We start from the raw sequence: 144179 nt of genomic DNA, 5'->3' as shown, positions 1-144179 counted from the left end.
ACCCGTTGTTTTGTTATAGAAGTAACAGTATTCCACATGCTACTTTCTTCATTCTGTTCTTCTGTTGAGCAATTATTCGAAGCTGCATGGTTTTCACACGTAGCTTTTCTTAACAATTTCTTCATTCCTCCCCCAAATATAGTGGACCATGTATCTGCAGAGAAATTATGAGCCACAAGGCGGTATAAGATGCGACTATCACATGTAACTAAAGCATACGTAGCTAGCGACACATATGTTGCAATAAAACTTTCCAGCAGAAGAACATTTAATTTTGGTATATCTTCATCTTTTTCGCTAGCTAGAAGTGCTCTTAAATTTGCAACACCAGGCCATTTTGAAGGTGTAGTACATACTACAGTTGGTTCATCCGTTGAATACATCCTTTTCCTATTGTATATATTTGTGTTGCCTATTAAATGTGAACATTCAAATGAAGAATTGAGTTTAGCGATATTTTCTATGCCTGGACTCTGAAATCCATTTTGGGTGGAATTGTTAACAACAAAGCTTTCAGAATCACACAGAGACTGATATATGCAAGAAGATAGTGCAACCGCAAGATCTCGGATTATAAATATTTCACAAAATGCATTTATATCAGAATTAGCAAATGGTGAAAATTTGATGACACTATGTAGCATATCGATAGTTTGAGACTAAAAATATTCAAAATATAATAGTTTATTAAAATCAAATATACATACCTATACATATAATATTTATTAGTCTTTTATAAATCTATTATAAATTATATTCTAACTTAACTTAAAGAGGACAAAATTCCTATTCGTAGCGAAATTGAAAATAAGCAGAATCTATGGTAAACCGAACACCCCCTTGTATGAATAAACAAATATTAGTTCTTCTGCATGTAGGAAAGTTGTTCTTTAGGTTGTAAAAATAAATTATCATACGCACTAGACTTTTCAACCAAAATTCGTGTGTTTTCTTTTGAATTTAACCAAAAACGTTACTTTAGTGCATTTTTTTATGTTTTACGCTCTAGTTTTTCATATTTGTGTATTTAAGAAAACAAATGTTTTTTTTAAAATTTAATCTTATTTTTTAATATTTTAGTTTTATGTCTTTAACATTTTTCATTTTCGTTTGTAAAACATGGACAGCAAAAAATACAGTAGTTTCATAAAACTGATTACTTTGGATTTCATATGACCAATCATTTAAATAAACTATTAATGTGAAAATATTATGACAACATAGATTAACAGCTTTGGATATAAATGAAAGAAATATGTCAAACTTTGTCGTTTGAAATTTGTTTTTTTGGGGACGTAAAACGGAATTCTATTAAAGTAGTTCTTTAAACTATGCAATGAATCAATTATCAAAATCTTGTAGCATGAAATATGAAATTAAATATTAAATAATTGATAATTAAATTAAAACTCTGTTTTAGAGTATATTTTCGGTTTCCTTGTTATTAACTTTGGTAAGAATGAAATGTCAAATAATAATGTTTGTGGATATTTAATTTTTAAATATCTTTTATGCTACTATTCTGGCTGGGACCATAGTGATATCCTACACCACTATACTGAGAAGGGTATTATGCGTTTGAGGTTATGTTTGTAACACCCAAAAATATTGGACCCACCTTAAAGTATACAAATCGGCTCAGAATCACTTTCGGAGTCGATTTAGCTATGTCCGTCTGTCCGTCCGACTGTCTCTGTGTCCTTGTTCGCACGCTACAGGTCGCAATTTTCAAGATAATTTGATGTGATTTGGTACATACTCTTTGTATGGTTCAAGGACGAACGCTATTGAAAATGGTTGAAATCAGTCCATTATTTCTCCTAGCCCCCATACAACCATAAACCCCCGAATCGGTCCTTTAGGCTCATAATTACGTTAAATATTTATAATGTCAACAAAAATCAGCAAAAATTAGTTTTATAAAACAATAAATGACAATACAAAACAAACGTAAATTCATCTACCAAAAATTTATAAGTATAGGCTTATATTTACCCCTCATGGGGGAGAACCCTCTGTCCACAATTTTAACGCAATGACCGGTGTAGGGTATCAAATGGTTGGTAATGTCCGGCTATATATTCATACTATAAATTGATACTTGTTATTAAAACTCTGTAATATTTACTATTATTAATAATTTGTTTTTATTTATATTAATATTATTAGCCAAATGTGGCTTTAAAATAAATGAAATAATTCTTGGTCGGAATTATATACACAAGACTTCCAGTCTATAAAATGCAAAATTGTAAAACTCTGGGTCTTCATTTATAAACGTACAACATATGTTACTAAAGTAATCGGTTTTGGAAGTTTACAAAATTTAACAAGTAAGAGTATTATGCCGAATCTTCTATACCCACCGTCAAATTTTATGCCGTAAAATTAAAGTAAATTTTGGAAGGTGTTCTCATTTACTTAATATATCGAGGGACTATATTCAATAGTCTCTATCTAAAATAACACAAGTTTTTAGGAGAGCAAAAAACTGTTTAATTCGCTAGTTCGTGAAGATTTTTGAGTTTTTTCTTCTACAATATACTATATTCGAAATAGTTATACAAAAATTCGATATACTGAATTTCAGATAGAATCAATAATCCGATTTTCAAAACATTTTGTAGAAAGATTTTGGTTTGTTATAAGTTATGTCGAATATCTTCGCTGTACTCCTTATGCAATTAGAGTTTAAGTAATGGAGGGTAAGCTCAATTATGGACCAATCCTCATAAAATTTATAGCTGTACTTGTATTTTAATACAATCATGAGCGTTAAAGTCTTTTTTAGAGGACCTTATATGAGGTGTAGGGTAAACAATGGACCGACCCTCGTAGAATTTGGCAGAGAGATTTTGTCTTGTAAGAAACTTATTTATGTCGAATTTCATTGCTATACTCCTATTTTTATGGAAGTGCTGAGTGTTAAAAGAAATTTTCTGAAGGGGACCTTATCTATCCCCCATGATAGAGTCAATTATAAACCGATTATTATAAAATTTGTTAAAAAGAATTAAGTTCCTAAAACAAATGTTCATGTAGAATCTTAAAGTTATTTTCTAAAGGGAACCATATGTACACTCCCCCTCACTTAAATATGTTTACTGTTTTGTTTACATTAAAATACATTTTTGTTTTAAATAATGGACTATTTGGTTAAATGTAAATTTTAATTAATAGTTTGATATCTTATGTATCACTAGATATAAACACACTTAATAACTGATTATTAATATTTTTTTACTAAAACAATACGTTTGTTAAATTTTTTTTGATCATTTGAGTAGGTTCATCATCTTTAATTTATACAACCAGAATACGCATTTTTCCATAGTTCCTTCAATTTAGTCTTTTTTATGTCATACTGACTGCCCTACATACACACTTTACGAAAAAGAATATCCGAAACATTTTCAATAATAATTAGGTGAGAAGATTATGAGGGCCACATTATATTTTTGAATTACTAACTGCAAGGGTTCAAAGATATCGGAAAATGTGAAAAAGCTATTTCTAGTATGGCATTACAATTCTAGATGAAAGGAATTGAAGCTTACTTGGAGTGGCATTAATTAATTTTTTAATATTTTAAAAGCCTTGGCCCTTTTTACAATACGTTTTACTGCGGCTAGACTTGCTGTAACACCCATTTTTAATTTAATTATTGCTGAAGAATCACTTGATTTGGAGGCAGATTTTATAAAATCTCTTCTATCTGCTTTTGTTATGACTTCATATGTTTTCTTAATATTCAGACTGTTTTCTTAAATATTTGCGAATAACATTCTGAATTTGGCCAATTTTTCCCCAAAAGGCCCAAATTTTGCCTTTCTATTCTTTAGTCAATAGTAAACTGATTTTATTCTGAATGCACCTTATCAAGTGAGGCAAAAAATATAGATAAAAAACGTAATATGTTGGAAAAAATTATTAAAAATCAGGTATTGCTCCAAATTTTGTCTATGATATTATTATAAACAAGTAAGAGTTCTATATTCGGCTGTGCCGAATCTAATATACCCTTTACCATGATGTGTTAAAAAACAGTCATTACGAATTTTATTACAAAAAATAAAAAAATACCAATTGTAGCCCATTTTATACGATCTAAATTAATCCGGGCTCTACATGCTTAACTTCATATTTCTAGGTTCAATATTATAGAAAATTCAAAAAGTACCTTTTGTAGAACGAAAAAGTACTAAAAAGTCCCTTTTTTTAGGTTCCTACCTAGTCAAGGTCCTACATTCTAAATTTCATGTTTCTAGGTTCAATATTATAGAAAATTAAAAAAAGTACCTTATGTAGAACGATAAAGTACCAAAAAGTCCCCTATAATTTTTTCTCTAATCTGGGCTCTACATACTTATTTTTAATTTTTCTAGCCAATAACAACGTAACGTAACATCATGTTCATTCTTTGATTTGTGTTTATAAACAAGAAACCACAATAACAAAAAAATTTACGGTTTGATACTGTGTTTTGTTTTTGTTTGTTTTGTATGCACGAAAAATTTAAATTTTTCATGAAATTTTCAGAGGTGGTCTCGGATTTTAACTCATATCTTCGTTATTTATGGACCGATTGGACTGATTTTAAATAGCGTTCTATTCGATCGTATTTCCAATAGAATTATTAAAAATTCGGATCTCGCAGATATCTGGGGTCTTCTGAAAACTGATTTCAACATACACACAGACAGACAGAGGGACATGGCTAAATCGACTTCGCTATCTATAAGGATCCAGAATATTATATTATATAAATTACAAACGGAATGACAAAGTTATATATACCCTTCTCACGAAGGTGAAGGGTATAAAAACTGTAATATTACTAATTAGTCCATTACTTTTTGCAAATAATTAACTAGAATGAAAACAAAAGAGTAAACCTAAATATTTAAGTGAGTCAATATGGCCAGAAGGGTCAATTATGGGCCAATCCTTATGAAATTCTACAAAAGGTACCTGTTTGTAGAATTGTTTCCGTTTGGACTCTATCATGTTTTAAACAGACGAACGGACATGACTAGATCGTCTTAGAATCTTATAATATAATTTCAAACTTACATTATTCGCATAAAAATTATTGTACAATAACTCACAATCTACTCTCATATAAATGAAAACGTTTTAAATACTTTTTTCTATTCATTAAAATATATATTTGCAAATCAAAAGGGAAAATTATTTTATTTTAACAAAAAATGCAAATCATATTTTTTTTTCTGTGTATTTTTTTTATATGATTGGATTCCAAACATACAAAAAAATACACAGCTGAATAAAACCAAATACCAAACCAAAATCAGAGAACTGAGACGATGATGATAATGATGAAGTTGTTATCGAAACAGCTGTTCAAGTTAAAGTGCCACCAATAATTATATTGAAGTGCAAAATAGAACAAATAAAAGAAATGTGTCGATTACTCAACATAAAGGATTACTAGATTCGTAAAATATCAATTGGTATCAAATTTTTTTGTGCCAATTTTGAAGATTTTAATGTAGTTCGAAAGACTCTCACAAATTAATTTCAATTCGAGTGGTTTACATATGCTGCTAAAAATGAAAAACCTTACAATGCTATATTACTTGGCTTAGAAAAAACAGACCCAGCTGTTATTAAAAATCGGCTCATTGAAATGGGGCTTAAATGCATTGATGTCAAAATCGTTATAAAACCTAGAGACAACAGTGAGCAAATAATATTTATTGTTTATTCTGAAAGAAAATCCATAACGCTAAAAGAATTAAGGCAATAATATTATTCAATTGATTATATTAGGGTGAAATGGGAATACCAAAAACCTAACAAATCGAAACTGACACTGTCTTCTGATTGTCCAAGTAGGCAAACATACAATCAATTAAGACAAAGAAATAAACCAAAAAATGTCAGACTAACAACAACAATAATGTAAATTTCCCAAATATACTGAACCAAAATTGTTTGCCTAATGGCAGTTCTAATATAAGTTACAATCAAATTGTTAACCAGAATAACAATAATCCATCTAATAATGATTTATTTTCTTTGAAGAAATAAAAAATATGACCTTTGAGCTAATTACAAATTTAAGAAAATGCAAAACTCAGGAAGACCTATTTGAGGTTGTCATTAATCTTGCTTACAAATTCTTATACCCATGAATACTAACTTAAAGATAGTACAATGAAATGCTCGTAGCATCCGTAATAATTGAATTTTTTCATTTTTTGATAAATGGCAATGTTTACATCTGCTTAATTTGTGAAACTTGGTTACAGGCTATAAATAATAAAACACCAAAATTACTTTTGCTACAAAAAGGATCGTCAACATGGTGGCTATTTTTATAATAAAGAACATTCGTCACAAATTACTACATCCGAAAAATACTTCTGTAATTGAAAATATAGATATACAAATTTTCACTGGTAATCACACAGTTGACATTTACTCATGCTATTTTACTGGAGGTTCTGCGGGAAGAAATAGTAACAGAAATCAGATGTTCAAATCTGATATGCGAAATCTTACTAACCTCAATAATAAGTATATCTTACACCCCATTTACACATGACCGAAATTTACTAGATTTCATTTCAAATCTCTTTATAAATCTATACCGTTTATACTTACTATTTTTGACATTTAGGAAGATTTCATTTTTGCGTATGTGTAAATGGGGTATTAGGTGGAAATTTTAATTGCCGACACAACTCTCTTTAAAACATTCTTCAAATGGGCCAATTTAAAATAGGTTTTCCCCATGATTACACATATATTCCATCGGATCCTAATAAACAGCCATCTACTTTAGACTTTTTTCTTACAAACATTTCGGAAAACATGAATGCAGTAAAAGTTATCAATGATCTAAGCTCTGATCATCTACCATTTGTTAGTCATATACATTTATGTTATGAGACATTTAACAATATGACATACGATTTTAATAAGGCAAATTGGTCCCGCTTTAAAACTTCTATTAATAGAAATATTCTTACAGTAAATATCAATACAAACGAACTCACAAAAAACCATATCGATGAGATGATCGAAATATTTACAAACACAATCATAACTGCAATGAATGATAGTATTCCAAAGCGTAGAATAACACCCGAAAACATACCCATTCCTTATCATATAATGTTTATGATTCAATTTAGGAATATCCACAGAAGAAACTGGAAACGTTACAGAGATAGGAATGACCATAGGCAAATATCAAGGCTTAACAAGATGATTAAAATTGAGATGAATAAATTGCGAAACGGATCATGGAAACATATGTTAACCACTTTTCAAAAGAAAAAACATAATATTATTTCATCAATTAAAAATAATATAATTTGCTACACACAACAAGAAAAATAATATTCTGGCGCTCAATTTCTGCAAGAATCACAACATTTCCTAAGTGATATTTCTACTGTTTCGGAAATTAATAATACTGCAAATGTTCTACTAAACTAATTATTTTATTAATATGAAAAAAATTGCTCTTTCAATTAAAGAATTAAAAAAAAGAATAAATAACAAATGCCTGAAGAATTTACCACGTAAAGGCTTAATATTCTTAACAACAGTCATAAATAGTTGTTTACAATTATGTTATTTTCCCCACGCATGAAAAATATCTAAAGAAATGCCAATTCCCAAACCTGGTAAAACTCATGATTCTCCGGCTTCGTATAGACCAATAAGTTTGCTGTCTTCTGTTGGAAAGATTTTTGAAAAAAATCATTAAAGAAAAACTCACCATCTATATTGACGAGCATGATGTACTTCCGAAACAACAATTTGGCTTCAGAAAGGAACACAATACCTTTCAACCACTCGTAAAAATAAGAAAAATGGTTAAAAATAATTTCCAAAACAATAAATCAACCGGCATGATATTGCTTGACATAAAAGCTGCGTTTAACTCTGTCTGGCACAACGGTTTAGTCTTTAAGTTAAATAGACTTAGTTTTCCTAAGGAACTCATTAAATTAGTCCAAAGTTTTCTTAGTGAAAGAAAACTTTGGACAGGAAAAACTAAATCACAAGTAATAAATATAACAGCTGGTTGTCAACAAGGATCTTGCCTATCGCCAATATTATACAACGTTTTTACAGCTGATATTCCAATCTTTTCGACTGTACAACATCAATATTTGACTATGATACGTCCATTCTCAGTTCTGATTAACATTGACATGCATGTCAAATCTTCAAAATGCTGAAAAAACAAAACGAAAATCTTGTTTTGTATTACAAAATTCTCTACATTTTGTGAACCACGATATTACCTGGGACGACAAAGTTAAATACTAAGGTGTTATGCTTGGTACTAAATTGAACTTTAATCACCATATACCATTCCTCGTGGATATAATAATTAAAATGACCAGAATTATGTATCCCTTCATAAACAGAAATTCAGAGCTCAATGTAGGCAACAAAAAACTTATATTTAAATCTATTTTTCTTCCGTTATTTTACTATTGTGCTCCAGTATGTTCAACCTCCGCTAATGCCACCTTAAAAAGCTCAGATATTACAAAACAAATTGCTTAAAATGATATTTAACCTACCGTGGCACTATTCCACTCGACGCCTGTATTCTATTTCGGGATTCTATCTCATACAAGACAAACTGGCAAAGTTGAGGCTAAGCTACAATAACAGATGTCAATACTCTCAACATAGTCATATTAATGAATTGATCTCATAATACTTTCATTAATTTACTATTGTAAACTTTATTTTTATCTTATACCCCGCTTCATTAGGTTTTTGTAAATTTTTTCCTATTCTATATAAAATACGCTTAAAAGTTATGTTCCATTGTTTATTATATTCTAATACACACTACTAAGGATATTAGTTCCTAAACTCTTTACTCTATAAAAACATTAGTAAATGTATAAATACTATAAATAAATAATTAAATAAATAAAAAAAACATTTGTATAAATTATAGGGACTTTACAATATATTTTTTGTTAAAAATAAAATAAATGTTCATAATTTTCATATCACATTTACAATTGTCTCCTTCTTTTTTATAAAACATGCATAGTTTTGATAACTGCAGGTCCACACTAGGAAATTTTTTTGGGAAACTTTTGATTTTGCGTGAGAGAGAAAGAGAAAGAATATCATTAATCTCTCTCGCGGTACGGTACAACAACAAATCAATGCAATTTACAGGTAGTTTCTGAAACAAAAGTTTCTAAGGAAACTTCAAAAGAGGATTAAGAAAATGTTTCTCAATAAAATTTTCCTAGTGTGGACCAGGTCTAACAAACATTGACATTTTTTGTTGTTTTGTATGGTAACACAGCGAATTTTAATCTTGTACTCAAAAACATCAAAGGGGATTAACATCAGAATCAACTTATTTTTAGATTAACTAATCAATGCTATAAACGTGCGTTATTAACTTTTTTACCATTTTTTTATTGTTTTGTCCATAACTTAAAACTCATAGATACTATTCGATATACTTTAGAGATAAACCCCATATCATAAATGCTTAATAAAGTTGTTGACGGTTTATTGTAGGAATTATGAATTGTTTTTACAGTTTTTTTAATGATCGCCGTCATCGTCTATATAAATACAGAAATTAAAACAAAGTGGTTAACTTATAAAATTATGCACAGAGTTTTCTATTTTTGTTGTTTTATATACAGTAATTGTCAAAACATTCGAAACTGAATAAACATTTCACATTTTTATCAGTTAATATTTAAAAATTAAAATTAGTATAAATGTGAAGATGGACTTTAATTTAATAAATAAATATTATCTGTTTAAAAATAAATTAATAAAAATGTGAAATTTTGTTTTAGTTCCGAATGTTTTGACAACCACTATATGTATGTATGAAACACATACAAACATTTAATGCATAGACATGGAGATGATGATAAATACAATGGATTGGGATCATTAATGTATTTAAAGTTAACTTGTAAGATAAAGAAGACGTCTCTCTTAGTCCAGAATAATAAGGGGTTTGCTGCGGAATTTTAGATAGCTAAATGAAAATTGGGACATACATAGCTTCTAATTAGCATAATTAGTAAGGGATTTCAAGTCACCGAGATATTGGAGGCTAAAGGTTACAAAACAATGTTTAACATATATTGTCGTGTCGAAGTTTAAAAATATAATATATAACAACCTAGACCCTTATACTATAAACAGAAACAGTTTAAGTAGATTTTAAAAAGAGATCTTAGAAAATATTGTATTATTTGCTTTAAAAAATTGGTCTAGCAGACACCACGTCAGTAAAATAGTTATAATAAATCCACTTCGGTCCGAGAGCGTTAAGGAATATTTTCGCATAACATTAGATGGTTTCGAGATATAATGCATTAATGCAATGTCCACAATTATGAATATAATTTAAAAAAAAGTCTACATAATTTCCACTAAATTTTATTAAAATCACACAAAGAATTCATCTGGCTTTAATTTCTTTACAATATTAATGTATAACATACTTCTTTTATTAGGGTTTGCATTACTATTGTTTGCTTTCTAATTTTTGCTCAACAAAAACTATGAGAAAATAAACAAGCTTTGTCAAGCAGCAAATCCAAAAATGGGAATAAACTCATTAGCTGTAGTGCAGCGAAATAGTTTGTGTTTTCACAGTCAATCACTACTTCTTGCATTTATGCTTTTTCTAATTTATTACTGCTGAAAGTCTTTATTATAAACCGTAAATAATACTCTATTATAACAAATCCAAAACACAATACAACATTACAAAAAAAAACATACACACGTTTATATTCTGTTTTCTTAACAAAGAAAAAAAGTACAGCGCAGCAGAAAGATTAACAGTAATGATGTAAGCAGTTGTGATTGTTTTAAATTATTTGCTATGGCTGTGCATCACTACAGCTAATGAGTTTATTCCCGACTTTTGGTTTTGCATTTTGCTTCTACTTTGAGTACAATTGTTAAAAAACTTTAAGCAAAGCTGTTATTTTAGTGCTTTTGCTAATATGAAGCAAGCAATACTATTGTTGCTACTCTTTTGAAAACTCTAAAAATTCTTGCAAAATAATTAAAAAGTTTAATTTTAATAAAATTTAGTAGGATTCTGACCATATGTGTATTGTTTTTTTTTCATTCTGGTCATAAATATGACCTGCTATACAGTCCGAAATTACGGATAGACAAACAATACACTATGGGTTATAGAGCGAGTTTGAGATAAAATGTATAACAGTGTATAATCATATATCATCTGCTTATAAATAACGTAAAAATTATGATAAATTTGTTATTTTTCTTAATATTTATTAATTTGCAATTTTTCAAAAACTATAAGTTTCAAAAACAGGGACGCGAGAATGCCCCTTTCCATCATAATTTTATCCAAATTTATACTCTTCACGAAATCACTGTTTTAAAATTTTGAGAACGTGTCTCCTGATATTCTCTTGTACTATGCTCCAATCGTTTTTTTTTTCGTCTCAAATACAAACATGTCAAAAAAGCCAAAATTTTATAATAATATAAACCTAATGTTAATAGAAGAGCATTCCATTTACCTCATATGGTTTGGTCGTGGGTATATAAGATACGGCGTAGTCGAATATAACAATCTTACTTGATTAATAATAAAATATTACATGAAGTTTTTTAAAAATGTCTTCTTAAAAGAACGATTACTTAATTTGTCGTTAAATTTAGAATCAAATATACCCTATAAAAGGAAATTATCATCCACCCTAATTAAAACTTACCTGTAAATATTTAATGGGATCTGCGATAACTGTTTTATTTCCTGCTACACATGCGCTGAGTAAAGGAAGCGTAGTTGGGAATGGTAAAGGGCTTAAAAGCTGTTGTTGAGTTTTTTCTTGTTGAAGCTCTTGAAGAAGAAGTACTAGTTCCATTCGAACTGAAGCTAATCCTCCACCACTTGCACCATGTAATGAACAATAACTTAACAATGTTCGTAGAAGTGTTTCATTAGCTAAAAATAAAATATTAACAAGAATAATTTAATGAAATCAATAAATCAATCATTTATATTAAAGCAATATTTAAAACAGCGATATCAGTAATTTCCACTGTAAAACAATTTTGAACAATAATAATAACCAAATCAAACTCAAAGAACTCGCATGTTATTTGGAAACAACTAAATGTTATTAAATTATTCAGAGCTTTGTTCAAATAATTTACCGATGGTCTTCAGATTTCTTTATTTTTTTTTTTGTTAAAATTCTTAAAAAATTCCAAAAAAAAAACGAGATTTTTATAGCTATTTTAATTAGTTCGAAAGCTACAAAATATCAAAAAGGTATAAAACTTTCAAAGTTTATATATTTGAGAGTTTATATTGGATATTTTTGATTTAAAATCCAATCTATTACTATGGATGAGCTCTCTCTGAGATTTCAAAAATGTAAAAACATGATTTTTACATATCTTGAGATATGAAGCCAGTCGATTAAGCCATGTCAATTAAGCGTTTGTTTGTCCGTTGAAATCAATTTTTTTAGATACCTTCAGGATTCAAATCTTCAATAATTCATTCAGACATGATGTCGACAAAAATATTCTGGGTCCTTATTAAATTCTATGACAATCTAACCATGTCTAACCATCCGTTTTCTGATTTAAAAAAATTAACTCTTGTTTATTTTGATTGGATTTGTGGAATACTTTAATTTGCTTATGGATGAAACATACATATGATGATGAAACATATGAAACTCATTTTTGAGACGCCCTTATAATGAAATACAATTTTAAACTTATATTTTTATTGTATTATTAATTTTAAGTATTTAAAAATATATTACATTTAATATCTCACCTTTTAACCAACGTTTCCTTTTAGCAGCTCTCATAACTTTAATTTCAAAGTCATGTTTTTCATGCATTAAAATTTCATGAAGAGTTGGTTTTTCTGATAAAATATATGATGTAGGCATGTCTTTTTCCTAAAATATAACAGATGTACAAACATATATAAATTATTGATGCTATTTAAATTATTTTTAATATGGAATTCAAAATCGATCGCAACCTCAATAGATTTTTTTAATTGATTAATAATTTTGTTCGCTTCCGAATGAAAATATTGTTACCATCAGGATGCACTAAGTAAGGTGAAACTGTCAAGGCAGCTGATTTTTATTTGTTTATTGTAAAAGTGCTTGGGTTTTACAAAAATTATTTATTATTATTCTAACCAAAGTATAACAACCCAGCGGTAAACGGAACAAAGTACTTAGATAATATGCGATGACGTGAGTATGATACTCTAAGCGAGCAATCTAAGTACTTAGAGTGCAATCTATGCGTAATCCAACATATCATCAACTTAAATTATAACTTAAGTTACGATTTAAGCAGGGAGTCAGCTGATTTTTTAATGTCGTTTTTATTAAAATAACAATAATAAAGAACTGTTTCTTTTTTTGTTGTATTCATAAAAGAAATGAAAAAAAAAGAAATGGAAAACAAAATAAATGTTTATGTTCAAAAAAGTTTTGTATTAGAAGTGACGTGTTTTTAAAAAGGTAAAAATATTTAATAAAAAATGGAAGGTTTTTCGTCCAGAAATTTAAGGCGTTTGGTAAATAAAAAAGGGACAATAGAAGAAAAAGGGAATGAAAATAATACAAGTGTTAATAATAAATATTAATTTCTTTGAAACTCAATCGATTAACTCCTCGTCCATAACGGAAAAATTAAGTGCCTGGTACAACAAATATAATCCAGGAAGAAAGTGTTGTGACGAATTATTAAAAATACTAAAATCCTAAAATAGATATATTATTGAATAAAGATGTATATCTGTCATTAAATTATGATGGATTGAATGGCAAGAGGGGGTTAAAGAGTTCCAGTCGCTGCACGATGTAATGTACGGTAAGTTTATTTTACACTTCCTCATTTAAATATATTCTTATAATTTCCTATTTTCCTTTACAGAAGCTCTAAAGGAAGATGGCTATACCATTCAATTATCTAAAAAGGAAATGCAACACTGTTTCAAAATTTATAAGAATAGATTTTTTGAAAAAAATTCAGAGAAAAAAAAAGCAAAATTAATATTAAAAACACATAAAAATGTCCGTATCTATTTTTCTTCTTTCTTATCAATTGGATTTTGGATTACATGCAATTTGGATTGGATTACATACTTTTCCATTGAATTTTATTTGAATTGAATTTATAAACATTTTCATTTTTTTATTTATTTTTAAATTTTTAAATTAATAAAAAATATATAACAAACAAGTATGAATTTATGGTCGGACATTGCCGACCATATGATACCCTACACCAGTCAGTATGTTAAAATTTTTAATTTTTTTTAAATAAAGCATTTAATTTGTTTTATTGTGAAATATTTTTACTTATTGTTGACAAAAAAGAGAGATTTTCTACAAGAGGGCTCATAGGGGAGAAGAGGTAAATATGGGCCTATCCTTATAAATTTTGGTAGATGAATTTACGTCTACTACAAAGTAATTATTATACTACAAGTAATTATTATTATTATTTGCAAGCGTTTATAGGTGTCTCATTAACTTCGCTTAGAACTCCACACATTATGTAAGTGAAATTTTAATTTGTCTTAATAATATTGTGGCTTACATTCTAAGCGAGAGCACATCGATGAGACAGCCTAGGACACTTTTATGTTAAATCTAAGTGGAAGAATAAGTGAAAGCATCACCACTGACTGCCACGAAATCCTGCTTAGATAAGCGAGTACATAATGTGTATTTTTAACGCTGGGAAGTAGTCCGACTCTCATATTCAGGAAATTACTCTCTCTCTTGTGAGAAATTTAAACTTGTCAAAACACTCAAATGTTTAACTTACTTTTTTAGCCACTTTCAAGGATTGTACGCGAAATTACGGTTGTACACAAAAAATCTGTAATTTTTTAAAATAACTTTATCTCACTTTTTACACAAAATTTTGTTTAATTTTCCTAAACTAGAAAAAAATATTTTTTCTAATTATTGACATTTCATTTTTGTTGCTGTTGAATTTTAATTTACAAGCAGAGTTTCAATTTTTGTATTGAAAATTCGAACAAATTTAAAATTTTAACTTTTTTATAAAACTCTGTGTGTTTAGAATGCACCAATACATATACATTTTTGTTACTAACACATATTTAGAGTTAGGTACTTTTTCACTAACACATGCTTAGAGTTCGGTACGGCTGCCAAAGAGTCGTACTACTTGTTATACTATGATTCTAACATAAAAATTAAATTTGTGTTTTCAAACGAAAAAATTTCAAATTAAAAATTATGAATGAAAATGCTGATAAAGGTGTTCCAAATGAAGAAATTCAAATGAAGCACCAATAAGACGTTGTCCTGATGCGAATACAATTTATATACAACGAAAGTTTTATATGTAATATTGTAAAATACACAATCAATTTTCTTTCCAATATTTATTATTTTTCAATTTTAGAAATTTCATTTTGAAAAAAATCCATACTCTAAACAAAGAAAAAATATTGTGTTTGTTGCGGTTGTTGCCCAAACGCTCTCACCTTACTTATTACATCATGGTTATCATGTCAATTTGTAAACTTTGTTTAATTCAATTACATTATAAACTTTGTTATTATAATAATCTAGTGTTCATTAATTTTGTATATCAAATTTATTAAAAGATAAATTCATTACTTAAACAAAATTTTGTTAAAGACAAAAGTCTTAAACTTTTATTATTTTTAAGATTGAATATGATAAATTTTAAGAAACCACAATCAATATCGAAAAGTAATTTTCTCGTTGCTATATTTAGCAGAAAATACTAAACCGGATTTCGATTAGGCTCATATTTGTGGTGAATATAGTGTTGTTAGTTTCCTTACAACAATATTCACCACCTCTTTAACTTCGAATTGTTTTTATTCGCAAATTTATTTTCAGTATATGCAACAAATTCTTGAAATAGCATTTTTCTTGTATTTTTAGAACAACAGCGATTTGTTAACAGAATTTTTTTTTACTTTCTTGATTAATTTCTCTTTTACGTTATTCAATGTGAGATCTGTTTCTGGACGTACTTCAAGTGCAGATACATTACTATTGTAATATTTAGGCAGGCTTCCTAATAAGAATGCAACTATAATATGTTCCGGAAATTCTTCACCCATATCCTGCAAACGATTAGCAATAACCAAGAATTCGGCGATATGGTCTTTCATTGACTCTCCATCTTGAAGTTTCTTCGATTTTAATTTTCGCAATAGATTAACTCTGTTAGTTTAGCCTTTTCATTATTATTATTTTTTTTTTTTGCACTTTTCAGTAGTCTTTAGCAAATTTCAATTTCTTTACTCGTATCTTTTGGTTTTCTTCCAGACAATTCCATAACAGCTCCAGTTTTTCCATCTCTTACCAGCCATTTATTATCCGGCTGCTCCGGAATATCAGACGTTATAACATATAACATTAAATTTCCATGTGTGATAATTATTGTTATTAAGTTTTGGAAACATTGCCTTGATATCAATTTTTATTAAGATATAACTCGTTCAATTTCACGTTTAAAAATGAAATAATGGAGGCCGACAACCTCTTGAACGATAAAAGTTGAAGACTTCTGTCTTTAACAAAATTCTATTTTTGTATATCAAATTTATCAAGAGAAAATTTTTATTACTTAAATAAAATTTTGTTAAAGGCAAAGGTCTTACCTCCATATTCATAAATAATTTTTTATTTTATAAACAATTAAAAAATCAAATTTCGTATGGATCCTAAGATCGCAGATTCTCATTTTCACAATTTGAAAGTTATTTAAGAATCTACTGTCGATTATAGATCTATATTTGTAGAACAATAGCATTTCTATCGTAGTAAGATATGTCATATGTATATGTAAAAATAGTAAAGTATTTACCTTTATAATTTCCGAACTGTTTAAATCAACTGAGTCGGAATTACAGTAATTGCACAAGTATTGTAAAGCTTCAACTTCCTTCTCTAACCATACATAGAGTTGGTACCGTAATTGACCGCCATCAACTTCGAAACCAGTAGCTAATGTTGACAACTCCTCCATTAGAATTTTTAAACAAGCTACAAATTTTAGTTGCTGAGCCATTATATCTATTTTAGATCCATTATCGTCCTTTTCATTATTTGGATGTGGGTTAGACAAATAGTCATCTGTTGTTTTTAATTCTTCTTTGTTTATTTCAAAATTTTCATGTTCATCATCCTCGTCCTCTATCTCATCATTATCATCCCATTGAATTTTAAAACCGTCATCTTCTTTTTTACCTAATGTTACTGGTGTTGACCAGTCAAAGTCTAATGAAGAACCTTGATCAGCTTTATTTGTTGATTGATTTCCCCATTCTATAATGCCAGTGTTAATAAGATCATTATTGACGCTGCATGTGGATTGAATATCTTCCAATTCATTTGAATCTAAGATTTTAGTCGGTAATTTGTTTAATACTTCTAATGCTAACGCTGGACAACCTGCTTTAAAATGAGCATGCGCTGTTGTAAAATACAACTGTCTTTCAATGGAACTTATTGAATCTTCTATTTGAAGTTGTTTATCATTTGAATTTGATGCTGTGGCATCAACTGAGTAACTAAATCCAGATAAAACAACATGAGATATTTTTTTTTCTTGTGCCGATAGAGCTAGATTTTGACGAACAAGTAACGGATGAGTTCTTAAATAGATATAAAAATTAAATACATTAGGATTTGTGGAATGGTTTTCGGATTTGAAAATGTCTTCTTCTTTAAACGCAACGTGACACTGACCAACGCCATTGATCAGCAGTGTATTTAAACTTTCTTGATACTTCTTTAAAATCCAGTAGGTCATTGAACGTAAAAATGGATCTGGGTGTGCTTTATCTAAATTAAATGTAATAGTTTCGTCCTCACTGCCTAAAACATGCTCACATAAAAGTTTTTTATATGTCGAGTTTTGGTTAATTTCTAAATCTCCTTCGTAAAGACGAGCAATTATAAGTGCTAATTGAAAATCGTCTAATTTATTTATGCACACTTCAATAGCGTCATTAAGAGAATTAGCTAGCAAAAAAAATGCAACGGCATGTTCAAATCGTTGCTTGCCAAGCAACACAAATGCATTTTTAAGGGCCGCTTTACGCCATCTGTCCTCTGAGAAATTGTTGGCAAAAAATTGTGTCATTTTTTCATCCCTCTTAGATCTAAAGAGGCCCCATACTATCGATTTCTTCTTCATTGCCAAATAGTATATAGCTGCGTCAAGAGGATCCTGTTTAAGTTGATAAGCACATTTAGCCAGTTTTTCTACGCATTGGCGCAAAATGTTTATGTTACGTAACCAATAGCCCACACCCAAGTCCTTTAATGTGGACCATTTGAGGTCGCCTTTTTTATACGAAGGTATTAAATTTAGGAGTTCGTCTTCACTTTCCGAATGGAAAGCCCATACTATGTTTGAAGTTCCAATTCCATGCTTCTGAAATTGTGTTCTTTGATTCAATGGCAAACAACGTAGAAGATAAGTATAGTGTTTCATAGCCATAAGAAATCTAAGGCCACAATCATCTAATGAATCTGTTAGCGAATTTCCTGATGTGTCTTTTGTAGTTGACAATTTTCCAGTGTCGGATATAAATTTTTCCGAAAAATCTGTATTGCATGTTGATACAGTATCAGCCAAAGCTAAAAGATGCATTTGATCAAGAGACGAAAGACCGGGTAAATGTGTATGTGTTAAAAGTCTTGATAGTATTTGTCCCTGGCGCGGGCCAAAGTGTGAAATATTTTGTTTTTCTGGAAGAGATAATCGTCTATCAGTTCGCTTGTAATCGTTTTCGTTATCTAATAAATCATCCAAGTTATCCTCGGTAGTGTCCATTTCAAACAACTGATCGTAATCTTTAGCATCATCCGGTAAAACGTTTCCTTGGCCAGCAGATTCCTTATCTGCATTTAATAATACCCATAGCGGTAGTGGTGGAATTGAAGTTATTTCCGCGTAATCTAACATTAGCTCTTCGGGAATCTAAAATGAAAAATATAAAATTACAATCATTATAATACAATTTTTAATATTAATAAATTAATGTTTAGTGATTAAAAATAGCGTAAAAAATTTAGATAAATTTTGTTATGATTAGGTCGAGCTATTTTCAGTAAAATTAATAAATTAATGTTCAGCTATTAAAAATAGCATAAGCATTTTAGATATACATATTTTAATATGATTAGGTTGAGTTATTTTCAGTAACCAGTATAAAATTTTTGGTCTCTATCTACAAGTAACTTTTGGGATTAACTAGCAACAAAAATATATTGGTCAAAATATATATGGAAATATGCCTGAATAATTTTTTATTTAAAATATAATTAAAGATGGTATTGACGGTGATTTTAATGTTATTTTAGAAAAAATATTTTTAATCATATTCCCAACATATTTATTAATATTTATCGTATACAAATTGTTTTATTAACTTTAAATCTTACCTGAGTAGTTGAACCTCTATGGTCAGCCTGTAGATTGGTGTCAGCTGCATAACTAATTGAAAGTGTTCTTGATCTTGACCAGGATCTCTGAAAATAAAATAAATACAATGTTTTTAACTAAATTAACAAACATGTGTCCTAGTAATAATTTAATCGCAATTCATTCTTATCGCGTTTTATCCAATTTAATTTAATAAATAATAACCTTCGTATTCATTACGATATGAGTAGTTTCAGGTTTCTTACACACTTTCCATACAACCAGGAAAAACACTTTTCCACTTTAAAAGTACAGCTTTAAATTAAGGTATATTATTTGTGCCGAAATTTTTTGAATTAAACCTATTTTATTTTGGAGTTAATTGATAAATGCGTGTAATTTATTTATTTATGTTAATATTATTCAAATTAGTTGTATGTATTCTATAATACTACAATTTCGTATCCTATAAATAACTTCGAAAAATTATAAACATTACTTTAACATATTTCAGTTTTGGCTTTTTGTGTAAAATATTGACGTCCTTTTAAAGTAAGTAAGTAAATAAGTAAGTAAGTTTATTTGACGTCCATTTTAAAATAATAAAAACAAGTAGAGAAATTATAGTCGGGCATGGCCGACCATATGATACCCTACACCATGAGTATATTTTTACAATTTTTACTTTTATAAAATTTTTATTTTTTGTAAAGAAACTTTTATGTTGAATATTACCATAATTCCAAAATATTTAAGCCATTTATTGATAAAAAACTAAAATTTCTAAATGAGGCTTTATATAGGTCAAATATGGGCCGATCCTCGGTAAATTTGGGAAAAGGATATATTTCTAAATAACAGTTAGTTTTGTTGAGTTTCATTGCGATACAAATGGTTACAAGTCAATTTTAGACGTTTAAGTCATTTTTTGAAGGGGGGTTTGTATGGGGGCTGGGGTCAAATATAGGCCGATCCTTACGAAAATCTGCAGTATCATTTACACTTATATAAAACTTATTTGTGCCAATTTTTAGAGAGATAGCAGAATATTTGACGTAATTATAGCATAAAAAGTTCAAATCGGGAGGTACGGTTGTATGGGGGCTAGGTGAAATAATGGACCGATTTCAACCATTTTCAATAGGCTTCGTCCTTGTGCCAAAAAACATGCTTGGTCCAAATTTCATCAAATTATCTTGAAAATTGCGGCCTGTACCTTGCGCACAAGGTTTACATGGACAGCCAGCCAGCCGGACAGACGGACGGACGGACGGACATGTCTTAATCGACTCAAAAAATGATTCTGAATCGATCGGTATACTTTAAGGTGGGTATTGGACCAATATTTTTGTATGTTACAAACATCAGCACAAACGTATAATACCCTCCCCACTATAGTGGTGTAGGGTATAATAAATTGTTTAAGCAAATACCTTCAGAAATGTTGTTGGAATGAAGCAATGATTGACAAACTAAAACATTGCCTGTTAGTTGGTAATGTAAATATTTCAATACTACATATTATTGTTTTTTACCTGACTTGTAATACATATTATTGTTTTTACCTGTCTTATAGAGGCATCGTCACTCTCATTATTGACTCCTCTAATACTGGGAACACTCAAACAGCGAACTAAATGTGCTAAAATAGCTTTAACCCATCGGATTTTACCACAGTTCAATAATTCCATTAATTGTTTAGGATGATATTGAGGTAATACTGGACATGCTATGCGAGATGCTTGAAATAGACCAAAATCTGTCATATAATCTTCATTTATAGTTGGGTCAGATGTACTTTGTATATTTGCAGAACTAGTACCACCAACTTTCTTTTTGTCTTTTGATAGTAGTTGCAGATTTGCGGTGCTTACTTTACTCATTAAAGGCATAGAAGCGGCACTTTTCAGCCTAAGTTTAGATGACTCATTCGCAATCGATCTTAAATCTTCGTCTCTTAAGTTTCTGGTATCAGAAATGTCTTCGACACTGTGTTGTTGAGTGTATCGTGGTTTCCATTGTGAATAAACATGCATTTCTGAATCCATTGCAACCACCAATATACCATCTCGCACCCAAGAAATTTGCATAGGCAAAGGAGGTAATCCATCGGCTGTTTGCAGATCAATTTGACGCAACTTCATCCAACGTATTTCATCATTAAAATGAGGCTGTGCCAGTGAGCTGGCTTTACGTAGAATAGGACGATTAGCTGATCTAGATTCCTTCATAGCTTTTATGTTTGCTTGAGCAATGTCAGATGAAACTGGAGTGTATAACAGAATTTTACTACCAACTGCTACTGTAAGGATATGTGATCCATCCTCTTTAGAAACCCAATCAAGTTGTACCAAATGTTTTTGCGTTAAAGGACATGTATTACCATTTTCAGCAATGCTTTTTCTCAATGATTGTAAAGTACTAAAACTAGGAACTGCTAAAAGACCAGTATGAGATTTAGTATTTATCTCTGGGGTTGAATCTCCACTACGAGGAGACCTCATTTCGTCGTGAACAGTAAAATTATGTAGAACTTGGTTAAGTCTTTGCTTTTTTTGAAGAATTCGATTATCGTGCAAATAACTCAGATCAATGCCATGATCAATATTTATTCTAGGTAAGTGTATATTTTTTAAGTGTATAGTATCTTCAAGAACCCATTCGCTTCCACCCGAGCTTTCGCACTCAAAAATGCCAACGCAAAGGTTTATGTATCTAGAATCTGGATCTCCGCATTTATTAGGACGCGTAAAACTCTTGCCATATTTATAAGCACAGGCAACGCGACCTGAATATGCAGCGCTTATGTTTAATGGCTGTCCAGGAATTTCTATAGCAGAATCCTGCTTTTTACTGAACATTTTCCATTCCGACCATACATATTGATTTTGATCGCTCGGGAATTTAACATTGCGATCGGTGCCAGTAGATTCACATTTCCAAAATCTAGAAATAGAATCGGAGCATGCTGTGACTATAATATAAGGAGCATAACATGCTGGGTATATTGAGGACGAGCTAAGATGTCCAGCTGCTGGTGATGCATGTATTACATCAACACCATCAGGTAAAGGCAATTCTTGCGTACAAACTTTTTCAGTTGTTATAACAATGTGAGGAGGCTCAACATTGTCCCCTTTATCTGTAGGTTCCGTTGCGTCTATATTAACTTCGGAATATTTGCGATGTGCATCAATATCTTCAACATCTTGTGTAAGATTGCTGTCTGGGACATACATTGCTGTTTCTGAAAGGAACGACTTCTGTTGCTTTGATGATATTACAATACGCCACATGTGAATTGTACTTCCTTTAACTGTTTTCTCTATTATAACAATGTAAAATGGTTCTTCGAATTCAGCATTCTGTTGTAGATCTACCATGGCGTCCATATCATTTTGATTACTTCGTTTAGAAGAAGTATTATTTGTTTTTGAAAGTTCTCCTCCAGTTATTAATTGAGCTTGGAATACATGCAAAAATTGAGTGTTTTGCCAATCATGCTTTGCATCAGATATGGGATCCAGCTGAATAATACAACCTGGGCGAGCTGTGGACTGCTGTGATACTACCTTAAGTTTGTCGTGAATTGCTGATTTCAAACCCTTAATTGTTGATGATGCATTCGAATACAGAGATGAAACCGATTCAGACTTTTGTAGCTTAGTTACACATTCAGATGCTGAAATTTCAGCTAATAAGGTTCTGGCATCTATAACTGCCTGATACACACGTAAATTTTCTCCATCACTTGCTACAAAACAAGCTGAGGGAGAGTTGCTATAACTTCCAAGAGTCGTGCTAGGCAATAATGTGGGAATCCAGGCAACATTGCTGAAGGCCGATATTTCGGGAGAGTTAATACGAGCAAGTTCGCTGACTCCTCCTGTATGGCAAAGCGGTCCTACAGAGTCTACCCTCCATAAAATTAATTCGGAACAGAATCCTGATGTAGTAAATACGTGATCCGCTTCGTTTAGGCCATTTGCATCGAAATTTGATCCACCACTTGTTGTAGATTTATTTTCACATTCTGGCAAATTATGATGAGACGTTGATACCAGTAAAGGTAAGACTGGATGACAATTAATATCATTTACACGGAATCTGTGACCAGATACGCGACTGACGTGCCCAATACTCAGAACTTGTGTGAATTTTGTTTTATATGCAAATGAAAGTTGCCATAAATTTAGAGTGCCATTCGAGTGTTTAGTAACCATAGACACAGATGGCGAAATGTCCGTAGATATACTTCCTGTTTGTGATTCTTTTGTTTTGTCATCGGATCCATCATTCTTTTCACTGCCTTTGGAATCTTGAACAGAAACATCATCGTTTTCATCTTCATGTTCATCTGATTCGTCTTTCATTAACATTTCCTCTTCTTCTGATACATCATTATCCTTACTTTTAACATTATTTGCAATTTCTCGAAAAACTAAAGGATGTGTACCCGTATTATACAAGCTAACCATTGTTGACATAGACATAGAATCTCCAAGTGGGAATGCATTCGGAATTCTGGTGGAGAATGAAACCTGCGCTTGCCGAAACGAACCTGGATAATAATCATCCAACCATTCAACAACCCAGATTAAGTAACTTCCGTCCACTGGATGAACAGCAAATAATAAATCCGGACTCTGATGCCAGTCTCTTAATAAACAGTCAATTTTTATATCTAAAGAATCCGTTAATTGGTTCACAATTGAATTGTTGTCATTATTTAATGAATTCATAGAAGTAGTATTTGACATAGAATTGATATTTTGTAAATTTGAAGCTTTACTCTCGTCGCCAGTCGCACTATTATCGTCCACAGACACCGATTTTGATCCATTACGTACATATTTCTTTTTTGTGGCTCCACCATTTGAGCAGTTATCTATTACATCAGAATTGCCTGTTGCTGTGTTATTTTCCTCATCAATCACTTTTTTTGTTAATTCTTGAAGTATAGCTTCAGCTTGAAGTGTAAAATTCATTTCTTTGTTATTTAGCCAATGAAGAATAAAGTTGTTTTGTGTTGAAGGATCGGTACTATTGGAATGCATTGATGGAACCAACGGTATGTCCGTTTCAGCATTTATAGATGCAGCCAAATGAAAATGGACGCCTTGTGATATTCCTGTGCCATGGAAACCATAAGAGTGGAAATCGTGTACACTACATGATGACGGAAGCGATGGTATAGGTCCGGGGTAACTATTAGCCACCATATTTAAGGTGGATGCTCCAACATTTGCACCATTTTTAGCGTGACGACGAATGTGGAAGCAAGTTTTCATGTGTTTGAGCCTCTGCATAAATCTATGTTTGTGTCTATGAGTTCTAAACTTTGGATTTTGTGAAGCTAAGGGATCAAATTGTGTCATATTTATTAGTCCATCATCCGGCAAAACCGTTTCAATCCAAATACGGCAAATATTGTCAAGACAGGAAGTAACGATCATATTAGAAACAGATCCTTTTGGCATATATTTGCTAGTTTTACGCCATATAATATTTGTAACTGCTCGTGGATGTGCAATATAAACATAAGTAAAATTAAGCTCTTTTCCTTCGTCTTTAGTTTTAGATGTATTTTTTGATGGAAACAAAACTAAAAGAAAAAAAATAAATATGATATTTAGATATATTTTTAATTTAAAGCCCAAGCATGATGTAAAAAGTAAGGTGGGAGCGTTTCGGCAACAAACACAATAATTTTTTGTTGTCTAGAGTTGGGTTTTGTCAAAATGAAATTTCTAAAATTGAATCATTTGAATTTTCTTATTTGAAAACTTTTTATGAACATTTTAATTCATAATTTTAAATTTAATTTTTTTTTTTTTTGCTTTGAAAACACAAATATAATTTTTTTGGATTAAAAATAAATTAATTTATTTTGATACAACCCAAGCACTTTTTAAATAAACAAATAAAAATCAGCTGCCTTAACGATTTCTCCTTACTTAGTGCATCCTGAGCCCAAGGTTATCGCATTTAAGGAATTTAATTAGAATTAAAATATTTTGACAGTCATCATAAAATTAAAATTACTAGTGCTCAAAGATTGCTAAACTTAAAACATGTTACAGCAATGGTAGAAGTTAACACACAATTATCCATAAATGCTATAAAATCAAATCCAAAATCAAATGATGATTTTAAAGGTAAGGCGAAGCCAAAAACCCCCTGTTGGAACTGTGGTGCCATGCACTATTCAAAATATTACACCTATTTAAAACATGTATGTACACAATGTAAAAACATGGGACATAAAGAAGGTTACTGCAAGAATCATCAGTCAGAAAACAAGTTCAGTCATGAAAAGAAAAATAAATATAACAAGAATCACAAATATTCAAAACCGAAGTCCAATGTTGTTCAAATCAACCGGATTTCGTATGAGTCAAGAAGGAAATTTGTCACAGTCAATATAATACCTTCATCATCAACAACATCTACAAATATAGATGTAAAAATGCAAATCGATACCGCATCAGATGTTTCGATTATTGGTAAAACGTTATGGCGAAAAATGGGTAATCCAGGCAAAAAACTGTCAAATCGTTATGTCACAAGCGCTTCAAAGGATCAGATCAAACTCATAGCCGAGTTTCCATGTCAAGTTCGGCTTCAAGGTGATGTAAAACATTGTAATTTATTAGTTGTAGACATTGATACTCTCTCAATTTTTGGGTCAGATTGGCTTGAGATTTTTGGACTATGGGACAAACCATTAAGCAGTGTATGTTCTCAAATAAAGGATCAAGAAATTGACATTAATGTCCTACATAACATCAAATCTGAATATGCAGATATTTTTCAAAATTCTCCTTCAAAATGTACTAAAGCCCAAGTACATTTACAACTTAAACCAAACGTCAAACCAATTTTCCGTGTGAAGAGACCAGTTGCTTATGCTATGCTAACTTTAATTGAAGATGACTTGCAGCGATTGGAAACATTAGGCATAATCACTCCAGTTGATAACGCAGAGTGGGCAGCACCCATTGTTGCAGTGAAGAAGCCTAACGGAAAAGTTAGAATATGTGGAGACTATTCATCTGGTCTTAATGACAGCCTAGAACCACATATGTATCCCTTACATCGTCCTGAGGACTTATATGCAAAAGTAGGGAACAGTTGTTTATTTACGCATATTGATTTGTCAGACGCGTATTTACAAACAGAAGTTTCTCCAGACTCAGCTAAACTTCTGACAATCAATACTCATAAAGGGTTATATACATTCAATCGTCTAGCTCCCGGTGTAAAAAGTGCTCCAGGTGCTTTTCAACAGTTAATGGACACCATGTTAATGGGTATAGATGATACAGCAGCCTACATTGATGACATAATCGTTGGTGGTAAAACGGTGGAAAAACACATCGAAAACGTAAAGAGAGTTCTTCAAAGACTTCGTGAGTATAGTTTTCATATCAAATTTGAGAAGTGCACATTCTTTGCAAAAGAGGTGAAATACCTTGGCAATATCATGTCTTCATCGGGTTTACGTCCTGATAAAGAAAAGATCAAAGCAATTTTAGATCTACCACCACCATCAAATATATCTGAGTTAAGATCATTCCTCGGATCCATAAACTATTATGGAAAATATGTTAAAAATATGACCAAATTAAGAACTTCTCTTGATCATCTACTTCAAGATAACACCAAATTTAAATGGTCAAACGAATGTCAACAATCCTTTGAAAAATTTAAGGAAATTTTATATTCAGATCTCCTTTTAACCCACTACAACCCGGATCTGCCAATCAAAGTTGCAGCCGACGCTTCAGGAAAAGGAGTTGGAGCTTACATTTGTCACATTTTTCCAGACAATTCGGAGAAAGTAATAGAACATGCTTCCCGTACTCTGACTCCAGCGGAAAAAAAACTATTCGCAAATAGAAAAAGAAGCACTTGGTCTGGTACATGCTGTAAAAAAATTCCATAAGTACATTTATGGAAGGGAATTTATCCTCTGTACAGACCATAAACCGCTTTTAGCTATTTTTGGAAGTAAAAAAGGTATTCCAGTTTATTCAGCAAATAGACTACAGAGGTGGGCACTTACTCTAATGATGTACACTTTCAAGATCCAGTACATAAACCCAAAAGAATTTGGTTGTGTAGATATGCTTTTAAAACTAATCGATACCGAGTTAAAACCAGATGAGGAAATCGTCATTGCTTGTACCACACTTGAGGAAGATTGCACAGCCATACTCATGGATCATTTTGATCAGTTACCTGTAACATTCAACATGGTTAAACAAGCAACTCAAAAATGTCAAACAATTCAGTCAGTAATTCATGCACTACAAAACGGATGGACTTCAAATAAAAATCCAGAACTGAATCAATTTTACTCTAGAAGAGAAAGTCTAAGCGTAGTTCAAGACTGTTTAATGTACAACGACAGAATCTTTATTCCCAAATGTCTAAGAAATAAGATCATGAGACAATTGCACCGTGGACATCCTGGAAAAGAGCGAATGAAAGCATTGGCAAGGAGTCATGTTTATTGGCCAGGAATAGATGAAGATGTCGCAATTTTTGTAAGAAACTGTCATAATTGTGCAGTTGCAGCTACAGCACCAGTGAAACACACATTACAGTCGTGGCCATTAGCAACAAAACCAATGGAACGTCTACATATAGACATAGCAGGATCTTGCAATGGTCAATATTATTTCGTAATAATAGACGCATTCTCAAAGTGGCCGGAAATATATCAAGTCTCAAACATCACATCTTCAACAATCATAGCCAAACTAACAGAAATGTTTGCCAGGTATGGAGATTGTGAAACAATTGTGTCAGACAATGGTACACAATTTGTAAGCGCACAATTTAATCAGTTTATCAAATCTCGTGGTATCACACATATAAAAACTGCCCCATATCATCCTCAATCGAATGGACAGGCAGAGAGATTTGTAAGAACACAAAAACAAGCTCTTCAAAAACTTAAGGATGAGGGAAATAGCCATGAGATACTTGAAATATTCCTACAGACTTACCGATCAACTCCAAGGGATAACTCAAAATCTCCAGCTGAATTATTTCTCCAACGAAAAATAAAAACATCGTTAGATTTGTTAAAACCTCAACTTTCAATTTCCTCACCTAAACTAAATATTAAAATGGAACAACAATTTAATTTAAAATATGGTGCCAAAGAGAGAAATTTTAAAGCAAAAGACCTTGTTTATGCACAGGTGTTTAAAAACAACAAAATGGTGTGGATTGCAGGTACAATCGTAGAAAAAGTTGGAAATGTTAATTATAATGTTTACATATACGACAATAAGACAAAATTAATAAGATCACATATCAACCAACTAAAAAGAAGATATGAAAATAACAATTTTAGTCAGCCAGATTCAATCCAACTCATGTTAGAACTATTTGGAATCAAAACGAATTTTATAAATCAATCTCATATACGACCACCAGTAGAAAATTCAACTCCATCAACCCCTCTAAGGCTAGTTGAAGCAAATGTAATAGCAAGTACTCCAGAACAAAGACAAGTTGAAGCAAATTCAACTCCAAGCTCTCCTGAAACTCAATTACATTCACCACTAACATTTAGCACTCCAATAGCTGAACCTCCAGCAAGTATTTCAAGACCAAAGCGAAATGTGAAACCTCCAGAAAGATTTGGTTTTACCAACTAACTTCAAAAAGGGGAGATGTTGGAGATACTTGTAATAATAACAACTTGTTTTATAATTTTAATTTATATGAAGAGTACATTGAAATATTTTATACATGTTTCAAAAAAAAAATAATAATAATAATAATTTTTCATTTATTTATTCTTACTTTGACTTTTCAAATAAATAGAACTTTTTGTTATTTAATATTTTATAAAAATATAATTTGTTTTAATATAAACCCCAACAATAAATAACAATTTTTAGTGCAAAAATTTAGCATTTTGTATTTTCTCTTTGGTCAACGATAGTTTCAAAGGCTTAATCTCGATCAATTTGCACACTCTTCTTGTGTTTTGAAGGTCCATATTTCATGCCAGCTTTCTCAGAGTTCAGTTGTAAGTGTAAATCCGATTTCACCATAAATTCTTAATCGGGCTTAACTCTGGCGACAGTAGGGACTAATGTAGTAATAAAATTTGAACAGTTTTTGGAAGAAATCCAGTGCTTTTACCTTATATTTGGGGTCATTATCCAGTTTGTTCAACGTATTTTAAACGTTTCGATCCTAAATCTTTACAAATATCAAAGTTAAATATTAATAGATATTTCGATATTCATGATTCCATAAATTTAAGGCCATCCGTCAATTCTATCCATGATAGAGAAGATGTTAGGGTTAGGCAGCCACTCAACCAAGCATGAGTGGCTCACATGGTCCACCTAGTTGCGGACCCATTGTGTTACCCTAGTGGTCGTAGGAGTCCATTTAATTATTACTCTCTACCTCCAGATTAAAACCATCCGGTTTGATTGACAAAATTTAGGATATTCTTTAGGCATATCCTAAAGTTATTACTGATACCAGCATTCTTTTCCTTCTATTTCCTTCGAAAACTTAATAGTAAGCTTGACCTGGGAGCATCGTATAGAGGCCAAATTGACCTCGAATTGAGGCCGATGGTTTCACTGAACCATCTGATTTGAGCCATATTATATAGTATGACCCAGTAGCCCACAGTTAGTAAGAGAAATACCAGTAAATGAGTCGATTTCACCATTCCTGGCAAGTTCGGCAGCTAAACAGTTTCCCTGACAGTTGCTATGTCCAGGGACCCACATTTCATATCACCCGATGTTTGATATGAGGATTTGATTCCAAATCTTTTAATATAGAAGCCACAGCCCACTCTCCCTCTCCTTTTGAAGCCGTCAGTGAAAACATTTGTTACACCATCAGTTGAGTGTGACACATGTACTGAATCCCTATTGGGAACTCGGATATGAAAGCGTCTATCGAAGTGAGGTTTCGCACGCAGTAGGCTACATTAAGATGAAAGGATTCGAAGTGTTAAATTATTCGTGAGTGCCCCGTACCTCTACTGCCGGAAAATGAACCGCACGCGTTTAGTCTGATTGCAGAATTAGGGGCTATTTGAATCGCCATCAGGTCAGTTGGTAACCAATTCATTATGATTAGTAGGGTCCTCTTTGGCGTCGTCCTTATTGCTCCCGTGATTTGGATTGCAATATTTCGCAAGGTACGTTCGATGGCTGCACAATGAGAAGCGATTTCTAATGCCTGCCACCATACAATAACACCATGAAATAGTATGGGCTTTGAAGATCCACTTGTTACCTTTAAGGTTGACTCCTCAGTTCGAACCAACTGCCCTCTTACAGGTATAAATAGCTATATAGCCTTATTAATCCTGTTTTGAATATTCAAATTCCAGGATATTTTACTGTCAAGGATTACTCCAAGGTATTTCGCATGATCACTGAGATTGAGCCTTACTCCATTTAACTTTGGAGGCATGAAATTTTCTTCCATGTGAAAAGAACAAGTTCAGTTTTCAGTGGGTTTACACTGAGGTTTCCAGACACCACAACCGCGATATCATCAGCATAAGCGACAGTCTTAATTCTCCTTTAGTAAGGAGTTCATAGTAGGGAGATGAGACATTGACTACACCCATCGTTGCACTAATGACCCTATTACTCAATAGTTTTTTGATAAGATGCTGAGTTTGCTTATTAACCCCTAGACCATCAATAATGGCATAGCTTTCGACATTGTTAAAGGCACCTTCAATGTATAGGAAGGCATGCGATAGTAAACATTCTACATGTCCGACTAGCGAGTGTAGAGCAATTTTCACAGACTTGCCTTTGGTATAGGCATGTTGTGATTTTGAGATCAATTCCGTGGGGGTGGTTAATCTCAGGTGTGCATCAATGAGTCTTTCAAGAGTTTTGAGAGGAAAAGACGCAAGATTGATTGGTCTGTAGTCTTTTGGTTTGGTATGTATGTCACATTATATCTCATCCACATATGAGAGATGTATAACATCCTAAGGCATGTTTTGTAGATCGATAGCAGCCATGAAAGTCCGCAGGTATGATATCATCTGGACCAGGAGATTTGTATGGGTCGAAACTGTTGAGCGCCCATTGGATTCTGTGTCTATTAATGACTAAAGAGCTTGTATCAAACGCTAGATGAACCTGGGTTGCCGTCTCCTCATTAAGAGGTTGACATCCCGGAAAATGAGTGTCCATTGGATTCTCTGTCTATTAATGAGCTTTTATTAAACGCTAGATGAACCGGGGTTGACGTCGCCTCATTAAGAGGTTAACATCCCGGAAAATGAGAACAGCTATTTCAGTGTTCTACCATGCGGGAACTTCCCAGATCGTCTTATTTCTATTAAGAATACTATTCATATTCCCTTTTATATTACCAATCATAAAATCTATACATCGATGTTCTGACAAAGAACAGTGATTAGATATGGTCTAATGCGTAATACTTTCGCGGTGCTTAGCACTCACGAACGTAATATCTAGTACCTCTCTTCTGAATTCCCTAAAAGGGTTCAGGAGCTGGTCGTTTAACGATTTGATAAATGTTATATAGATATGAGCGAACCTGATTGAACAAACATGTATATAGAAAACCAAATGCACCATTAAAAAAATGCGACTTAATTTGGAGATGGAAATATTTTATTTTAGGGATATTTCTTATCAAAAGCCTACGGAAAATGTATAAAATTTAATAGTTACAGACCTCTGAGAGAGCTGCCATGCAGTATGGATGTTTATTACGCATGAAGCGTGTTACAAACTGTTTAAGACTATGCATTTTTTAGTTGAAACTATCTTTGACCCAAAGAGAAGATACAAAATACTAAAATGTTTGCATTAGAATATATTAATTTAAAATAAAATGTTACTTTAGCACCTCGCGCCAAAAATGTATAAATGAGTTTTCTTTTAATTTTCTTAAGTGTTTTTTTCAACTATTTCGGAAGCTTTCATTTACGTTTTTTTAATCACGTTTTTGTTTTCTTGAAATTTTATGTTTTACTAATTTTGAGAGTAATTTCGTACATTTTGATTTTACTCTCTCTTTGCAAATACTTACTGGAAAAGTAAATAAACATAAAGTTATTTTATCTCCGTGAGCATAACTGATAAAATTTCTCATTGATTAAATGGTCAGCTCAAAGTGTTGGCCTTAATCCAGTTGATATTTTGCGATATTTTATTTTTTCCCCAAAAAAAGTTTACAAATTACAAACATGAACATAAATTTGCTCGCCAAGTGTATACTCCTAGGTAAATAGACAAAATAAACAGACCTCGAGCTTGAAAATTGATTTAACATCCAAAAACTTACTCCAAGTGATATACATTTTTTTCCTTAGTTCCCACAATTTTATTTTTAACATTTTTCACAACTGACAAAGATTGTTAATCTACAAGAAGGTTGTGACAATAAAATTGCTTGTTCACTTTTAACTACATACTTTAATGTAATATTTATTTAGTAGTAATCTTGTAATATTCCATTGCTCCAAATTTGGCTCACAAAAGATAGGCTTTTATTTCTTCACCCACTACAACAATCTAATGAATCAACATATAAATGTCGAATCGACTTTTTGCAAAACCTTTTATATATTTTTAGAAATTCTTAATTAGTGTAAAGCAAAAACTACACACAAAAATTGCTCAATTTTAAAATTCAAATACTTAAAAAATTATTATCCTTTTCAATTTAAGAAGTTTTAGTGGCAATTAATAATTTGAAAAAGCAATAAAAGCATAAATGTAAAGGATCAACTTACTTTGTTTGTTTTCGTACCAAATTTTAACAAGTCTATCATTACGACCGCATGTTGCAAATAAAGTGCCATCAGGACTAAACGCCATATGGTATATAGGAATTGCCGTTTGACATGACCAAATATTTTCCCATACTGTAGAATTTTCTATGGATTCGTTTGTAGGAGTTTTATTATCTCTGTCGCCTCCAATGACAAATTTAACACCTAAAAATTAAAAATTAATTATTATGTATTATTGCATTTTTACAAAATATTAAAAAATATTATATTAGGTAGATAAATAATTGTTTAAACAAATAAATTACAACAGAATAAAATCATGACTTAATGATGCAAAATATCAATTAAATTAAAAAAGTCCTTTCGAGAATAATTCTTTGAATTTTTAATGACATTTTCCTATTTTTAAAATTACTTTTAAAAAAATCCAGAGAATTGAAAAATAAAACCAGATTCAAATAGTAGAGGTTAATATGTTTCTTAAGTAAAGTGAAATTTAGTTCTTATTTATCTATCTATATATGATATTCCATCCACTTTTTGTCTTAAATAATCATATTGACACAAGACCATTAATAAAGTTCAAACAAACATTCATACATACATACATACATACATACATACATACATACATACATACATACATACATACATACATACATACATACATACATACATACATACATACATACATACATACATACACACTTTCATTTTTATGTATAAAGATATATCTTTATACATAAAAATGAAAGTGTGTATGTATGTATGTATGTATGTATGTATGTATGTATGTATGTATGTATGTATGTATGAATGTTTGTTTGAACTTTATTAATGGTCTTGTGTCAATATGATTATTTAAGACAAAAAGTGGATGGAATATCATATATACAAAAATTCGCTAATTTTTTAAACTATTACAGTTAGAATCTTAAAAATTTGCACGAATAACTGTAACATCCATTTAAATATTTTGGGAAATAAATTGGCGGACTACACATGAGGGGAGACTACCTATTAAATACAAAAATTTCTTTATCTGGGAAACGAATAGAAGTAACTTCTTCAAATTTTGCACCAGGAACTTTAATATTCATCTGAACATTGGAGCAAAAAGAGCGGACTTTCATTTTGGAAACCCCATATGAATTAATTAGAAAAAAGTATTAATGTATAGTCGGGCATATGATACCCTACACCAGTCTGTATGTTAAAAATGGGGATTATTTAAAAAATAAAACATTTGATTTGTTTTTAACTTTATTCCGGAATATTTTTACTTATTTTTGGCAAAAAAAAAAGTGATTTTTACAAGAGGGCTATTAATGTAGAATTTAAAATTGTTATTAGTGTTTATAGGTGAGTTTTGGCCTTCAAGTCATTTTCTGAAGGGAGTTTGAATGGAGGTTAGGGTCAAATGAGGCCCGATCATTAAACAAATCGGTAATGTCATTAAAAGTTCTATAAAACTTGCCGAGTTTTGTTGACATAATAGAACATTTAACTTAATTCTGAGCCCAAATGCCTTATTAGCGGGGTACGGTTGTATGAGGACTAGGTGAAATAATAGACCGATTTTATCCATTATCGATAGGCTACGTCCTTGAGCTAAATTTCATCCAATTATCTTAAAAATTGCGACCTGTACCTTGCGCAAAACTTTTACATGGACAGCCAGCCAGACGGTCGGGCGGACAATGAGGTTTTGGTACCTCCTATATTAATTAAATACAAAATTTCGTATATCTGGGAAACTATTGCTTATTTAAATATTTTTCATCGATTACGTTGAACTCTTAGTTAACGTACGGGTATAGCTAGTGTATAGCTAGTATGTATATAAAAATGAATGAGTGTTTGCATGGTTGTTTCTTTGGACTTTATAGACAACTAAACGACCGGAACGATTTTTCTAGAATTTTCACAGTGTGTTCCTGTATGTCTGAAAACAAAAATCTCAGAAACTGCAAGAGTTAGAGTGCTCAAATTTTGTATAGACAACATTGACATCCATAAGAATATTTTGAGGCTATAGACGGCCTGGTACATTCCATATGAAGTAAATATTAAATCAGTATATCTGAAAAAATATATCAGATAGAGTCTTTAAATTTTGAATTGAACACAAAAATTCGCTTATCTGGGAAACTATTTTAGTTAGAATTTTCAAATTTTGCACCAAGAACTTTAACATCCATGTTAATATTTTCTGTGATAAATTGGTGTACTACCAATGGGGTTCGTTGCACCGCCCATATTAATAAAATATACCAAATTCATTTGTCCTGAAAACTAATAGAGCTAGCTTCTGGACATTTTGAGGAACAAGGGCGGACATTAAAATCTTAATTAAGGTTTGGAAAAGTAAAGATATGTAAAAAATTTAGAAAATATATATCTGGAAAACTATTATAGTTAGAATATTCGAAATAATATAGTATATTTTATTTACATTATTTTTAGGGTAGCAAAACACACTGGATATAGCAAGTAATTTTATAAAACTTACCACTTGAATCATCCTCCGTATATTCACTAGACTTTTCTTTCCATAACTGAATTGTAGATCCACCAGTTAAAAGGCGTGTACCTTCTAAATTCCATGACAAAGTTATAACATGAGAATGACTGACAAATGTTCCAGTTTGAACCCATCTGCAAAATAACAATAATAAAGTTATTTTAAGTAAATTCAATTACAATTACATATAATGTGTGATTGAGGAATAACCAATTGCAAATGTATCAAACATATATTATTGTTGGCAAAAACAAATTCTTTCCAACACAAATACTTATTTTATCTCTTCTGATTTTGATAATTAAATTTAACTTGTATTAAATTGATCACAGTATAGTCAAGATAATTAATATTAATAATTAATATTTATTTTGTTGACCAGTTTATAACTTAATTGTAATATATGTCTGTCATCATTCATACCGCATAGAATAAGCATTTCAGAAAGATATAAAGCACAAAAATTGCTTGAAAACTTTCAAATTCCCCAGACCATTAACGACCATTAAACAAAGTATTTTTAGGGTATTTAAGACCAGTTTTATTTATTTTAGAATACATCTCTAAAATAAATAGACTTTTTGTCACATTTCGGATTTATGTGCTGTGAGACACGTTAATGGCCTGGGGAGTTTGCAATAACTTTTAAAGCTTTCAATCAATTTTTGTGTTTTATATCTTTCTAAAATGCTTATTCTGTGCACATTGACATTCCATTACAATAAAGTTCAAAATTTATTACAAAATTCCCAAATTTGAACAAAAACTTAAAAAATCTATATTTTCCCTTTGTAAATGCACTTGAAAACTTCAGAGCCGTTGCGACATCTGTTAACGTTATTCTATCAGCCTAATTTTTTTCATGACATAGTTTTACAAGCCATAGAACAATTCCAGAGGGGGACGGCCTTTCGAATAATTTTTTTTCCTTCATACAAGCTTTGAGCACTCTATACATTAAAGTGGATATAACAAATGTTTATTTAGTTCAGATACAGTAATATTACATATAATTTTAAATTATTATTTAAACTATCCGAATAACGAATATTTTTTTTTTTATTTTTATTTATTGAAACAGTAATATAAAAAGCCTCATTAAGGCCAATAAAACTTATATTACAAAGGTATTTTTCCTGAATATTATTTAAATACAATCCACTGAGCAATAAGTTTACATAACATACGAGTTTATTAATTGATTCCCCTGGTTTAAAAGCAAATTGTTTTATGTAAAAGTCTTAGCATATCGATCCCAAAGCAACATATATGTACCTTTATATAATCATTAAGTTTTAATTAAAAAAAAATAGTTATAGAACTAAAATCATATGTTAGAAAAAGTCGATAACAATTTTAGGCGAAATGCATTATTGGAGTGGGAAAACACACGAAGTTCTAAGGGCAAAACGTTCCATATACGAGCCACTCTGACAACAAAAGATTTTTCAAATAATGAGTTATTAATCCTAGGTATACAAATTTGTGGATTTCTAGACGTATGTAAAAAATTAAACCGAGAACAGAGTTGAATAGGTACTCCCCACTTGACAGCTTTATAAAAAAGGAATAAATTCCGGAGGTGAATGAAATTATTAAAATCACAGCCAAGAAAGCGTCTAACATATTCCGATACATGATCATATCTACGAACACTATACACATAGCGTATAATCGTATTAACAATTCGATTTAATACAGAAGTAGTAGTGGCCAAAGCACCCGAAAAAATCTCAAGGCCATATAAAATCTGGGGCATTAATACAGTACGTGCCAAAAGAAGCCTCACACGGTAAGGCAAATATACACTTGTTGAATAGAACCTTCGCAAAATATTAGTGACTCTAAAACCAACGTGGTCAACATGGTTGGAGAAACGTAAATGCCTGTCAATATATACACCTAAACATCTCACACAATCATCCAATTCAATGGAATAACCACCAATGGAAATATCAAATCCGTGCAGAAACCGCTCAGAATCTCCAAACAACAATGCCTTGGTTTTTGAATTATTCACTGAAAAATAATTTTGTGAGGACCACAATAAAAATCTCAAAAGAGAATTATTAATCTCCGATCTAAAATAATCATCCTCACTACGTACACCAGTACACAGTAACATTACATCATCTGCGAATATGTAGGGTTTACAAAAATTGTTTTCCACAAAACTTGAAGGTCATTAACATAGAGAATGAACAGAAGGGGACCCAAAACAGAGCCCTGTGGGACACCAGAGGAAAGGCGAAGTAGGTTGGAATAGTTACCATTCATCTCAACAAATTGAAATCTATCAAACTAATAAGAATATATTAGCTTACATGCTGTTTTAGAAAAATTAAAAAATGTTCTTAGCTTTCTTACCATTACACAATAATTAACTGAGTTAAATGCCTTAGCTAAATCAAGGGAAACAAGAGCCACTACATCATCATTGTTCAGGCTTAATCTCACATCATCACTCAGGTTAAGAAGTAGTGATGTCGTATTATGGCCACGACGAAAAGCATATTGACATGAAACAATTTGATCATTAGTAAAGGAAAGAATCTGATCTTTCAAAATATTCTCTACAGCCTTAGATAGTGAAGGAAGAATTGAAATTGGCCTACACATCTAAAAGAGAAAGAATCCAACTCATCCTCAAAAGAGTCAAAATTAATAAGATCATTATCAGCAGAGGTTCTAACATTAACAAAGTAGCTGTTAATATCATCTACATTTAAATTACATGACCGTTTGTCATTCTCCATAACACCAGACTGTTTTAATACTTTCCATAAATTATTTGAATCAAGTCCAGAAAATAATCGCGTATAAAATTTTCTCTTTTCCCTACGAACAACGTTCTTAGCCTTGTTCCTATATCTGCAATACACCCCCCAATTTAAAGTAGATTTATCAGCTAGATAAGCAGAGTAAGCTAAATCTCTTAATGAATAGGCGAGCAAAATTTTTCTGGACTTCATCCAATTATTATCGTGCTGAAGAAATCTTTTTTTGACTAAGGGAACGAAACTAAAAAGAGAGGTAATCAAGTTATTAAGAATATAGTTTTGAGATTCTACATCATTTGAAGACATATAAGAATTTATATTAAATTCCGATAATTTCAACAAGAGTCCGTCCCAATCAATTCTAGTAAAATCACGATATTCTACAAATTCACAGTGGCACAAAATATTACAAGCAAAAATTAGAGAGTGATGTGAAATTGATAGACATTGTGCTTGGTCAGAGAATTGAATTGTGGACTGATCACTTACTAACCAATAATCCAGTAACGACATAGTAGAATGAGCTATATCAAAATAACTTGGTCTAGAATTATGAAAGATAGAAATACCAAGACGTGTACACAAAGATCTCATTTGGACCGCTCTAGAAACATTAAACATATTGCAATTAAAATCTCCCACAACCACTATATTAGAAAATCTAGATAATAATTCAAAATAAGAGTTTTCAAAAGCCACTAAATCTCCATGCGGTAAGTATACCACACCAAAAAGTATTCGAACATCACCAAAATTTATCAGAATAAAAATAGATTCACAACCCTCAACAGAAACTTTTAATAAAACCCTAAAAGTAAGACCACGTGCAATATAAATACAAACGCCTCCACCTCTACCAGTCAACCGATCATTTCGAATTAATCTGTAGTTATCAATACGCACTGCTAAGTCATTGACTGACGGTTTAAGCCAAGACTCAGACACAGCAATAATGTCGAAATTACCGGTTACTATATTTTTAAATTCATCAAATTTAACTGTATTACAAAAGGGTCTTATACTTTGGCAGTTCAAGTGCCCTATCTTAAGTCGATCCGGAAATGAAATTAATTTATTTTTTATAAAAGATCCATTACTTATAATGGGATCAAAATTGCTTGAATTATTAATTGACATCAAAAATCAGAATAATTAAAACGAAGGGGAACCAATTGTAATCAAATGAATGTAATAGTTGCATTAAAAATATAGTAATAAAATAATATCAAAATTAAATTATCAAAGAAAAACAAAATATAAAATAAATTCATTAATAACTTAGCTATCATAGGTAATGAAATATGAGATCATAATACAAATTAATATAAAAAAATTAAAAGTATATATATTCTGGGTCCTTATCAAATTCTGAGTCAATTTAGCTATGTCTGTCTGTGTAAATCACGCTCACGATAAAACGAAGCAATAGAATTTAACCAAATTCTCCCAAAATGTTCTTCGTTTTCCTAAGTTGTTTGGTATTGAAAATGGGCAAAATCGGTTCACATCGGGAAAAGTTATGAATCAAAAATCGAAGAAAATAAACATTTTTTACACATTCTGATGTAATTTTCTCGAAAACTATGCAAGATAATTCCACAAAAATCGGCATACATTCGTTTCTGCACAAGAACTTAATTTCATATACCTCCCATACAAAAGTACATATTCCCGGAAATTTGATTTTTTGTTAATAACTTCCATCGTAATGTCGATATCTTCACAAAATTTTAGAAGTTAAAATCTTATGTTAATATAATTTATTCAGAGGAAATTTTTTTGGATGGGTCCATAATTGGTCATAGCTCCCATACAAGGTCCCCTCCCGAAAATCACTTAAACGCACATATATATCGATATAAAATTTGGAACAGGTATTGTTCTTATGCACAGAAATATTAAAATGACAGCTTTTTTGGGTAAATTATATATGTATTTCTATTTTGAAAATCTCTAAATCTTTCACACATGCATATATGCAAATTACTAAATTTATAATGTTCAATAAATCTTCGAATTGTAATAGACTTAACTTTTGAGATTTTTTCTATTAAAGACACGAGAAAACTTATTTCTACAAATATTTGATCAATTAGAAAAGTTATAACATAGAAGTAGCTGGTGGAAGGTATTTAAGATTCGGCACAGCCGAATATAGCACTCTGACTTGTTAAAAAATCAAAAAAGTACATTTACTTAAATTAATTATGCTTTTTTAAAGGAAGTCCATAAAATTACCTCACAAAAGTATTCGAATTTTTCCTGTATTTCACGTTTCATCATATTATACGAAATATAAAATTAGAATCAAATGTTTTTATACCCTACACCACTATAGTGGGAAGGGTATTATACGTTTGAGCTGATGTTTGTAACATACAAAAATATTGGTCCAATACCCACATAAAAGTATACCGATCGATTCAGAATTTTTTGAGTCGATTAAGACATGTCCGTCCGTCTGTCCGGCTGGCTGTCCATGTAAACCTTGTGCGCAAGGTATAGGCCGCAATTTTCAAGATAATTTGATGAAATTTGGAAAAAGCATGTTTTTGGCACAGGGACGAAGTCTATTGAAAATGGTTGAAATCGGTCCTTTATTTCACCTAAACCCATACAACCGTACCTCCCGATTTAAACTTTTTATGCCATAATTACGTCAAATATTCTATTATTTCTCTAAATGACACTGCAGATTTTCGTAAGGATCGGCCTTTATTTGACCCTAGCTCCCATACAAACCCCCTTCAAAAAATGTCTTAAACGTATAAAATTTACTTGTAACCATTTGTATCGCAATGAAACTCAACAAAACTAACTGTTATTTAAAAATATCTCCTTTTCCCAAATTTACCGAGGATCGGCCCATATTTGACCTATATAAAGCCTCATTTAGAAATTTTAGTTTTTTTTATCAATAAATTGCTCAAATATTTTGGAATTATGGTAATATTCAACATGAAAGTTTCTTTATAAAAAGTAAAAATTTTAAAAATATACTCATGGTGTAGGGTATTATATTGTTGGCCATGGCCGACTACACTTTCCTACTTGTTTTTTGCTTAAAATTGTTTAAGGGGTTACTATCAACCGAAGGGATATATTTTTGGCCCATTTGGACCACAATTTTGGGGAATAGTACCATCTTTTTATGTAATATCATTAAAATGTTGATCTAACTCTAAAATATTGATATCTGGTTAAATATTATTCACGATGATAACAATAAACCCAAAATCTTTGACTTACAGTGTTATTTTAATGTACAACATAGGCGTGAAAGTTATAAGTAGTAAAAACCTAAATCTACAGTAGAGGATGACGTTTTGTTAGGTATGTTTTGGAGTTGTATTCCGCTACAATGTCGGGGAAATTAAAAATATATATGTGCTAATATATACATGAATATATACTAGCCAACTTTGCCGGAAAATATCGATCTTAGTGGAACGAAAAGGATACATCATGGAACATTTAAGTACAGATCCTTACAACAAAATATATTATTTTTAGATACCTCAAGGAGTTTAATAAATCCCAACAATAAATTTTGGATTCATCTCTGGAAAAAGGAAAAATAAATTAAAATGTGGTCAAAAACCGACATTTTAATGATATTACTTATAAAAATGGTACAATCGCCCTAAAATATATCCCTTCGGTTGATAGTAACCCCTTAAACAATTTTAAGCAAAAAAACATTTGATTCTAATTTTATGTTTGGTATAATATGATGAAATGTGAAATACAGGAAAAATTCGAATACTTTTGTGAGGTAATTTTATGGACTTCCTTTAAAAAAGCTTAATTAATTTAAGTAAATGTAAATTTTTCAAGTTATAAAAATTGTGATATGAAACCTAAGGACTGTCTAGATAATATAACAAATGTATTTATTTATTTATTTTGCAGACAAAAATATTATTAAATTTGGTTTCTTTCCATAGAATACCTAAAGTCGAATACTTATAAGAGACACTGTATTTTGCATTGGTGTAACACTAATTAATATAATTTACACAATTAATTACTTTACATTATATTTAACAAACTATTGATTCACTGGAGCACCGTAGCAACGTGGGGTGTATTTCACTGTTCTATCGATGCTACAATGGAATGTGTTCCCTTGAAATTAGGAAACTTGTTCCCGAGAAAATTGATTATTCAGCCGCACTGTTCGCACTGATAAAGGCAAATCAAATGATTTTGGCCATCATTTGGTTGACAGACGGGCATTTCCAAATTGTCTAAAAATGTAGCTGACCAAATGGTATATTGTCAAATAATCTTATATTAATCCAACAATGCCTAAATTTAAGTATTTTCGAAAAATGTAATTGGTTAAAATTTTTCTGATATTTAATTTATAAATTTGTAAACGTTAAAATTATTCTTTCTACATTTTATTTTTAAAGACAACGAAAAATTGTTATCATTAATAACCTAAAAAAACAAAATACTTTATCTGAAAAAATGTCTTAAAAATCAACTTATTGTTGGCTTATTGTCTGCTACAAAAAGCCCAAATGGCTAGTACATTTGCCGGGCCTAATAGTCGGTCAGATACTAATATTAATTCCGACACTAGACTTCTGAAAATATCACCTTCAAAATTCTCAGGATAATATGTATTCCATTTCAGGATATACATTGATTCCTAGTTCATCATAACGATTGTCTGAATAAAGTTTAGAAATTTTATTATTTAAAAGGCACGCTTTCAGGAGAAGCCGAAAATTGAATTAAATGTATTTGTGCCACAGAGCAAATTCTAGAATCTAGGTATCACAATAAGCGAACCTGCATTTTCTTATTGTGATACACTGAAACTTTTCGACATACCAAAATCTGATGGTGGATTTTAATCAATCAAAACTTTACTTGACTCAACCCAATAATGTTTATCCTCACTTAGGAATCTGAATAAAAACACCCAAAGCTGGGATCCGATTCTTATACATTTACTTGTGCAAAAGTTAGAAAAGATTGGAAGCAAACTTTAAGATCTACCACAGAACTGCCGGTTTTATCAAAAATATTTGTCCAAACTGTTTTGTAGTCGGACACGATCACAATAATTGTGGTTCTCCATTTAGTTGCATTATTTGTTAAGAACTTCATCATACGGTTCATCACTTAGAGGACAACCAAAACTCATCCCTTTCTCCTTCTCCATTCAAAGCTAATGTTAGCAAAACACCTAAAGTCTCAATCCATAATGCATTCGGAAAACAATAATGTTATTCAGGCTAATAAAGTTCACATAAATAATGCTAATCATATTAAAATCTTTCTGGGAATTAATTACGAAGAAGGAATTTTATGCAAGAGTACAAGTCATTGGGACATATGATGAAAATTGGAAAATATCCTAAAGACATTCGCCAGAATTCTTATTTTTTACCTCATCATGATGTCTTTAAAGAGAACAGCACAACACAACGACCAAATTGGGATGTTTTTTACGGAAGTTGTCATTTAGACAATTGTCTCTTAATGAGGAACTCTCACCTTGTCCAGCACAATATTGATGACATATCCATTTATAAATTTAATACTGTGGCATATGGCACCACATCAGCGCCTTATTTGTTTATTCGTATTACAAAAACTTGCACATGATTTTGAGCACGAATTTCCTTAAGCTTCTAACATTATACATAATATCTGACTCTTACATCAATGATATTATTTCAGGATCAGATAATATCGTAAATGCCATTAGTTTGCAAAGAGAACTCTGTATTACTCTTATCTCTCTGGGACTGACGAGGTAGTCTAACAGACTCCAAAAAATCAGAAAAATTAGATTTTTCGATTACTTTGTACTTTGTCAATAAACACTGTTTAAGATGCATTTTCGTGTCGAAGTTAAAAAAACAAACAAAGTTAAAATGACAAATAGCAGCCTAGGCCCTATAAACATAAATAGTTAACAGAAAATAAATATAACCTTTCAAAAAATGGTGTCTAGCAGTTACCACGTCAGTAAAATAATTATAAAAAATCCACGCCGTTCCCAGAGGGTTAAAAAAGGTGGTTGTAATCTTGGCAATTATTAATAATTCGAATGAGCTTTTAAAAAATTTTCTGAAGAATGCAGGGAACCATCTTAATTTTTAAGCAATTGTAGAAACATGGGTTAGAATGGGATGAGCAAATACTATGGGAAATTGAAAAACATTGGCTTAAATATAAATCATCATTGCCACAACTTGCCAAATTGAAAATTCCTCGATAGATTCGTTGGTAGAGATAATCTAAAATAGAATTGCATATGCGCCTGTTATTTATTCAAAATTTGTCAATTCTAATAGTAATTTGCAAACATTTAACAGGGAAAATTAAAAGTATCGCCAATCAAAAATATTTCTATACTGAGATTGGATCTATGCGTTGCGAATCTTTTTGCCAAATTGGCTCAATCTGTGAAAGAGGCGTTGGCAGATATGAACATTGATAACATTTATTATCGTAGTAATAGTTTAACGGTTTTAAGTCGGTTTCAAAGACCTTCTTCTTCTTCTTGAACTGTATACGTCGCAAATAGAATTGCGAATATACAAAGATTAATCAATAATGATCAGTGAAGATATGTCCCATCAGCTATTAATCCGGCAGATTGTGCTTCTAAGGGAGTTTTCCAGAGGATTTAGTTTATGATCCAACATGGTGGTTTGGTCCATAATTTCTTATAAACCTCTATTAAATTGGCCAAAGGCCTTTCAAATTAACATACATCTGAAAAGCAAATTTTTTCTACCAATACGTGAAAGCAAAAGGGAATACCCTGAAATACTTTTTAGATTTTCTACATTTTAACTCTACTTTGAACTATGTGTGTTTTCGTTTTATTTCCAATTACATTATATTACAATGTAAAAATTAAAAAAAACTGACACAATTAGTTGATTTTCCAAATGAAATAATGCTAATCTCTACAAATCGTGATATAAAACAAAGTTTTTTACTTAAGCTTATGCCATCGATGAAAATGATATAATTAGAGTTGGGCCGCTTACAGGACTCTACTTTGAGTAAAGCATCCAATAGTATTAGGAAATTACTCTCTCATATGCACGAGTGTGAGAAATCGATTCTCCTGTGAGAATTTTAACTTGCCAAAACACTCAAAAGTTTACCTTTCTTTTTGGACCACTACAACAAATCTGTACTTTTTTTAATAGTTTTGTCGCATTTTTCAAATAAAATATTGTTTAAATTTCTTAAACTGAAAAAAATATTTATTTAAATTATTAACAATTCATTTTTGTTGTTGAATTTTAATTTACAAACAGATTTTTAATTTTTGGTATTGGAAATTCAAACTAATTTGAAATCTTATTTTTTTATAAAACATGTTTGTTACTGTCACATGTATAGAGTTACATACTTTTTTACTAAAACAAGCTAAGAGTTAGGTATGCATGGTGGTATTGCACTTATTATGTCTGGTGTGATGAGCATAAAATGTTTTAGATATTCAGCTAAAACTATACATCATGGGTAATGGGTTAATGGTTTAATATATGTTCGTCAAAGTATTACAAGACACTTTAGGCATAGTGTTGTTGTCTATAGGTCCAATAACACTTAAGAACTTAACATTATGATTCGCTGTGGTTTCCAAAGGTTACATATGTTTATTTGTGTGCATGGTTACCTAGAAGCTGTTTCAATCTTTCTACAAGTGTTTTTCTGGCTGCTTTTAAAGGTTTTGAATCCCGACGAGGATCGTGCTCCGATACCTATTCATATGGACAAATTTGTATGAGCTTCAAAGAAACTTCAAATTCTGTATAATAGAAATATTAAATGCTTGCCAAATGATTTGTGTCAGGCATTAAGTTTATTCTGTACTAAATGGCACTTCATTTCATCAGCCTCACTAAATTTTGGTGGTTTATGGTATCACAAATAATAGACTTTTAAGCTTTGAGGAAATGGCAACTCTGCTTTGCCAAATTGAAAGTTGTTTAAACTCTCGGCCTTTATGTCCTCTTTCCTTCAGATTTTTCCGATTTTGATGCGCTTACTCCTTCGAACTTTCTTGTAGGAGAACCATTACAATGTGTCCAAGAGGAGACATTGCTTGATCAAAACATCAATCATGGAAATCCGTAGAATTATTAAAACAACATTTCTGGAAAAGATGGTATAGAGAATATTTAACCCGTCTTGCCTAATATGATTAAATGAGGAGGGAGTCTACTGTAATACGCGGTTAGTCGGAGCATATTTCTTTATTAAAGTACTTTTTGTTTATAGTCATATAAGTTATAGTCACATACTGATATATTCATGTTCTATGTATTTATAGGCATTAGTGCCTATAAACACATAGACCGTGTTACTTTATTTGGAAAGGGATAGAGTAGAGAATGGTGGTAAAAGTGAAGAATATAAGAAAGCTTTGTTTATTTATAACTCTGTAATCGCACGTTATGTTTAATTTTAGAACAGTGTTGCAGAGCATCTGGTGTTGAGTAGTCGCATTAATTTAAGCTTTTTATAGTAAATTTATATTTATTTTACTTCGGCGACGATTTAATGCTATAGAGTACACCGCCGAAGGAGGGAGCTGTGATACGGACAGACATGGCTTGATCGTCTTAGAATTTAATAAGGAACCAGAATATACATACATATATACTTTTGTGGGTCTATGATCAATATTTCAATGTTACACTGAAAAAATCCATATATACGAAAAATGTCGTACATTGTACGAATCGTTCGTTGTTTCGCACCACGAAATTCTTTCGTAATATATACGAAATTGTACGAATTATTTTAGTATAATGCAAAATATTCTTAAAAAAATTAATTTACATAAATTGGAAAAAGGGAATTTTGAATAAATATGGTAAAAATTACGAGATATTAATTTATTCAAACATTTTTTTTCATAAAATAAATTTTCTAATTTAAGTTCAAATTTTTCTCCACACGAATTTTCAATTTTTTTATGAAAATAATTCGAGAATAATATTATACATTTTCTTAAATTTTATAAAAATGTGTAGTTTTATTTAATCATAATATAATTAATATCATTATGTTTAATTTCGCTAAAATTTAAGAAAAAAATATAAAGGTTTTCGTACTGTCGTAAAAATAGAAAAGGGTTTATTAAATAATATTTCGTATAATACAAGAAATTTTTGTAAATATTATGAAAATTGAAGTTACGAATTTTTTTTTTCGTAAAGTTGTAAGTAAGCATGGATTATTTTCAGTGTACAAACGGAATGACAAAATCATAAAAAATTAAAAAAATAATTAGTCACCAGTGAAGAACTAATAAATTGTGATGATTTTCAAGATGATAGTGAGAATATTTCGGAAGACTGGAGTGATGAAATTATATTAAAATATAAAAATTACGAAAAGCCATTTGAGGAAGTTGATCTAAGCAAGCCAAGCACTTCTCAAGACAGTCAGTATGCCGTAAGCGAATCCCAACCTAGTCACCAGGAAGATAATTCAGATACTGAAGAAAACGAATTTTATGAAGAGTGTATAGAAGATGGTTATTCAGACTCAGATGTAAGTGATTTCCAAGGTTTCGATGTAAATAAGCGTAAGAGATCATTTACTAATGACGATGAGGAACCGATGAGCAAACGACTTAGAGATCGCACCTTTTTACATAATTCAAGATTTGATGATTACGTTATGGCGTCCCAAGATTTCGTAAGTCAAATTGAAACTCCGGTTACATTTGGCGATGCAATTTATAGCGCAGAAAAGAAAGAATGGATGAAAGCCATGAATTCCGAAATGAATTCGTTAAAGGAAAACCAAACGTGGGAAATGGCTGATCTCCCAAAAGATTCCAAAGCTCTGCCATCAATGTGGGTATTTAAAGTGAAAACTAATCCTGATGGAATTATAAACAAATATAAAGCAAGATTGGTAATAAAAGGCTTTAAACAGCGTAAAGGTGTAGATTACAATGAAACATTTAGCGCTGTAGCCAAATTGGGAACACTTAGAGCTATTCTAAGTGTAGCTGCTAGTCAAAACATGCATATATCTCAATTTGATGTTTCAACAGCGTTTCTTTATGGTCATCTTGAGGAAATTATTTATATGAAGCAGCCCGAAGGTTTTGATGATGGTACTAAGAAGGTATGCAAACTTAAAATAAGTTTATATGGATTGAAGCAAGCCCCACGATGCTGGAACCGAAGATTTGGGAAGTATTTATTAGAGCTTGGTTTTAAGGCTAGTGAAGCGGATCCATGTTTATATATGAGAGATAAAAATGGTAAGAAGTTAATACTTGCCCTATATGTAGATGATGGCCTAGTAGCTGCTACAGATCCCAAAGAGTTGGAAGTATTTTTAACAGAATTAAGAAGAGAATTCAAAATAACTACCAAAGATGCAAGCTATTTTCTAGGATTGGAAATAAAAAGAAATGATAATTGCATTTTTATTAACCAAGAGGCGTACGCAAAGAAGGTCTTAGAAAGATTCAGATTTTCAGAAAGCAGATCGGTTTCCTCGCCAATGTTAAAAGGTGAAAGTTTCGAACCAGGGAAAGAAAACATGAAGGGTTCTCAATTTCCATATAGACAAGCCGTAGGAGCCATCATGTATTTAATGTTGGGAACAATACCTGATTTAGCCTATAGTGTTGGGTTCCTGTCTAGAACGTTAGAAAATCCTTCCAATGATGATGTTATCCGTGTCAAAAGAGTTCTTCGCTACATATCTGGAACAGTAAAGTACGGAAAGGTTCACAACAGGTGTTATTGTGAAATTTGCGGAGGAGTTATTTCATGGTTAAGCCAAATGCAAACTATGGTTGCTACATCCACAACGGAAGCCGAAATAGTAGCAGCCTCAGAAGCAACAAAAGAAGTTATTTGGATAAGGCGCTTACATGCAGATTTAATTGGTTTGAATGACATTCCTTTACTTTACGTTGATAATTCTGCTGCTGTACGATTGGCCCAAAATCCACAATATCATAGACGAACAAAACATATTAGTTTGAAGCACTTCTTTGTTCGTGAAAAAGTCAGTGAAAGAGAACTTGAAATTCAACAAATTTCTCAATTAGCGGATTTGATGACAAAACCCTTACAACCTACAAGATTGAAGATGCTTTGTAATCAAATCGGTTTAGAAATCTCCAACATCACAAAACAAGGGAAAGTGTTGAATTAAATTGTTATGTTATGTATAATACTTTGTATATTGATTGTATTTTTTATATTAGTAATATTTGTATTTGTTGATTTTTCAATTCTCATAATATTATTATTAGAAATAATACATCTACTACAAAAAAATTATGTCGTCAAAGATACATTATATTTCTGCAAATAACAATATCTCCTCCCTGTTTAGAATATAAGTTCTATGTGGATTTTAACAAAGTTTTCAGAATAACAAAAAAAACACTTTAATTTAGCTGTTATTTATATATTTGGAGATACTTTAGAAAAATATGGCTCTTCGCAGATACGTTAACTACTATATTAAATACGTATTTTGAAAAATTACCGAATTTTTAAAGCGCTTTAGCGCAATTCAAAAAAAAATCCACATAGGACTTTTTGATAAACAGTTCATATGTTGAAAAGCTTTTCTCATTTTATACATAGATTTGAAGATTTCTTTCGAAATATGAGTTAAGAGACTTTATGGGGTATTTTTGACAAATTAAAACCATGTGGCGAATGTTAGCATTGCATCCATAACTTTAGGGCGGCTTACCTTATGTAAAGGCAATGATCCACATTCGCAGAAGAACTGGCTAAAATTAAGAATTTAAGAAGATAAAATAAAAAATAGTTTTCAGCTTTATCTAGAAAATCTAATTACGACGTACGACTATAGATATTACTAGAACTTTTGTTTAGAACTAGAACTTTTGCATAAATTAGCAGATAATTCTTATTTAGTTCGTATTTAATCATTCATCTCAGAATTCCGACTTGTTAGCACAGCATCTTTTTACTCAAAATTGGTCTAGAAGTTACAATTGCACTTTTAATTTGAAATTTTATTTTGTGGACTTAATGTACCCCCACCAAATCAAATCAATATAATTTGAAACATATAGGACTTATTGATGTAAAAAAATCTATTATTTTGTTATCGATTTTAAACTACCAATTTTATACTGAAATCTATTAATCGAAAAATTTGCTCCTCAAAATAAAATTTGTTTAAAATTTTTAGTTATCAAAATTTACACAAATTATTTTTCTACAACTCTCTTAATAAAATCGGTCCACATTTGTCGGCAGTTTCTATAAAAAAGCCCAACAAACTATAGGTATAGCGAAACAATTCTACACAAACAAGTTTTATGTGAACCTTGGCATAGCTCTGCCATAATGTGAACCTACACACGCCTTCAGAGTGGTATAGATTTTGTAAAATTATGAGTACTTAGAAAACAATTTTGTCATTCTGTTCCATTTTAAGAATACTATTTTTGCAAAAATCAATTTTTTGAGTTGGTTCATAAATAACGGCATTCTTATAATTGTCATATTCCAAACAAAATTGATTTTTATAAAAATAAAAAAATTCACAACATTATCAAGTTTTGTACACTGCACTATGGTTCAGACGACCATTTTCTTTGGCCAAAACTATTTTTTTATGTCGCATTTAAAAAAAAAAAATTCAAAGCAGAAATGTAGGCAATACTTCAAAGCTATAGAAAATGTATTTTTCCATCAACTTTAATTTACTATTTAATAACAAGCCACACCACTTTAGTGATTAGGGTATAAAATATGTTTGTGCTAATGTTGTGACTATATGCGAAAAATACTGTAAACCCTTCACCTACGTGAAAACCCATAAAAGAGAACTTTTTGGTACTTTTTCGTTTTTCAAAAGGTTCTTTTTAAATTTTGATGAGTATAACTTTTCAACTATAAAGGAAATTGTATTGACTTTCTTGTGAGAAAAAAAAATAAAAAAAGATTTTGGAAAGCAATAAAGAAGTAGTTATTCGAACTCCGTTGTAATTTTTGCTAGCACCAATAGATGAAAAGTTACACCCGTTTGAAAAAACTCCTATATGACTGAAAATTAATAACCTTCATCCAAATCAGAAGACATTATTTTTTGACACGAAATTGCCCTTGTACTTAATACACAATAATTAAAAAACATACCTGTAATCCAAGAAGTGTGTATAGTGTTTATCTGTTTGTAATACTGGAGTAGGTTCAAATATATAAACCTTGTTTTCGTAAGCAGCTGCAATTTTTCCAGTGTCAGTGCTACAATCTAGTGCTGAAATTTTCACATATCCATGACGAGCACCAGGTATTATCTGTACACGTTCAAAAGTGCTTGCTAATATTACAATGTTGCAACCAGCTGCATATGCCTAAAATTAAGTAAATATTCATTTAGAAAATTTAATCTTCAGAATACAACATACAGGTTATCACAAAAATAAGTATACAGAAATACTGACAATTGGTTTTATTTAAAATTCTTATTAGTTTTTCAAAAAAAAGTAATACATTTATTTGTTAAAATCAATTATAATAAGTCTTATTCACAACTTTTTTTTGGATAAATCAGTTCTCATTTAAGCTGAAGTTAAATAAGTGCAAAATTTACGTCACATAAGCAAGTATACAAATCATTTTAATATATGTATATGTATTTGTTTTCATGATATTAACAAAATTTAGGAAAATTTGATCTGTTTGATTATAATTACTGTATAAAAAATATTTTACACAATAACTTCCAATTACTTAAGGTAATTTTGCTACTTAAACCCCCGGAGTTTTGGTTAGGTATTCAATAATATCCATTGTTTGTTCATTATGATGCATCAGAAGACGATATTTCAATTTCTATAATATTTATTTCTTTACTATAATTGCAATCCATTGTCACTTTTAAAAAATTATAGCGTTCAATGCAAAATTAATAATGTTTAGTACTAGTGTCGATTAATTAAAACAAGTTTTATGATTCTAATCTTCCCTTACACTCGGCCCAAATTTCAAGATTTAGGATCTAAAAGTGGATTTTTTTCAAGTTATTGTGTAAAAAATATTTTATTATAAAGTAATTTTATTCAAACATAAAATTTTCATAAATTTTGTTAATATCATTAACGAAATAATATGGAAATGTTCTGCATACTTACTTTTATGACGTAATTTTTGCACCTATTTAAGTACACCTTAAATGAGAACTCAAATAACAAAAATATCCAGAAAAAAAGTAATGAAAAATGATTATCATAATTGTTTTTAATAAATGTGTTACTTGTTTTTTTAAAATAATCCAATAAAATTTTCCTACACAAAATATAAAAATTTTCCCATCATATAAAAATTACAATTCAACATAGATATTTGCTATAATTTGGCACACACTCTCAATACCAAAATTTATAAAAAAAAATTATTTCAACATACAAAAATTAATTGCCAAAAAAAAAATTAAAAAATAACAATATTTCGGGTTGTTAAATGCAATAAAGTTATGTGAAAGAAATTACAAACAGTTTTGTGTTACAAGAGTTACAAGTCCTATAATCTGTTCTTGTTATTCTTTGTAATATATGAGAAATTTTAATTATCTATTAGCGACCCAAATATACGAATTTTTGTATTTAATCCATATGAGAGGTGCCAGGCCAAATTTAGATTCTAGATCTAACACATAGTTACCTATTAATACGAATTTTTGTATTTAATTCATAAATCATGCCTACCAATTCCCGACTCAAGTGTTCATATGGATGTCAATGTTCTACGTGTAAAATTTGAGGATTCTAACTCGAATAGTGTTGTGGTAGTGTTTTGGAATCTCTGTTTTCTGAATCTCAACTTTATTAAAGGGAATTACAATGGACCTTATGGTCTCTGACGCTCGTGAGTGCTAAGCACCGCGAATGTATCACGCATTGGACCGTATCTAACGACTGTTCTTTGTCAGACCATCGATATATAGACTTTATGATTGGCAATATAAAAGGGAATATGAATAGTATTCTTAATAGAAGGAAGACGAATTGGGAAGTTCAACATAACCTGCTTTCCTCGTCTCTTATTTCTCTCCCTACTCTAGAAAGTACTGAGGATATTAACGCAGCAGTTCACACCCTAACGGATGCTTTCCGTATGGCGACAACAACTGCCTGTAAACCCTCCATCAAGAGAGGAAAATCCAAACCCTCATGGTGTACATAGTAATTGTCAGGGAAACTGTATAGCTGACGAACTTGCCAGGAATGGTGCGATGAGAGGGGAGGATGAAATCGACGCATTTACTGGTATCTCTCTTACTAACTGTAAGCTACTGGTTCAGACTGAACTATATGAGATGGCTCAAATCAGATGGTTCAGTAAAACCACCTGTCTCAATTCGAGGTCAATTTGGCCTCTATACGATGCTCCCAGGTCAAGCTTATTAAGCTTTCGCACGGAACAGATAAGAGTGCTGGTATCAGTCATAACGGGACACTGTACTATTGGCAATCACGCCAGAAGAATGGGTGTCGAATATAACGACTACTGTAGAAGTTGTAACAATGAGGAGGAAGAGGAAACAATACCTCACCTCCTCTGTAACTGCCCATCATTCAATGGAAGCAGAGAACAATGTTTCGGCCTTTCTGCTTTATCTTGTCTGGATGAGCTATCTGGGATATGTCTAAAGAATATCCTAAACTTTGTAAATCAAACTGGTTGGTTTAAAACTGGAAGTAGAGAGTGAAAATTAATTGAACTCCTACGACCACTAGGGTAACACAACGGGACCGCAACTAGGTGGACCCAAGTGAGCCACTCATGTTTATTGAGTGGCTGCCCTTCTTACCTTACCTTACCTTACCTTATGGTCTCTGAGTGGACATACATCGTTTTCTACGGTGTATAATCCTTAATAACCTAACCTTACTCTAGCAAATTTTTGTATGTAATTCATAGCCACTTTTTGCTAGTCCGCCAATTTAGCACCCAAATGTTATCATGTGGTTTTTAATATGTATATATTTTGTTTCAATTCGCTTTTCACTTTTTTTGAACGTTAATTAAGTTGAATAGTTATTCCCTAGAAAGTTTTCATTTTCCATAGTTTTGATATCTCGAAATTTTTTCCTGGAATTTTTTCGTTTTTCACTTTTAATTTTTCACTTTATTTTCGACAGGGAAAAGACCAAACGAACTCATTCGTTTCTCTCATTAAATATAAATTTAATGAAATGTGTTTTAGGACAAGAACAGTGAACAAATCACAAAGTGGTGTCATAATTGACAGATTGCAAAATAATAGATGCAGTAAAATGGTGCAATTTTGGGATTCGCTAACAATTGATTTAAATACAGTGGGAAAATTTAAAAATTTTTCCGAATGAAAAAGATATGGACAAATCAAAAAAAGTATGTGCGCTCAAAAGCTGCCTCTAATTTAAAATGCCAACGAGAAACGGGAGGTGGTCCAGAAGTCATTAATGAAGATCCGACATGGACTTGGAAGAAAAGCTTTCAACTGCCGCAATACAAACATACAAAGGTGAAATTTATGCTGTAGTTTCCTTTGTGATTATAATATAAATGCTTATTTTCGTTTGGTGCCACAATATTGACGTGGGTTCCATCAATGCATCCCACGAGACCAATTATTTTAAATTTAATGTAAAAATCCTAGCAATGGATAAGTAATCAACTGGTCGTAATTATATTGCTCTAAAATGGTCAAAACTTCTGATAAAATCTCGCTGAAATTTGTCTGTGCTATTCCAATTTCATGATTTCTTCCAACTCCTTTTTGACATCCTCCTTCTGCGAAATACATTAAACAAGTACTAAGTTTTACGATTGTTGGAACAGCATTTTTTTACTGACGACAATGATTCGTTTAGGACATTCAGTATATAAGAAAAAGCTGTCTTATTTATTCTGTAATGTTGAATAAATCTTTTAGATAAAACTTACAATGTATCGGGTAACTCCAATTCGAAGGGAACATACTTTGCAATTCACGATAGCAATTTATACGAAATTTTATTGTAATCTATGAAAATTTCAAAGAAATTATTACTGTCGGTTTCTCTAAATACGAAAGGAAATTTTAATTCTTACAAATATGTATATTGAAAACAACTAATCATCCATTACATTAAAATCTTTATTAACGTTCGGAAAAATTTGCGGATTATAACAAATTGTATACCTGGAAAGCTATTACAGTTAGAAACTTTAACATTATTAAGTAGATTTTTTATTTATATTGCTTTTAGAGTAGCAACGCGCACTGGATATACATTGCTACAGTATATACAGTGGTCGACAAAACTATTGAAACTTTTTCAAATATTTCAGAAATGGTTGAAATTCTTAAATTATTATTGATATATTATTAATAATAATTATTAATTTTTATTTACCAAAATTAACAAAAAACCAAAAACATAATTAATTACATTCAGATAATGACAAAACATTGGAAACTTTTAAACTTTTTCTGAAAAGAAGATTTTTACTAAAACAATGCAAAATAACTGTGTAAAAAGCATTGTGGTTTACTGTTATTTCAAGGTATTCTTCATTTTTATATATTTTTTTTAATTTTTTACCAAATATTTTTTTGTGTCATTAATTAAAATGGCTAGATTTCAGATTGTAAAAGTAGCATAAAAACTATTGAACGAAATTATAAAAAATTGACTTTAACAGTCTGTAAGGAGGATACACTCTGCACGTTTATGATGATGAAACTCATAAATATGATGAAAAGTCATTTTAATTCATGTCTAGATTTTAAAGAATAAATATACATAAGTAGAGAAACAAGGAATTAATTGATTTTTGATATGAAAATGTCATTTTATTCACAGCGTACAGTTATTGCGTAATAAACAAACTTGTATTTAGTTCAGTATTTTATAGTTCAGAAAAAGGTTTAACAGTTTTAATGATTTCCAGCAGTATAAATTGAGTTTATATGGCCTTCACCAGAGAAAAATTGTCGAAAAATCTATTGTATTAATCAGGACGAATACGAGGAATTTTAATATTTCTTGTTAATTTTTAATGCGTATAATTTAAAATGTTGTTAAAAGTTGAAAGACTAGGTATTTTATTTTTTCTTTCGTTTCGAGAAAAATAAAGAATTGAAGCACTGAATTTTGTATAATCTTCACCAATTACACACATAACCTCACACTGACGAATAACTTAGGAACAGTTATGCGATGTAATCCGAGTGAGACGAAATTAAACGTGAACGTATGGTTGTCAAAAAAATTTTTAAATGGAGTTTGACAAACTTGTAGTTTAAGCCTATATACAAACCATTGTAAACCATGATCATCTGGGCTAATGATGTCACCTCACTGTCCTTATGAGTGGTGATTCAGAACCTGAATCATTTGTGCATTTATGCATTATTTTACAAAAATAATATTTGCAAAAAAGCTATTAATTGTTTATGAATCTGATAGAGAAATTGGCAAGACTAGCAAAGTAAATTGCTTTTATGGAAATCTGTAACTGTAACTGTAATAAAAAACGATGTTGCAAAATATCTCAAAAATAAGTAATTTATTTGTCACATTTCGAATTTATGTGCTGTGAAACACGTTAATGGCCTGAAGAATTTGCAATAACTTTAAAAGTTTTCAAGGAATTTTAGTGTTTTATATCATTCTGAAATGCCTATTTTGTGCATCTTTGCGCATCTTTTACAATAAAGCTCAAAATTTATTACTAAATGGCCAAATTTTAGAAAAAGTAAAAAAAATCGATTTTCCCCTTGTAAGTGCACTTGGAAATTTCAGAGCCGTTGCGGCACCTGTTAACATTATTCTATCAGCCTAATTTTTTAGCATGACATAGTTTTACAAACCATATAACAATTCCAGAGGGGTGGAGAGCATGTGGGATACATTTTTTGTTCATATAAACTTGGTGCACTCTAACATTCATATAGAATAGATTGGAAAATCGATAAAATGTAAATTTATAGAATGTCTCGGATAAAACAAGATTATTTTAAGTGGTGTAAAATACAAAAAATTAAATATGTTAAAATGTCAATTTATCTATTTTGGTTTGTTTGAAACGTTTGTTTTTCTTCCTCTGTTGATAAGGTCATGATAGAATTAAATAAATTAAAATAAAAATGATTTGTTTATTACTAAAGTAAAGTTTTATTACAAACATGACATTTTTAAAATGTACATAAAAAATATTATTTAATTTCTTCTCTTGTGTGCAGAAAAAATTAAATACATTGTACATATATATAGGTATGTATCCCCATATGTACATTCTGATGTATTAAGATAATCAATACAAAAACCAGAAAAGAAATATAATTTCATAATAATCTATTAAGCGACAAATTTTCAATTAATTTATTATATACATATGACTTTGTTGTTTTATATACATATGTATGTACGTTGTCAATAGCATTACTTTTTTATGATTTTCGACTGTAAAGATACATTTTTACAGGTGAGTATTTAAACAAAAACACTTGGAATGAGCAAAAAATATTGCACAAATAATTTCATATATAGTACACATGTACGTATTTTTATGTATTATTTTTACGCCTCAAAATATATTTACGAGTAATTGAAAAACAATTAAATATAATAATACATATTAATTTATCTAATTTACATATTGCATAAAACGTTAAACAAATAACTTTCATATTCTTACAGTGAATGGAATTCCTTCAACTGAACCAATTGCAAAACATCGATCCCCTGCATTGCAGGCCCCACTTAATATTTGATGGCAGTTCATTACTGTCTCATATTTTAACCAATAATCACTTTGTAAATATTTATTTTATATATTCTTTTTTTACTAAATGATTTTTCACATTCAATAAGTTTTCACAATAATAGTAATCTTTTCAGTACTGAGTACTTAGAATAGAGCTGTGTCGACTAAAATTAATGACGGCTGTAGCGATGACTGACACTGAAAATTTGAGCGGCGGTATAAATCAGCTGAATGCCGGCCTAGCTTTTAAGTGCCGGTCCACATAGGAAACTTCTTTTGGAACTATTGATTTTGAAGAAGAATTCTGGTGAATTTTTGACTGTTTAAATATTTTAAATAGTAAATAATGTTTTTTTAATTAAAAATTTCAGGGACTGAAAATAATAATTAATTTAAAATAAAAAATTTGCAGAAGATGAATTTCTCGAATTTTATTATTATTTATTAATTTTTATTTAATAAACTTAATTTTAATCATTATTTTCTATTTTTATTTATATTTCTCACAAAATATTAATTATATTTTAAGTTTTATTTCTTGTTAATATAATAATGATTATTTTTCGAATTTAAGTTTTTCAATGTTCAATGAAAATTATTATTCAATTTTATTTTTAATATTAAAAATATTAAATAAAAATCAAAAATAATAATAAATACAAACTTATTAAAAATGATTTCGTTAAAAATAAAACTTAAGAAATAATTAGAGTCCGACCGAAATCAAAATTTCGTTCGGTACCGAACCCGAACTTCGGTAAATTTGAAAGTTCGGTCGAACCCGAACTTTGGTCGGTTTTCAAAGTTCGGTGAACACGAACTTTTTTCTTAAATAAAAAACGCATTTATGATTAAAATGTAATAAATTTATATTTAAAACCAAAATATGAACATCCGGAAGATGTTTTAAAAAGGGTCTTTAATTAGCAAATGGGTCAATTATCAACTAATTCCGAATTCCAGAGAGTGATAAATTTCTAATAACAGACAATTTTTCTGAAATGTATATATCTTAATATTTTTATTTTTGGTTTTTAAGGTCTACTACGGCTTCGAGTCGATCTTCCTTCGTGGACTAGGCATGAAAAGCTTTAAGCTATTGTACGCAAAAGGATCTGGTAAGATTCGATCCTGTATAGTGGCCAAAAGCAGTCTCAACATCTTCATTCTTTCTGATTTCAGTGATGAAGACACCGTAGCAGCCATATGGGAGACCAGTGTAGGTGCTATATTGGTTATCTCGGCGTACATGGCTCACGACCACAGCGACCAGCCACCGAACAACCTGGTCTGCAGATCCATAGAGATGGCAAACTCAAAAAGCATGCCGATCATCATGGGGGCTGATGCCAATGCCCATCACACTGTCTGGGGAAGCTCGGACATAAACGCTAGAGGTGAGTCAATCTTTAACTTCATTCTAAGCAATAATCCTGATATCTTAAATTCAGGATCCGAACCGACCTTTATTGTTTCAAACAGAAGGGAAGTTCTTGACATTACGCTGGTTAGTTCTATGCATCATGATAGGATAAGGGGATGGAGAGTCTCAAGTGACTGCTCTTTCTCTGACCATCAGTACATCGATTTTGAAATCGTAGTTGACAAAGTGGCCCCAAAGCCCTTTATAAACAGGAGACGAACAGATTGGGAAATGCAAATGAGGCTAATCTCGCGTTCACTCCAGGATGTACCGATCATCGAAAACCTATCGAACATAGAAAACGCGGTTGAAACCATAAATCAAGCTTTCAAACACGCGACTTCACTGTCGTGCAAACAGAATATGCACAAAGGCAGATGCAGACCCCCATGGTGGTCTGCGGACATTGCGAAATCACGAAAATAGACGCGCGGACTGTTTAACGAGGCAAAGAAAACAGGAAACTGGATTTCTTACAAGACCTCGGTTAATCGCTTCAAAAACCTGGTAAGAAATGCAAAGCGCAAATCTTGGAAAACCTTCTGTAGCGGCGTGGATGGTTCTTCTGAGACCAGTCATCTGCGCAAAATCTTATCATCTACTCCTCCTGTCCCAAGTTTCATTCAGAAACCCTGTGGCAGTTGGACGACTAGCAGCCAAGAAACCTTAGAAGTTTTAATGGCCACTCACTTTCCAGGCTGTCAATCTCCGGAAAACGGTACTGACATGCAGTTTACAAATCTCCCAGCTGATACAGGAATATCCATAAATGAAGATAAGATCAACGGGGCGATAAACAGCTTCGACCCCTACAAATCACCGGGTCCTGACGGTATAATACCTGCGGATTTGCAATACAATGCTGTCCATCTTATGCCTTGGCTAACGCGGATATATGATGCCTGTTTAAAATGGTCTTATATACCCGAACCCTGGACCAAGTGCACAGTGGTCTTCATACCGAAAGGAGGAAAGACCACTCACACGAAGCCAAAGGATTTTAGACCAATTAGTCTATCCTCCTTTCTTCTCAAAACTTTGGAAAGGATAATTGATCTGCATCTCAGAATGCATATCAAACCTGACCACCTATCAGCATCTCAACATGCCTACATGAAGGGAAAATCTGTTGAGACTGCACTACACTCGCTAGTTTGGCACATTGAAAAGACAATAGCGCAAGGGGAATATACACTTGTTGCCTTCTTGGACATTGAGGGGGCTTTTAACAATGTTCACCCTGGGTCGATAACAACGGCCCTGACTGGCCTGGGTATAAACCAACCAATAACAGCTTTCATCAAGAGATTACTGACTCAACGAATCATTATCTCTGAAATGGGAGCAGCAAATGTCACAAAAGTGGCAAATCGCGGTACCCCACAAGGTGGAGTTCTATCTCCACTTCTATGGAACCTAGCGTTGAACCCACTTCTTATGGATCTCAGATCTATGGGATTTAAGGTAATAGCATATGCAGACGATGTGTCTGTAGTAGTATCTGGCAAATAGCTGGATACTTTATCGCAAAGGATGGAGATTGCACTCAAGACACTCAGTACGTGGAGCAACGTCAGTGGCCTTGGTGTAAATCCATCGAAAACGGAACTTGTCCTCTTCACTTAGAAGTACAAGATACCCACCTTCACTCTCCCACAACTGAATGGGATAGAATTGAAGTTATCGGATAGTGCTAAATATCTGGGAGTAATCCTAGATTCAAAACTATCATGGATTTTGAACACTCAATCTAGAGTATCAAAAGCGGCTGCGGCCTTATACTCGTGTAAGAGAGCAATTGGCAAATCATGGGGCATAAACCCCAAGAACACCAAATGGCTCTTTGACATGGTAGTCAAGCCCATACTATTGTACGGTGCACTTGTATGGTGGAAGTCTGTACAAAAGGACTCACACCGCAAACGTTTTGAGGGAATCCTTCGTACATCAGCTCTATTGATAACGGGGGCCCTCCGCACCACCCCATCAAAGGCTCTCTTTGTCATGATGGGAAGGTTACCTATTGATCTAATGGCCCAAGAGGTTGCCCTCAACGCGGCTATTAGACTCAATACAATTGGTATGTGGCATATGATTCAGTCAGGTCACTCCACCATTCTCGATTGTCTAGGAGAGATTCCTGACAATATCGACTATTGCATCGCCAAACCGTCTTTTGATAGAAGCTTTTCGGTGAATATCCGACACGATCCAAATGTGATGGAAACAATCCTCCATGACGGATCGTATAAGGTTTTCACTGATGGCTCAAAATCAAACCATGGTATAGGCGGTGGCTTTTACATAGCACATTCGGGAACGGAAGTATCATTCAAGCTTCCTGACCAATGTAGCGTCCTTCAGGCTGAACTATCAGCCATTAAACGGGCTGCAAACTGGCTCAGGTTTTATCGAATATACGGTGCAAATATTCGAATTTATACCGACAGCCAGGCAGCCCTTAAGGTTCTAAGTGGTGTCTACACGACGTCAAACTTAGTCCTAAAATGCCGGGCATCCCTTAACGAGATGGCGAAACATTCCACTATAGGACTGTATTGGATTCCAGGACATCAGCAAATTCCTGGTAATACCATCGCGGACTCTCTTGCCAAGCTAGGCTCCTCGCTTGCAAAAGAGCATACCGACCCTTTTGTCGGTATACCGCTTTCAACCTGCAAACGCTCGATACGTGAAAAACTATATGAGCTTGCGCAATGCAGATGGTCGACTGAAGCCACCTGCAGACAGGCAAGGATTATGTGGCCATCTTACGACCCACAAAGATCCCAAGCCCTTTTCTACATTCCGAGAGTTAATCTACGGAACTTAACGGCAGTGGTAACTGGCCACTGGCCTTTCGGACTCCATGCAAGAAGACTGAACCTACCCAGTAACGACTTCTGCAGGAGCTGCCAGGATGAAGAGGAAGAAGAGAGTATAACTCACTTCCTCTGTCATTGTCCTGCCCTAGCTGATCACAGAATGGGTCTGCTAGGCAGCTACTTTCTGCATGACTTAGCGGATCTATCGGAGGTTAATATCCGGAAGATAGATTCCTATATTCGTGCGACAAACTGGTTCGGTGGAAACCAGAGTGATTAGGTTGAAGTGTACTAATACGCCGACCGTTTTCTCTAGTTTCAGGTATCACAAAGGGATCAAAATACTGGACCCAAGTGTGTCCCCAGTGATGACATCGCGAGGACGACCTGCCTACCTAACCTAAACGATTTATAGACAATGATATAATTCTCTATAAGAGCAAAAAACATGGTTGTGGTTAAAGTTAGTAGTCTAAACATATTATCTTAATTATCTTATATTAATGATTAAATACCGTCAAAATATTTCATCATGATATTTTGTATTTATCATAAACATGATTATAATGTATTCCAAAGTAATTAAAATTTCGTTTTAAATAAGTATCGAAATATAAATAAATTTTATCGAATCAATAAAACTACAGTTTTTTAAAAAAATAAAAAATATATATAATATAAAGATAATATACTTACAAATCTTAACACGATTCGCAAATTTCAAATTTGCCGATTTATAAGATCATAAAAAAATAGTATAAGTATATTTCACTAAAATACTAGTATTTTTAAGCCTGTTATGAACGTTAGTCATTTTCTAAGGCGAACCTTATATGGAGTCCATGACCAAATGTAAACCGATTTTGTCCATTTTGAATACCAATCAAACTGCAACAATAATTTAGGTCCTATCGTTCTTTCAAGAGACCGACAGACTGACTAACTGACTGACTGAATGACAGCCATGTCCAGATCGCTTGAGAAAAGGATGCAGAAAATTTCGATGATACAAATGATTGAGATTTATAATCGAAACTAGACAATTAAATTAAATGTTTCGCTTTTCTTAGCTTTTTAATCACTTGCTGGTTAACAGTTTTTCAAATCAACCGAAAAAACGAACAGTTAAAACGCGTTTTGTAACTACGTATATCGGAAATTTTTTTGTACAGCCAGGATGTATGATAATTTCTGTAAACAAATTTTCAGAATTTTTAAAATTTTTTTTATGATGTAAAAATATGATAAATAAACATTTTATAAAAAGTTCGGCGTTCGGTCAAAATTTCGCCGAACACCGAACATTGACCGAACCCGTACCCAAACGTTCGGTCGGGCACAAGAATGAAGTTAAAAAAATAAACTCAATATTAATTTTCATTTATATATGTGGAAAATAGTTTAGATTGAAAAATTATTGATAAAGTTGATGTTTTATAATAGAAAATGAAAATTTTACATATGTATTAGCAGCTAAATTTTGCATCGAAATTCTAATTTTAATTATTAACCTTTTCCATGTGCAAACGCTCATCACTGTCAATGAAACAGTGCCGACATTACTTTACGGAATGTAATTATCTGTAACAGGGGCAATATGCCAATGTTTAGGAATAAAGATAGGGATGCAGTTATTACTAACCAAAATGACGATCTTATTAGGGATTGGAAAGTGAATACCGACTATTCGTTCTCTAACCATGAATTTTAATAAATCTAAGCAGGAACCCTTTATTGATCGTAGAAAAACCGTTTAAAATTCTTTAAGATGGAATTCCGGTAGGCATATGTAACTTAAGTGGTGGAACACTTACTAGAGGATAGCGAATTTAACAAACACCCAAGAAAGATCCACAATGTTCCAAATACTAAATTATTTCAAAGAAAAACTTATAAATATATTAAGCGACTTACCGCAGTCTTTATCCCCAACAAACTAAACTTTTAATATTAATGTCAGTTAATACTGAGCCTACAAATTTCTTTATGTTTATGTACTTTTACAACAGTTCATTTCCAAAAATATAAATAAACTAAACGAAAATACTCCAGTAAAATATAAGTACAAAGAATGCGTTTAGTTCGTAAACAAATATGAACAAAAAATTATGATCAAAACAAACTATATAAACATAAACAGTATTAAGAAGTGTTAACTATAATATAACAAATAATTATTATCAACCCTTTCCCTTGTTTTTTAGACTTGACACTTTCCAAACCTAGTAATGAACAAAGAAGTTTTAAACGTATTGGCTGAGAAGTTTGGTCATGATGTCAGCTAGTTGATTTGAAGTTAAAATTTGTTGGACGTCTAGTTTACGTTCAGCTACCTTTTCTCGTACAAAGAAGTGCTTAATTGAAATATGTTTTGTTTTGCAGTGGAATTCTGGGTTTTGAGATAAACGAACTGCAGCGTTTATCTCACTGGAGATTGCTCCTTCAGCATATTTAATAACTACTCCTGATGTAGATCTTCCAGTTTTTGAACATACACCAAAATCTGGATCACTGTAGCATTCTAGTTTATATTTCTCATTTTTCTTGTATACTATAGCAAAATCAATAGTTCCTGCAATAAATCTGATTGGAAAAACAAATGTTGGATTTTCCAATGTTCTTGAAAAACATCCAACAGAGTATGCCAAATCTGGCCGTGTACCAAGCATAAGATACATTTACGCGCCAACAGCTTGTCGATAAGGAAATTAAATTTCTTTACTTCTTGTGTAATGATGTATCATCTTTTCTACGCTTTTCCTTTTGTACAGTTTCCACTTCTGTTGTACAATCTTCAGATATTTTGAAATATTCTTCATCATTTGCAGCTTCTTCTAGAATATCTTCAGAATGTTAAATATCTTCTTCATAATCAGCATCTTCAGAGCTATAATCTTCTGGATCCTCTTCATATATTTCAAATGGATTTTTTTCTTTATAATCTTTATATCGCTCGTTTTAAAATTCAAAATCGCGAGTTTTATTTTTGAACACGCGAGCACAATTTTAATTAGAGTTTTATGTGTTTGTATTCGCTTCGTAAACGATATTTACATGTTTTTGTTTTTTCAACTCGCTCCCTACAAACATTTTCTATTGCGGAAGTTACCCGTGTGAAACTTCCAAACGTGCTAAAAGCTCGCCAGCGATGTTGCGGAAGTAAAAGAATTCTTGTCATCAGTCGGGAAGAACTGATGCCGAGCTGGGGAACGTCTAAGAGTAACGTGGAAGATACTTCTGGAAGACCCGTAGAAGAAACTTCTAGATGACTCTTGGAAGTAAGGTATTGCCAAAGACTCTTCTAGATGTGACTAGGAAGTCACTTCTTGAAGTGACTACATAGTATCCTCTAGAAGTGTTCCTATCTAATCTTCTAGAAGATGTTTTTTCTCTTCTTCTAGAAGAAGAGTATTCTCTTCTTCTTGAAGATGAGTATTCTCGTCTTCTAGAAGATGAGTTTTCTCTTTTCTATTTGTATACTCACTAAAATAAAATCTATAAAAATAAATCTAAAAAAAATGAAATTTTATAGTTTTTATTGAATTAATTGAAATTAAAATAGTAGAAAATATAATTGATTTAACAACTAATCTAAAAAAGTAATATATGTACATTAGACCGACTCACAAAAAATGGTGCTTGAGTTACCCCCCTCATAATATTCGCTGTTATGTAATATGATGTTACCCAAAATATTTTCGGTTAAGTGTTGTCCATTCGTGAGCTGGACAGTTTTAAAGAAAATATCGTATGGGAACACGATTCTTCATGTTTAATTCAATATTTTATCCAGCTTAAAAAAATCTTTGTTATGTTTTATAATGGTTCCCAAAATATTTCTAGTCTATCGATGACCGTTCGTGAGCTGAACCGGTTACAAAAAAGTCCCTTTTTAGTTATTTTGTTTTAAATTATACAGCATTTCTTAAACAATATATACAGTATGTGGTATCATTTGAAAGGTTTTTTGAAGCCAAGTCTAGTGGTGCGCAAAATTTGCAAATTTTACTAAGAAATTTTTAATTTTTCTTAGTAGAAACCTAACAATTTTAAATATTTTGGAATATGACAATTATAAGCAAACGGTATTTATGATTAATACATCATTGGACGCGACTTTAAAATACCTTTTAAACGATACCCCGTATTGGATATTTTGTTTCAAAACAAGCAACAATTTAAAAAAAAAATAATTCCAAAATACCTTTTTTAATTTGGTCCAGCGGTCCAAATAAAATATTTTGGGAATCATCATAAAACAAAGCAAGGTAAATTTTGGGAGGGGTAACAAAAACACGTTTTTGCTTTCCATACAGAGTGAGTCGGTCTAATGTACATATGTATCAAAAATTTAGAATTATTACCATATAATAAGATAATTTTCAGGTAATCTGTATTAATATTCCAACTGCTGACTGGTATACTTCCAAAAATTGTAAAACGTTGGACTCTAAAATATTTTTGTAGTTCTTCGTCAATTTTATGATTAATCCATCAAATTGTAAGAGTTATATTATGGAACACATTAATCCTTCAACGAAATAACCCAAAATAATCTTATAATTAATATTGAATATACATACTTTTGTATTTATTGAAATTACCAGTTATACTTTAGGAAGCAATAAAAATAGGATTCTCTCATGTCCAATACATTTACCACCAAAGTTTAAACGGTCAGATCCATTTTTTACATTTTCTGCAAATAATATACATTTTTAATGGAACCACGTGATGAAATAAGACATATATAACTTACCAGATCCCTTTTTTATATTTTAATTCGGTTAGAAGTATTTAAATAGGGGGTACAATATTAGCTACTGCTTTCTAAAAAATAAAGTAATTAAAAATTAATAAATTTATTTATTTATTGTTTTAAATCAATAAAAACATTACCTTTCATGAACATTTTTCATTAACTTGGAATTAAACCGTCTATAAAGATCTGAAATTACTAAGTCATGGATTATTTTTTAAATTATTTACAGTCACTAACGATAGAAACACCTAACGACCCTAAACGGGATATTGCTTTTGACACTAATATTGCAATACTATTTTTTGTTTGCTCTCTTCTAATACTTAGGTTCAATATCATGGGAACGGCATGCTAAATATTAAGAATATTTGTATCATATGATAGGTCATAGAAAGACCTGGTGTTAATAACTAAAAAAGTACCTAAAATTAGAATAATTAAATCCAAAGCTATATGAAAATTAATAAAATTGTATTTATTTAAAAAAGGTGGGTTTAAAACTATCTGATTTCAATATTAAATATCTTATATGGGCAATTTCGTGTCGAGTGACCCAAGTCAAAAAATATTTTATGTATAAAACAGTAGTATTAATTTCAATGATTCCAGACCTAAACGCGCAAATAGTTTTAAAAATATTGAAAGTTAAGATTTAACTCAAATAAATCTAAATATGTTAAAAAAGCAATGTTCATCAAATGAAAGTCGAAATGTACAACTTGAAAAAGTCTTTAAATGCTTATACCTCCTAAACGAATTAAGAGAGAGTCGAAATTTAATATAAAAACATTTTTAATTAAACATATTAGACTTTTTTAAAAATAATGGAAATGGAAGCCGTTAAGAGTTGTTAACATATTCCTAAAATAGTATTTTAATATGACAACTTACTTTTTAATTTTATTTATATAATCCTTCCTTATACTTTTTGGTATATATTTAATACACTTCGATTAAAACTGAAAATGACTGAGCAAAACACAAAACATCACTGAACTTAGCAAAATTTCTGCATTATTTATTTTTATTTTTTTCACTCTAAAAAATTAAGTATTTATATTTTTTTGTTTTTGTACTCTTCTTACTATCATCCGGAAGTAACCTAAAAGCATACTTCCAGGCGGCGAAAACTAGAAATCAATGTATTTTGTTTGTGTAAAATGTATGCTCTCGTCTGACAATTGTACAGAAGTGACTACAATCCACACTTCCAGATGAATAAAATACAACATTAATGTAAACACTCTTCAAACTGTTTCCAGAAGTGACATAAACATACAAATCAAGAAGATACAAATTAAGAAACAATGTATTTTGTTATTGTAAAATGTGTGTTCTCACCCAACTTTCATACAGAAGTCACTAAAACGTATACTTTCAGATGAAAAAAATTCAACTGTCATGGTTTTTTGTTTAAGCAAAATGGACGCCCTCTTCTAACTATCATCCGGAAGTAACTTAAAAGTATTTTTCTAGAAGACGAAAATTCGAAATCAATGTATTTTGTTTTTGTAAAATATGAGTTCTCGTCTGACAATCGTCCAGAAGTGTTTCTGACGTGGCGTCTGGGGTGATGCGCAATAGTTTTCTCTTTTAAATGTTTGAAGCGATTAATGTGAACACTCTTCAAACTGTCTTCCAGAAGTGACATAAACATACAAATCAGAAGATACAAATTAGGAAACAATGCATTTTGTTATTGTAAAATGTGTGTTCTCACCCAACTTTCATACAGAAGTCACTAAAACGTATACTTCCAGATGAAAAAAATTCAACAGACATGGTTTTTTATTTAAGCAAAATGGATGCACTCTTCTAACTATCATCCGGAAGTAACTTAAAAGTGTATTTCTAGAAGACGAAAATTCGAAATCAATGTATTTTGTGTTTGTAAAATGTGCGTTCTTGTCTGACAATCGTCCAGAAGTGTTTCTGACGTGGCGTCTGGGGTGATGCGCAATAGTTTTCTCTTTTAAATGTTTGAAGGGATTGAATTCGAGCCGAAAATCAGCAAAATGTGTGTGCAAGAAACAGGTTCTGTTGTGGTAGTAAAAAAGAACCAATAATATGGGAAATAATTATGTACGTGTAATTGTGTAGCCGTAGGTTTTATGACGGTCTGACAAAGCAAAAGGGGGAAAGTATAAGAAATATATTGTCTACCTTTTTATTTAAATGTGTATGTTTTTTATCTGTAGTTATGTATGTACATACATATGTATATTGATGGACATGCAAGTGATCTTTAAACATTTTTTATTTATTATTTATTCTCTAAATGCGAAAGAACATTTTCTTTCTTACAAATATATTGAAAACAACAAATAAATTTAAAATTTTGTTTTTGTTTTCAATATATTTATAAGAAAGAAAATGTTGTTTCGGTATTGTGAAATAGGCGGTTAGATTATTGATTGTGAATCAAATGGTTTGGAAAATTTTATTATGAAGATAATAAAGCACGTGTTGAATGATGTATGTATGTATGTATGTATGTATGTATGTATGTATGTATGTATGTATGTATGTTTGTATGTATGTATATATGTACGAAGTGTCTACTACTTTGCAGCAAATAATGTACGTACATATGTGTATTTGGTTATGTCATACATACATATTTATATATAAATTGATTATGCCTTAAAAATTTTAATTTATTCCATTTACAAAATTATAAAACTCGCTATTAACTCGTTTTGACTCGAATCGCGAGCGAGTTCTATTTTACGCTCTTTAAAATTTTCAACTCTTATCGCGAGTTTAAAAATTAAACTCGCGAGTCGAATAGATTTATTCGCCGAAAAATGCATTATTTAAATCTCTCGAATTAAACTCGCTCGCGAAATTGAATTCGATCGCTATCTGTAAGCTGGTGGATACCAAGCATCTGGTAAACATCATCAGATACAGCTCTTGTGATCATTGATTTGGAGTAACTATTTGCCTTTCTAAAACGGTCACATAAACTTTATAAACTTTAATCTGAGTTTCTGTTGCAGTTGCTGGCAACACCAAAGGTTTGGTAAATTTTCTATCGATGAAGTGGTAGTCTAATAAATATCTGATTTTTCTCTTCCAAAAACTTTTCTTTTTTTATTAAAATTTTCTTGATTAAAAAAAAACAAAAATATTACATTTTATTATATCCTACACCACTTTAGTGGGGAGGGTATATTATTCGTCCACCTTAAAGTATACCAATCGGCTTAGAATCATTTTCTGAGTCGATTAAGCTATGTCCGTCCGTCTGGCTATCTGTAAACCTTGTGTGTGGATGAAATTTGAAAATGGTTAAAATCGGTCCATTATTTCGACTAGCCCCCATAAAACCGTACTCTCCAAAGAGGGCATTTGGGCTTATAATTAATTTAAATGGTCTATTATGTTAACAAAAGTCGACAAAACTTAGTTTTATAGAACTTTAAATGACACTACCGATTTTTGTAATGATCGGGATTCATTTGTCCCTAGCTCCCATACAAACTCCCCTTCAGAAAATAACTTAAAGGTCAAAATTCACTTACAAACACTAATAACACTTTTAAATTCTACATAAATAATATTGAAGTAGACTTAACTCCCCCTACCAACATTTTTAAGGATAGGGCCATATTTTTGTAAAAATCTCTTTTTTGCCAAAAAAGAAGTAAAAATATTCCGAAATAAAGTTAAAAAAACTTACTACTAAGGGCGGGTTTCTTAGTCCTCAGTTAAACTAGGCTTACCTTGCTGTTAGTTAAATCTCGGAACAAATATAGGCGGACTTTAACCGATGATTGTGTTTTTCAGTTTTAGATTTAAGCTCAGTTAACTTTGTTAGTATTGCCAACTTTTCACTCAAAAACATAAACAATGAACAGCTGTTTTTTGCAACAAAATACATTTGTAAAATTTAAAATTTTAGAAAAATGTTAAATAAACATTTAAAACAATAATTAATGAAACAAAACAAATCAGAAAATTACAATTTACTTAAAATATTAAGTTTTTCTGCTTCCGAAATCATTGCTTTAGTGTTTTTGTTAATTGTTTTTTCTCACTTATAACTTGAGTTTAATTGGCCAATTACACTCAGTTAAACTAAGATAATAAGTTACTTTACTGATAACTGAAAAACACGAAACATATATTAAACCAGGTTTAACCAAAGAATGAAGATTATCTTTATCAGTAAAACCCGCCCTAAGTTAAACTAGTCTTAACTAGCTGTTAGATTAAACTCGGAACAAATTTAGGCGGACTCAGAAAATTGCAATTTACTTAAAAAGTTTTTGTTCTTCCGAAATCATTGTTTTATTGTTTTTGTTAATTGTGTTTTCTCACTTATAACTTATGTTTAGTAATGTTTTTGTTTACTGAAAAACACAAAACATATATTAAACTAGGTTTTAACAAAGAATGTAGATAATCTTTATCTGAAAAACCCGCCCTAAGGAGTGTTAACTATAATATAACAAATAACAACAGATTAAACTTGGTCAAGAAATGCAATGCCAAAAAATAATAAAATTTTTATTAAAATAAACATTAAAATGTTTGATTTATCGATTAGTATAAAAAATTAAGGGGACTGTTTAATTGTTTTGTATGCGTATACATAAAAATCCCTTTATTCCTAATCTAATGCGACTTGCTTATATCTTGATTCTTTTCAAAAAATAAAGAGAGCCATGCGACTGTAAAATTTTCCATCCGTTTTTGTTCCAATGTGTGATGGTTTCATTACAGGGATGGCAAAATTGGTACTATGGTACTTTTTTGATACTATTTGATATGCAAAAGTACCGTGATACTCCCGAGTCTTATTTGATACGATGTCCGATTATCGTTTAACCGATAGTAAATCTGTCTGTTAAAATAATTTTTATATCCTACACCTCTTTAGTGGGGAGGTTTGTGCTGATGTTTGTAACATACAAAAATATATGTATATACCCACCTTAAAGTTTACCAATCGGCTTAGAATCGTTTTCTGCTATGACCATCCGTCCATCTGGCCGGCTGGCTGTCCATGTAAACCTTGTGCGCAAGGTACAGATCGCAATTTTCAAGGTAATTGGTTGAAATTTGGCACACACGCTTTTTTGACACAAGGAGGAAGCCTATTGAAAATTAATAAAATCAGTCCATTATTTCACCTAGCCACCATACAACAGAACCCCCCGAAAAGCGTATCGGAGCTCATAATTATATTAAATATAACTGTATATCGAAAAAAAGCGGCACAACTAAGTATTGTACAAGCCTTGATGACCTTGCCATGTCTGTTTCTTTAAAATACTTTTTAAAATATTTTTTGAAACTTTTTCTCGAAAATGAATGAAAAAAGTATAAATATATTTCAGAAATTACAAACTTTTAGCAAAACAAGTAAGAGTGCTATATTCGGCTGTGCCGAATCTTATATACCCTTCACCATAGTGTATTTTAAACATATTAGTTTTATAAATTTTTTCCCGACTACATTATTATTACACCAAAAACAAAATGAACAACAACAACGCTAAACGAAATAAAAAACAAAATACGCAAGGCATCAAAACCAACAGACATCTAACTAAACATACATAACTAAAAACACAGAAAAACAAAATAAACAACGCAATAAAACCAACCTCATATCTCCGTTATTTACCGATCGATTTTGCTGATTTTAAATAGCAATCTTTTCGAAAGCATGTCTAACAGAATTATTGAAGATTCGGATCTCGCCGATATCTGGAGTCCTCTTAAAACTGATTTCAACAGACAGACGGACATGGCTTAATCGACTCCGCTATCTATAAGGATCCAAAATATATATTCTTTATAGGATCGGAAAATTATATTATAGAAATTACAAACGAATGACAAACTTATATATACCCTTCTCACGAAAGTGAAGGTTATAAAAAAAGTACCTTGGATTGTGAGAAAGCTTTAACTGGGAGTAACAGTAAGAGCGAATGTAATAGCATTAAAGGGAAGGGAGCTCAAGGCAGTTAAACTGACAAACGCAAAACCATTCGACGCAACAAAAGCTGAACTAAAAATATGGGTGAGAGAAACCCATAAGACCTCTTGGAATAATGAAACAGTGGGTAGAACCACGAAAATCCTATGGAGTGTCCCTGATGAGAGCAAGAAAAAAATCTCTTCAAAATGAGCAAGTCTGAAGTTAGTATAATATTACGTGTTCTGTGTCCACACAGGATTACGAGCACATTTATACAAAATTGGACGTGCGGATTCAGACGTATGTAGAGCATGTGGAAAGGACAGTGAAACTCTGGAGCACTTTCATTACTACTGCCAGCCATTCGTCGAAGATAGATCCAAGTATCTTGGAAGTGATGTTATTCCTGAAATAACATTCCTGACTAACACTGATTGGAATAATTCATTCAGTTCCTTTTTTTCACGATAAAGAGCGAACAACAGGCCCGATTGTGGCCTAGGAGGATGTGTACTACACATCAACCTAACCTATGTACTTTGATATCCAAAAAGGTACTCTCTGAAATATTTTTTGATACTGAAACAAAATCTCTTTTTCTTTTTCCATCCCCGTTTCATTACATATTGTCTTTAGACCAGCGAAAGGCAGAGAGTAAAAAAATAGTTCTCTGACTGGTTTTGTTTGTTTCTATACATGTGTGAGCATACGTACGAGTGATAGAAAGAGCACATTTGAAAAATCATTTGAAAAATCATTGCGTTTCACTGCTTTAGACTATCCCATTCGTAATCTTAACAGGAACCGCTTATGGTTATTGAATATTGTTAAATAAATACAAATAAATATAAATTGAAGGAGGTACGCAGGGTATTTTCAATTTGTATCTTGTCAATAAACACTGCATTGTCGTGTCGAAATTAAAAAATATGTAATAAGGTTGCTAAACCCTTTAACCAAAGAATAAATAAGAAATGAAACTGTTGTCAAAAGTACCTAAGGTTAAGGAATTATAATGAACCCTTGGGTCTCCGAGTGGATGTTTATCTTTGGTATACAACTCATTTAAACTAAACTTACCTATTTACTGGTGTTAGGTTTCTTACTTGTTTAAAATAAATTGAATTCAAATAAAATTTTCAAATGCCTTTAATGAATTGTGTTTTAGTTTAAAACATAATCTTTATTGACTTTGGAACACTTTTGCTAAGCCTTGGGTAAAAAAAGACAGAAATGTTTAAATATTTATATACATATTGTAACATAAATAAAATAAAATTAGACTTTAATTATAGTGTTTAAATTTAATAATATGATTTAATTTTCATCATATAGCGGAGTCGAATCACCTAAATTCATAGAATGTGGGGAAGTATTTGTGCGTGGAGTGCTACGTATTGATCTAGGACTTTTTTGATATTCGACAACTCTAGGTCGATGGTCATCCACATACTGGTGAGAAGTTTGATGAGAATAATCATTGCCTGTTTGGGGCATACAATAATTTGAAGATCTTGTGGAATCGTTTGTAAAAGTACGCGTAGGTGGCATAACGGGACGTTTTCTTCTTGCCCATGAATCAGAAGCTATTTTCCATTCGAGACTTTCGTTGTTGTTGCGATGAGAACGATTATTTTTACTATGGGAGTTCATGTCTATACTTCTTGGAGATGCTCCATGGTAAGATGTGCCTTTTACATTTTTCATATTATGAGACTGATGTCCGTAATTAATGTGAGAAGTTGCGGAACTTGGACTTGGGGTAGTGTTGCCATATCGAGGAGTTTGTGAAGTGTGTGGAGTTGCGTATGGTGTCATAAATGGTGTCTGGCCACTAGGAGTATATGGAGTATTAACATAACCTCCGTGATACCCTGGTGTACTTGAAAAATGCGGAGTGTGAGCTGCTATACTTTGTGACATGTGTTGAGATGAAGACTTTGAATCGTTGTTTCTTGGTGTATCGTATCCCGCACTTATCCGCACACTCGAGTTAGTATGGGGTGTAGACATTGGCGTATTCGATACAATAGGATCGGAATAATGATCTTTAAACCATTTTAAAAAGCCGTTTAGCGAGTCAAATACTTGCCCTCTAAATCGATAACCTTCTGGTACAACTGTTACATACTCATGACGGCATTTTGTTTTTGGTAAATATGATAGTAAAAATTTTCCTGGGTAATTTTTTGATGCAGATATAAAGTAATGAATCTTTCTTGGGTCTTTTAATTTTTCTTCTTTTAGCAGCTCTTCCATTTTATCTTTTAAGCCGCCACCTGTATCACGATAATATTTGTATGTCAATAATTCACGAGCACAAGCAGCCATTGGGTTTACATGTCTCGCGATAATTTCATCCAAGTCTTCGAATTCGTCATTTCCAATAAGTAAACTCTGTCCTAAACTAAATGCATTTTCTTTACCCTCTTCTCTCACATCTATGTGCTGATAAATATCGTTGGTAACCTTCCAAGTAACAGTTAAATGATCTGAACCTTTACTTGATGGACGTACAACAACTTCACCTTGATCCATTGATTCCATTATTTTTAAAACTTCAGCATAAGATTTATTGTGAAATGATGGATGTATAATAACTCTTTTAACGTATTGTTGTTTGGATCGGACCTGTTTCTGATCAGTTTCCTTTGCATTGTCTTTTTCCTCTTGTTCATAATCGTAAAATGCGTCTCTTCTGGGGCGCCATTCGTGATTTTTGTCCATTAAATCTGAACTCTTAGACGAACAGTCAACTGAAAAACGGTCAACGTCAATTTTAATAATTCTGACATGAATTGCTTGACCAGATTGAACACGATCTTCTGGATTTTTTACATGTTTATCTGATAAGTTCTTTATATGAATGAAACCAGATATTCCATTGTCAAGGCGTAATTTAACTCCTGTCGCTTGACCTGGACATGCTCCTGCATCAAAATGATTCCAAACTTCAGACAGCTCAGGAAAATCATCTTTGAGACAGAATGGACATTGCCAATTTCCGGTTTCATCATTTCTAACCGGATTTGCTTGATCGAGTTGTTCGCCTTGAGGCTTACGATGTGAAATGCCTGCAACTGTTGCCAACACCATTTTACCAACATAAAATGACTCTGGAGTTTCTTTAGTTAACATGTCAAATAATTCTTCAGAGTTCGGTGAACGGTATGGAGCTCGAAAATCTTTATATAATGAATTCAATTCCGACCTTATATCGTATAATGTTATACTTTTGTTTCCAAATCCCTGACGCTCTAATTCTACTGCAAACGCGTCAAGATCGAGATCTTTCAATCTCTCTGGACTTTCAAGAATTTCTTCAAGAGCTCCGGCAGGATTAGTTTCTTCGTCATCATATTCCATTGCATCTATTGCCATTTTTCTAGCCCATTCATATGTTTCCGGATGTACTCTGGAGCCGTCAAGTACTTCAACGTAGGCTTCCGTACTGTCGCCTAGGGAACTGGTATCAATTTTAATAAAACCAGAACAATTTATAAAAACTTTTGGTCCTAAATGACACAACGTTACAAGTTGTGTTCTATTCTCCAGTCTCTGGTTAGACTGTTTCAGTATTTTTATTAATGCAGCTCCTTTTCTGGGACCTAACCCACATATAAATTGAACTAAATTTAATGTGTAGGAGTTTTGTACGGCCATATTTATGTCCACACCAACTTCATTCGTTTGATTTATAAATTGAATGTAAAGATGTTCTAATAGTTCTTCTTTACTCAGCTGGTCTTGCAATGAGTGATAACGCAAACATAAGATTTCTTCATCAGCTCCACAAAGTTGGGAGTATTCTAAAAGTGGATCTTGTATTTTTCGAGATAAAGAAACTGCTTGCTTTAAAAGTGTTGGATATTCTTTAAAGTCAGATGCACCCTTCTGAGAATTTGCATAAATCTTTGCAAGTTCGTTATCTACAATTTCGACTGCAATTTCTGGGAATTGTTCTTCATCGACGAGTTCCTTAATAATTTCCCGTATATCACTTTGAATCATTTGAGCCTCCCTGGATTCGCCACCAATAACTACAACATGTGGTTTCTTATTACGAATAAATTCTTTAAGATTTCTAATATCTGACATTTTCAATGATTTCTCCTCACTTCGGTATGAATTTTTTCGTTTGAGTATGTGTGGTAAACGTAGATAATCGCTTACATCACCTTCCGGATTTGTTATTGCACAAAAAGCAGCCTGAGAATAATCGGGGACATATGCAAGACCCAACGCACGTATTCCTTTTACTGAACCCCAATCATCAAAGGTATAGTCATCAGAAATTTCAGGTTTGTATGGAGCAACTCTCAGCCAGTTCGCTAATTTAGTACAACAAGACTTTAAAACATATTCCTTTGCTTCAGCCAAAATAATAACTTTTAATTCTTTCTTTAAGTCTGGTATAATCATTTTTTTAAGTGCTAATTCAACACATTCAGCTCGAAGGGAATTCCAATCTTGTACGACCTTAGAAAATTCATCACGTTGATAAAGTTGTTTTGCCTCATCAATATAAGAATTTGAAGTGTTTCCTTCAATTTCGTCGGCTATGTTGATGGTAATAAGATTATCTTCTTCTGCCATAGTTAGTCTGAGGAACTGGTCTCCAATTAAGTCTCTGATAGGTTTATTTGACAAATATTTCATTGGGTAACAGGCATGATTTTCATCTATTTCTTTCATACCTTTTTTGGTGGGACGAACGTTAAGTTTTGCTCTTTCAAAATACACTTCTCGAACTGTTTTCCTTAAAAGAGGCTCCCTGGAAAGCTGACGAGCCACAACAAACTTTGCAGCATGTATAATTTCATCAATTGTCATAAATTTTGGACATAAATATTGTTTTGCTAAATCTGTCGGAGATATTTGTTGTTGATCGACTTCATGTCTCTGGTATCCGTCTCGTACATTTTCTGCAAACTGCTCCGGAAACAATCCAAAATGTTTTGCGAAACCGCAAATACCAGCCTTACGACACATTGCATAGGGTCCAGAATCTTTAGCTTGTTTTAAATGTTCTTCAAGAACTTCAGGCTCATCTTCGCTATCATTGTCCGAATTAATTTCTTCAGATGGCTGCTCGCTATTTTCCATTTCTTGACGTCTTTGTTCTCGTCTTTGTTGTTTTCTCATTTCTTTTTCTTTTTTCCTCTCTTCCTCTTGCATTTTTGGTATTTCATGAGAATAATATAAAAGAAATTGCATATGAACGTCCTTTAATTCTTCCATACTTTGAACATCACGCAAACGTTCCAAATCATCATCTTTTATTAAGCGAATATCTTCAGGTAGGTCACTATCAGTTTTTTTCATAATTTCGCCGATTTGGTAGTTACGCATTTTCTCAAAAAGTATTAATAGTTTATTTTTTCTATTAAGAAGTTGGCACCAGCGTTCATCATAGTAATAAATCTTCCATAAATCATCGGTTGTTAATTCTGGCTTAACGTATTCCTTCCGATAAAATGATATAAATGGGACTTCTAATTGCTGGTTTCTAATGAATTCTAAAGCTTGTTTAATCTTCCCTATCGTACTAGGTGGTTTCTTATTTTTTTCGCGATTTGATTCACCTTTATCGTTTTGCGATACTGGTGGTTTACAGAATGCATGCTTGTATATCCATTCCGCTTCATTGTCTAGCTCGGACGATCCTTCAGGAACTGAAGTTACAGGTATTTGTCTTAATTGCATACGTTCAGGAATATCAGTTTTTCTTATCTCATTATCAAGATCTGTAAAATGACCCCTTTTAAGTTCACTCGGTTCATATAAGTCGAAAATTGTTTTCTTCGGAAGTTTTTTTGTTAATTTTTTCTTAACTCTTCCTCGATCATCTTCTCCTGCTTCCTCGTCATATTCTTCAGCATCAGAATCATCCTCATATTCATCTTCCTCATATTTAGAAAAGTCGTCATAATCAAAGTCTACCCCAAAAATATCCTGTCCTTCTTGAAGAGACCTAAAAATATATGAGTACAAATATAAGTTAATTTTTTCTTTTTGGCAATTTAGTTTGATAATAACAAATGACGGAGATAGGAAGGTAGTATTGCGAACATGCAAAACACCCTTTTCTTAAAAAGGTTTGAAAGTTGCAATATATTTAAATTTTGCTTTATTAAAATTTCCTTTAAACTATATCTCATTTACTCTGCCTCTGTCCGATATTCAATGGGAACAGGAAATTCTATTTTGGATCTGCTATTCTCTCTTGCATGGAGGATATGTCGGAATAAATTTAAAGAATATCCTAAATTTCGTGAGTCGAACCGCTTAGTTTAACGCTGGAAGTTTTATAGGAAAAGACACCAATAACCAATAGGTCATCACAACGGAACCAAAATAAAAGGGACCCACGTGAGCCACTTCAACTTGTTTGAGTGGCTACCCTTCCTACCTAACCTAACTTTTATTTAAAATGCATCTTATTTCCTTCTAAAAGGATTTTAAAGTTTAAAGTACTAACAAATTCAATCGAGTATTTTAAATATTGGTATAATCAGACATGGCAGATCATTTGGAACACTTTACCAGTGAGATTGTAAAAATTTTGATTTTCTAAAAGAGAGGTTTTAAGGGACAAGAGCAAATATGAGACTATTCTTATAAGTTTTGGTAGAGGAATTTTCGTCTATATTACATCGATATATGCGGAATTTTTTTGTGATATTAGTGTTCATATGTATACTTTGACCTTCAGGATAATATCTGTAGTGGACTTTATATGGGGCAGAAGTCAAATTACGCAAATTGACAGTTTGATTTAGAATTATATAAAACTAAGCTTTTACGATTATTTAAAAGCTCTATTCGGCGGTACGGTTGTATGAAATAATTGATCAATTTTAACCATTTTGGCACATACACTCCTTTTGCCTTTTGTCAAAAGATGGAATATATGCCAAAATGGTTAAAATTGATCAGTTATTTCCCCTAGTCTTCATACAACCATACCACCGAAAATTTCTTCATATTATATTGAAAAATGCGACTCAGAAAATAATTCTGAGCCGATATACATCAGCAAAAATAATGCAATCGATTTTGAATTTTTCGTTAGTTGGGGCCGTTTGCGTTTCAGGTGAAAGATTATAACTTTATTACTTTCCATTAGAGCCTCCGGTAGGTTAGTGGCAAGTGTTCTAGTCTGGTAGACCGGAGGTGATGGGTTCGATTCCCACCCGTGGCCCTGGCACACAAGGCCCGATAGAAGCCGGGGTGTATTTCTTCGGATTTGATGTGTATACATCCTCCTTTCAAACTAACTAACTAACTAGTTAATTTCAGTTATTCATAATTTTTATAAATTTGTTATTCAAATAAAAATAAAGTAAATTCAAAAATACTTACGCATCCGTAAAAATTGGTTTCCGCTTCTTTTTTTTCTCAGCAATTGGACGGCCTTCATCATCAACAATGAAATCATCCGCATCCGAATCTGAATCTTCTTCTTCCTCTTCAAAATTTTCAGGTTCTCTATGACTATGCTCTGAACGCCTTTCAACATTCTGTTTGAAAAGGTTTAAAAATTGTATTTGGTATTTTTTTTAATTTGAATGTATTATAAAAATATTACCTCATCGTCGTCAAACAATTGCTCTGCAATAGCTTCTCTAGCTAGACCCTCATCCACATTATCGTCCTCTCCATCACTTTCTTCATCTTGTATACGTCTCAAACGTTTAAAACGTTTCTACAATAATTAGTTCTCAGTTAGTAAATAAAAATAGTTTTATATTTGGTTAATATTTCTACACTGGAAAAAATCCATGCCTAATATATACCAAACGTGTCGTATATTGCACAAATCTTTTGTTGTTTCACACCACGAAATACTTTCGTAATATATACGAAATTGAACTAAATATTCTAGTATAATGCAAAATAATCTTTGAAAAATCATAACATATATAGTATGTATATCAAAAGAATCCTTGTTTTTTTCTGAAAAGAAAACGTGTAACAAAACTTACCCTTCTTTCAACTTTTACACCTAAATTTTCTTCAATTAAATCATAATCATCATCTTCTAACCGATCATCCAAATCATCATCGTCTTCATGTTTTTTTCTCTTTTTAGAAGAGTTTGATACATCGGAATCCTCCCCATCACTTCCTTCTTCTATGGGATTGTCATCAATTAGGTCCTTAAGTTCTTCGCGTAATCGTTCATCATCGTCTAAAAATATAATTAAATTTGAACTTTTATAATAAAATAAGCCTGTACCAATGACACTACATTCATAAACTATAATTTTTTATCTTTTTATGCATTATTTATCTTCTCCTACCATGAAACCTTGAACGTACAAAGTTTTTTACCTTTCGATTAATAGGATTGTCAATTATCGTGTTAAATATTCGAATAAAAACTTGCAATATTCGTTTTATTCGAGTAGTCGAATAAATTTTAAAAGTTATCTGATTCTTCGAACGAATAAAACTTTTTATTCGAATAATTTAATAAAATATATATAAACCTTGCCAAACACCTCCAAAATGTAGGTTGATGTTGCTATCGACCCATCACTCTTTTGAGTGTTAGTCGAATTGATTGCAGCATCCACCTGTTGTCTCCAGGGAGTGGATTTAAGGTTTTTTTATTTATAACATTCATACATTTACATATGTTTTTTTTATAGAGTAAAGAGTTTATGAATTAATATCCTTTTCTGCTTAGTAATGTGTATTAGAATATAATATACAATGGAACATAACTTTTATGCATATTTTATAGAGAATAGGAAAAAAATTTACAAAAACCTAATGAAGCGGGGTATAAGATAAAAATAAAGTTTACAATAGTAAATTAATAAAAGTATTATGAGATCAATTCATTAATATGACTATGTTGAGAGTGTTGACATCTGTTACTGTAGCTTAGCGTCAACTTTGCCAGTTTGTCTTGTATGAGATCGAATCCCGAAATAGAATGCAGGCGTCGAGTGGAATAGTGCCACGGGAGGTTAAATATCATTTTAAGCAGTTTGTTTCTGCTGTTTGATATCTGGAGCTTTTTAAGGTGACATTTAGCGGAGGTTGACCATACTGGAGCACAATAGTAAAATAACGGAAGAAAAATAAATTTTAATATAAGTTTTTTGTTGTCTACATTAAGCTCTGAATTTCTGTTTATAAAGGGATACATAATTCTGGTCATTTTATTAATTTTATCCACGAGGAATGGTATATGGTGATTAAAGTTCAATTTAGTATCTAGCATAACACCTAAGTATTTAACTTTGTCGTCCCAGGTAATATCGTGGTTCATAAAATGTAGAGAATTTTGTGGTACAAAACAAGATTTTCAGGATTTCAGGATTGACCATAATATTCCACTTATTAAAGTACGCATTGAGACCAATTAAGGCATTTTGAAGATTTGACATTATATTAGTTGCATGTTCATCAGAACTGAGAATAGACGTATCATCAGCAAATATTGATGTTATACAGTTCGAATAGATTGGAATATCAGCTGTAAAAACGTTGTATAATATTGGCGATAGGCAAGATCCTTGTGGACAACCAGCTGTTATATTTATTACTTGTGATTTAGTTTTTCCTATATAGACATAGAACGTTCTTTCACTGAGAAAACTTTGGACTAATTTAATGAGTTCCTTAGGAAAACTAAGTCTATTAACTTAAAGACTAAACCGTTGTGCCAGACAGAGTCAAACGCAGCTTTTATGTCAAGCAATATCATGCCGGTTGATTTATTGTTTTGGAAATTATTTTTAACCATTTTTTCTTATTTTAACGAGTGGTTGAGAGGTATTGTGTTCTTTTTTGAAGCCAAATTGTTGTTCCGGAAGTACATCATGCTCGTCAATGTAGATGGTGAGTTTTTCTTTAATGATTTTTTCAAAAATTATTGGCCTATACGAAGCCGGAGAATCGGGAGGTTTACCTGGTTTGAGAATTGGTTTTGTTTTAGATATTTTCCATGCGTGGGGAAAATAACACAGTTGTAAACAACTATTTATGATTGTTGTTAAATTTACGTGGTAAATTCTTTAGACATTTGTTATTTATTCCGTCAATACCGGGGGATTTTTTATTTTTAAGTCTTTTATTAAAAGAGCAACTTTTTTCTTATTAATAAAATAATTAGTTTGTGGTATTGCATTAGTCGAACGTAGAATGTTTGCAGTATTATTAATTTCCGAAACAGTGGAAACATCACTTAGATCGGACGAAATCTTGTGATTCTTGCAGAAATTGGCAGCCAAAATATCAGATTTTTATTGTTGTGTGTAGCAAATTATATTATTATCTTTTAGTGTTGGAATAATATTATGTTTTTTCTTAATTACTTTACACATTTTCCAAAATGGTGTAGCAGCTTTTTCCAAAGTGGTTAACATATGTTTCCATGAATCGTTTCGCAATTTATTCATCTCAAATTTAATCATCTTGTTAAGCCTTGACATTAGCCTATGGTCATTCATGTCTCTGTAACGTTTCCAGTTTCTTCTGTGAATATTCCTAAATTGAATCATAAACTTTATATGATCAGGAATGGGTTTGTTTTCGGGAGTTATTTTACGCTTTGGAATACTATCATTCATTGCAGTTATGATTGTGTTTGTAAATACTTCAATCATGTCATCGATATGGTTATTTGTGAGTTCGCTTGTATTGATATTTACTGTAGGAATAAATCTATTAATAGAAGTTTTAAAGCGGGACCAATTTGCCTTATTAAAATCGTATGTCATATTGTTAAATGTCTCGTAACATAAATTTATATGACTAACAATTGGTAGATGATCAGAGCTGAGATCATTGATAACTTTTACTGCATTCATGTTTTCCGAAAAGTTTGTAAGAAAAAAGTCTAAAGTAGATGGCTGTTTGTTAGGATCCGATGGAATATATGTGTAATCATGGGGAAAAACTATTTGAAATTGGCCCATTTGAAGCATGTTATAAAGAGTATTGCCCCCAACAATTGTTACGTTGGCAACCCCAGTAATGTGTCGGCAATTAAAATGTCCACCTAAGATAAACTTATTATTGGAGTAAGTAAGTTTTCGCATATCAGATTTGAACATCTGATTTCTGTTACTATTTCTTCCCGCAGAACCTCCAGTAAAATAGCATGAGTAAATGTCAATTGTGTGATTACCAGTGAAAATTTGTACACCAATATTTTCAATTACAGAAGTATTTTTCGGTTTTAGTAATTTGTGACGAATGTTCTTTTTTAGGATTTAAGGTTTAGTTCAGAAAATACATTCCATAATATATGTATGTTCTAGCATTCACAAAATTTTAAATTGTCATGAAATGAAGATTTATTTTTATGAGATGTAGGATTTTGCAAAAAAAAAAGTACATTCCTTTTGCTTTCCATAAACTATTTTATTGTAAAAAGTTTTTGAATTTTTGTGTTCGAAAATGAAAACAAAACACTAAGAAATTGTGATATCGATCGTTTTCACATTTGGTTTTGCCAATTCGGAAGCCATCCGCACTTATAAAAGCGCGGATGGTATTGAAATTCAAAATGTACAATTTTTTGTTGTTTTCATAAAACGAAATATGACTTTAACACACATATGTGTATGACTCGCTTAAAAATACCAGTATAGTTACTAAATTCTACACAAACAGGTTTTTTAAAAACTATCTGTTTAACTTATTTCAAACATTTAAAAAAGCATAGAATCACTTTAGAAATTATTTATTCGATAAAAAAACATTTTTATAAATTTTTATAAATTGCAATAAGTAATAATTTTTTTTCAATTATAACGGATCTTTTGATTTACTATTTGTTTTACAAATATTAATGTAATTCTTTGTTCAATATTATAATAAAATAAGGGTAAAAGTAGAGTATTCAATTATTCGGGGTTTTGTCTTATTCGGCTTATTCGACAAATAATTATTTGGGGTTTTAAGTTATCCGGATAATTCAAAATTATTCGGTTAATCGAATAAAAGGCAAGTGTATGTTGTTTTAATAATTATTTCTTTTCTACAATATTTTTCTTCAAACAACAAACAAAATTATAATTTTCCACTACTTTAAATTTATTTCTATTAATTTTTTTTATTAAATACTAGAAATTATTAATTTTCATGTGAAATCTTCTTCTATATAATGAAATTAAATTTATTAAATTTATGTTTTTGAGATTTATCAACGACATCCAGAAATCATACATTCCAATAAACTAGCATATAACTATGTTTTGCTGAAGAATTTATTAGAATACTCAACACTGTTCCTCAAAATTGGGATGTAGATGTAAAGGCGATATAATTATTTGAATTTTGTATAATATATACAGTAATTTTATTGTTTTATTATAAGTTTTTCTTAATCGGTTTGAAACTTGGCAATTTTAAACTTAAAAACGGAAAAGTACCCAAAGGTTTCCTTTTATGAGTTCTCAACTAATTCAGACTCTACATACCCAATTTCATATTTCTAGATTCAATATTTTAGAAAATTCAAAAAGGAACTTTTCAAAAACAAAAAAGTAGCAAAAAGTTCACTTTTTCGGTTCTCACTAAATTCCGTCTCTACATACTTAATTTTATGTTTCTACGTTCAATATTATAGAAGATTCAAAAAGTACCTTTTGCAAAACGAAAAAGTACCAAACAATCCCCATTAAATTGTTCTCGTTTAATTTGGGTTCAAAAAGTACTCTTTGAAAAACGAAAAAGTACCAAAAAGTTTCCTTTTATGGGTTCTAACCTAATTCATTTATGGACGATCTTCTCGAAAACATGTCTAACAGAACTGTTGAATTCGGATCTCGTCGATATCCGGGGTCCTCTAAAAACTGATTTTAACAAACACACAGACGGACATAGCTTAATCAACTCCGCTGCCTAAAGGGACCAGAATATATATACTTTATGGGATGGGAAAATAATATTATAGAAATTACAAATGGAATGACAAACTTATATATACCCTTCTCACTAAGGTGAAGATTCATTTTTACAATCGAGCCTATTGGTTTGGCCATATATGATTGCTTAGACCAAATTTTAGAAAATACTAAAAACACTTCAAAAAAATATTTCCAGATTACGCTTGTTATGATCAAATTTTAAGAAGAAGTAAAGTGGTAAATTTTACACGTAAAACGTATTCAAAGAAAAATGTTTATTTCTTCACAAAGATTAAATTTTTAATATAAAAAGTTTAAAAAAGTATTAAAAATATTGTTTTTATGTATTTTTATTGTCATGCATTCCTGAAACGTTTTTGGAGTGTACGAGTTTTTTGCAAGTTATTCTCTTGTTTGCAAATGATGTTTTTACAAATTTTGTTTGTAATTTCTAAAACCTGTCATGCAACTAAAGATAATTTGTAATTGTAATTTTTACGCTCTTGCTATGAGTTTTATTTAAGATCGGATTGTGTACGTGTGAATTGCCGAAAATCTTCGTAATTAGAACAATATGAACACGCAACGCTGGTATAAAGTGTCATAGTTATGAAATTTAATTTGGCAGTATTCGACAATAATTGACCAACCGCAATAAAAAGACCCTTTCGGAAAATTACACTAACGATCATAATTGACTTAAAAGTAGCAGTTAAGTAACGAAATTCGACATAAGTTGTATAAGAACCAAATTACAATTTCAAATTTGATTTTAACACTCATAAATGGCTTAATTATAGCAGTATTATAACGAAATTCAATACAAACGGGAACAAAAATCGCTTTACCAAATTTAGCGACGATCGGCTCATATTTGATCCTACCCCTCATATTAGGATGTTATGTCACTTAATAATATGTTACACAATAATAGATCGGAACATAATGTCCAGTCTCCTTACATAAGGTCTACTTCAAAAAATGACTCTAATAATATCATTGTTGACCATACCCCCACAGAAATACGTCTTATGGAAATGACTTTAAAGCTCAAAACAGCTAATTTTTTAAAATAGAATTTAATCGTGTTATTTGTGCTTATAATAAAAGTATTATTTGTGCTTATATAAAAAATTTGCTGAAGGGGCTGGGATCAAATGTGGCCGGATCATTAAAAAACCTAACCTAAGTTAAGTTAGGTTAGGCTAAGTTTAGCCGATTTTTGTTGATATACTAGAACATTTAATTATTAGCCCAGTTGATAACACAATATAAATTATCCTAGAATTTGTGCCAAATCGAGTTTTTAAAGTTGGGTCACTTAACACGAAATTGCTCATACATATTTTTGATATAATTTAACTATTAAATATGAACATTTGTAAAGTCGCATCCAATGGTAAAAAATCATATTTTAAAAAAATATATCATTAGCTTAGTACGCAAACGTAACAAGTCCCCTTTTGTAAATTTTACAGAAAAAGCAAAGACCCTTATAACTTTTTTGTGTATTTCATATTTTTAAAATCTATATGATTTTTGTTAAAATAAAAAAATATGCACAATATTATCAAGTTGTGTATGCTGACAAATGCGGATTTTAAACACATTTTATATGATATATTTAAAATGTATTTAATGATCACAAAATTTTACATTTCATTTTCGTTTAGTGTCATTTTCAAAACTAATAATTAACTGCCCAAGGCATTTTTTTTATAAGTAAACATAAAAAATTAAAAGAAGTGTAAACATACCTTCTTCTTCCTCTTCACTGCTATCTGCCATTGCTTTTAATTTTTTTAGCTTCTTTTTTTCGTGTACTTCGAGCTCTTCCTCCTCCTGCAAAGATATTTGTTAAATTGGTAAAATTTATATTAGCTTTCGTTTCTAGTCATGTAAACATAAATTATAAAAATAATATTTAAAAATAAGTATGAAAATATAATAATATCAGACGACGTAGTGGTAAGGGTCTGAAAATAGTGCTTTCATTCTTCTAATAAAGTATTTAAATTTTATATGTATATAGGTGTAAATTTATTAAAGTTTTTAGCATAACTTTATAGTAATACTACTATTTACAAGTGAATTTTGGCCTTCAATTCAAAAGGCAAAAAATAATGCAAGTCATACAAGCAATATCCTTGAAATCATAGCTGTAAAATTTCGATTACGATTAATAATCAATTAAATTATTTTTCAAAAATAATCGTAATGATTATTTAATTTTCTGGTATAAAATTTCTGATTATTAATTGATTACGATTAAAATTAATTTAAAAATAATCAGGATTAATTAAATTTAATGAAAATAATCAGAATTTATCAAATAATTAATTTGATTATTTTCAAGGATTAATTTTGATTTTTTTAATTAATTTCAATATATTTGGTACAATTCTCTATTTTTTTACATTACATTGTAATGGAAAACTTCAAGTTTCAAGTTACTCAATATTCGATTATATGACTCTTTTATTGAAAATAATATATTTATCAAGTTTATTTGGATTGAAAATTTTGATCCCAGTAAAAGATATTAGAAAAAAAATTACTGCAATCTTTTCGAAATGGGTTTTAAAAAATACGCAATTTTTAGCGGATTGCCGGAAAAATAATTAAATTTTTCTTAGAGCTTTTTTTGGGAGGAAATTAAAATAAATATATGAAAAATATTATTATTTTCATTAATTTCAATTAATCCCTGATTATTTTTATATTATTTTTAATCGTAATCAACAATTAATTAAAAAATTGAAAATAATCGTTAATTAATCATTAATTTTACTTATTTAATAAAAATAATCTAATTAATAATGATTACGATTATTAATCATTATTTTACAGCTATGCATCGGAAAAAAGTTCTTTTACATTGGACTAATACTCTCTACATTATAGAATGTACATGTCAATGTAATAGCCGCCATGATCGATTTAAACTCAGTGACTTTATAAAGAAATGTTTTAATTATAGTGAAATTGATTTAATTTCTTGTTAAGCAAAAAAAAACTGAAAAGTAAAGAAATTATAAATAACAAGAATAAAACCAAAAAAAATACAAAAAATAACCACCAAACTTTTCATTTATAATTTATGACGAGAAACCCTCATAAGTTAGTATGCTATTTAAAATTTGAGTAATATTAAATACAAATATTACAAATATTTTTAGTAAAAAATAGCAAAAGCAAGTCAAAAAGACGTATTGGACATTGTAATGGTGGATTATACAATACGTTTTTCTAAAAAATTAAATATTTTATTTTTAATTTTAAAAAACGAAATTGTTTACAAACATAAACAGCTGTTAATGACTAAGCCGGAAACAAAAAATCTAAAAAATCTGTAAGTCCTAAAATAAAAATTTAATCTCGGAGCGAAATGCGCACACGTGATTCTAAGCCAATTGGTATACTGCTGTTCCCATCCTTCTTTGTTATTGTCTTATATCAATAGTGTAAATGCATAACATATAAGACATTAGATTTTTTATACGTACAGTCTCATAGCCGCATAATTTGAATCTTTTATAAAATTATTTTATTTTTATTTTATACGGTTAACAATCTTATTGTTAAAAACAAATATTGAAATGTCCAAGAATAATTAATGTACATAAATGGTAATTTTTTTAAGTTAACTAATCTATCGGGACTATTGTGCGATCCTTAACCAGTGCCTCAGATGGGAATCGAACCCCTAGTTCAGAAATCCTATCCATGATTCCATACGGAATACAATAAAAACAAGCATTTGGATATTTTGATTTCCCTGATAATAATACACGAATATGAATATAATAATAATTATTTAGCTTTTCCCTACTACGGAATCAACTTCAATTCATTAAGAGGATAAGTAAATTTTCTTACACGAATTAATCGATTTTCGTAAGCATCTTAACGAAAACAACATAGGTATGTTTTTAACTTAACGTTAACAATAAAACTTGTGAACAATGTAAATACGATAATATCTTATGGATATTATTTATTTTGATCATTAGTGCCTCCAATAAATTATTAAATTTTATCCTAAACGATAACAGAAACTCGTGCATATATTTTAGTTTTTAAATTTTGAAAATAATAAGAAATATAAATGAAAAAATACAATTTAAAAAATATTTTGTAATGGCTGCTAATTGTTTGTCCAATAAAATTTTGACGAATAGGAAATTTTTTTTTTAATTTTTCTTAATAACTGAAAAATGTTTTGTTACACTTTTTTAAAAACACAGAATCAAAAAGTCTTACATTAGGAATATAGGTAACTAGATATTGACAGTTAACAACAACAAAATCACTACGATCTCACCACCATAGAATCTTCGCTTCGGAACGAAAACTAATATTTTTTAGATATAAACAAATATCTTATGCATAGTTTAAGGCTTAAAACACATAAATACGAAGAAATAAAATATTGAGTCGGGTGACTGGGTGTGCGATATGTTTATTGCTTTAAAATATTGGGAAATAGGTTAAAATATGTTTAAATAAACATAATCTCTAATAGTACACTAAATAGTACATAGTGAAGAATATTTGTCCATGAATAGTCTGGACCAAATTTTGGCAACTATCTGGAATAGGTCGATAAAGCTTCAAAAGTCATATTGTTTGGTTATGTTGATTTCAAAAAAACTCCATAAATTCATCAGCAAACAAATTCTCTATTGTCTTGGCATTTTTCGTTATTATCAGTCAATATTTTTCTCGACAATTTTGTAGAATTATTACTAGAAGTCTATACTCTTATATAGTAAAAAATTTTACAAAATTAATAAGTGTGTTTATAAAAAATACGTCCAAAATTTTATTTACTCCAATTTGGAACCGTCAAAATAATAGCACCAAAAAATTTATTTTTGGCAAAAAAGCAAAGTAGTTTAATAATTAATGGGTTTTATAACATATTATGTTATAAATTAGACTCTTAAAAATTAAAGCATTTGATTTAAAATAATAGGCTATTTCGTGCACTGCAATGAAGAAACACTTGAAACAATTAAAAAGAAATGATAATCCCTATAAGAAATATTCTGAGATGTTCAAATAAAATGATTAATAATTATCATATCTAACAAATTTAAATCGACATTGCTGAACTTTAAAGAGCTAGTTTTCGTTAAATGGTTAGAGGCATAGTGCGATAAATTATAGTAAATCCAATTTTGTTGGAACTGGAAAAAATGTTAAAAGATTTATCTGCTAAAAAGTATGTACTATATGTATTTCCAAGTGACTATGAGAACACATTTGACATGTTTACAGCTAAAGTACTGTAATGTTCGTGAAAACAAGGGGAGTATATTTTTTTTTAACTTTGAAGTGTGTTGGCGGAGTATTAAACTCACAAACTGCCAGGTTATCCCACAAAAATAGAGAAGTTACATCATTGAATCATCATAATCAGACTACAGGTCTATTTTGGCATCTCTCAGAAATTCAAAAAGTAACTTGAAAACATTAAAGTCACCCGATTTCAGAAGGGAAGAAACATCATAGTACTTGTCGAAAAAGCCATATTTGCGCCTCAAGTTGTCAAATTTAGTACATTTGAAAATAATATGATCAGAAGTCTCGATCACATTGCACACATCACAAAGATAAGAGTCAATTACACCAATTTTGTTCAAATACATTTTACCAAAAGTATGTCCAGTCATAAGTCTATTAAGAATTTTAACAGCAGCAGGTTCAAGCCCATGATTTCCATAGAACCAGGGTTTTCTCGGTACATTAGGATATATATTAGCAAAAAACCTTCCCTTCTCACGAGAAAGCTCCACATATTCAGAATTCCAATCCTCATATAGACAATCACGTATACAACGAATACCCTCATCAGCAGTGAGGTCAACTTCAAACTCAACACCAATAGAAGTAGCATTTTTAGCAGCAGCATCAGCCCTTTCATTGATATTAATACCCACATGACTGGGCGTCCAAAGCAAATGACATTCTCTAATTTGAGAGTTTCTAATTTTGTTGTGAATAGAAGCGACACAATAGTTCTTCGTAGTGGATACATTCAAGACTTGACACGACAAAAGGCTATCCGTGAAAATTACCAACTTTTCAACACCAGCAGAGATAGCAGAATCGATAGCCCTACTAATAGCGCACAGTTCCGCAAACATACTAGAAGTTCTATGAGCAATTCTAAACAAATATTCAGCATCATTGGAGACATCAATAATAGCACAGCCATCAGCAATTTCAGCCAGAGAGGCATCAGTAGCATAAATAATAAAATCATTTAGCTTATAATTATATATTTTTTCCATGTACGTCGACATTATTTGTTCCCTCGAAAAGGGGAGTATATTAACGTATGTTAAATTCCCATTAACCAGTTAACAACTGGGACATTGTTATTTGGGCAGATAGGTGGAAAATTATTTTATTTTGCAGAAAGGAATCTTGATTTTATGTAAAAAGTCCTCCAAACTCAAAAAATATTCCATAAGACCACAAAATAGTAAGTTTTTAGTAAGACGCTATTTTAATGCTTCCGTTCTATGATATAGCACCCATTGCCCATATAGTATCTAACATGTAAGCACCGGGATATATAAAAATCCTTATGCAAATTATATTGTCGAATGTATCTGATGGTATTCCATTCGGTCATGAAATAATACAAAGGCCACCATAACATCCGAAGAAAAGTTAAAAACTGGATTTTGAACAATGGAGCCGAGAAGGATATCTGAAATAAAACCAACCAACAATTATGATTTTTGGAGCACTATGGAATAGGCATTGTTGTCTGTTCCTCCAGGAAGTTGTCAGAATTTGGTAAATTAAATGAAAGAGGTTGGCTAGTTACCCATGGACCTAGGGCAACACAACCACAAGCTAATAATAATTCTTAACGTTAATTTGACACAAAACTACTAAAATTATGAACTCTTTTAAACAATTTCTATTTTTATTTAACATTTAAACACATGTGGTGCTATTATTTTAACATGCAATTTCTATGGATGTATGTATGTATGTATGCATTTATGTATGTATGTACATGTCCATATACACATGTGTACATATTATTTAAATGTATATTGAAAGTTCTTATGGAAAAATACTTCACAACAAATTATTAGTATATATGCACAACAATTTTTAATAAACTATATTTTGGGTTTAATGTCCATGTTTGAAAACCTTATTTATATCTAAAAAAAAAGTATATAGGTACAAACTTTTACAAAATATACATATAATATCATATGTATGTACAGTAGCAGTCATTAATATCAGTGTCATTGTACCAAGTATCCTTAACATGTCAACATTCACAATTATATATACAGTACATACCTATATGTATGTAATCGTAAATACATACATGTATGTACATTTCATTATTATAATTTTAGCCAAAACATTAGCTAAAAATACATTTAAAGAAAATATCAATATGCATTTGCACGTGATAAAATCAATAGGTGTACATATTGACAATGTAAATTTTAAGATACATTTTGCGTATGGCATATGCATTTTCATTTTTAGTTATTTTTTTATCACATTCTGTACATGAATGTCGAAACATACATGTTCTGTATTATATAAACATATTGCAAATTCTTAAAATTCTAATAATTTTTTATGATTTTTTATTTAAAATTTATAAACATGTTAAAAGTATTTTATAAAATAGTACATCACGATAATAACATTTTAACCATGAAAAAATTTGTCAACACAACAAAGAAAATTGCCTTTTTTCGATTAATTTATACACAATAGTTATTACCTCGGATTCCTCAGCTTCAGAGTCTAAGAAATCAGCCATTTTTTTCCTTTAAAAATAACTCAAACGTTTTCTGCAGATGCGATGTAAATTTAAACACATTAAAATTATAGAAATATATTCTTAATAACCCATCCAATTTTTATTTGATTTTGTACATACTACAAATAATCGATTACATGTAACATTTTCGATAACTATTTGGGAAGACATCGAACGAGGGTAGAATAGAATTTTTAAAATAAATATAACTGATATCTTAACATATATAATATATTATTTATTTATTTTTGTAAACGATGCTGGCCAACATTAAACTAAGATCAGATGTTAAATTTGAAAATAAAATGCCAATTTTATGACGACAACTCAAGGATTATTTTACCGAAATAATGCTATATTTTATAAAAACAATTAAACTTATGTTAAAACTGAATTTAAATTTCACAAAAACAAAATTCTATACACCCTTTAATATCAAGACAAAGTTGTCTAAACAATTATTTAGAAAACACCATCATAAAGATGACATTACGCTAGTAAATGCCGTCTGTACATGCACATTTTTTTATCATGTTAACAGTTTGACGTTTATCATAATAAATATTTGTCTAATATAGACACGGAAATAATAATTTATTTAATTTTTCCACTTTTCTGAATTTTTAAAGACCTGGTCCACATTAGGAAACTTTCGTAGAGAAACTTTTTTAATTCTCTTTTAAAGTTTCCTTAATGTCCAGACATAGAAACTTTTGTTTCTTTGGTTTCTGACTACGGGAAACTCCTTACCAAAATCAAAAGTTTACAAGAAATGTTTCTAGTGTGGACCGGCAGAAATATGAAAAATTTACTAGAATTCCATTCTATTTTAAATTAATTTTTCATTCATGTTTTTCAATTTATTAAAATTTTGTCGACATTTTGGTTTCACATTGTTTGTTTTGTTTTTCTCTTTTTTTCTTCTGCAGCGTCGTATTTTTAAATATTATTTAGTTGCATTTGAAGTTGATTTTGTTTTGTATGGAAAATCTAGTTAAAATTAACTAGATTTGCTCGAAATCCCATTAATAATATAAATATATATAACCATGTTGCTTTTAAACTTTTATTACGGATATAACCCCATGTCTATATTAGACAAATATTTATTATGCTAAACGTCAAATTGTTATCATGATAAAAAATTAGCAGGTACAGACGGCACTTATTAGCGTTATAACGTCGTTATGACAGTGTTGTCTAAACAATTGTTTAGACAACGTTGTCTTGATAACAAACGTCATTTTATTGTAAAATTTGGTTAGAATTTTGTTTTTGTGCAATTAAAATTTATTTTTAACATAAGTTTTCGTGAAATTAGTATTTATTTACAAAATTTGCATTTAATTTCGATTGTTTTTATAAAATATAGCATTATTTCAATAAAATTATCTGTGAGTTGTCGTGATAAAATTAGCATTTTGTTACCCTATGCATTAACATAAACAAAAAACGTCTGCCGACGTTTTGTCCATTGCCGTGATAAATATTTGTCTAATATAGACACGGGGTAAAGAATTTTTGTTTACATTGCATTTAAAATAATTAATTTTTAAATATTTACTTTTTAATTTTAGTAATTTTTTTACAATAAAAAATTATAATATAAATATTTGTAAATAAATATGACATCAATTTTTTTATTTTTTAATTTTAGTAATTTTATTACAATAAAAAATTATAATATAAATATTTGTAAATAAATATGACATCAATTGACTGAAATTTCGTAAAAAGTTTATAAGTTATTAAAATATATTTATTAAACATTTTTACGACTCCATTTACACTATAGCAAAATCTAGTATATTAGATATCCAATATTGTTTAAAATTATTTTTTTGACATTTGCTAGATTTTATTCGAAATACAATCTATATTACCATATTCCAAATAGTTTTTCTCTTGGAGTTGGCCGATTTAGAGGAATCGAGATTTCTCAGGATCTGACCAGCGGACTTTTTCGAATACTTACAGTCTTTATTACCATATTCCTTACAGGTAATCTCATGGAAATGACCACACATTATATAGCAAATACTTGTTGTATTTGAAAGCAAATACTTTGTATTATACACAAAATGTGAATAAAACAAGAATAAGGGTGTTATTTGTTTTTGTATTTTAAAAAAAATTGTATGAAAATATTTTCAATGCAAGGTGAATCCAATAAATACGACAGGGTAATATCACAAAGGTTATCGTTTTTTCTTAAAGAAAATATTGATACACTCTTTTTCTTTCTTATTGCTCGCGATTCTTACTCGATTTAGTAAAAAATAACATAAAACACCATTTTTAAACTAAATATTTTTATATAATTTAAACATATTTAATTATTTTTTCATGCGTAGCTGCCAGTCGCAGTTCGACGCAAAGTATCAACGGTGGCCAGAAAGACCTGGTTCACACTGGAAAACTTTTGTTGAGAAACTTTTGATTTTGTGTTTGAGAGAAAGCGATGTTTCTTTCTATTTCTCTCACACACAAAAATCAAAAGTTTCCCAAAAAAGTGTGAACCAGGTCAAAGAGAATGTTTAAAACGCATATCAAGGCGAATTCATGTAAGGTGGTGGCAGTTCTGCAACAACAACATTTTACATGCATTTGGTTTACGTAGATGTCAAAAACCATAAGTACGCCAAATTCATTTGATGAAAAATTTTTGTAAAATGTTTATATTATATTAAAAAATAAAGATAAAGATATTAAAATTTGTGAGGAAAATATATTCTGTATTGAATAATGTATGTTTCAAACGAAAAATTCTATTCTGGCAGCTTAATTTGCAAAATTTAAATGAGTGCCTGAAGTTAAGCAAAACTTATTTTTTTTGTGAAAAATAAACATAAAAAGTAGATATTCATGAACATATTATATTACGAATAAATAAATATTTGTTGCTAATAGATAATTCTACTCCGGCGGATTGATTTTCAATATTTGGCTATAATGTAGCAGCCGAGCGTTACTGAACAGACTTTATTAGTTTTGTTTTGTTTCTACATAGTGTATATATAAAACAATATTGTTTAATTTGTTAACATTTAATAGATTTCAAAATTAAGCCATAACGTAGAAGTCAGTTGCCGCCAGCGGGGTAAATACTTCATATGGGTTTCTTAATATTATGTGATCCGGAAGAGATTTTTTTAGTTAATCACGTTATCTACACAATTTTGATATAAAATATAAAACAATATTGTGTAATATGTTAACATTTAATACAAAAAATTTTTTTCTTATATAACATATTTGTATACATACCAATTATGCCATTATTTTAATAAAATGATATTTGTTTACGAGATTCTTGGTATTTTCAGATTTTTTAATAAATAATTCAAAATATTAACGAAGTTTTTCTCTGTTTAACGGACATTTTTAAATATAAAAATGTAAACAATAACAAACATTGACAGCTAGCTGATTGATTAACACCACCTTATATGAATTCACCTTGAGTGGCAATAAAAAGAGAGGGAATTTTTATTGCGAAAGAAGAAGAGAAAACAAATCAACTATAGGAAAATTTGTACATATGTAGTCATGGCGAAACTAATAAGGTGAAGTCCAAGGTATATTAATTTTATAAGGTAAAGTCATCGGCGAATTCAGAATACCGAGCGAATTGGTTATATTTTTTTATATGTAGTTTGACATTGTGCCTGCACTTGAAGGCGAATTGGCTGTCAGGGAAAAATGTCAAAAACAGCTGACAAATAAATCAAAGCGAATTTTTGTTAAACAAAAAATGTTTATAAATTTGAATCTGTTTGTAATTTAATTTGATGTTTTTAAAAATAAAACTAATTTCGTGTAGTATTATTATTGGTTTTAAAACATAAACGAATTTAACAGCATAAATTTTGTCTTTAAATAACGTTTTCAAAAGGATTGAAAGCAAACAAACAAAGCAAAATATTTCAGCAAAAATTCTACAAATGAGCTGTCACCAATTATTGTCATTTATATAAAATTATAAATAAAGATTAAAAACTCAAAAATATACCGTAATCACACAATTTCACTTTAATCACAAATTTGACATTAACAAAATGAAAACAAAGTTTGACATTTACAAAATGTAAACAAAGTTTGACATTAATTCTACACCACGGCGAAAAATGAACATAGTAGCAAAAAACGATCAGCTGTTCTGATAACACTACCTTATAATTAATATATCTTGGTGAAGTCATTTCAACAGCTGATTGTTTTTTTGTCCACGGAAATTTAGCCCGAAGCTGTTAAACTCCATATAAAAAAATTCTCTCAAACCCGACGCTGTCAAATTACATATATAAAAAATTTCATGAATTCGCCGCAAAATGAAATGACTTCACCTTATAGTATATTCGCCTTGTATGTAGGCAAACAAACTGCTAAATAATTTGTTAAAGCCAGGAAACATTAAATTTGAAATTTCAAAATTTAAACTTAAAATACCCAAGCATTTTTATAAAAAAAAACAAATAAACCTGCAAAAGGTACTTCAACCCAACAACATTCCAACGAGTGAGAAGTAGGGTTCTATAGTTGAAACGAAAAGTCCACTTTTCGACTTTTTTCATTTAATTAAAAGTTGACTTTTAGACTTTTCAAGTATTTTATAAATAGTCGACTTTTTGACTTTTTTCGACTTTTAAATTTTTTCGATTTTTTGACTATTTTCGACTTCTTTCGACTTTTTTCCGACTATTTTTTGACTTTTTTCAAGTCTTTCCGACTATTTTAGAGTTTTTGACTTTTTCCACTTTTTTAAAATTTTCGACTATTTTTGACTTGTTTCTACAATTTTCGAGTTTTTGACATTATCCGACTTTTCGATATATTCCACGTTTTTTGTTCGATTATTCGAAAGTCGATTTATAGAACCCTAGTGAGAAGCTGCTTTCTAGCACCAACTTCCCGCGTGAAATTTCAATTCCAAACACAGGTGCCCGAACAGTAGTTTAGAGCCCTGGTCTAGAATAGTAATTTACGGAATTTAAGTTCTAGGTTTCCTTTAATATTATAAAGGTAGTTTCTCTAAAATGAAATAGAGAAAATAAATAAAAGGAATTTGAGATATTGATTATAAATTCTTACCCGAAACACTTTCACGCCTGGACACTATACTGGCGGATAGGAAAGCCCTCATTATCAATACCAGCTCTCTGGACATTGCCTCTCTTTATCCATAAATCGTGCAGCCAAGTTATTAACACCTGAAATATAAACCTAAACCTTGAATTATATATACTTTTGTTTACATAATAATATTGTTCAATTAAACCTTAATTTAATTTATAATGTTTAAATGAATTGTTCTAAAAGTTTTATCATTTAAAATGATCGTCTAAAATAATAAGCGGCGGTAAGTAGGGAAAGGAAAGTTTGCATTTTATTCATAGCTACGTTTCAGCAGGAAGACAGACACAAAAAACTACTCGGTGCCTCTTTATCTTTTTATTTGGATTTCTTTAATAACTGGTATGGTAATTTTTAATTTTGAATAATTCAAAATATAAACATAGTTTTTCTCCGTTTAACGAAAAATTTTGAATATAAAAATGTAAACAATAAGACCTGGTTCACAATGGGAAACTTTTAATGAGAAATTTTTGATTTTGTGTGTGAGAGTAAGAGATGGTTGATTTTTCTTTCTCTTTCTTTCATACACAAAAATCAAAAGTTTCCTAGTGTGAACCAGGTCTAACAAACTTTGACAGCTACGTTAAACAGGCGAATTAAGAAAAAAATTATCAGCAGATTAAATATTTTTTTTTATATTTTTCATCTATTTTTGGTGAAATTTATTACATTAAAGTTGGTTGGTTTGAACAACTTAATTTTAATAACATATTATAAGCAGTTTAATAATATAAGTAATTTTACAATTTAAAATTTGTTTTTTAGACCTTAAACGAATTGTTTATTTAACAAAGCTCTAAAAGTCTTCATTCCCTAGTTATATTTAAAAGAATTAGCAATTTTTCAAACTCATTCCCTCTTATTTAATTCATACAATTAATTCTTAAAGCTTTCGATATAGTTGAATTAATTCTCTAATGAATTAATTCCTATAGAATGTTAAATTCAATATGAATGAATTGAATTAAAACAAGTAAGAGAGCTATATTCGGCTGTGCCGTATCTTATATTCCCTTCACCATAGTGTATTTTAAACATATTAGTTTTATAAATTTTTCCCGACTACATATACAAAATAAACAACGCAATAAAACCAACCTACATCCAAATATACGAACAGAATTCACAAAAACAATATACACAACTCAATGACGTCAACAGCATCCAAACATACAAAACGAAATACACAGCTGAAAAACCAAATACTTTTACACACACGTGTACATCTTTTTCTAATATGCTGTGTTGTTGTTGCTTATTTAACAAAGCATGAAAAAATATGATGTTTTTTGATGAAATTTTCAGAGGTTGTCTCGAATTTTTTATATCTTCGTTATTTACCGACCGATTTTGCTGATTTTAAATACCGATCTTCTCAAAAGCATGTCTAACAGAATTATTGAAGATTCGGATCTCGCCGATATCTGGGGTCCTCTAAAAACTGATTTCAACCGACAAACAGACGGACATGGCTTAATCGACTCCGCTATCTATAAGGATCCAGAATATATATACTTTGTAGGGTCGGAAAATTATATTATAGAAATTACAAACGGAATGAAAAACTTATATATACCCTTCTCACGAAGGTGAAGGTTATAATAAATTTCAAAAATTCCTAAAGATTTTTAAATTCCCTCTGAATGATAAACATTTTGTTTTAATTCAATCTATTACAAATTGAATTTAAAATTTTTTCAACCATTTAATTTGAAATATATTGAATGAAGATTTTGTTTTATAATTCAAAAGCATTCTGTATATTAAAAATTGAATTAAAATTTTTTTCTTTCATTCAATTTGTAATAGAAGGAATTAAAAAATGACAGTGATCATTCAATTGAATTCATTCCTATAAAGAATAAATTCTCTTAGGTATTAATTCAATGGAATATAAAGCCAAGGAATTAAGCTTAAGAATTTAAATTAAAAGAATGATTTTAACGAATGGTACATTCAGAAATTTAAAGCTGAATTAAAAATATAAGGGAATTAATTCCAAATAGAATTCATTCTTTCCAAGCTTTGTTGTTAAAATTAGTATGAAAGTATGGTGGGGCATTGTCGAGATATTTGTGCTTTATAAACATCAGCATAAACACAGTACCTTCCCACTATATTGGTGTAGGGTGTAAGTAATATTTAAACTCCAATATATTTCAAAACTTAGTTGATTGAGACACTAAATACTTTAAGCGTTTAAGTTTATTTTCAAACTATTTTTAATTTTGCAGCAGCCGTAAACACTTTGTCATCTCTGATCCAAGTTTAAGTACTCGATCGTTAAGCGCCTAACGCAGGTATGTTAATTAATCGAGTACTTAAACAATCTGTGTAGAATAATTTTTATGTAATTACTAATGTTTAACCTTAAGATTGACTCTAATTTTTTTGCTAGATATCGATATTTAAAATTCACCATATACAATTATTTTTGTTAAGTTTTTTGGTTTGTTTTTCTTTTCAACGAACCAGTTAAAATATGGCAACACTTTAGGGTAAGAACACTTTGTATCTGAGTCACCCCATGATTTAAAATTTACTTCCTAGTTAATTTAATTGCATTTATTATTCCCATCACGAATTAATCTGTACGCTAGGCTATGTTGAAAAGTAATCGTAAATAATTATCTAAGTGAAAAGTGATAAAGAAGTGATTTGTTCTAATAATGGAATACGTAAATAAATTTAGAAGCACATTTTGGTCAACTGATATATGGTTACCGCCAAATACAACATGGGACGATATTGCCCCTGGTTCTCGTCCAGACATAAATCATGCTGATTACACAGATCTTATATGGCCTCTACCTTTGGCCCTTCTAGTCATGTTAACAAGATATTCACTTGAAAGGTAAGTATTTCTAATACATGTTTTATATAAAAATAAAAGGTAATTATTTACATTAATACTCAATATCTAATATTACCGGTGTAATTCAGAGTAAATATTTTTGTATTAGAAAAGTTTTTTCATCTAGGATTCATGTGCATCGACACACCCAATAATTAAAATGTATGACAAAATTTACTAGAACCAAACTAAAGTATGTGGTTAAATATGTATGTATATACATATGTATGTACATATGCATGTATCATGAATTAGTACATATGTATGTATGTACATAAATATGTACATATCGCGCATTTGCAACAAAAGGGTCATAACTCAGAAAACAAAATGTTGCTGCAATTTTACAACTCTTCAAATAATAAGTTTGCATATATGAATCTATGTAGTAGATATTTATGTCATTTCTATTTGAGTTTAAGCCAAATTTATATTTTTATAAAAATATGCAGAAAAATATATATCTATACTCAGAGTGAACCGAGAAGCGTCCTTTTTTAGATTTTTGTGTATTAATATCGATTAATGTACTGAACATGAGAAAAATAAAAAAAATATTTTTTTTTACGAATGGTCCTCAGTTGTCTTTTAGCGATTGAAAATACTAACCTCAGTATAATTTGTTAAAATAAAATATTTCCAATTTTGAGCTTATTTCGGGAAAAATAATTTTTAAATTTTTGTAGAGTATTTTTGTCTCACAAAATGATTTTAAGTGGGTTGGAGATGCATATTATTTTCACTTTTTCGAAATAGGTATCAGAATTGACGTAATTTTTTGCGTATTGATAAAAATATTTAAAAAATAGCTTGGCATTTGGTTTGGTCCATTTCAGATTTTTTTGATTATTTTGAAGATTATATGTCACTTTTTACACTAATACACGTTTTGCGGACCTGAAATACAGATAGTTGAAGAATTTTTAAGACCCATTTCGATTTTTTTGAACATATTGTATTGGGTCAAGATTTTTAATCGCTGGTAGGGAACTGAGGCTCTTCAAAAAAAAATATTTTTTTATTTTTCTCGTGTTGAGTACAATAATACGCATCGATTGAGAGGTATTCCTACGAAAAAGTGGTCCAGGGGACATTCTAATGAACATACATATAGCTGCGTCCAAAATAATAGAAGTGCAGCTTACTTTTAAAGAGAAAACATTTTTGGAAAGTGTTAAAACTTAACTTAAAAGTAAAAAATAAAAAAGGAAATTTTTTATAGGTATAGCTTCCTTTTTTAATATTCACTCTTCTAAATCCTTATTCGAATATGACCTTGTAAATTATGAAAATATCGCAAGAAGAAATCTCATGATAATTTCATTTAAAGATTATTTGACTACTAAAAGAATTAAAGATTTTAAAATCTCTCATGAAACACACAAAACTGATAAGCGCATACTGCAAGGTTTAAAAATGAATCCTAAGAGCGTCCTAAAATAGTTAAACTGAGCCAAATTGTAGTTATTGGACATCATGACCAATATTCAATTAGTTCAAATCAAATGAAACATAATTGTTTGAAAAATAATTAATTTCAGACTATTGTCAAATATGAATTCAAAAAATAAGAATCTATCTATCTTGACGAAAAGGGTTGTAGGTTAACATATTACCCCAAGATATGTTATCATATTCCCAACAAACATATATGATAAAATGTTTGTGTAGGCGTTTGAAAACATTGATACAAAAATTATGAAACCTTGTGTATAACGCATTTTAGGTGTTTCATAACAAATTACTACATATATAAGGATAATAGTCTAAGACAAGCGACATTAAGCCCCTCAATGCAGGTGTCGAAAAGTTGTTAAGTTCTGGATGCTAAGATACCCAAATAAAAATAATGTTAACGTTATTAGAAATTATAAAGCAAATGGAATAAAAAAGCTAAAAATAATTAAAAATCTAACATTTTATTTTATTATTTTAAAAAACACTTCACCTTGCGTTCAAAATTTTTTATACAATTGTTTGAAAATATTAAAACTATTTATATGAAAAATGTGAAGTGAGGGGAAGGGATTCACAAAATAGCCACCTAAATTTTTCACTAAATTGCTATTCCAAGTTTAAAAAAGTTTTATTCCTATAATTGTGAACGCAACTGTACATACCTACCAGCAAAAACATGTTCATACCAAAAAAGATAAACACCATATTCATAAATGAATAATCAAATTATTGATGGTTTATTTTAGGAAAATATAAGTAATAAGCCTAAAAGAAACGACTAATATCTTTATGAATACTGGAGAACAACATATAAAAAACATTAAACGAATATTAGTTGCAAATGACAGATATATTGTAGGTACAGATATCTGTATGTATGTCTATGCAGATATATAGTGTATTTATACATATGTATAAACGAACATAGTATGTAGATATGGACATTGGAGTGTTTTAAATTTTAAAACATTTGTGTTAACATACATACATATGTACATATATATGTATATATATTAGATTATAAATATCATTATCTAAATAACTCTTTCGTTACAAATAGTATTTGTTAAAACACTAGTTAAAACATTAATATCAGTTGAAGTGACCAAATTTTTATTTAAAGATTTTATTAACACACACTTATATTCAGATTTGATAGTATTGTAATTTGAAAATTATTGACTAGTTCAATACTTTGTTCTACTGTGTAATATTATTTTGATCAAAATTAACTTTATATAACTGAATTGAATGAAAAAATCTATAAAATACAAATCAAGAATTTAAAAAAATTTACTATGTGTGTACATTTGTATGTTCTGTTTTTTTATAAAGATGAAATAGTGCACTAATTATCCCATCGAAACCTATGATTTAATTATTCTACAGTGAATCAATTAAGTAATTTGCCTATGTAAAATTTTATTAATTTTAAGAAAAAACTTTATCTGAACAGTTATTTATAGCAAAATAAAGCAATTTCTTTGTTGTATTTTTTAAAGAATATTTTATATATTAATACGAAATTTTTGATAAAATGTGAACCTATTGTTAATTTTCTAGGTCAATAAAGTATTTTGCTTTTTAGGTTTTTTGTTATTTTTTAATATTGCTGCATTATTTTATAAAATTTAATATTTTTATTACACCTATATATTAGAATAACATTTTTGGATATTTTAGTAGTGGAACGACATTTCTTAACCGATTTATTATCCTATATACCTATAAGAATTTATCAATAATTGATTTAACATTAAATCTATCGTTTCTTTGATTAAATTTCGAAAATAATAAGTAACAAAAATAATCTAGGTTTTTGGTCATTTTGTATTGATAAAAAAAAACTACATTACGAAAACACCATCTATTTGGGGAGTTCTGTGTAAATTTTATTTAGAATTGTAGAATATTGACTCATATTCAATAAATCTAACACTAATAGCCACTCTAAGTATGGGGACATCACCATATACCACTATAGAACTATTACATGCTAAAATCCTGATTTTCAACCTCATATTTTAATTGCTTTATTTTATGATTAAGATATAGTAGGCATATTAGGATCTGGATAGTTATTCTTGATTTGGGTTCTAAATATTTATAAGTGTATGTATTGCTTTTGTTGACCTTTGGGGTATGATAACCACCTATATTTTAAAATATCTAAATTAGGTATTCTTCCTGTACTACACGACACTTTACTTTACATTGGTTCCATGCATTCTAAGGTCTGTTTAGAGGTCTAAATTTAAACATAGTGTTCCTCCTAGTTCGTATATGGATTTTGGAGAAGCTAAATCAAGAGTCCAATGATTTTCCTTGGATACAAGTTGCCTCCCTTTGGCTGTTCAAGATTTTGAAGCACCACTCAGTGCGTTTTTTCTAATAATTCTTTGGATCATTTCATCAATTATTCTATTTTATAATTTTTAATGTTATTGATTAAACATCTCATAATTATATTTCATTGTTTTATATTTTAAAATATGTAATGCAGAAAAAAATTTATTAAAAATTTAAACTTCATATCCAGATTTGATATACAAGTAAATCAAATTATAAGTAACACAAAGTAAAGCACACAACATTGGTACCGAGTACTCTGAAAATTTTCTGTGGGGTTTTTAGAAATCAAAACTAATTTTTTATATCGAAATACTTAACTCTCGACCTTTTAACAATAAAGGAATAAATTCCAAAAAGTAATTAAAAAATAATTTGAAAAACCCAACGAATTTAACCGGAATTCTCAATATGCAAAATACTTTATTAAAGTGCAAATTATGATGGAAAATAATAAAATGCAACAACAAATGCACAAAAATTTGTATTTTAATATTTTTTCTTGGTTTTACCATTTTACACAATCTCTATTTTTAATTGGAAAACATAAATTTACTTTTTACCTTTTTTTCGAATTTTATGTATGAATAGAGAACAAAATTCTTTCAAAAAAAGGTAGGCAAAAAACTTAGTTGATTCACTGTATGTGTAAATAGTTTTATTTGATTAAGATTTAAGAAATTGATTATCATTTCTTGTAGTACAAAAAGTATTTTTAAAAATCTATGATTATATTTCCGCAATGAGCGCAAAGTTATATTTTTTTAAATCTGTGTACTTTGGAAGAATAAAGAAGTTTTTAGGGAACCGAGTACAGATGTGTGCCGTTTGCCATTTGCGTTTCTGTTAAAATGCTATAGACCAAAAACGGTGGAGTCTATAGTAATACTTTTGTTTTTAAATCAAAGTAGAAATGCCATAAAAAGATATTTATTATAATAAAATGATCGAATTCTGAATAGTTCGTGTCCAAGTTCCCATAAAATGCACTCTACCAAAAATCACCGCGATGCTCTTATTCGTGACAGAATTAAAAGATCCATTTTCGAAAAATCTATTTAAAAAAATACAGATTTTTGTGAATAAATATCTCGTTAAATAGTTGAAGTGCAAATTCGGACGGACTATACGATTTTTAATACATGGGTTCTGCCACTGCAGTAGCATTGGTCCATTAATCCATTGGGCTAAGGGAAGTAGAGAGGGCTGGACAGTTGAATATGTGGTAGGTATCATGGGGACCCTGACCACATGCTGGGCATATATTTGGGACGGCACGGTCTATGCGGGACCAGCCTGTTGCTCTATACCGATCTCAGTCAGTTGCCAGAACAACTCTTGTTTTCCGCGGCAGGTTCTTCTCTATTTTTGCTATAGGCGGTGAGCAACCTCCAAGAACGACATTCATGTGGTAACCTGAAACCGCGGTATTGATGGCGTCTCTATGAATGTCGTTCAAAGCTGTTGTATAGGAACTCCGATCCAAGGGATCCTGCACATATCATCGTATGCTCGTATACTTGAAGGTTCTTTCTGACATGCCTTGGGAGAGCATAAAACTGGGTGATGTTACATACGCACCAGAATGACCCGATATTATCGGCCAACAGCTGTCAATCCCAGTAACAACTACAATGGACTATTTATTAAATTTTGTTTCTATACAAAGTATAGGTTGAGAAAATGCAACATATGTACATGAATAATACATAGTATATCAGAACCGAAATTTCAGAGTACTAACTTCGATAAGAACTTTACAGATGTTTATCTGCATTAATAAAATTGAATGAAATAAATTCACATAAAATGAGTTTATATGCATTTTAGTACATTAATATTATTTTTTTGTAAGTTGTAACTAACTAAATAAAAAATAAATATGAAATAATATATAATTTGTATCTCCGTAAAATGTCTGATTTTATATTTGGTAACAGCACCTTATAAAATGTCTTAAAAAATTTTGATTTTGTTAGCCTTTGTAATCAATAAAAAGAAATTTGTAAAATAAAACTTAACATCATTATAGCCTCAGGTATTTTAACAAATATTATTATTATTATTTTTTTTTTGTAGATTTTGGATTTCGCCCATCGGCAAATCACTTGGAATTAGAAGCACACGATCAAAAAAGGCACCAAATATTCCATTATTAGAAAAGGCGTATGAAAAATCGATTCGTCTGGATCATAAAAAGGTGAATATATAGTCCGTAAATTAAATACATATAACAAACAAAAATCGACACAATTCATCCAGCACTTTTGTCAAAAATAAATAAAAATTTTGTGAGAATCGAAGCGAATAAGCTTGTGCATATCACCAAAATGTACCATACTTAACAATGTACCAGCTCTTGACGGCAAACGCACGATTGTCGATTTTTTTATATGGTGTTTGACGAACGTGCGATTCATATAATTCTATATGCAAAAAATTTTAAACAATGAGCAGCTGGGCTAATAATGTCACCACGTATTCAGTACACCTTGCTGATGTATTGCACTATATTGAAAAAATTGTTAAAAATTGCGACCGAAAATAATAGACATATTTGAAATAAATTTTCTAAATTTAATTGAGCCAATGAAATCTATTCAAAAACAACTAGAACTATTGTAACAAATGAGCTATTTCCAAGCTTACCAAATTAAATAAAAAATCTTTGATTAAAAAAGCAGAAGAGTTCCGAAGGTCCCATTTTCGGCCTAGCCTTCTAGAACTACTTGAAAATATGTATATTAAAAAAATGTATTTTGATTTGTAAAAACAATTATTTCTTTGTTTCTGTTATTCTTGAAAACTTGTATGTATTTATTTTTTAGGTCGTTTCATTGTCTAAACAACTGGATTTAACAGAACGTCAAATTGAACGGTGGTGGAGATTGCGAAGGGCCCAAGATAAACCTTCAACATTAACAAAATTCTGTGAAAATACATGGAGATGTATATACTACACATATAGCTTTATATTTGGTGTTATCGTGTTGTGGGACAAGCCTTGGTTCTGGGATGTTAAAAGTTGTTGGTATGGATATCCACATCAGGTATGCAACAAATATCATTGTCGTATTTTTTGTATGTATTATTTATCTAAAAAATACCTAAAGTTTGTCAGAAATTAATACACTCCTATTCAGTAATTCGATTACGTTTTCGCATTCAGCGGAATCGTAAGAAAAATATAACAAAGTTGACAGAGATAACAGAGATAATTTCGATTTCAAAGAAATACACAATAATGGTGATTATATAAATATGTCGTCATCTAAAATACAAAAGGATGCAATAAAAAATTATACATTTTTACTACTACTACTACACAACTTTTTTAATGTTGGGATAAAATTTGTATAACAATAGTTTAAATTTTTTCTTCGAATTTGATGTAGTTAACATTCTCCTATCAACTTTAATTTTATTTTTTTTCTCTTGCAAAATTTAAAAAAAAAATGTTATTTAAATCCTGTTTTTCACAATGATAATTGATCAACAAAATATCATTGGTTATATGTAGTTTAGTATTCTTTCCGTATTATGTAGTGTCCATATTTATATTTACAAAAAAATCGACTATAAGTATAAGTCTGTAAACAATTACGTACCTAACACATTTTCGAAATATAAAATAATGATGTCAATCATCTTTAGCATTATAAAGAAATCGATTAATTTTTCAACATTTGATAATATAGAAAAATTTATAAAAATATTTATTTGTATTCTTTTGTTTATTAGATAACCTAATGTCATAAAAAATCAACCAAAAATAATATTTTTTTTATAAAACATATGTCCTATGTTTTCGGTTGAACGTACTGATCTTTGGTATATTGGTCTAAAGAAAAAACTAATACAATTTTCCATACATATTGAACATTAATTTGAACGAAAGCTATTATTTGAAATTTAGCGAAAGTTTTCAGATATTAACAATATGTAATTAACAGAGTTGGGGTAGTGCACTAAATTAGCGGTTTCCACTAAATGTAAGTGATAGTGCAAAATCTTTAGTGGTGAGTTTAAAAATGACAGCCTCACTAAGAAATAGTGAGTGTGGTACAAGAAAGTTTTTCACTAAAATTAATTTAGTGATAGTGATAACCCTTTTTTACATCTTAGTGCAAATCTTTTTTCTCCACTAACAGGATAAAAAATATAATCATTGACTAATATTCACTCAAATATATATCATTATATTAATTTAATTTGTACTGTTTTTTATACAATTTATTAACTTAATTAATTAACACTAATATTAAAGTAGTAACCAAATTAACAACAATGACTACCATAAATTTGCACAATTTTATGGTAGTGTAAAATTTTCACTACCGCTAATGGTAGCGGAAAAATTTTCACTACCACTAATTTTTTTAGTGGTAGTTAAAATAGGTTTCACTATCACTTTGTTTGTGCTAGTTAAAATATGTTTCACTACAACTATATTGATAAAAAATAGTGGACAATCAAAATTTCGTCAAAATAGTGGAATTTAGTGGAAACCCTAGTGCACTAAATATTTAATGCACTACCTCCAACTCTGGTAATTAAGGACAAACATTTAATTGTACTTGAGTTCATTTTATTTAGTTTATCTTATAATGGATACAATTGGCGATAAAAAAATATTTCATTATTTGTTTCAGTCAGTTTCCAGTGATATTTGGTGGTACTATATGATATCAATGGCCTTTTACTGGTCACTTACAGTTACTCAATTTGTTGATGTGAAAAGGAAAGATTTTTGGCAAATGTTTATTCACCACATGGTTACGCTTCTTCTTATGTCATTAAGTTGGATTTGTAACTTACATCGCGTTGGATCTTTAGTGTTAGTGATCCATGATTGTGCTGATATTTTCTTGGAAGTAAGTATTTTTCATCATTAATTTTCTCTTATATATCATATAAAAAAAAAACATTCAAGAAAAATTTAATTGGTAAAAAATAATCGTTTGTCCAAATAAGAAGAAAAGTGCCAACATAAGTAATTTTTGTCAAAATAGTCTGTGTACTGTTAAAAAAAACTAAACTTATTTAATATTTTAAGAGCGGGATTTAAAGTTGGCAATCAATAATCAGATTAGTTAAGCATAAAATAAATTTATTCTGATGTTAATCCCCATTGTTATTTTTGAATTCAAAATTAAACCTAGCTGTGTTGACATACAAAACAATAGAAAACGTCACTGTTATCTAAAGTACACTTAACGGCTCAGAATCAGTTTCGGTTAAAATATATCCGAGTGCCGTCTATGTGCTTATGTAAACCTTTTGCGCATACTATATGTCGCAAATTTCGTGATGAAATTTAACACAAGCCTGTTTAAAATTAATGAAGTCAGTCAATTATTTTAACAAGCCCCATTTAACTCTAAACTCGAACAAAGCTCTCGAGGTTATAACAAATTGTTTAATTAATTTGGAATTAAGCCCACTGGTGTAGGTTATCATATGGTCTATACCTTTTTACTTGTTTGTTTTAAAAATGAAATATATATATTTTTTGGAAATTAAATCAATGGAATATAAAGTAAAAAAGTTAAGCTTCTTAATCTTTAACACAGAGATCAATGTTTAGATTAACATATTGAAAATGGAAATTAAACCTTCATTTTTAAGTCGACAAATAGGATTTCAGATAACATAACGGATAAATGAAGGTGTTTTTAAAGGTCTCAAGACGACTTCACATTTGTATAAAGTAAACAGCAAAGGTTTCATTTGGAAAATGTTAAGTGCATATTTTGTATATTTTTTAAGCATATTTAAAGCGCATAAATCTTTTTTTCATTTTTATTTATATTTTACAAGGTTTTAGTAAGTTGGAATATATGTCCAAACAGACTTGACAGATTATGGTATTGGTATTTAGGTGCATTGTTTTTTATACTTTACTTTTAAGTGTGTATTAGACTGACCGGATCTTATGTGGGGAGAACAAAATGTCGGAATCTTGTTCGTCTTAACCCCACCAAATGAGCTATAACTCCAGAACAGCAAATAATAGAAACAAACATAGTATCTCAAAACGAAGCTAATATTGTACTTCAATTTATATTTAATACATAATTCTTGTAAAGCAGAGTTACAACAGATTTTGTCTCTAAAAACGTAACCTTGTCACGGTTAAATGTTGCTAGTAGGTAAATATTTTACATATTATTGTTAAATAACCATAATGTACATAGATTTGGTATTTCAAAAATATGTAGTTAGTTAATTTGAAAGGAGGATGTATACACATCAAATCCGCTCCTCAACCAGTGCCACGGGTGGGAATCGAACCCACCACCTCCGGTCTACCAGACTAGAAGACTAACCACTAACCTACCGGATATATATGTAAAACATAAAAATTGATTGAAAAACGTAAAAGTTATTAAAAATTTCTCAGGCCATTAACGTGTCTTAGAGCACTTGATTAGGAAATGTGGAAAAAATTTACTTATTTTGTAAAATATACTAATAAAAATATTTTATTACATAAAATATATTTATATTTACTCGAATATAACTTTATGTCCTTAAAAGATATCGTGAACCTGTTCTCAGCTTTGATCAAAATAAAATAATTTTTCACACTGCAATTACAAAACTCCATTTTTAGTTTTTTGTTAAATCTTTGTTAAACATTATTAACATACCAGGGGATGTATGGTAAATAGATTAGCGAATAAAACGATGAAAAAATAAGGTCAATACCTCTTATAGTTAAGCCGTCCCTATGATTTGAATTCTGAGAATTACGCGAAAAACTAATTTTTTTCTAATATTTTAGAAAATATATCCTAATTCTTTACTGTTATACATTTTAAATAAAATATTAACAGAATATTATTTCTCGGATAATATAAAATATGTCCCTGAAGTTATATATAAATCGGGAAATCCTAAGGCATAAATTACAAAAAATTTTTTTTCGCGAAATTTGCAGAATTCAAATCGCAGGTGCAGCTTTACTATAAGATGTATTAACCTAATTTTACTCTGGTGGTGCTTCAAAATTTTTAAGAAATGTTTAACAAAGATTAAAAAAACTGAAAATTGAGTTTTGTAACTGCCGTGTAAAGAATTATTTTATTTTGATCATAGCTGAGAACAGGTTCACGATATATTTTAAGGACAAAAAATTATATTTGAAAAAATATAATATTTTATGTAGTAAAGTAGTTTTATTACAATATTTTTCAATATAAGAACAATTTTTTCTACATTTCCTAATGACCTGGGGAATTTTTAATAACTTTTACATTTTTCAACTAATATACATCTTTTTGAATACCAAGCCTATGTATATTATGATTATTTAACAATTTGTAAAATATTTATCACATAATATCGAAATATACGAAGTATGCTCCTACCGCGACCAGGTCACGTTTTTGGAGACAAAATCTGTTGTAACTCTGCTTTGATTAAAGTAAAAAGAATTATGTATTAAATAAACATTTTGATGTACAATATTAGCTTCGTTTTGAGGTACTAAGTTTGTATCTATTATTTACAGTTCTTTAGTTATAGCTTTTTGGCTAAAAATTTGTATTTGTTCAAATTTTGACCGACGAGCGGCACGTGTTAACGTCTTTTTAACGAGCTCAAGTTTCGGCTATCTCAATATCTGGAAAGGGGAATAATTTTGTGGGGTTAAGACGAACAAGATTCCAATATCGACTTTTTAAGGTCAGGATATAAGTAATATTTATACCAACACCACTATAGTGGGGAGGGTATTATACGTTTGTGCTGATGTTTTTAACACACACAAATATTGGTCCAATACCCACCTTAAAATATACCGATCGATTGAAAATCATTTTGGAGTCGATTAAGACATGTCCGTCCGTCTGTCCGGCTGGCTGTCCATGTAAACCTTGTGCGCAAGGTACAGGCCCCATTTTCAATATAATTTGATGAAATTTAGACCAAGCATGTTTTTGGCACAGAGATGAAGCCTATTGAAAATGGTGGAAATCGGTCCATTATTTCACCTAGTCCCCATACAACCGTACCTCCCGATTTGGGTTTTTTATGCCATAATTACGTCAAATATACTATTATCTCTCTAAAAATTGACACAAATATGTTGTATATAAGTATAAATGACACTGCCCTCATTTGAACCTAGCCCCCCTTCAAAAAATTTCTTAAACATCTAAAATTGACTTGTAACCATTAGTATCGCAATGAAACTCAACAAAACTAACTGTTATTTAAAATTATATCCTTTTTCCAAATTTATCGACGATAGGCCCATGTTTGACCTATACTCCTATATAGAAAATTTTGTTTTTTATCAATAAATTGCTTAAATACTTTAGAATTAAGATAAAATTCAACATAAAAGTTGCTTTATAAAAAATAAAAATTTTAAAAATATACTCTATAGGGTATTATATCGTCGGCCATGCCCGACTACACTTTCCTACTTGTTTTTTATATTTCTTAAATTATGGGTATATCTGTAGTTACTATAGTTAACTTTTAAGTATATATAGTTATAGAGAGAATCCAATCAAATCAGATAGAAAATAAAAGTTTGAAAGTGTTCCTCAAATCAATGACTTTTTGATCGGATTGAGAAGAGTAACTCGCCGAATAATAATAAATGTTTTTAAACTGCATGTTCACGATCACACTTCATTTTATGAAAACAGATTTCTATGTTCTTCTTGTAAAAAATCTTTTCGGTACGAATTGGAAGAAATTGAAAAAAAGTTCAAGGAACTCTCTATTCCATTTTATTATGAATTCTTCCTCTGTACTTTCTCAATTGTTCTAATCTTTCCATACTATATTCGATCTCTTTGTTCTCATCTTTCCAGAATTTCTATAATTAAAATTAAGAATAATTATTAATTGTTAGTCTAAGCAATCAAAATGGCCAAACTAAGAGGCTCGATTTTAAAAATGAATCTCAAATAAATAAATAAATAAATAAATAAAAATAAAAGTATATACATAGTATTGCCAATAACTTTAAAATTCCTTTAAGTATAGGATAATTTTTTATTTCGTTTCAAAGCCAAAAATATTTTCTTTAAAAGCGTGTAAATAGAATAAAGGTTAAAGGTCAATTTTCGTAGTGTATAGTTTAATGTCAAATAAGTCGGGCAACCCCGTGTTAAAAATTATAAAAATGTAAACCCTCTTCTCCATTCTAGTGAAAATGTTTCGATTGAGACTTTTGTAGTTCAGGAATTATTAACCAAAATTTAATTTAAAGTATGGTTTTTATACAAAATCGTATGAAAAATTAAACAAGCTATTAGACATTAAAATATATATACACTATGACAGTTGACCTTTAACCTTTCGGAAGTAAAATATTCTTTAAATATGCTTTAAATCGAAATCAAAAATTATGTAATACTTTAAGTAGTTTCAGAAATATGTTCAATTATGTGTATGTACTTTTATAAAACTTTAACTTATTTTTCAATTTTTAAATCGCGATATTTTTACATTGGAATGAGCTTCCATCCGAAAAGTCAATGATATGTGGAACTTATTATATATTTATTATATGTGTGCGGTAAGTTTTATTAAAATCCGACGGCTGTCCGATTTCAACATGGATTGAATATATAGTTAGTTAAGTAAATTATTTTTTGTTAAATTTGTTTTAAAAATGTATTACAAATAAAAAGTCACAACTTATGTTAATTTCTTAACTATTACATTTTTTTTCATTTATAGGCAGCAAAATTGACGAAATACGCAAACTACCAAAAATTATGTGATATAATTTTTGGAATATTTACCGTTATATGGATTATTACCAGACTTGGTTTTTACCCCCGTATAATATACAGGTAATTTTTTATGTTAATAAAAACAATTGAGACGAAACACCAATTCCACTACTAAAATAAAAGTTTTTTATTTTAGTAGATATTTTATAAAAAGTTATACCGAAGTTAATCGCGAAATAGCTGGGCGAAAACATAAATACAATTTTTATGAAAATAAACTTGCGTATGTTTTCTGTTCCGAATTTTTTCACATAACAATAGTCTTTGGTAAAAAAGTAAAAAATAGAAAATTGGATTTTAAATCAATACAATAAATAAAAGTTTTAGGATTTTTTGAATATTCTTAATTACCATTACAGGACAAAATTTACTTCGATATTTGTTAAACTTATTTAAAAGTTATCTTAAACTAACTTATTCATGGATTCTTATATTAAATTTGGTGTTCGGCAAATCGAATTTTCATTTAAACTTAAAATTCAGCAAAATAAACACATTTTAAATGAAAAAGAGTTTGAAATGCCCTCAACTAAAGTATAACAAGTAGTCCGACTCTTTGACAGCAGTACTTAACTCTAAACATGTGTTAGTAAAAAAGTACCTAACTCTGAATATGTGTTAGTAATGTTTATGTGTTGGTGTTTTTTCAACATACAGGGTTTTATAAAAAACTAGCTATACCCAGTGTGCATTGCTACCCTATTACCATGTTTCCACTATCAGTTGAATTACCTAATTTGGTCTTTGAATGACGATAGCCAATTAACCCGTTTCTACGACACATTCGTAATTCGTTTTGACAGTTCATCGCCTATCGTACTTTTTTGATATCATTTGATGTTGAAAAGTGCCATGATACTCCCGAGTTTTATTTGATTCTCTTAAAACACTGTATAACATTGTTCAAATTTTAAATTTCAATAATGTCTAGCACATATTTACATTGTTCTTAAAAAATGGATCAACTAAAAGTTAAAAAATGGAATTTTGTTTAATTTATATATTTTTTTACACGATGGGTATGAAACAATAACAAAGTAAGATGGAAACAGCTGATTCACTGTTTTGTATGTGTTAACATAAAAATACGTCCCAGATCTAAAATTCTCTCTCAATGTGTGAATGTTTCATTACATATTGCGTTTAGACGATCCGTACTCTTGATAGATCATATTACTTGTGAGATCGTGTAACGCCGGCTTTAGTAGAATTAAAAAAGTATGTTTTGCAAATTACCTCATTTCGAAATGGAGTCTGAAACTGTTCTTATTTTCATCTTGATTGACATTTTATAATTATTTTTCTTAGAAATTAAAATTTTGCTGAATATTTGGCTTTTAGATCAACTCAATTTATATCTAATATATGTTTTGGGAACTCATGAAGTGCTCTAATTCAGCAGATTTTAAGTTTTTTTTTAAGGAGATGTAAACAATTCTCCGCTTCGGATTTTAAAGGCCTAGAAAGTTTTTATATACATGTAAGCATGGTAAAAATATCAAGGTAGTGTCATTCTCTCTTTTTGTCGCCATATTAACCTTCTGACGTTTGCTGGTATTTTATAAAATCGAGCTACCATACTCATTCCAAAAATACTACATATTTTGTTTATTGAAAAGTTAAATATAAAATAATTTCTCACAGAACTTTTTGAAAATATAACAAATAAAATCAAAATAATATAAAAAAGAAAGAAGCTAGCGCTAAAAACAAGAGACTAAGCACTAGTAATTACCAGTTTTAAGGGCCAGCTACCAACATACCAACACATTTATCGACCGCTAGCCGCTAAGCCGCTTAAATATATAATTTAAATATATAATTTAGCCCCTAATCACAGTACACTGGCCTGCGGACAACGATTTCCAGTTGTATCAGAATCAGAATTCTGACCCAACTCATAAAATCGATTTGGATAAAATTTGCACCATGGTTAGTACTATCTCATTAGCTCTATCGGCCAAGAACTGTCTATTATGGGACTATAAGCCCTTAAAGGAAATTGTGTAAGCTTTCATGTGCGCGCCAATAGTTGATAAGTTACATACACTCATTTGAATAAAACCCTGTATGACCAAAATGTTCAACTTTGACCCCCTCGAAGACCGGCAGTTCTTGACTGATAGAGCTGGGAATGTGTGTCCTACTATTCAATAGTACTAACCACGAAATTTCATCCAAATCGGAAGATATCGATTTTAAAAGATGGGTCACTTGATACGAAATTACCAATTTATACTTTTGTGTGTTTTAAATGAATCATTCTGTGTTACAAACGGAATGAGAAAATCTTATACGCTAATTTAATATCTATAAATTACACATAAAAATACAAAAGCCTTAAAATTGTTTCCCCTTTAACGTATATGGCAACGACTTTTTTATGTTTACAAAAAACAAATTTTAGAAAATACCAGCAAACTTCAAAAACTTTTTTGTGAGAGCGGAATGACACTACCTTCATATTTTTATCATGTAAGTAAGTTAATTTCTATAAAAAAAAACTTATTTAATTTTTATTGAAAGTTTATTTAGATATTTTAATTTAAAAGATAATGTATTAGTTACGAATTTTATTAGTTTTTAAAATTTTACAACTTTTAAGAACATCTTTGAACAACTTTTTAAATACAATTTTTAGAAAATCTCTTTTGAATGCAACTTTCGCTAACTCGCTTGTTTGTTTCTTCATTGTCTTTCTATTTTGGTACTTACTTACACAATGACTAATACAATTAATACAGTATAGACTTTACATATAAATAGATGCATATGTATAGATATGCAATAAATAAGTAGTCGAGATATATTGATATATTTTAATGGGAAGCTTTCCCATGATATTACATATAAATTAGGTTTTAATCATTTGGAAAACATTTGATTCAAAAGCCAAATATTTAGCAAATTTTAAATTTCTAGTAATATTAATAAAATGTCAATCAAGATAAAAATAAGTACAATTTCCGACTTAATTTCGAAATGATGTAATTTGCAAAACATACTTCTTTAATTTTTTAAGAAATACTTTATAAATTTTATTAGCCGTTTTTTTAACTTGACGCATTTTTGAGAACAGTGTAAATATGTGCTAAACATTGTTGAAATTTTAAATTTAAATAATATTATACAGTGCTTTGAAGATATTTTGAGAGAATCAAATAAGACTCGGGAGTATCACGGTATTTTTCAACATCAAATAGTGTCAAAAAAAGTATGATCGTACTTGATGGGAAGCTTTCAAAGAACTTTTCCATGACACCAATATCAACCATATCGGTTAATCAATAATCGAGATATATCTAACAATGACAAAACGGAAACTTTTTCAAACATTTCAGAAATGGTTAAAATTCTAAACATATTATTAACAATTATTATTAATTTTTATTAATATACATGTATTTACCATAATTAACAAAAACATAATTAATAAAATTCAGAAAAAGGAAAAGCAAATAACTATTATTAATTTTTATGCTACTGACAAAACATTGGAAACGTTTGAAATTTTACAGAAAAGAAGACTCTTAACAAAAATATATGCAAAATAACTGTGTAAAAAGCATCGTTGTTTACTGTTATTTCAAGGTATTCTTCATTTTGATAATTTTGTAATTTTTTTCTTTAAATTTTGTAGCAAAATTATTTTTTTGTCATTAAAATGGTTAGATTTCCGATTTAAAAAGCAAAACAAGTAAAAGTGCTATATTCGTCTGTGCCGAATCTTATATACCCTTCACCATAGTATATTTTAAACGTATGTATTTTATACATTTTTCCCTACTACATTATTTTTAAACCAAAAGCAAAACAAAATGAACAACAACGCTAAACGAAATAAAAAACAAAATACGCAAGGCATTAAAACCAACAGACGTAGAGTGACGATTGACTTCCGCGTAGGACAAGCCCATGTTAAAATGGTCGGTCACCTTGGTAGTCAGGTGGCTAGGGGCCACCACAAGTGGTAGTGGTCAGGAACTAAAATTTAAACATTTCAAGTGTCTACTCTCTAGAATACTATGGGACAATAATGTGACGATTGACCCGAAAGATATAAATTTGAGCCAACCAGATGGTGGCATATTACTAGAAAGTAATAATCATTTCTCCCAAAGATGGGTAAAATAACTACTTTCGGAAGTACAACAAAAAAACTACTTTTAAGAGTAAAATCTTAAGGTTACTTGAGGATAGTAAAGAGACGACTGTCTCCGCTCGCGCTTACAAAGAGGACACTAAAGTGACGACTGTCTTCTCGATTACAAAGGGTACATTCGTGACGAATGACCCAAAACATACGAATTACGACCATTTAGGTGGTTAACTATTAGTGGAAATTACTGTATTTTTCGTATGCATTGACTTTTTGTCGAACTGCTGGGTGGGTTATTTAACAAAGCATGAGAAAAATATGACATTTTTTTAATAAAATTTTCAGAGGTTGTCTCGGATTCTTGCTCATATCTCCGTTATTTACCGACCGATTTTGTTGATTTTAAATAGCGATCTTCTCGAAAGCATGTCTAACAGAATTATTGAAGATTCGGATCTCGCCGATATCTGGGGTCCTCTAAAAACTGATTTCAACATACAGACGGACATGGCTTAATCGACTCCGCTATCTATAAGGATCCAGAATATATATGGGCATTTCCATCGTGACGAACGTGACGGTCGTACGTTTTAAAGAGATGAAAAATATATATATATATATATACATATATATTTTTTAAAAATTATTGTATTTTTATATTGGACTTCAATAGCTCTATAACTGGTCGGAAGAAGAAATTGAAAGATCTTAATGGCCCTAAGATATATGTAGTTAAAGTGTGTGACGTGATGTGACAGAAATAGAAGTTGCTTATTTCTTTTTTGACAAAAATGTAAAAATCTGCGAGTTTCACCTGGCTATTTTGTTAAAACCTTTTTTATTGTAATTTGGAATATTTATTGATTATTTTTCAGCTTTTAGAACTAAAAAATAGTTTTCAGATTTTTTTGAACAAGCCGTTATGTGTGACGTGACATGTCGTGATGTGACAAAATTTCCAATGATGAAATTTGTAATATTATTGCAAATTAATTAATCCATAGATTTATTTTGGACGGACATTGTTGAAAGTTTTTGGAATCGAAGAAATATTTTGACTATTTAATAACATTTTAGTTGAAAATAGCTCCCATATAAGAATAATATAAGAATTAACATTAATTAACATAAAACTTTTAAAAATGCTTATATCACCATAAAATTCAACACAAATAATTTTGACATACACAAAAATCGTTCATCTTAATTTTTTTTAAAATTGGTCCATGATTAGGCATAGCTTCCATACAAAGCCCACATTTGATATACCCAAATACTTGGATATATAACTAAAATTTCGCCATCCTGATAATACAAACACACAAAAAACTTCCAAATGTACAACTACTGACCCTTCTGATGATAATACAATAATCGGTCATAACGCCCATATATATCCGAAAATCACTTTTTTCCATATATTTCTTAAAAATATCATTTGTTGAATTTCTGTGCTCTTTCTTCCACTTATCAACTAAAAAATCATAACTATCACCTAATTGAATAAATTGCATAAATATCACATCTTTTTAAATAACAATATTTCACAATTTGAAGGTTGCACTTGAGAAAATTTATGTAATGTGACGTGACAGACTTTGAAATTCTATAAAAAATAACCCCGCTTAGAATTATTTTTCTTTTCTTTTAAATTGAGTTCTATATGCTAAACTTGATTTAGATTCAAAGTTTTGAATACTTCTAAATACCAACTAAAAAGTTATGGGGATAAATCCTGTTTCAACGTGACGAACGTGGCATTTAAAAGTCTATGAAAGAAAACCGAAAATTTGCCTTTTAAGGATCTTTATGTTTTTATATTTGTATGTTTTAAGATAACTATTAATTCAACAAATGTTTTCCGATAAAAGTCCATTTAAATATTAGACTTTAAAATAATAAAACTATCAAAAGCAAATGCTACTAAAAGTTGAAAAATATGCCTGAAATATTATTGTAACTTTTAATTCCGATTTATCATCATAGTGGTTAAGAAAAGCTATGGGGTCTTTAATATAATAAAATTTGAATCTTTTTCTATAATAATACAAGTTGAAATTTTATTTTTGATAACTTTTAGTTTTAGAGCCACGCACAGTGGTATAGGAAAATAAAGAGGGAAATAATTCGGTAACTTCTAAACGGTTAATCCGATTTTAAAATCGGATTCCCGAGCGAAAATCGGGAATATTTGGACCCGCTATTATCAAAAAACTAAAGTAAGGACGGTAAAAATTTTAATTTTCAAATGCGAATATCTCCTAAACTATAAGAGATAATTTACTAAGGAGTGAGATCGAAAAATTCTTAACATACATATATGTTTATAAAAAAAAAACCACTAAACTTACAGCTTTATTTTTTTTATTTGATTCAAATTATTATTACAATTTACAAAAAAAATAATTTTATAGTTTTAATCACTAGTGATGAAATTTTGAACCCTTTTCGGAAACCCTTCCATTAACGTTTTTATAGTGCTTTCTGTCACTTTGCTCGAACATGTAGTCCATCTCCGTTTAAAATCTACCACACTTTTGGACACCTTTTTTGTACTCTTCAATTCTCTTTTAACAAGAGCCCAATATCTCTCCACTGGCCTTAGCTCCGGGCAGTTTGGAGGATTTGCCTCTCTTGGTACAAATACCACATTATTGTTCTTGTACCACTCAAGGGCTTGTTTACCATAGTGACAGGATGCCAAGTCAGGCCAAAAATAAGTGGACACATTATGAAGTCTTATGAATGGAAGCAGCCTTTTTTGTAAACATTCCTTGATGTAAATTTCGGTATTTATAGAGCCCGTTGTAACAAATGATTGGCTTCTTTTGCCGCAACTGCATATTGCTTGCCATACCAAGAACTTTCTGGGAAATTTTGTCTGCTTTTGGGTCCTAAACTTTTCTTCAACATTCCCTCGAGCATCAGCAACATAAAACTTTTGACCTGGAAGTTGCGAAAAATCTGCCAGAACATACGTTTCGTCATCCATTATGCAGCAAGAATATTTTTTTATAAAACTTGACTTCAATTTCCGTGCTCAGTTTTTGGCCTCTAAATTTTTAGCAGCGTTCCTGTCAGGAACTTTTTGAGCCTTGTATGTTTTTAAACCTGCATTAGCTTTAACTTTTCGTACCAAATAGTCCGAGCACTGAGCTAACCGAGCTGCTTTCCTACCGGATGTGTTGGGAGCTCTTTTGAAAGTGCGTTCTATTTTTTTGGCTTTAGAAACATCATGTGGACCATTCCTTCTACCTGAACCAGGTTTTCTATCAACTGACAAGTTCTCCCGGTACTGTTTAATAACATTGGAAACAGTTTGACGGCAGACCTTTGTATGCTTGGCCAACTTTTTGTAAGACCAAGTTGGGTTTAGTTGAAAATATTTAATAATTTCAGTACGCACTTTTTTCTGGTCATTCATTTTAATCAGATTAACAAAAAAATTAATATAATTGACATTACACATAATAACTGACATGTTTTTCAAAGGCAACTTGATAAAAAAAAATTCAAATAATACTTTGGTTGAAAAATGTAATGAAAAACGTGTGTTAAGAATTTTTCGATCTCACTCCTTATATACGAAATTTTTTTTTAATCGGAACTCAATTGAGGAAATAGGATCGTTTTAAAAATTTAACATAGCCGAGGTGTCCTAATTTGAGGAAGAAAGATTCAGTGAAAACTGAAAAATTCCAAAAAAGTACTCTTTTAATATAGTTATTAATAAAAAGTTCGAAATAAGTACTCCTATTGTTAATCACATGGAAAATTCGGCTGGCCTTGGTTGTAGTCGCCGTGCGGTAAAACGTCTTAGTTTTAGAAAGAATCGTGCTATTCGTCTACTTATTGCCAAAGATAACATAAATAGGTCGAATTAGTAAATACCCTTTTTTGTGGACGTGTCCAAATTTAGTTAGGACATTTGTAAACGGGCAAAGGTGCCAAAATTATGGTATAGAACTATTTTTTAAGGCAAGGTATTAATCGAATTCAATTATAAAAAGATACTATGTATGGTATAAGGTAGAGATCCAATAAAAAAACATAAAGTATTCCTCCCCTGTGAAAACTTGGCCCGTAGTTTGGAGATATAAAAACGACCATTAGGGCCATTGGCCCTAAAAGCCGACTTTCGAGTTGCAATCGAGTGGCTAGACTCGAAAATTATACCTGTATTAAAGTGGCCTGCCTATTCACCATATGTCAACCCCAAAGAAAATCTATGGAAAACAGTAGTTCCAAGATATGGACTCAAAAATTGTCCTTTCAGGTCTAATTAGAAGAACGATTTTTAGGATGCGGTTATAAGGGTATAACTAAATTTTTCAAATTAATTTTTTTATCCAATTATTGTTTCAATTCATCTCTGATGTCATGCAGCAATACAAAGTAAAATATACAGAACTATATTCTGACTTCTGACCAATTTTGTTCAGATAATACCAAAGTTTCCATTGTTTTGTCTGTAACAGAAAACCGAATAATTTAATCTTGTTTTATTTTTTTAAAATTAAATTAATTATATTCATGAAATGTTATTTATTTGGGTATATAAGGATATATACAAATAACATTCTAAAAAAATTTAATTTCTTATTAAGGTTTGAGTCCGTTTGTGAAAATTTAAAAAAAATGTATCCATTGTTTTGTCACCCACTGTATATTAAAATTTAGAGGCCCATAATTCCCGAATAATTTTTTTCTTTATTGAAGTCACATAAAAAATTACTATCATATGGTGTAATGAAATGTTGTAAAATCAGATGGATTAGAACGCCAGATTTATGACCTCAATTTAAATGTACTCTCAACAAGAACCGGTGGATTAATAGTTTATTTTAATAACAATTGGCAAGTGAAACTATTACAAGAAAAAATATGTGAATCGAAATTCTGGATAAGTGCTTATAATATTAAATATAATCAAATTTCAATGATAATAGCTGCAGTTTATAGATCTCCTAGTAGTCAAGAATCTGAATTCTATGAAACATTTGAAGAAACAATAGAAGAACTTAACGAAAAAACAACGGATATCATTATTGCAGGAGATTTTAATATAGATTGGTCCAAGGACAGTATATACAAGAATAAGTTGAAACAGATAATAAATGATAATGGACTAAAACAGATGGTAACTGAATATACAAGAATTACGCGTAACTCAAGAACAATAATTGATTATGTCATTACGAACAAAACAAACACAATAATAAATAACAGTAAAATAAATAAAATATCCGATCATGAGATAATTGAAATAAAAATCAATAATGAAAAAACTAATCATATAAATAAAAGAGAAATAGAATACTTTAAATATAATAAACTTAAATTCCAAAGAGAAATAAATGGCAGATTAAAATTTGAAGAAGACCAAGACATAAACTACAATGTAAATCTTTTTGATAAAGCTTTAGAAGATTCTATTAAGAGACTAACAATTAAAAAATCAATAAATGAAAGAAGTATTAAAAATAAATGGTTTAACAGACAATTACAAATTTTAAAGAAAGAAAAAATTATAAAGTATAATATTGCTATAATATAAAAGTGCTAGAAATATATACAAAATAAAACTAGAAAATGAAAAAAACGATTATATTAATAAACAAATAAGCAACACCAAAGACCAAAAACAAATGTGGAAAAATATTAAAGACTTAGTCCTAAAGAAAAACCGATCTGTGATACAATCTGTGATTTTTAATAATATAGAGTATAAGAATAACTGTGATATATCAAAACAATTTAACGAATACTTCGTGAATAGTATTAAGGATATAAGAGATAATATAGAACATGTGCAATATAATAATCAAATGAATGTGATAAATGCTAGATTTAATTTTCGTGCAATATCAATTATAGAACTTAAACAAATATGTAAACAAATCAAAAATAAACCAGACTTTAATAACATTAATATCCAAATGATAATAGATAATTGGAATTTAATTGGTTGTAATATACTAAAAATTGTAAATAAATCATTGGAAACTGGAATCTTCCCGGATAATTGGAAAACCTCAATGATAACTCCAATCGAAAAAATACCAAAAACGAATAAATGTGAAGAATTTCGTCCGATTAATACATTAAAATTATGTGAAAAAATTTTGGAAAAAATTGTAAAAAACCAACTTGAAGAATTTTTAGAAACAAATAATATATTATCCAAATATCAATCCGGATTTCGAAAAAGTTTTTCATGTGAAACAACGGTCAATTATATCATAAATAGGTGGAAAAATATTAATAAAAATAAAAAAATTATGGCGATTTTTCTAGATTTTAAAAGAGCATTTGAGACTATCGATAGAAACATCCTTATACAGAAATTATACAATTATGGAATTCAAAATAAAGAATTGAAATGGTTTGAATCATATTTAACAAATAGAAAACAAATAACTAAAGTGAACAACATTAAATCAATCGAAATTGAAAATGAATACGGGGTTCCACAAGGATCAATTCTAGGGGCTCTTCTATTCATTATTTATATAAATGACATGCCAAATATACTAAAAAAATGTGAGATAGTATTATACGCGGACGATACTCTAATTTTCAATGAATCGGATACGAATGAGGAATGTGTAAATAATTTAATGGAAGATATGATAACTATAAATAATTGGCTCAAAATGAATAAACTAAAACTAAATGAAAATAAAACAAAAATACTAGAAATAAACATGGACAATAACATAAATTTCGAAATCAATAATACAATAATTGAAAAAGTAGACTATATAAAATACTTAGGTTTTATAATTGATAAAAATATGAACTTTAAAGACCACGTAGAATACATATGCAAAAAGATCGGGAAAAAATTGGTTTCTTTAGGAGAATAAGAAATAAAATTTCAACTATAACTGCAATAAACATTTACAATACAATGATAAAACCACACTTTGAATTCGGTTCTACAATTCTATATTCATGTCTTACAAGTAATCAAATTGAGAGACTACAAAAGCTACAAAACAAGGCTATGAGGTCAATTATAAAGTGCAATAGGTTTACACCAATACAACTTATGCTGGACACTTTAAAATGGTTAAATATTAGGCAGCGGCTTCAACTTAATACATTGATATTTATATACAAAATGAAAATGGGAAATGCACCAGAATACCTAACAGATCAAATAACTTATGTCAGCCAAATACAGCCCTATAATCTACGAAATGCGAACGATTTTAGACTGCACAAAGCTACAAGCAATAAAATGAAGAGGGCCCTATTCTACAAAGGACTGCAACTGTTTAATCTGCTACCAACGGAGACCAAAAATGAACAAAATTTTAATATATTTAAAAGAAATTGTGTAAATTTTGTGAAAAATAATATATATCAGAGTTTTTAATAATTTTAAATTAATATTAAAGTAAATCAAAATGTAATATAGCTCTAAAGATAAAGTATTTGAAATACTAATTAATAAATAATAATAATAATAATAACTTCAATTTAATTATCAGAGCAAAATGATTTTAGTCAAAAAAGTACCCTCTGAAATATTTTTTGATACTGAAAAAAATATCTAATTTTCCATCCCTGATGTTTTTTTTTATTCATTTCTTTGTGCTGATGTTTGTAACGCACAATAATATTGGTCCAATACCCACCTTAAAGTATACCAATCGGCTCAGAATTATTTTCTGAGTCGAGACTATTTTAATAAATTGTTTTTTGTGGATAACTGCGTACGGTCCTTCAAAGCAGACCTGGGCGATTTGCATTAATTTTAACATTAAATTAAAAAAAATTAATTTAATGGAAAAAATATTGCATTAACATTAAATTAGGCTCATTTAATGCATTAATTTTGCATTAACATTAAATATTTTTAATTTTAATGTATTAATTTTGCATTAACATTAAATATTTTTAAAATTAATGCATTAATTTTACATTAACATTAAATATTTTTGAATTTAATGCATTAATTTTGCATTAACATTAAATATTTTTAAAATTATTGCATTAAATTTACATTAACATTAAATATTTTTAAATTTAATGCATTAATTTTGCATTAACATTAATGTATGTATATAAAAAGTGATATACTTATGTATGTTATTTAAAATACAATACCAAAGTCTGACTTAATGAAAGTAACATCAAATGGGTTAAAATACTTTCAAATAAATCTATGTTTTTTAATATGAGATTTGCTTATAACGTTATAAATAATTATGCAATGTTGAATATAAGCTTATTTGTTTTCATTTATTTCTTTTTACAATTTTTAATTGTAAATATTAATTAATAGTAATTCAACATTATTTTATAATATAAAAGTTATTCCCAAATTTCCCGAGGATCGGCCCATATTTGCCCTATATAAAGCCTCATTTAGAAATTTTAGTTTTTTTATCAATAAATTGCTTAAATATTTTGGAATAAACTTTAAAGTTTCTTTATAAAAAGTAAAAATTTTAAAAATATACTCATGATGTAGGGTATTATATGGTCGGCCATGCCCGACTATACTTTCCTACTTGTTATATATAGCTTTGTGTTATCTGATAAATAAGTTTTCAAATTTCATCTACTTTGACCATAATATTTGTTAATTTTAATGCAAAATTAATGCATTAAATTTAAAAAAAAATTTAATGTTAATGTAAATTTAATGCAATAATTGTAAAAATATTTAATGCTAATGCAAAATTAATGCATTAAATTAAAAAATATTTAATGTCAATGTAAAATTAATGCATTAATTTCAAAAATATTTAATGTTAATGCAAAATTAATGCATTAAAATCAAAAATATTTAATGTTAATTCAAAATTAATGCATTAAATAAGCCTTGGTTAATGTTAATGCAATAAACTTGCATTAACATTAATTTTTTTTATGTTAAAAAAATTGTTAATGCATTAACACATTTAATGCATTTGTCCCAGGTCTGCTTCAAAGTGGTCAAAAAAGTAAGGTAAACTTTCGAATGTTTTGACAACTTTACATTTCTCACAAGAGAGTGATTTCCTATATGCTAGATTCGGACTACTTTTTATACTTTGCCCACAACATTACAATTATATTGTAATTGTGTAAAACAAAAAAAATTATTTAATTTATTATAAAATAAAATTCGTTTATTTTCGATTAGATTTGTGCACTCGGTTTTAAACCGAGAAAAATTGTGAGAATTTTAAACGAGAAATTTACTTCGGTTTACAGGATTATTTACAAAACAATGAAAATTATTTATGATTTGATAAACTAAATTTGATACAAACAATGCAATGCGACAACAAAACTCACACTGTTGCAATTGTCACAGCATTGCATTCATGCAATACTGAAATGGTATTGTTTGTTTATTGTATTGGCTCGTTATTGTATTGGCTCGTTATTGCGTTTGCAATTCTTTCATTAAAAACCGCAAAATGGAAAGATCTACAGATCACTTATAAATAGGCGAACGTTGTTCTTTTAGTCCAAGTTATTTCCTGGGCAACTTCTTCCAAAGATTATTGAAAAAAAAAAAATAAAAAAACGCCCACAATTGCAACAGTAAACTTTTACAATACAAAACGCATCGAATACCACTATTAGCGGTATGTACATTTTTCGAGGAAAGCATTTTAAGTTTAATCATGATACCATTTCAAAACTTAAAAAACTCTATATAATTTTGTTTAATTTATTAAAAAAACTAAGCCACTGTATATTACATTACTATGATAACATGATTTATAATCTTTTTATTTTCAGTACATCTGTGGAAGCACCTAGCATTCTTCCCATGTTCCCAGCTTATTATATATTTAACAGTTTGCTTATTATGTTATTAGTACTACACATTGTGTGGACATATATGATACTCAAAATTGTGGTCGATTCACTTCAAAAGGGATTGGTAAGTAAATTAAATTATTCACTTTTAAATTCGTTGTGTAAAAAATTTGATACAATCACAATTATTCTGTTTGCTTTAGTTCTATAATAATAAATTTTATTTTTGTAAACGATTCATTGGTGTAAGTAAACAAGTGTTATTTAGCTTCACCGCAAATTCCCAAGATTTTATACAAATAAAACAAAATATTTTCAAATTTACTGAGACTTTAGATTTTTTAGATTTAAACCACATTAAAAAATTACATTTCTCAAATCTAAAATATTTTTGTTTACATAAATATAAGTCTGCTAAAATAATAATATTTTTTTTCTTCTTTCAGATGTCGGGAGATATAAGATCCAGTGATAGTGAAGATGTATCTGAGAGTTCTGAAATTCATGCATTAAATAACGGCAACTTAACTGGCAGTCAAACGAATAATGATGTTAAAAAAGTGGATATCACTACCAAAAGAAAATAAATATTTTGTTAAATTAGTACCAAATCAGTTCATTGTTTTTAATAGTTATACAAGTATTATAATTTAAAATACTTTTACATTTCAATTATAAAAATGTACATTTATTTTGTAAAAAATTTAATTTAAATATATTTATATACATATATATCTATATATGTAATGAACAGTTAGTCTATAGTTACGTTCTGTTACTTCATTGACTCGAGCCAAAACGTGTAGAACTGTTACATATTTTAAATAAAATTTTCGAACTGAATTATTTAAAAGTTGAAACTGTAATTTATAAAAATAAAAAAGGGCGGGTTTCCTACTACATAGATAAATGCGTTTTACCTTAGTTTAAACGCGGAACAAATTTAGGGGGGCTTTAACCTATGATTGTGTTTATATAGTAATGAATTAAAGAGCAGTTGCATTTTTTAGTATAATATAGACAATGAACAGCAGTTTTTTGCACATATTACTTTTGTAAAATGAAACATTTTAACAAATAAACATTTAAAACAATAATAAAACTTAAAACTGATAAAACAAAATATGACTATTTATTTAAACTTACTGTTTATGTATTTGAAAAAAAGTTCAAATTATTTTATTTTTTTCAATAAAAAGTTTATTTATTAAATTTAACTTTACATTAAAGATTCTTCACTGATGTTGTGCACTAAGTGGTCACAATGGCGTTCACTTTGTGTTTTAAAAACAAAAAACTAAGCAACTAGTTACGGATGATTATACCGTTAGCGGTTTTACCAGTTAGAATTTATCTCTCCACTTTTTTCAAGGATGAAAATTTAGGTCGTTAGATAAATCCTAACGTAGTAACAAATGACAAAAAAAGGGTTTTCAAACGAATTTCTTAACATTGCCGGCCACCTTGCGACGACGAAGTCAGTTGCAACAAACAGGAGAAATAAAGGTTTTTAAATCTAAAATAAACTTATATAATATAAAGTTTTCATTATTATACATTGTTTCTTTTCTTTTCATCATTATTATTTTTTTCAAATTTAAAATGTACCGACGAAAGATCCAAGGACCATGGTAGATTTTACGAAGTCTTTCGACTTTTCCCACAGAACCGAAGTCCCGAAGGCAGATTTTTACGAAGTCTCCAAACTTTCCCCTCAGAACCGAAGTCCCGAAGGCAGATTTTTACGAAGTCTCGACATTTCCCACAGAACCCAAGTTCCGAAGGCAGATTTTTACGAAGTCTCTCGACTTTTTCCACAGAACTGAAGTCTTGATTGCAGATTTTACGAAGTCCCTTGACTTTTCCCTCAGAACCGAGGTCCCGTAGGCAGGGTTTTTCAGTGCCTCGACTGTACCCATGAATAAATAAGGTTCAAAGGTCAAAATAAATATTTTTTTATTGTTTTAGTATGGGGATTGGGATTAAATGACCCATCCAAATGTAGTATGTTGCGCAAGAGGAATTCCCGGGCTCAAATGGATTTTGCCTTTAATTATAGCCGAACTCAAATCGGGTCCGAACACCAACGCGACGTTTCCCGATTGATTCAAATTTGGATCAGCTAGCTGAGTCCTATGAAATAACGATAAAATTTCAGTCGAAATTGTCTCCGTAGGTGTCCGTATCCCAAGCATTTTCTTTACTTTTGCCGTTAAAGTTATGTGCGGATAAGGCGCTTATTTTGACGCAGTGGTAAACGACATATTTTTTCCTGGTTTAAGGTTGAAACCGGCAGCGAAGGCTGCTGAATTAATGACCTCAATGTTTGTCACGGTAGTAAACTCCAAGAAATTTTAACTTTTATGAGACGAGTGCGAACACTCGAATTGCCCTATCAAGGGAAGAAAATCTCTCATGAATATCTTCATAGTTCAAAAAAAATGAAGCATGAGATTTTACTACAGCTTATGAGATGCGTCCCAATTAATTTGGTCTTGCCAAACCTTCTGCATTGTCATCTTAGCGACAATAATGACTGGTACTTACCTTCCAACAAGGTCAAATAATCTAGCTATTGTAGATAGTACATCTCTTTTCGTGTGACTTGATCGCATCGAAAAACGATCCGCATTAAAATAATTCTTGTCCGAATGAGCATTCCACTGTAACCTAAGAGTTTTTGAGCTACTTGACTCAATAAATGTCAATAGTTTTGCATCTAATAAATGCTCAAATAAGATGGCTTTCTCATTCGAAGTCCATTTCCTAAGAACAAAACCGACTGATGCTAAAGCCGCTATAAGTTGATCGCGAGCGATCAAAGCGGTTGGGATCTCGAGAGTCCCAGTTAAAACGTCATCGATGTACATACGTTTCCGAAGTATTTTCGCTGCTAGTCAGCTTCGGAATCTTCAGCCAATTGTACCGAATGGCAAGATAAGGTGCAAAATTCGTTGCAATGGAGTGTGCTCATACTTTATTTCAAGTCTAATCTGCCTATACATTTGTGTTATATAACAATTAAACACAAACCTAAAAAAGCGCCAATGTAAAATCAGGCGAACGAGATCTGACTGTGACTGGGTCCTACAAATAAACAATCGTTAAGACTGTTGCCGTTATTCGACGCATTGAAAAGTAAGCTTTTAACTGGACGCATATGGTCTAAATTTAAATATTTTCTAACGACGTCCGTATTAATTGCACCCTAAAATTTTGTTTAGACTGACCTTAAGTGAGCGTCTCGGGAAATGCAGGTTTCAATGGTAATGTTACCACATATTTACCATTAGAATCTCTACGAGTGGTTTTCTTATAATTGTCCTCACACATACGATCATGTGCTGACATAAGTTTCCATTTAGGAGGTTCCTCTATTTCCCAAAATCTAAGATCTTCTTCAGAAAATTCAACTCTAGTGCTGTATACCTGGATTGAAAACTGAAGAACTGGACCAGTAATAATCCAGCTGAAAATAGTTTTCTGAACCACTAATATCCCTAAAACCTTTCTAACTGAACCCATTATAATTCGTGGATATAAATTTGCCCCTAAGAGTAGATCTACTGGTTTAGAATCTAATAAGTTAGTATCTGCCAATCATATATTTGGCAAATCATATCCCTTATAATAAATTACCAGAGATCGTTCCTAACAATATGGTTTGGTTTTGCGAAGTATAAAACGCCTGTCAATTAAAAGGAGCCGAAGTGCTAGAGCTGTTAGATGTTGCTACTTGAGAAGAATTTGTGGGTATCGATAGAGGACCCGAATTAGAAGTTATAGAACTTTCATTTGAATCTTGTGAAGTAGTCGCATTTCTATGTAACATAGTATTGTGCTTCTTTTTATAGAACAACAATGCAGTCGTTGAACTCAAAGGAAAACAATTATCGGATCCCAATTTTCGGTCGAAACATTATATATTGATAAGGCCGAAAGACAACTGTTTATACCTCTTTGTACAGTCTTGAGACCTTCAGAAGTTTCCTTTTCAATAATAGGAAGATTAAAAAGAGATTTAAGTTGGTTGTTAACCAACTTACGTGGACTTTTATAAGCAGTCCTAAGGCTTTTTCTCGCCATATCAAATCCTAAATGCGAAAAAGAATATTTAGCTACTATTTCCTTTGCATCTCCATTACGTATAAGATGACACATCTTTTATATGTTGGTGAGACGAGTATCATTTACGAATAAAACAGAAAATATATCCCTAAAAACGGGCCAAGAGAGATAATCTCCGTCGAAGGTCTCAACATCAGAGGGCGGTACAACTAAACTGTGTTATGTTTCCGTATTGTTCTGGCTAACTACTGGAGAATCACTTGTCTTTTGAGATTGGGCATACATGTACAATCGTTCGTTAATGTTTAATAAACAGTTAACGAATGCATTATAAGTCGCCAGATACTGTGATGATACGACATCTATATTATCAGACTCTTTTGTGTCCGAAGTACCTAAACAGTATAATTACGTCTGATAGGTTGACTTAACCTCGTTCATTAAAACCTTCAATTCATCGGAATAAACATCTAAGCTAAAAACAGTGAGTCTTTCTTTCCTAATACTGTTCATATTAGCCTCAAAGCTTATATGAGCATCAGAAGTTGCAATAATGAGAGCAAGAGCAGGAACAGACATAGTTATGCGATTAAATAAAATAAATTTAATAATTTAATTTAAATTGCGTAAAGGAAAACAAAAAATTTAATATCAATTGCAAATTAGATACAATCTTTATTAAAAACTGTGATAAAAAATTAAAATAATAACTAAATTTAATATTAGTCAAACTGACCGACCGTAGGGTAACAATTTAAAACAGAAGAAGAAGCAGATTATTGTACATAAATAATATAATAAATAAATAATGTTATTATTATTTATTATATTTTCACGTACCATTTTATTAAATTTATTTTTCGCACTCTCTTTAAATTATAATTTTCTTTTATCTTTAAACAAATGAGCCGTAGTTTAATATTGTACTTAGCAAAAGGGTAGTAACAACTGTCAAACAAACAAAACGATCACAATAATAAACAATTAATATTTCTGTGTATTAGTTAATTTAATAAATAAACATTTTTATTTGATTTTATGTTCATTCTTTTAGCACCTTTTTCTTTTCGTTCTTTTAACACTTGAAATTTTTTACTCACCTTATTTTAGAAAAATATTATTAAAAAACAGATAGTTTTAATGGTGGTGATTATCCTTGAAGAATATGGTGATCTTGAGAAAATAAAAGAATATTATTATTTCAAATTCTCGAACAACAAGAATTCCGGCTTCCAAATTCCGGCTGGATGGGACCAAATGTTTATGTGTGCAAAAAAAAACTATTTTAGTTTTTTTCGATAAAAAGTTTATTTTTTAAATTAAACTTTACCTTAAACTTTACCTGATGTTGTGCACTAAGTGCTCACAATGGCGTTCACTTTGTAAGTGTGTTTAAAAAAAAAACTAAGCAACTAGTTGTGGTTGATACCGTTTGCAGTTTTACTAGTTAGAATTTTTTTCTCCACTTTTTTCAAGGATAAAAATTTAGATAGTTAGATATGCCAAGTTTAGTTTTAGTTTAGTTTAAAGGGGTTGTATACCAAGGTATATATCCACTCGGAGACCCAAAGGTCCATTTTAGCCATTAGATCGATGGTAGCCGCCTCGGTCCGATGGAGGTTTATTTGGATAACCTAAATCATGGTCATCCATTAACCTGTCTTCCAGCGAGTTGGTTTTTATCTCCTCGCTATTTGTACTTGACTCCTCCGGGTAGACAGAAGTGGCTATTGATGCAGTGGGTACTATTAATGGTACTGCGGTGTCCTTATCTGGTATTTGAATATGAGGCTGTTTAATCGACACCTTCCAAATCGTAAGTGTTCATAGTCCTTGTCGGGGCCGGTTTCACAGCCCTTTTAATCGGCACCTTCCTAATTTTGGAAAGGGCAGCTGCACTTTCTTCTGGTGATAGGTTAGTGATAACATCTTTGATTTTAGGATTTGACAGCTCAACTGGCTACTGATGCTGTGTTCTTAAGTTTTTTTGTGTTCTTTTTGGAGCTTGTGATAACAGCCCTTCCAATCGGCACCTTCCCAATTTAGAATATGACAGGTTTAGAAGCGAAGTAAGTCCTACCTTTATTCTAGGCAAGACCAGCCATGGAATTCTTGTCGATACCTATTACAAATAGAGTTTCCTCAGGTTCTTCTTTTCGGTAAAAGACATCCCATTTTTCCAGCTCAGCATTTTGACCTCCAAGAATTTCAGTATACGTTTATTAGCCAGTTTACTGCTTCATCCTTTAATGTAGACAGTAGACTTTAAGAGCACCAGAAGTTCAGTCTTCTCTACGAGTCCCAGCTTAGCGCCGTCCCAATAGGGGTACGCTTAAAACTCTCTCTGAGTATATCCTTCTTTTTCACCCCTATATTTTTACCAATGGCATGCAGTGCACTTGGCGCATTGTCCACCACGGAAGCCAAGGTACTCACCTCCGTAGTAGTATTTTGCTCACGATTGCAGGATGACGACAACACGTGACTCGCGATTAGATCAATACTTTCCGCCTGTGCTGGGTTATTTAGGCCTGCACCGTAAATTTTCTATTTTTATTTTCCATGTTGTATTATAATATTATATTCCCAGGTGGTGGACAATCTGCCCTCACTCAGCTTAAGTGAAACTAAAACTATGGGGAGCACAGATGATCCATCACCACCCTTATCTGCCACCCGGGGACGCGCTCGGTAGGAAAAACGGGAAAACTCCCCCGAGAGACTCGTCGGTACAAAATGTCAGTTCTGTTGCCCCCGGATCAACAACAGAAACTAATGTCTCCATAAGTGCCCCTAGAGAACCGACACCTGCCGTATCAACGCATAACATTTTCAGTTCATCATGAAGCCAGTGTACTCTTTGCTCATCCACCCAAAAAATGAGCCAACAGTTAGAGATCAATTAAAGCTATAATATGTCGGGATCGATAAATTGGTGCTATATTCCATTAAGGTTAGCAACATTTTTGGAATCTACCAATGCTAATCAACATTTGTCAAATCCAACTCTGATGCGGGAGTTACTCCAATGAGTAAACGTTTGGATTGGGCCCAGTTTGCTTTCAATTTTCGACTACTTTGGATTTAGCATCTGATGACCCAGAACGTCAGTTAAAATGTTTTTATTGTGTTGGCCCAGATAAAATGTGCCTAATGTGTGCCTAATAGATGAAGGACATAAATTATTTTTTTTAATATAATTTTAATAAGGAATTAGTTAGTGTTTCTAACCGTAGTCGATTTTGGAAGTTCTTTCAAGATATCTTGATATTTACATTTGTGTGGAAACCATTTCAGATTGAATGATAAATTACTTTTTATGATGCATTGAGTAAAAGAATAGACTAGCATAACATAAAAAATAACTGTAAAAACAGTTTTAAATCCGGAAAAGTCGGGTAGGCATATTTGTAACCAGTTATTGTTTGGTCATCGTCGAACAAAAATAAGTAGTTATTAACTCAAAAAGTAACTACATACACTTTTCTCTAATATTACTAAGTAAAGATATTGCTGGGAAGTTACCAAATCAGATTTTTAATGCGGATTTAGTAAAGAAAAGATGATAAAAATAATGATGTGTAATGGCCGTAAAGTTAAGCGTTTCTAAAACTAGTTTGTGCTGTCTGTCCCAAAAAAGAGAGTTTTGCCTTTGAAAAAAACGTTTTAAAATCTGGTAGTTCTTTAAAAAAGGAAACGAGTTATTTTCTCTTTCGCCTTATTTTAATGAAAATAATTTATTTCGAGTGAGCGGACGTATTGATGCTGCGAGTTGGTTGCCTTTAGATGCGAGGCAACTGGTTAAAATTGAAGATGAGTTGTCCACAAAGGGCATTGAATGTCAGTTTAATCCGCATAATCCTGCACAAGGTGGTATATGGGAGCGAATGTTTCAATGTTTTAAAAAGGTTTTAAGAGTTACTCTAAAAACAGTCGTCCCAAAAGAGCACACATTGCAAAGTTTTTATTTGAAGCCGAAAACATCGAAACTCTCGCTCATTGACTCACTTGCCTATCAGCTCTAAAGACGGAGAATTATTGAATCCAAATCATTTCCTGTTGGGTTATGCGAATACGGTTTAAACACCAGAAGGTATTCAAATAACACAGTCAATTGTACAGAAAAAGCAGTGACAAATTGCTCGACAGCTACGAGATTATTTCTGGAAAAGATAGATTGTGGAATATTTGCCTACACTTACAAGACGGTCCAAATGGTGTGAATTTATCAAGCATGTGGCTCCGGTTGATCTTGTACTGATTTGTGATTCAGGTTTAATATGGAGAGCTCATGTGCAAACAAGTAGCAGAATACTTAAAAACCCAGTTTCCAAACTAGCAGTGCTTGATTTGGATGGTGAGTCGTTGCCGATCCACGGGGGTGGAATGGCTCATAAATTTGTTTGCCTATTTTCGTTCAGTTTATTTATTTGGAAATGAACTGTTGTATAAGTACAACAGTTCAGAAAATATGATAAATTGACATTAATATTATCGTTTAGTTTGATGGGGATAAAGACTGCGGTAAGTCGCTTTATTTATTTATAAGTTTCTTTGTAATAACTTTAATATTTTTTATAGAAATAAATGTTTGCACACTTGCGCCATAGTTATTATAAAAATTGTGGTTTTTCTTGGGTAAGTCGCTTTATTTATTTATAAGTTTCTTTGTAATAACTTTAATATTTTTTATAGAAATAAATGTTTGCACACTTGCGCCATAGTTATTAAAAAAATGTGGTTTTTCTTGGGTGTTTGTTAAATTCGCTATCCTGAACATATAGGCTCAGGTCGTAGCCAGCGACAGTCGTAACCATATGATCAGAAATACTCCCCAACTTTGCTCAATTCCTGTTAGACCTTGGTCTAATTAGAGTTAATTCAAGCAGTCTAAATAAATACCTTGCTGTTAAAATCTCAACACATTTCTCAATGGGAAGCACTAATTATGCCGACCATGCAGTACAACCACCAATCTATCATATGTTCTAAGGACTTCAGTAGAAAAAACGATAGAGCTGAAATCCTTAGGTTTCGAGTAGCATACCTTACCGGCCTTAGAAATAAAGATTAGCCTGAGCACCTCTTCCACCTTCTTGGATGTTATTCTGTCAGACATACCTCTTGAAATTAGCAGCTAAAATTGCCAATGGGTCTTCAGGATTACTACAGAGCGTGGATGAAAAACACTATATGGACCCGGCAATTTCTATGGGTTAAACGTGTCACCGCCCATCCCAATTTGTACCTAGTGGCTATTTCGTCAATGTGAATGAATACTAGAACCCCCACGTTTTGACCTTATGAGCTATGTTCTTTTCATTAATTTCAGCATAACCTGGTAAGTGAGTGAGCGTCTCCTAGATAGACTCCTTCCATGAGTTGTCTTCACGTTGAATGCAACCTAAGACCTTTGGGCCTTTGTCTAAAATTCTCCGAAACCTAGACATCTCACATTGGCAACAGATTTACAGTATTTCATTAATGATATCTGTGTTGCACTCTTGGGATCTTCATTATACTTAAGGAAACTCTCTTTGTAGTTATTTCAATCTTCTGGAAGCCTAATAAACTTGGCTCTATTAAACAACCGCAGAACATTAATATCCATCTGCCTAATCCCATTTTTAAACTTTAAAATCTTATACAAGATTGTTAATTTTTATGAAAACATTTCAAGCAATAGTATAAAAACAATTATCTTATTATTCTTTTGATATATGTACATGGCCAAAAACTAGAAATCGGTTTAAAACAATTAGTGTAGCTTTTCCATATTCTTTAAAGTATGATTATGTAAAATACGTATTTAGTTATAATTATTTTCCAAAATTACTTTGTTTAACTTTTTTTGTATATCTCGAGAAATGTATATTTTAGAATTTTTTCTTAACAAATTTTCAGGTATGTTGTTTTCCGTTTTCATTAAATGAAAAAGTGGTATTTTATGTTATTATTAATACAAAAATTATTTTTATTAAAGTTCTGTGCTGTAAAATTTATACGAGTTTTCGAACTTTGTTATAAAAAACCGGTATGTTGTTTTCCCTTTTCATTAAATGAAAAAGTGGTATTTTATGTTATTATTAATACAAAAATTATTTTTATTAAAGTTCTGTGCTGTAAAATTTATACGAGTTTTCGAACTTTGTTATAAAAAACCGGATATATTCAACTATCTGTTATACATTTCAATCGGAATGGTTTGAAAGTATCCTTCTTTAACAAAAATATTAAATTGCTGAAGATATTTATATACTGAATTAATATGTATCCGTTTTTTTCTCACACGTATCGCAAAATATTTTCCAAGTTGGATTATACCAATAATTTAACCCCTTTTTCACTCAAAACTAAATTTTTATTAAAAATTTGAATTTATAAAATAAACAAGTAGGAAAGTATATTCGGGCATGGCCGACCATATAATACCCTACACCATGAGTATATTCTTAAAATTTTTACTTTTTATAAAGAAACTTTTATGTTGAATATTTTTCAAAAATATTTAAGCAATTTATTGATAAAAAAGACTAAAATTTCTAAATGAGGCTTTATATAGGTCAAATTGGGCCGATCCTCGGTAAATTTGGGAAAAGGATATATTTTTAAATAACAGTTTGTTTTGTTGAGTTTCATTGCGATACAAATGGTTACAAGTCAATTTTAGACGTTTAAGACATTTTTTGAAGGGGGGTTTGTATGGGGGCTAGGGTCAAATAAGGGCCGATCCTTACGAAAATCTGCAATGTCATTTTTACTTATGTAAAACTAATTTATGCCAATTTTTAGAGAGATAATAGAATATTTGACGTAATTATGGCATAAAAAGTTCAAATCGGGAGGTACGGTTGTATGGGGGCTAGGTGAAATAATGGACCAATTTCCATTTTCAATAGGCTTCGTCCTTGTGTACTAATATATAATTTATTTATTGGTTTAAAATGAATACAAAGGTTCAAAAACTACACTAGTTTAGAAAGAGTTTTCTTATGTTAAGAACCTATGTATATGGATTTCATTATTTAAGCCGTCAAAGAAAAAATTATTATTTAGAGCTTTAGTCATTTTTTGGATAAACAATTTAATGATTCTTTTTACTACATTCTAGGAATTTTTTTATACCCTTCATCTTCGTGAGAAGGGTTTATATAAGTTTGTCATTCCGTTTGTAATTTCTATAATATAATTTTCCGACCCTATAAAGTATATATATTCTGGATCCTTATAGATAGCGGAGTCGATTAAGCCATGTCCGTCTGTCTGTCTGTATGTTTGTTGAAAACAGTTTTTAGAGGACCCCAGATATCGGCGAGATCCGAATCTTCAATAATACTGTTAGACATGCTTTCGGGAAGATCGCTATTTAAAATCAGCAAAATCGGTCCATAAATAACGGAGATATGATCAAAAATCCGAGACAACCTCTGAAAATTTCATCAAAAATTGAGATTTTTTATTCATGCTCAAACAGAAATTGCAAAAAACAAAAACAAAATACATAATTATACGGTAAATTTTGTTATTGTACTCTGTTTATAAAAACAAGGCAGAGCGAGAACAGCAAAGCAAGAGTAGCAGTGCGAGAGCAGCACTAGTGTGTTGTTATTGGCTAGAAGCATGAAATTAAGTATGTGAAGCCTGGCTTAAGTTAGAAGCCATAAAAGGGAACCTTTTGGTACTTTTTTGTTTTTTAAAAGGTACTTTTGAATTTAAGTATGTGGTGTCTGAATTAGGTGAGAACCCATAAAAGAGAACTATTTGGTACTTTTTCTTTTTTCAAAAGGTATTTTTTAAATATTCTATAATATTGAACCTAGGAACATAAAATTAAGTATGTAGATTCGGAATTAGGCGAGAACACATAGAATAGAATTTTTTGGTACTTTTTCGTTTTTAAAAAGGTACTTTTTCAGTTTTCTATAATAATGAACCCAGAAATATAAAATTAATTATGTAGAGTCGGAATCATGTGAGAACCGGAAAAAGTGAACTTTTTTGTACTTTTTAGTTTTTCAAAAGGTACTTTTTGAGTTTTCCGTAATAATGTACTTAGAAACATGGAATTAAGTATGTAGAGACCGGATAAGATGAGAACAAATCGATGGGAATTTCTTGGCACTTTTTCGTTCTGCAAAAGGTACTTTTTGACTTTCCTATAATATTGAACCTAGAAACATGAAATTAAGTATGTAGAGTCGGAATTAGGTGAGAACCGGAAAACGTGAACTTATTGGTATATTTTTTGTTTTTTTTTAATACTTTTTGAATTTCCTATAATATTGAATCTAGAAACATGAAATTAAGTATGTTCAGCCCGAAGTAAGTAATTTGAAAGAAGAGTTTTGAAACCGACTTTTTTAACACACCATGGTGAAGGGTATATAAGATTCGGCACAGACGAATATAGAACTCTTACTTGTTAATATTAGACCTGGTTCACACTAGGAAACTTTTGTTGAGAAACTTTTTCTTTATTCAGAATTATGGCGACATAGGACCTCATAATGTGGCGATCGGTTCACATTTGACTCCACCCCCAAATAAGGTATTCATCAGAATATTACTTTAACGCTTATTACGGTCTTAAAAAGTCAGTACATCAACGACAATATTTGTATGAACCAAAATCGTTCTACAAAATTTTTCCCTTAATCGGTGCATAATTAGAAATGACTATAACGCTTATTACCGTCTTCAAAATAACTAAAAATATGAGTACCAGGATGAAATTCGACATCAATACGATATATGTATGAATCAAAATCGTTCTACAAAATTTTACAGTCTATAATTGACCCTAGCCCCTATCAGAAATTACTTTAATGATCAGTACTGGCTTAAAAACGCTCATTAGTTTCATTAAAATACGAGTATTGCTATGAAATTCGACATGATTATAAATTGTATGTACCAAAATCGTTCCACAAAATTTTACGTGGATCGGTCTATAATTTATCTACTATCCCGATAAAATTTTTGGTTTATTAAAAAAAATTAACAATGTTTCATCAATATTTAGTTTGAGGTTTAGCTAAAATTCAGTTTTAAGTATCTAATCAAATTCAATTTTAGATTTTAGCAGGATGCACTAAGTAAGGTGAAATCGTTAAGGCAGCTGATTTTTATTTGTTTATTTAAATAGTGCTTGGGTTGTGTCAAAATAAATAAATTTATTTTTAATCAAAAAAAATTATATTTGTGTTTTCAAAGCAAAAACATTAAATTTAAAATTATGAATTAAAATGTTCATAAAAAGTTTTCAAATAAGAAAATTCAAATGAAGAAGAACATTGTCCTGCTGCAGATACAAGCTAAATGTAACGACGGTTTTGTGGGTAATATTGTGAAGTACACATTTTTCAATTTTAGAAATTTCATTTTGACAAAACCCAACTCTAGACAACAAAAAATTATTGTGTTTGTTGCCGAAAGGCTCCCACCTTACTTTTTACATCATGGATTTTAGTTTTAAATTTTAACAAATTTAGTTTTTAATTTCAGCAAAATTTAATTTTAACCAACTTTAGTTTTTAAGCTTTAACAGAATTAAGTTTTTAAGTTTTTGCAAACTTAGTTGTACGTTTTAAATAAATTTAGTTTTAGGATTCAAAAAAAATTTAGTTTTAAGATTTTGACAATATTACCTTTTTAGGAATTTGGCAAATTTTAACCAAATTTTAGATTCAATTTTTATTTTAGCAAATATTAGGTTTCAATATTTTAACAAATTTTAGGTTTAAGTTCAATCAATTTAAAATTTCTTTTTCTAATTTAAACTTTTTCCTTTATTTTCAGGACTCTTAACATGGGCTGCTGTTGGTTGCAGCAAATGGATTATTGGTTAGAGCTGGTTGCAGGTGTGGTTTCCTCGTAAGTAAAATATTTTTTTATTCTTTGACATTTTATTTTAATTAAAATTAAAAATGAAAAATTGAACATTTTAGTATTGAAAATTAAAAAAGTATTTTATATACTTTTTTCATTTTGCATTAGTGCAGAAAAAAATAATAAAAATACGTGTTTATAATATGTTTTGAGATAAAATATCTTTTCAAAAAAATAAATAACTAATATTTTCATTCACCGCCATATAAAATTTCATTAATAACACACAAAGAATAACGTCCAAAAAATACATTTTTTATTATTTATTAATTTTATAAATTTTAAGAAAAAACTTTATCTGAACAATTATTTACAGCAAAATAAATCTATTTGTTTGTTGTATTTTTTAAAGAATATCTTATATATTAATTTTCTACCATAAAATGTAAAAACGTGATATTATTTAACGAAATTTTTGATAAAATGAGAACGTATTGTTAATTTTTAAGTCAATAAAGTATTTTTCAATATTGCTGCATTATTTTATAAAATTTAATATTTTTATTACACCTATATATTAGAATAACATTTTTAGATATTTTAGTAGTGGAACGACATTTCTTGGACATTTCTTAACTGATTTATTATCCTATATACCTATAAGAATTTATCAATATTTGACTTAATATGAAATCTATCGTTTCTTTTATTAATTTTCGAAAATAATAAGTAATCTTGAATTGGATACATGATATATTAGATAATCAATGGATTTGGACCTAGAAAAAATGTTAAGTCAAGTATAAATCTATATATTATAACATAAATTATCTGAATTTTTGGTCATTTTGTATTGATAAACAAACACTACATTACGGAAA

General features: G+C 30.3%; 4 protein-coding genes and 1 long non-coding RNA gene across 6 annotated transcripts in view; 3 read left to right on the top strand and 2 right to left on the bottom strand.

The window, feature by feature from the left end:
* Positions 1–58500, bottom strand: part of LOC111685486 (dmX-like protein 2) — a 90402-nt gene extending 31902 nt beyond the window's left edge. Inside the window, exons 1-10 of the mRNA XM_046947299.1 lie at positions 58267–58500; positions 51733–51950; positions 35784–35929; positions 33272–33475; positions 21045–25084; positions 19500–19586; positions 16912–19035; positions 12836–12962; positions 11754–11986; positions 1–659 (exon numbers count right to left, since the gene is read on the bottom strand). The exon at positions 1–659 is cut by the window's left edge and continues 146 nt beyond it. Of these exons, the coding sequence (XP_046803255.1) occupies positions 1–659; positions 11754–11986; positions 12836–12962; positions 16912–19035; positions 19500–19586; positions 21045–25084; positions 33272–33475; positions 35784–35929; positions 51733–51950; positions 58267–58353 (7925 nt within the window). The 5' untranslated portion in view covers positions 58354–58500. The remainder of the gene's footprint in view (positions 660–11753; positions 11987–12835; positions 12963–16911; positions 19036–19499; positions 19587–21044; positions 25085–33271; positions 33476–35783; positions 35930–51732; positions 51951–58266) is intronic.
* On the top strand, positions 58259–58751 carry LOC124419062. Of its 2 annotated transcripts, none has more exons than XR_006940369.1 (3): positions 58259–58385; positions 58470–58642; positions 58707–58751. It is a non-coding gene; the product is annotated as an uncharacterized LOC124419062 (long non-coding RNA). The 2 variants fall into 2 exon arrangements; XR_006940368.1 differs by having other exon boundaries at positions 58291–58385; positions 58458–58642.
* A 661-nt stretch (positions 58752–59412) lies between these two features.
* Positions 59413–64843, top strand: LOC124418767. The gene is made up of 6 exons (XM_046946118.1): positions 59413–59732; positions 59787–60064; positions 60386–60699; positions 61513–61951; positions 62288–62696; positions 64788–64843. Exons 1-6 carry the CDS (start codon positions 59417–59419, stop codon positions 64841–64843), a joined length of 1812 nt encoding a protein of 603 aa, XP_046802074.1. The 5' UTR covers positions 59413–59416.
* Positions 64844–74440: 9597 nt separating this feature from the next.
* LOC111685487 (transcription elongation factor SPT6) lies at positions 74441–94091 on the bottom strand. Its single transcript, XM_023447747.2, has 6 exons — positions 93936–94091; positions 87916–88000; positions 81272–81477; positions 80875–80991; positions 80649–80806; positions 74441–79257 (listed from the first exon to the last, which is right to left on the bottom strand). Exons 1-6 carry the CDS (start codon positions 93972–93974, stop codon positions 74601–74603), a joined length of 5262 nt encoding a protein of 1753 aa, XP_023303515.2. The 5' UTR covers positions 93975–94091; the 3' UTR covers positions 74441–74600.
* A 7574-nt stretch (positions 94092–101665) lies between these two features.
* Positions 101666–130245, top strand: LOC111685485 (ceramide synthase 6). Its single transcript, XM_046946415.1, has 7 exons — positions 101666–101964; positions 107851–107971; positions 108600–108821; positions 110424–110645; positions 115477–115592; positions 129382–129526; positions 129849–130245. The coding sequence occupies exons 1-7, from the start codon at positions 101780–101782 to the stop codon at positions 129987–129989; spliced, it is 1152 nt and encodes a 383-aa protein (XP_046802371.1). The 5' UTR covers positions 101666–101779; the 3' UTR covers positions 129990–130245.
* Positions 130246–144179: the final 13934 nt, after the last annotated feature.

Source organism: Lucilia cuprina, chromosome 3 (genome assembly GCF_022045245.1).
Source record: "Lucilia cuprina isolate Lc7/37 chromosome 3, ASM2204524v1, whole genome shotgun sequence".
Taxonomy (NCBI): domain Eukaryota; kingdom Metazoa; phylum Arthropoda; class Insecta; order Diptera; family Calliphoridae; genus Lucilia; species Lucilia cuprina.
Note: the sequence above shows the minus strand (reverse complement) of the source record. Positions and strands in the feature narration are given on the sequence as shown.

Excerpts from the sequence above, each read along its gene's own strand:
- LOC124418767 (XM_046946118.1), top strand. The coding sequence starts at position 59,417 with ATGAAAAGCTTTAAGCTATTGTACGCAAAAGGATCTGGTAAGATTCGA. Across the intron at positions 60,065-60,385 it reads TATCGAACATAGAAAACGCG|AAACCCTGTGGCAGTTGGAC; the intron begins GTTGAAACCATA and ends AGTTTCATTCAG. Across the intron at positions 62,697-64,787 it reads GGATGAAGAGGAAGAAGAGA|ACTTGACACTTTCCAAACCT; the intron begins GTATAACTCACT and ends CTTGTTTTTTAG.
- LOC111685487 (XM_023447747.2), bottom strand. The coding sequence starts at position 93,974 with ATGGCTGATTTCTTAGACTCTGAAGCTGAGGAATCCGAG. Across the intron at positions 88,001-93,935 it reads CTGAAGCTGAGGAATCCGAG|GAGGAGGAAGAGCTCGAAGT; the intron begins GTAATAACTATT and ends ATATCTTTGCAG. Across the intron at positions 80,992-81,271 it reads GTGTAAAAGTTGAAAGAAGG|AAACGTTTTAAACGTTTGAG; the intron begins GTAAGTTTTGTT and ends TAATTATTGTAG.
- LOC111685485 (XM_046946415.1), top strand. The coding sequence starts at position 101,780 with ATGGAATACGTAAATAAATTTAGAAGCACATTTTGGTCAACTGATATA. Across the intron at positions 108,822-110,423 it reads GGTATGGATATCCACATCAG|TCAGTTTCCAGTGATATTTG; the intron begins GTATGCAACAAA and ends TATTTGTTTCAG. Across the intron at positions 110,646-115,476 it reads GTGCTGATATTTTCTTGGAA|GCAGCAAAATTGACGAAATA; the intron begins GTAAGTATTTTT and ends TTTCATTTATAG.